The sequence below is a fragment of the Anastrepha ludens genome, chromosome 6 (assembly GCF_028408465.1).
Source record: "Anastrepha ludens isolate Willacy chromosome 6, idAnaLude1.1, whole genome shotgun sequence".
Lineage (NCBI taxonomy): Eukaryota > Metazoa > Arthropoda > Insecta > Diptera > Tephritidae > Anastrepha > Anastrepha ludens.
This window is the reverse complement of record NC_071502.1, coordinates 76,082,824-76,227,002: the sequence shown is the minus strand read 5'-3', so window position 1 is coordinate 76,227,002 and position 144,179 is coordinate 76,082,824. Positions and strand designations below refer to the sequence as shown.

The following is a 144,179-nucleotide window of genomic DNA, read 5'->3' as shown; positions in this document are numbered from 1 at the left end:
TGGCGCTGATCACAAAAGTGAATTAGTTCGTCGATCTCTGTTCCGAGTTTGACAACTAACTGGGCTAGTATATCCTCATGTGGTAATTTTAAGGTGCAACCAACATCGACATTTGACGGATTCTTGCCATATGTCACTGGTGTGGTGATCAATCTGGTTGAGCTCCTATCGCACAGTGTGGTGGCCGCCTTAGACACTATAATGCGGTGCTGCTGAGGGGTCGTAGCAGTTGTGGGGGTGCCAGTTGAGGCAGACGCTGCTTGTTCAGTCGTTGCATTAGTGATTTTTTCTGTTGTTGCTGCTGCTGGTAAATTTGTTGTAAATTTGTTTTTAATGTGTCCATTCTGTAAGGGTCCAAACTTAAGACCGCTATCTCCACTCGTGTATGTAGTTTCCTTAAGGCTCCTTGATTATCTATGCAAGCAGTGAGGTCGTGCGAGGATTGACCCTGGCCCTTATGGGGTCCAGAGTTCAGAGCCAAACCCCAACCGGAACAAATAGGGAGTCGTCTCAACCTAACCTACACAGCCTAAGTCCAAGGCAACGAGTATTGAACGTATCCTAACACCTGCCAGGTTTTATTAGGACGGAGAGCTTGTAATTCTTTCTGAAAGCCATTTCTACGGTGTTTCAAGCCGCATACTCAGGTAACAGGGAATTACAAGCCCAGCCCAGGTTTCTCATTTCCAAATACGTCCAGTATTTCAAAGTCAGAATGTTACTGGTCTCCATTCTGATGACTCGCCAGCCAGATTACGCGTAAGTTACAGCCGCTCCTAACCTGGAGACAGACGCTGACCAGGGAAGCCGCTCACTGTGAGTCAAACGCTCCTGGAGTTTTGTATAGTTCACCATACCGTTGTATGGTGAAGAGGATACTTACTATATATTATAGAGGCGGTACCTGTGCGCCTATACCTATTTCTGCCATGAAAAAGCTGCTCTTAAAAATATCTGCCGTTCGGAATCGGCTTAAAACTGTAGGTCCCTCCATTTGTGGAACAACATCAAGACTCACACCACAAATAGGAGGAGGAGCTCGGCCAAACACCCAAAAAGGGTGTATATATATATATATATCTGTGCGCCTCTGTCACCGGAGTTTCCTCGGATTTGCTGGCTTTTATATCGCTTCCTCGATTTCTGTCGCTCCTATCGGTGTTTGTCTGTTTTGGTACGCGAGTGGTATTTTATTTCCCACTTACCCCTCATATCTGCCGAGCATACCCCTATACGCCACCTGGGGACGCGTCCGATGGGAGACAGACAACTCCACACTAGGACTTAAAATGGGTATATATCTACATACGCACCTACATAGACTTTAGAGCAGAATTGTTTTTGCACTTGTTAGGAAGAAACTCGTTCACTAGACCGTATGTGTATTCGATTTCTTGTAGGAATGTGATGTGCTGTGACATGTGAAAAAATAAGTCAAGGTTATTTGGGCATGCATATGTAAATATGAAAGGAAGATGTTATGGGCATTATTGTGCATTATTGTTTTTCATAAACATGCAAATGTATGTAATTTCCCTCGAACACATGAACTATAAATTGAAATACAACATAAAATAAGTGTTGATTTATCTTAAACCATTATTTTATTTGTGGACACAAATACTTCCTACTAACATGCACATTCATATGTATTATATTTGGTATTGTTATACACATTCATTTGCGCATGTAATGAAAAAACGTCATGAATTACTTTTCAAAAAATGTATTAAAACGTATCACCGTCGCACGTAAGATATCCACAGCTTTGTAATCGAAAAAAAAAATTGTGTAATAAATTTTATGAATGGCGCTCATCATTTCAAAAGTAACAACATAGTAAAAAATTAAGCAGTCGCAGAAATAAACGCCCGCGAATTTTCCTCGCCCCATATTAGACTCGATATCAATTCTCGACGCCAACTTTTTTTTTAATGTAATCGAAAAACATTTGTGTAATAAATTTTACGTATTCGCTTATTACTTCAACAATAATAAGAAAATAGTAAAACTTTAATTGGTTTCATGTCGAGGTGAGAGATGTGTTGTGTGCTGAGTGTGGGCAAAACTCAGTGTGGTGTCTATAAAGTCGATGTTCTAAAATCCCTTACTACAAATCTTTCAAATCTCAATTGCACTAAAAATTCTTAACAGTAGCATTTGCTCCTTCTCATTCCATTACATTCTCTGCATTAACATTCTCTGATTCCATTAACATTCTCTGTTAACATTCTCTGATTCCATTAACATTCTCTGCTATTGTCATCTCATTAACATTCTGTGCTCTGGATACAGGCTGCTTCGTGTGCCAAGCATTCTCAATTTTATTTCAAAAGTTTGCCGACTTTTTTGTTAAAATGATTGTAACATACCTGTTTGTCTAAGGCGAAAAAGCACAAAACTTACACAGAATCAGGGCGTATCTATACAAGGTGATAGCAGTTGTACAAAAACAAAAAGTTACATGTATTTTGTTCTTGCTTTTTTGGCACAAGTGTCAAAATAATTATTTCCAAGGCGAAATGGATTGTGAATAGTAAATAAACACAAACAAAGTTTTTCGAGTGTCGCGTTAAATTAATCGAAGTACATTTGTGCTATTAATAGCAAAAATATTTAAGAACTAGGATTTTTATTTACTCCTGAGCAAGAAGTTACAGCATTCACAATAACAAAGTGTTCAATTTTGTTATTAAATTAAAATGGAGAGCATGTAAATGCAAGTAAGCAAGGAAATGCTTCCTATATGCAGCAACTGCTATGAGGATTTCATAACTCCAAATTGAAAAGCTGCCGAAAAGCTAGTGAATAAAGGGATGCTATAAAAATTCTCGACAAATGTTATTTCAATAAATTAAAGATGAAAAACTAATTTTTTTTTTCTATATCAGTTGTGAAATTCTGTATTACGTTATAAAATATCGTTAAATTAATCATTTATTACATACTGTATAGATATGCCTTGCACAGAATGTTTTGCACTACAACTATTTGTGTAAGAAAAGGGTGGTCCAGCGGTTATGTTTGGAAAATATTGTAATTATTTTAATTGTTATTAATTATCAAAATAATTCATTTCAGTCTGGAAATCTCTGGCTTTAGCTCTGGCATCTCTAAGAATGACCTTTAGAATTAATGGAGTATAATTTTAGGCGAAGTGCGCTTCAAGGTAAAAACGAACTGCAATACTTGTTGAATTAAATTTAACGCAACAAAGTATAAGCATGAATAAATGTTTATAGCGTTCAGTTCCTTAAAAAAATCTTCATATTATATAATCAGTAAACATGAAAAACCACATAATGCATACCCAGCACGTAACATTCAACGGGTAACCGTACTCGTTTGCATAAATACTTAAAACACCTGAATATACATACATACATTTGAACATACACAAGCATGTAAAATGCATGAAAGGACTACAAAGAATATACCTGTCTAAAATTTGAGTTCGGATAGAGAGAAAGAGAGACTGAATGAAAATTTAAAAGGAATGTGCGCAAATGTTTACAATGCCTGAAATAAGGTTGATAACGGAGCAGCCAAACATATTGGAATATGTACAAACAAGAAGCACGGCAGCTGCAAACCGATACTGAGGCAATTAAATATCGTGGGACTCTTGTTATGAACTCCTCATTCGCCTGTCGCTTTCCTGTAGTTAAGGACGTGTCCGCTGTTTGTGTTGCATATCGTAGTGAATCCGAAGACGCACAGCAACATCAACCACTGTGTACGTGAGAGTATTAGAGCCTCGGCACGCGTGTGAATGATTTTGTGTATCCTATTTTAACAAATGTGAGCATATATTAAAATTTGTGCACAATCAATTTATTTGTGTGAATTTATTTTGAAATATTGAAGTGTTGCAAAAGGCATAGTGAGTGTATCTGCTAATACAAATCATAAAATAAGGCAATGTCAGAAAAATCTTCAGAATATTTAAAGCGAACTTGCCTTATCTGCGGCTGCCACACAAATCAAACCATCAATATATATGAGCCGCGAAGTGGGCCAAATATTGTTGAACTTATTCAAGCCAAATTCAAATTTCAGGTGCGTAAACTGCTTGGATTTATGTTAATTATATATTAAGTACATATATACTGTCTTTTAAGTGACATGTAGCCGTTCATATGCTTGCATGAATGAACCTAGAAACTTTAGCAAACATACATATATAAAAAAATCGATAAGGTTGTGCGCAGCGTGAGTCACAATAACTCCAACAGGATAAATATATATGAATGTATGCTAAGGATATTCGAAAGGTCGGTGGAATCATATATTAAGGAATGGGAGCTTTCGAGGAATGGAGTGGCAGTCTTATTGTTTGCTTTAATAAGTAATGGAAGGAAATATCTAGTTTCTTCTGCGAAGTACTATACTGCAATAAAAAAGGAAAGAAAATACCAAGGCCCACATGTGGCAAATAATAATATTTATATGTATATTAAGCACAGAAAAGAAAACAAATAATATGTGATAAATATGGATATGAAAATCAAGCTAAAAAAATGCAGTCTCGCTTTTTTAGTTCCGATGGCTTGACTTTAACAATATTTAGAGCAATAAATACTGATATTTCATAGATGAGTTAAATATTTTAGAGCAACTTTCATTTAGATTGTATCTTGAGTAACACATATGAATAACTATTTAAATATATCTCTAAAACTCGGAAGTTTTATTATTGACAAGTGGAAAGAGTTATGTTAATATTTGGTGCGCTTCCGTCTTTGCTATCACATAAAACACAAAAAATCACAAAAACGAAATCCTCTTTTCCCTTTATGTATATGTATGTACATGTATCTACATGTAAGAATAACGTAGTATTGACCGTTCAATCGAATGATAAGTGTTCTTATAAGGACAACAAATACAACACTACAAAATGATTCTGAAGTTGATTCGTGCCCACCAACAAGCAATTTGGAGTTCTCATTTAATTAAAAAGGTCAAAAAATTAATATACATTCATGCGTATATGTACAGTGGTAACTGAAGAGTAATATACTTCACAAAACTTTAATTCCACGGGCTGTAATTACAGGTGATGATCATGTTGCATGTGGTGACGGCAGCTGCAAGTGGCAAAAGTATTTTCCTTGAGTGGTGGTTGTTGCATTTGGATTTTTAATGTCGCTCTACTTTCTGAGATGCACAACATCATAGCATATGTCGTATTCTGCCAGCGGTATTTTTACTGGCGTTCCATAATTCGACACCGCTGCAGAGCTGCAAAATGCGTAAAGGCAATGTGCTACCATTGAAACGATGCTGCCGATACAACAACGACAGATGTTTTTCGGCTTTCCACACACTGGTTTACATACATATGTATGTATATACCTGCATACATATGAAGGTACATTCAGAGGTCTTCTGCTATCCTCTATAACCGATTTTGATGTTTTCTTTTATAGGTTTTTGGTAAACAGCGCTCCTCTGAGACTGAGTGTTGTATTGCACCTGGTGTTGACGAATGACACCGACAGTCAATGCGTAATCGTAAGCGCAATCTTCCATCCACACTTTATCCATATACATACTTGTTTAGCGCTATGCTAAAATACATAACAATAAGTACAGCAGAAACTGTAGTGTTCGAAATGTACCGCGGACATAGTAAAACACTAAATTGATTGAAAAATTGTGATAATTGTTTACGTAAGAGGGTTTTCCGGAAGTTGGACCGCCCTCAACCCATGACACAGATCACAGTATCAGTATCATTTAACTTGATTCTGATTTCTTTAATGAAAACTCAATAGTTGCTCAATCTATTAGTTTACTACAATTAAATGTTGCTGAATAGTATTGTACAATATAATATATTAAATATACTACTACTAAAGGTTTTCCAGTTCAAAAATATTACTGTAAGTGATTTTAGCTGTTACCTCAATAGAAAGTTCGAATTCGCGAAAAAAATACAAAACAAAAAACTACTTAACTTTTTCAACCTTCCGCACAGGATTATTGGATTGGGTGATAAAATATTAAAGCCTACTTATTAAAAAAATTGAAAATTCGGAAAAGCTCCTTAAGTAAACAATTATCATTCACTAACAATTAACCTTTCATTAGGTTTTTGTTTGTGCTTACTGCTATCCTTATTTATTAATTAATAATAACCGTTCATATGCAGTCAATGGCACAAAAACAAATTCTAAGCGGATGAAAGATTGTAGCAGCTGCCCCTTTATTCGTTCTCCTTATTCACCTTTTGTTTGTTTGGGTACATACGTGCATTCGTGCATACGTACCTACGTACACACATACATATATACATACATATATTTATTAGGGCCAACCATTTGTATGGGCGGCCGCCGTAACCGAATGGGTTGGTGCGAGACTAGAATTCGGATTTCAGAGTGAGAACGTTGGTTCGAATCTCGGTGAAAGACCAAAATGCAATGGCAAACCTCCGAGTGAATTTCTGCCATGAGAAAGCTCCTCATAAATATATCTGCCGTTCGGAATCGGCTTGAAACTGTAGATCCCTCCATTTGTGGAACAACATCAAGACGCACGCCACAAATATGTAGGAGGAGGAGCTCGGCCAAACACCCAAAAAAGGTGTACGCGCCAATTATATATATGTATTAGGCCGGGTCGATTTGTGGGGAGGCAAAAAAATCGCCCATTGCTCTGTGAAAATCATATTCTAGGGATCAAAATAAGAAACTTTGCCGAAGGAACCATACCTCTAAAACGAATTCTGATGTCCCCCATTTCAAAATATCACCATTTTTGACCTTTACATGAAAAAATCAGCTAAATGGCTATGTTTTTTCTTTATTTTTATTTATTTATAATAATATTTATTATTTATTTATAATAATATCTATTTTTTCTCTTAAGAAATTTATTTAGTCAGAACATATGTAAATGAAAAAATTAATTTAAGTGAGTTATAGAAAAGAAACTAAAAAGTTCGACCCAAATTGGGGACATCAGAATTCGTTTTAGAGGTATGGTTCCTTCGGCAAAGTTTCTTATTTTGATCCCTAGAATACGATTTTCACAGAGCAATGGGCGATTTTTTTGCCTCCCCACAAAAGATACTAAAAGTTCGACCCAAATTGGGGGACATCAGAATTCGTTTCAGAGGTATGGTTCCTTCGGCAAAGTTTCTTATTTTCAACCCGCCCTAATATGTATATATATTTGTATGGGAAATATCTTATAAGCGCACATCAAAAATTGTCAAATAGATTTCGCGTACTCCTTCCGAGATCTTTAGGTTCGAAAGTCTGTTGTATACATATTAAGGTACACGGAAAAATAGTTAAAGCAACTCCTCTTATAGTTTAAATATTTATTTAAGGGATAGAGTGTTATATGTATTTTCATAAGCTATGATTTAAGGTCTTGCGTTTGTTTCCTCATTATTCATCAATCAATTTATTTTTTTCAGCCCTTAAACGAAGATAAATACCTTTGTTTTAGCTGCAATAATTGGTTAATCAACTGGCACTCACTGCAGGCATTGAACAGTAACGACGCGGAGAGCCCATCCGGTACCTTTCGCCCTCAAATGAATAGTGTGTTACACAAGGAGAAACCGGAAAATCAACGCCAACAAACACATTCAAGTCAATTTCATTGGCAAACGAGTGCTCAACTTTGTCGACCTACAGCCAAAATACGCCCTTGGAGCATAACAGGGAAAACATCCAATCAAATCGGCACGGAAGAATTTATATTGCCAAAACACTTTCCTTTGCCAGTGCAAAACTTATTTGTAAGAAAAAGTAAACGCATCTTGAAATATCAACGGAAATTTCGTAGTCGAAAATTGCATTATGGGAGGCGCAAATTACTATTAAAAAATTCAAGACTACGGCGTAAGTTCATACAGTACAAAGGAACTTCTAACAGTTATATTTTTGACAAATGCGACCAATCAAATAAGACTCCAGACTCAACGTCTCCTCATTTTTTATCAATTCTAAAATGTAAGAAGGAGAAAAAGTATTTCACTTCTAACAGCAAAAAGTGCTCGTATTTGAAAAATGAGTATAAGGAGAAAGCAAAACAAAAGCAAGAATATTGGCAAACAGATGTACGTGTATCTAAACAAAAATCAATTGAAAGCAATAACAACGTTATTAACGATTTAAGTACACCCGCAAACGTAGATAATAAAAACAAACAGTTGTTAGGACGCCCTCTAGTAGATGGCAAGGTGGTGTCAATGTTACGACGACTTGGAACTACACTTTCTCATGAGAACTTCAATGAAAGCACAAATACTTCAAAAATTCTGTTTCCGCGAATAATGAGCCCTACAAAATCAAAACCTCAATGGACACGTCAGCTGGATGAAGATGAAATTCTACTCGGTTTTGATTCCGCAATATCGGAAGTGCTGCCACAGATAATCCAAGGACAGCAACAAAATATACACGACGATAAATGTATGCCGGAAATTATGGCTGTGATGCAGGCAAAACGAAAATTGACGTATCAAGTATCAATTGGTAAAGATTGCAGTCAATGTGTTAACCCTCTGTTACCTGAAGGCCTGAGTATTTCATTAGTTTAAGTGAAGCCATTGCATGTATAAGAGAAAATGACAATGTGAGGAAACGGAAAACATGTTTATGTAAGCGTTTATGTAAGATTTCTGAGCAAACATATCGGTAGACTTGTGACATACAAACTATTGCGCATAACTGGTTTTTTTGCAAAAAATTTTGTTCTGGTCAAATTTATCTGTAAGGATGTTGGTATACGTGTGTATAAAGTTCTAATTACAAGTAATTGTTAGTAAAAATTATTTTACGTTAATTCTTCTTCATCATTCCATTTATTTTAAGGTACATATTTACAAAAAGATAAATTATCCTGCTATAAATAAAACATATATTGTGCTCTTAACACTTTAAACAAATTCGCACGTACATATTTAGAATAAAAAAATTATACGGAAGTTTTGTGTGTATGTAAACTATTTAGTTAGCAACATTACAGTGGAATGGAGCTTCAAAAACTCGCAATTTCCCACTCGATACTTTCCATGTTCGACTTTTTTATAGATAAGAGTTTATTAAGTAGAAAAACGTTACAATATTTATGTTATCGCACAATTTACAGACTTTTTTCTATCCTAAAATTCTTCGTAAAGCTTTAGAGGTCATTTTCTAAGCTTCTTGTTAAAAGTTGATCTGCTCTTGAAAAACACTTTTTCTTCGTTTTCTATTGTGTATGGTTGCATTTCGTCATGAATTTTTATCAAGCAATTCAAGTACCCATTAAACCTCTTTACCTTTAGGAGACTGCATCCGGCTACTTTTCTTCAATAACCTTTTATGTCTCTTTCTTTGAAATATTTTTCTATATTCGACCAGAGGGTTATTAGCGAAATCCTTAATTGTCTTTATATTTTGAACAAACATTTGTAGAAGAGATTAGTTTTTTTTTTTTTTTTGAAAAAATATTTATTTATTTATTAATATCTATTTTGTTCTCTTCAAAGTAATCCACCATAAATAATAATGCCCTTGTACCCGTGCTTTTTCCAATCCCAAGGATTTCTGATAAGCGCTTTTTGGTATGGTCTTGAGCTCTTCCAGCGGTGCGATCTTTGTCTCCTAATCGTTGTAAATGTCCGTTCTTTTGGTTATAGAAACGGGAAATACTCACAAAAAATTCGAGAAAAATTCGCAAAATTTTAAATTGTATATTTTCAAGAGAATACCGATGCCTTGATTTCGCATAGAATCGATTATTTAGTTATGAATTTAAATATGGAAATTCGAGTTTTAGGAATTTCATGGTACTGCTTTTCTTTAATACAAATTGAATGGTACTAATAACAGTTGTAATTTAATCAAGTAACGTAATTTGTGTGTATCTAATAGAATTTAGAGTTGAAAATGCTTAATAAGTTTATATAACGTTTTAAATATTTTATAAATAGCACTTTGGGCTGACAAGCATTATCACTAAGCCATGTTCGAATTTAATATCCGAAAGCCACATTTTCCTAACCAATCTGCCAGAACGCAGAAAATGCGGCCAGCTCATTTTGTTGCAAAATCTTGTCCAATCCTTGATTTATGGCTCCCTATTATTAACGTCTAAGGTTTTTGAAAACCAACTGTTGAAGAGAAATAAAATAAATACTAAACCAAAAATACCCCCAAAACACTAATAAAATTTCGGAAATATAAATTAAGTGAACCTTGGAAAAGCCTTCCATTGTTTCATTTGTTCACATAAATATATTGCATTTGAATTTAGCGTTTTTGTACAGGGGAAATAATCGTATAATCATTCCAAATTTCATGCCCTTAAAATATCATTCAAAACTCCCTTATCAGTATTTAGTGCATAATCCTTTGGCATTTATTACAGCATTTGCTCGTCATGACATACCAAGTTTTACATATGTCTGATGAAATATTGTACCATTCAGTTTTCAGAGCTTCCTTCCGTTCGTCTGTGTTCCGAATTTTTTTTTTATTTTTCTGGACAATTCCTTGCAAATATGCTCATTTATATTTAGATCAGTTTGAAGTAGCCATGCCTTGGGATCCATAGAGGTGTGCAAAATTCTGCAAAATATCCAACCGTTCGGTATTTTGCCTAACGTTACTTTAAGGATGTTCAGATATTGAAATTTATCCATATGTCCTCCTATAAAATTAATATTATATTTCCAACATTTAAAACACTCATGCTTCAAATTCAGTATTGGACTTTCTCATACCACAGACATACCACTTTCCATCCGACCCATTTAAATTAATTTTGCTTTCATCAGTGTATAATACCTTAAGGCAATATGATAGAGACAAAAAGTAGTGATTTAGTAGTATTCTATCGTTTTCCAGAAGTCTACCTCCTTAGCTATATATTCAGTGACAAATTTCATGGGGGCGCTCTTGTTCTTCGGACAAGGGCGTCTATCGCGCAGTTCGCCTTTGGAAACCACTTAATTACTATTTTCCCTTAATATTTTTTTAAGTTCTATATTTTATGCAAAATATTTTTTCTAAATTCGTTTAAAATCATACGATCTGGTCGATTATTAAGCTTCTTTCCTTGGCCTAGACAACTCCTGTGATATTTGTGTTCACTAAATTTCAGATTTCTCTCATAGTTGTTCTCTTTTCCAACCGGATCCTGTCGCATCCTATGTATGTATGTATTACATGTATGTACGATTATTCGTTTTGAGATGAGTTCTCCGAGTGTGTTAATTTTTATTCCCCAGTACAAAAATATTAAAATATAATTAATTTACCGTTTGAAAATCTGTTTTTAAGTTGAACGCCGAGTATGTAGGAATACGAGTAAGCGTTTGAGCCATAGTATGTATGTACGCAGTTATGTGCTACCCCCTACAAATACTTAGACTAATAAGTTTTCTTTTATTCTAAACATTCTTATTTTTGGAAAATGATTTTAATGTACAGTGGTCACACAATTTATTCGTACACTCACAGTTTATAAACAGATACACCTGATACTTAGCACGATGTAGACAAACGAAAAAAAATTTTGATATATTCGTAAAGAATAACATATTTAAAGAACAAACACTTTCAATTTCATTTGTGGAATTAGGGAACGTAAAGCAATAACGAAATAAGGCACAATTTTATGCAAAAATATTATTCGTACACACCCATATAAGGAATATTTTATTAAAAAATAATGAAAAAAACGAGTATTTAGTATTTTGTTGGGCCGACTTTAGCTTTTATAACGTCTTTGCATTCTTTTTACCGATACCTTGGTTTCATTAGCTGCGATTTTCTCCCACTCAACACTTAAAGCTGTCTTTAATGACGCCTTTGATGTTGTTTTGTGCTTTCTGATTCTCCTTTCTAAGAGCTCCTAGACATGCTCAATTGGGTTCAGATCCGGTGATTGAGGTGAATATTTAAGCTGCTATAGTGGTAAATAAGCCATTCTTACTCGGGATAAGATGAGTGTTTTGGGTCATTGTCTTGTTGGAACAAGACCCTCTAGCATTCAGTCTAAGTTTAACGGCACTATTATGCAAATTATTCTTCAAATGTTAAAATACAGATGTTTGCCCATTTTATCACCAATAAAAACCATTTTTCCTGCATCCCCAAACCATTGCATTTCCTCCTTCATGCTTAACGATAGGAATACGATTTTTTTCATTATGCTCTGTATTTTCTTTTCGCCAATTTTTTGGAGGCCATCTGATCCGAAAACATTAAATTTCGACTCATCACTGAATATGATGTTTTCCCAAAAAAGTATCTGGCTCATTTATATAGCATTTGGCGAACTCAAATTTATTATTTCTGTTAATATCTGAAATGTAAGGCTTGCGGCGTGCCATTCTGCTATGATAACCAGCGTTTTGCAGACAATTACGGAATGGGGTTTAATTTTTTATGCAAAGACTCTAGAATATTTCGGCATAGTATCGTGGAGGTTATTTTCAGATTTTGAGCGACTAATGCTACTATGTTGCATTCCGCACATGAAATCAATATTTTTCGCCTTCCGGCTTGGTGTTGATTAGTTCCCAATTTACCAGTATTAACATAATTAGCAATAACACTTTGCACTGTATATTGCCAATTTTTTGTCGATTTCGCGCAGAGACTTGTTTTCCATGTACAATTTAATAACAAATTTACGGATTTCTAGTGGTAAATCCGCACTTCGTCCCATTTTGTCATTTTCAATCGAGATATTACGCGCAACTGAAACTGAATCAGCGAGAAAAACTAAAAAACCCCCATACTATTTCGTTTTCAGCAATATTAGTAAAAACACAAACGATTTTTACTCTTACTTTTGTAGCAACAATATCATGAACTGAAAGTGTACGAATAAATGTTTTGCAGCATTTTGCTAAGTCTGCCTGCTTTCCTTGTAACGTTCTTACATTGACCCAAAAAAAATATATTGTCACAGAAAATATTTTGCGCAAAGCTAAAGTTTTTTACATACTACGCAGGGTGTTCGAATAAATTGTGTGACCACTGTAGTTATTACAGCACATTGTCTATAAATAAATGCTTCACTACCAGAAAAACCTTAAGACAAGCAAATATTAATTGCCAAAAACTAATTGTAATATATGTATGTGTGTGTATATATTATATTTGCATAGTATTTTAGAAATATTTTTTAGTAATTTATTGTTACCTTAAGCATATGATTTTGCCATGGAGGAATGCCAACTAAATTCAAAACATAACTAATAAATAAATAGCTAATTAAATTGTGAATATAAAATACTCAAATAGAAAAGAACAAGAACACGAGAAAAGGCATCCAGTAATTGGCTTGTGTACATGTACGTGGATAACTCTGAGTATTTGTAACTATTTATTTCAAAATATACGAATATAAGTAGCGAATTGCACTGAATAAATACGCCTGCTTCTTTTAAATTGTGATATATGTAAGTATTTTTTTTTTTTGGCTTAAACCTATTATCAAAAACAGTTTCGTATGTATCATACGAGTGTGCCCTTAGAATATTTTAAGTTGTAATCAGAATAAAACACTTGTGAACAGTGCAACTTGTATCGTTGTATGACGTTTTACAGCACTGAATCAGATACAAAATTGAGAAAACAAAAATGCTAGACGTAAGTGAGAAATGCAAGCACTAGCTTTGCTAGCGCAGATTGTTAGCGAAGATGAGATTGCAGTATTATAAGTAGACGCGTATTTATTTTTATACAATTCCTCACTCATTGCCCGCATGGTCCCCTAAGTGCTTCATACTTCCCCAGATGGTGCTTTCTCTTTTGATCGGGTTTAAGGACCTGGGCCTTACCTTTAACTGGTATAAAATCAAATATTTACATAAATTTGAAGACATTTTAATACTTCTTTTACTTTACTTGTAAACCCGCACTTTTCTGCATTTTTATTTATTTTAATTGAAAATGTGCGAGTATGCAAAAGCTGATCGAATAGCGCGCTCAATAAACATGAGATAGCAACAATGCTAATCTAACCGTTGTAGAACTATAAACCTATACAACGATAAGACCATCCAGTTCCTTGTTAACTTTTTGTAAAAGTATCCTATAGAAATTTCTGCAGTAACGTCGAAGAAATGAGGGAAACAGCGAGACTTTGTAAGGTCCTTCATCTAGACCGCTCAGTAAGGCTGGATTCCATTCGAAAACCGGATGGTTCATACACCATTTCTAGATCGGAAACGTTTAATGCTCTACTCGAAACCCTTTTTCCGGGTAGTAGAACACTCTCTGAAATGAACAATAACGGTAGCGACGGTGGAACCTCTAGGTACAGCCAGTATATTGCTAGTCGGATAGTGACAAAAGAATCGATCAGCTTTTCCTTGTCTCCCTTTGAGAACCTTAAGTCCCCTGGACCTGACGGAATATATCCAGCAATGCTTAAGAAAGAAGGAGACAGGCTGATTGATGCCCTGAAAAGGATATTCACAGCCTGTCTTGCACTTGGTCATATACCAACGCAATGGCGACACGTAAGAGTAGTATTTTCGCTGTCACACACTCCGCCCCAATTCTCTGCAATTTACCAAGTAAAACCGCAGCATAATCTTCGCCAACGTTTAGTGATACCCAGATGAGCGCCACTTCGCCCACTGTGGATTGCCTCTAACACATATGCAATTCTGGATTTAGGAGCCATAATCAAATCCCGGGAATGGCTTCCATCTTCGCTTTCCCATCCGCGATGCAAAACTCGATCAATTAATTTAAGACTAGTCCACTCGTATCCAATACACCTTTGCCGCAGGACCATCTTTTGCCATTTCCTTTTTAAATGGTTTCCATGATTTTCCTAGGTAAGCATTATTCAATTGACTTCTTATTGCAGTTGGTTCGCACTCAACATTATAACTGCATTTTAGTGTGATTTCTGCTTTACCTTCAGATAACTCGACTTTGGAGCAATGCTTAAACTCTATAGCACAAGGTCGCCAAGAAATTTCCTCCCGCGACCGGATACGCTAACATAGGCGCAGTACAGAGAAGGTCTTTTAATGGCTGCAACGCTTCCTCCTGTTCTTTGTGTCACACAAATGCGCAATTCTTCTTAGTGAGATTGTGGAGACTCCGGGCAACAATTGCGAATCAACAACATGGCGGTAATAAGTGCGCAGTCCTAGGAAACTTCGTACTTCGTGCAGTATTTCTCGAGCAATCTCTTAGCTTAGCCATCTTTATTCCTACAACCAAGTTCTTATGAAATTAGAGGAGCTCCTTCCTGCTTCCTGCAATTCTTCCCTTTCCTGTTGTGGTCTATCACAGTTTACTATGACTTCCACAGACAGACATTTCCCAATTACAGCTCTTTTATCAAAAACTACTGGTGGCTTGAAATGATTCAGGAGCTTTATTGGAACCCTCGTGTCTTTTAACGTATTGACTAGTGTTCTTCCAACAAATATGTTCGCCGTCTCCTTAGCAGCTTGTGGGACCAGTTCTCGCCCCTTATTGGTGGTTCGTTTTAGTTTAACGGCTGATGTGATCGGGAGCGCTATTGCCAGTTTCTGCGCTTCGCTTTCTTCATCTTGAATTCGTCTTCATTTCGCTGCCTGTGTCAGCGCAAATGACACTGTTTCCGTAAACATCCCCTTTCGTATGGAGTACGTTGCCCGTTTCGTTTCCGGATCTTGTATATCCCTTTTGAATCCCTGGCACTTCATTTTATCAACGAAGTCTGCTGTTTCTTTCGCATACGCCGAATGTGCCAACCGCTCAATCTCTGTCGCGTATTCCTGAAGGCTCTCGTTTGTCTTCTGGTAGCGATTCGTCAGCTCTATCTGGAACATTTGCTGTCTGTGGTTACTTCCGTAACGTCTCTCTATTGTTTGCAGTACTTCGTCGGCGGAACGCTTGAGCGAGACAGCTAATGCAGCAACTTTGTCTGCAGTACTCTAGAGATTTGTTCTTGATGTTTTTTTGAGCTGCAGCTTCAATATCGGGAATGGTGCAATGCCGTCGAAGGATGTAGGTTTTACTTTGGGACCACTGCTTAACATCGGATGATTCAATTGCGATTCACAAAGGCGAGTCTTCACTGCACCTACCTCAGCCTCAATCGTTTCCAATTGCGACATCATATGTGTATTCTCAGCTTCTAACTTGGATATCCTGCTTTCCCCATTTCGCGTCTAACTTAAACGACAACTCGGCTGACGTCAGTGACACCTGCGGCATTTTCGATTTCATTTCCAAAGACCGCGATGTTTTTGTTCTGATATCGCATTCATTCGCTATTATTGCCAGCCGGTTCGCGAAACTCCACTGTTCGGAACACTACATCCACTTAAGTGTGATCGTCGCGATTAGACACCAAACTCTTCGACCCAAATATAACCAATATCTCCAGGTGAACTATGTGTCCCCCTGTCTCACAGCCTCATGAGTTCGCCTTCGGTTGGCTGGGTGGTTCTTCTGTTTGCTCGGCCTTCAGGCTGTCATCAACTTCAACACCTAGTCGAATGCGTTTGGCAGGTGGCGCGAGTCTTTTTTCTTCACCAGCGGCGCGACTACCGTCCTTCACTAACTTAATGGTGCTGCTACTCTCTGCATCATCGGATTATCCGAAGATTTTGATTTGCTTCATCATTCTTTTGTAAAGTAACAGATTTATTGCTTTCCAATTTGTCGCAAGTATTATCCGAGCAGATTTGGCGGCTTCTTCAGACTCTTTTGATTTCATTTCGTCGGTGGTACCTTCCATTTTGTTAACTTCCGTGACATCTTGTTTTTCAACAGTGCCTTTCTTTGCATTGTCCCCTTCAGTTTTCTTCCTCTTAGATGACGTAGTGTCTTTTTCAAGCTTTTCTCCATCAATCTCATCAGATTCCTCCTCGTTTACTATTTTATTACTCACTACAATATTGCTTATTGCCTCATCTGTCCTCTTTGTTTCCAATTGTGACGTCATATGTGTCTTCTCTCTACAACCCACCCCTCATATAATATAACATCCCCATCCCCATCTGGGTTGTCAATAATAACGCCTTATGCAGCTTCTTCTAATCCTTCCTTAATAACGTTTGATTGATCTTTAGCAGTGTCCGCAGCTTCTTTTTTTTGCTGTGTGATGGGTCTCGTCTTCGTCAGTTTCCCCTTTATGATGTTCAAGACGGTTTCTCTCCAGCAGCGCATCCATCTTCAAGCACAACTCTATGGATATTTGTGACCTCTGTGCCACAATTGAGGCCATAAACGCGTTCCAGTCTATTTCTGGTAACAGTTCAGCATTCTCTACTAGGAGAAAAATGTATTAATAGTGGCAACAGGGTTGAATAGGAACTTCAAAGAAAATGGATCCATTAGTTAGAGACACTTTCCGCAATGTAAATAAAAATAACCTTTAAAAGGATTACATAAATATAATCATTCAAGCCATTTTTCTGATTACTACTTACTTTCTTTATTCAAAGCCTTTGAAATTTCGTTTCAACTTCGTTCAACAACACCTCGGGTGTAATAATGTTTATTCTATTGATCCCACATTGAAAGTTTCTCAAAAATAGCTTCTATCAACTCCTCGTTTATTTTTCAAAAGTATCTTGCATTTATTTCAGTTGCAAACAATTAAATGAAATGTAAGCAATTGTTGTTGTTGTTGTATCAGTAACTTTGCCCTGTCAGTGTAGTGTAATCATCGGTCGTCTTCGTCTAGCTCATCTAACGGTACGCAATGGAAACTTGCTGTATCGACAGGTTGGGTCCAGAGGGAGAGGGGTGTTAGATGAGTGGGTTTGATGGGGCATGTGAAAAGGTGGTTAGTGTCGTACGGGGTGCCTTCACATGCCGCACATATGTTTAGTATGTCGGGGTCGATTTTGGGTAAATAGGAGTTTAACCTGCTACAGTATCCGGAACGTAGTTGTGCCAAGGTTACGCGGGACTCTCGAGGAAGTTTGAGCTCTTCGTCTGCAATGGGTGGGGGTTGGACTCCGCTGACGACATTCGGGGGTCAGAAGCTTAAGAAGGTGGTAAGAGTATTCCAATGAATGTCGTTGATTGCCTGTCTGTACACTGTCCGATCCAGTAATTGTCGGTCTGTTTTGTCCTGGACCTCGTCCGCTTAATTAAGGGAGGTGGTTCAGGCTCAAGCAGATGTCTGCATGGGTGAGACCTGCAGCAACACCACAGCAGGAACTGCTTGCTCAGCAGTTTATTATGCTCCTTCACAGGTAGCATATGGGCCTCGTCATGAAGATGTTGTATTGGGGACATCAGAAAACATCCTGTCCCATTCCTTATGTCAGTGTTTTGGCAGGTCTGTAACTTCATCCACTGCAAATCACTGATTCCAGGCGACCAGATAGACGCAGCATAGTTTAGTACCGACCAGCCAATTGCCTTAAATGTCGATAGAAACATTTCCAAGTACTGCCGACAAGCGATTTGAGGACTTTGTTGCGATTCTGGACTTTAGTGGCAATAGCGGTTGAATGCGCTAAGAAGGAGAGTAAACTGTCAAAGGTAATTCCCAATATTCTGGGGTTGTTTACAGTCGGAATTTGTGTGTCATCGACGTTTACCTTAAGTTGCATTTTGACCTCCTTTGTCCAGGTAGTGAAGAAGGTCATCGTGGACTTAGTGGGGGAAAGTTGTAGGTTCCTCGCAGTGAAGAAACGAGATAAGCACGCGAGTTAGTCGTTTACCTTGACGCACAGGCCATCTATGTCTTTGCCCGACACCATTATCGTACAGTCGTCGACGCATGCGACCAGGGAGACTCCCTGGTGGCTGGGGGAATTTCGAGACATAGAAGTTAAAAAGCAAGGATGAAAATACCCTACCCTGCGGAACTCCTTGCTTTATTTTCCTCTGTTTAGAGATGTGGTCTCGAAATAGCACAAACGAATGACGACCACTCAGGTAGTTTGCCGTCCACCTTTTCAGCCCTGGAGTGTCGTCTGTAAGATATAATCTAGTAGCGTGGCATGGCTGACTGTACCTCTCGCAGGGGCGGTTTTAGTTGAGCCCGCGGTTTACCTGAGTGTTAATGGCGGTGTGTGGCAGCCGCGCTACGGGGGACGGTTGCGGGTGCAGAGCTCTGCAGCAGGGGGCAACGTAGTCGCGTGTCCACTCACGGGTGGTGCGCAGGCCAGAGCACCTCCGAAAGTGGCATCAGCCATTGCAAGAGTTGCACTTGACTGTTGTCAGGTTCCGAGGAACTCTAGTCTGACACGTGCCGGCACATACCATGTGGTCCACTCCCTGTTAGTGCAGGCCTGAGCAAGTCTTAAGATGGCACCTCTCGGGTAGAGCCATCCAGGTCCAGGGTTGGGTTCAATACCAGCCCTGAAGAGAAGTATTTAGAGCAAACATGCTGCAAGGGATTGCTCCAGTGACGATAGGTTGGGGTGGGGTACGGTACACTAGACAGAGCTTGTTTGGAAAAAGCCCGAGTCATTCCGATAACGTAGAACCGGCTGCCATGGAAAACCGGCTGTTTTTCGTCTCCGACTTTGCTTCCACTCTTTCTGAAATTCACTTACCAGCTTGCCTGCAACGCAAGCAATTCGCCTTTGGCTTCTTCATCTTAGTTGTTTTTGTTGTATCAGTATAAACATTCTCCATACATATACGGAGAATGCTGCTGAAGTGACAGTCCTTGGCCGGATATAAATACGGTTGCGTAGAACCGACTGTCGTAGAAACGCTTCTTCATTAAATTAATCTTCATCTTAGTTTTCGGCTTCGCTTCCACTCTGTCTGCAACCTTGAACGCCGTATCAATTGCATACATAGTTTTCCTAAAAGCAAATAAAATCCAGTTGGTGTGGGACTACCACTTGGAGGTGAACAAGTTCGAATCTCTTTGTATACTATAAAACGCCAAATTATAGAAAAAGTTTTTTCCTCTGATTGCCATTTCATGAAAAAGCTTCTAATAAGAAACCATATGCCGTTCGGAATCGGCTTAAAACTGTAAGTCCCTCCATAAGCTCGGTCAGCCACCTAATATAATAAAAGGTGAAAGCATCAATTATATGCTTATATACCTATGTAAATGAAATCCAAAACTAAATAAGGAAAAATAGCAAAAAATAGTAAAATCAAATAGAGTAACAAGAGAGCAATCAGCAAAAAGCTGGCACGAAAAAGAAAAACATTTGTTTTATAAGTATACATATAAACGTCAAACAGTTTGTTTACTAAATTCTAAAATTCGTATCTATAAAATAATTGTTTGGTACGAAAACATCTTTTGAAAGTTTTCAGCGAAAAGCTCGAAATCATACATCCCTTTGTCAACCGACACGCACACATATATGCTGCTGGACATGCATGCATGAGCGTGGAGCGCAGCTGTTAAAAATAAACGTGAATACACTGACTAACATTGCAGGGTTGCTTAAGTTGTGCTGTGGTATCAACACGTGCGCCCTCCTGGGTTTGTGTGGAACGTATTTCAGTAAATTTTAATGCACTCTTTGGAAAACGGCAAACCTAGCGAATGAAATCGGAGGAATGAGGGGTATTCGCTCGCGTAAATGAAAATTGTGAATATTTGTATAATTCGGAAAATCAAAAAATCGAAAAATTATAGACATCGGGGTATTAAATCATTTATAGTGTGTTTCGTTTAATAAATCTTTGTGCTACTACTACATACGCGCTACAACACAATATTGCCGAAGGCTGAAAGTAGAAAAAAAGTAAGCAAAGACACCTACTTACGTATCGCATAATATTTAACATATCGATGTGTATGCATAAATATAAAAATACATATGTATATTGAAACATAAGGAATTAAAACATGAAATAAGTGTGCGATTTTACAAAGGTTTGACGCTATATAGTTTAAATGATATATATAATGTAAATATTAGTGATTTGGGAACTGTTTCAAAGCTGATTCATTTGACTTGAAAGAAAACAAGGGGTAACGAAGTCATGAAATCGATCAATAGTAACAGGAAAACAAAGAATCTGTCGCTTGCGTCAAGAGATTCTACTTGATTTGCTTTCGCACATCTGGATATGGAGTTTCAAAGTGTTTAGACTTAATAAATAAGTCTAGAAAGGCAAATTTCTGCTTCGATTTCATATTGCCGAATTTCGCCGTATTTTTACTTTTGAATGTTTAAACAATACATATGTACAAAATTGCATTTCAAAGGCGTAAAACAAACTTTAATATTTCTTTTTATATACTTCATTTAAGGAATATTTATTATATCTGCAGTTACAGCGGCGCAAACCATTACCAGTGGCGAGTGCTGCCTCCTGGTGGGCAATCGATGACTCAAATTCTCGTGTTAACGGTCGGTCAAATGAACATTATCATTTTGGGAGTTTCCGGATTGCTCAAATCGAAAAATTTTCTCGTTAGAAAACACAATGTTCGGAATTCGACACTTTCGGCCAAGCGAAACTACTCCTTCGCTCTCTCAAGACTGATTTGTTGCTACTTTGTGTGAGATCATGCGCCTTTCGGATCTTGTAAGGCTTGCCTTTCAGTATTAGCGGATGCTACAGTCAAATATTTTTACAGTTCTTTCGCCATTTGATAGGCACTTCGTGTGGGATTTCGCTCAAGTCGCTCCTTCTCTTTTTAAACCATTTCGCGTGACGTTGCAGTCTTTTGATGACCACCTCCATAACGTTTCGGGATGCTACCTATATCATTGTCACGAGCAATGGTGCGATAAACAAAAACATTTTTTTACTTTGACGGTGCCCGAGCTCACGAACAATCGCTGGCTGTGATTTTCCAGCCAAATATAATGCAATAACACGATTACGTATGAAAACCATTACTGATTTTCTTTTTTCGCATTTACTCTCGGAAAAACGCTTCCGCACGCTTGTAAACAATACTCTGAACTGTCATTTGGCCAAATAACAGATAGATGATGCAGTCTGAAGTTGGTTACACTTCGAGTGCCGGACCCTACATAAAAAGTATTGCTTCGGCCAACTTCATTACTTTTTGCACAGGCGTGGCACGGTGCACTAGACAGGGTTAGTTTACTGGGACGGTAGCCCTTGGTCGAGAGTCATTAAAAAAGTAAAGTAAAACCGGCTGTCATGGGAATGTTGCATAGGTGGTCTCGGCTTCATAATCGTCACACTGTACATAAAAATAATTCACGAGTGACCAGTTTCGTAAAGCTTTTGTCTTATTTGTGACTTCCGTTGTTATTTCTGGATCCAACTATAGAGTGTGGGCTCTCGATTCTTAATTGAGAGTAACAAGGATATCTCTTTGCAGTCCTGAGTACGATGTTTAGAAAAGTCTGTCTACTTACACTGCATTCTTTGTTCCCCCAACCACCAATTGGTCGCTGTCTGATGTAAACAACAACCAAGCTTTTCTTGTTGTGTTATTTAGATATTGTGATGCAATGTGTATAGACTTAAGAAGGTTTTGTTAAGCATATTGATATTTCATATTTTCTAGACTATAGTTGCTTTTTTAATGAAATTTGATTGGTGCTCTCATCGAGTTTATCTTACGATAGGTTTACATCTGTGGGGCATTGCCTGAATTGCATGTACGCACTGTACAACGCGTTGATACAACAATCGCAGCGTGTGTGCTGGGCGTAGGGATTGTTGATACAAAAAGGCAGCGTGTATACGTTGCTTTAGTATTTTTGTTCCTCGCGTTAATAAATATTTGCATGTACATACACTTAAAATTGGCCTATAATAATAAATAAAAATATTCTTGGAAAAATCCAAACATCTTTATTGATCAGTGCGAAGCCAGAAGACTGCAACGTCGTTAAAAATGGAAGTAAAATCAGATAATTAATGCATTTATTTGTCCAATGCAGTACCGCTTGCAACACAAAGCCGTTGGCTCTAACGATTATTTACTCGATCCCACGATAGTCGGTTCTATGTCACCGGAACGACCTGGATTTATATCCGGCCAAGGACTGTTACTTCAACAACAACAACGATTCTTTATTGAAACGGAGCGGAAGGCGACTCAAGTTCGCGAACAACCTAATTTATTTTGATACGTAGGAAGGGGTGCCCTAGCTCCCTCTAGTACGCTGAACCCAACGGTTTATGGCCACATTTTGCTCTTGCCATTATGCGTCTTTTCGGCATCTACCTCACATATCCCGCCCGTGCCTCTGCTAAGCGTCACAATCGAACCCATTACGGCTCCTTGGAGCGCACCAGAGCGACACTCCTCCTCCTATACGCGAGCTCTATTTTCGAGACGGTGCTTTCTGTTTTGTAATCGGCATAGCGCGTTTGCTACAAGCCAATATTCCTCATTGAAGCTTTTTTGTGCTCCAACAATGGATAGAGTGTGTTGACCTACTAGTTACGCCTAAGTAGTAATAATTATATCAGATATTGGCTCGTTCAAAAGAATGCTATGTATTTGTCTATTTGTCGACATCTTGTAAAGTTGATGTAATCAATAGTGGGCCCATTTATACTTTTAAGAGTATATCGGTTTCCACCATTGTGAGAAGCCAGACATGTCTTTACCACAACAGACGGTTCTACGTTACAGGAAAGATTCGGATTTACATATATTAGATGAAAGACTGTCACCTTAGCAGTATTTCCCAAACATTTATGATTATATATCGCTACTCGGAGAGGAGGTGATTCGCAAGATTGCCTGATATCGTATTTACTAAGTATGATTTTATCTCCTCAAAAAAAAAAGTGGTGTGGTAGTCTTTGACAGGACATAAATTCGAGTCGTTCCGGTAACGTTCGAATATGTGTCAAAACGGTCATGTTAGCACAAGCAAATCATATCAATTAATTTACATAAAGGTTTTCAAAAATAAAAAGGGACTAGAAGGTAAACTTTTAATCTTCAGGTTAAAGCATAAACTTAGCATATCATAAAAGCAAATTTGGTCTAAAAAATTCGTAAACTAAAGTTTAAAGAGCTTTACTGTTATGTTGCACTTTTTCATTTTGAATTTATTTAATAGTCTGTTATGACGGGCTGATTAACGTACAAGCACTGTATTAGCAATTGTGTGTGTACAGAAAAATAAATTAGTGATCGCACAGTGATCACCGAGTTAGTGATGAATCAATACGCTAAACTGGTTTTCTCCGTTGAGCTATTTAATGTGCGTATCGTTTGTTTTCGCTGGTTGAGTTCTTTACCATTTGTTTGTGTAAACATTCCAATGAGCAGAAGCTCTCAAGAGAGGGTTAGTTGGTCAACAAGTTTGTCAGAAATTAAACATTTAGTTGGATACAGTGTATCAAATCAAACTGAATTACCATTGCAGTGTCCAAATCTGAATGAGTATTTACAAAAGAATATATGTACATATGTACCAACTAAAAGTTTCTGTTTCTGAAATTTTTATGAGCGATTACTCCAACGCCAAAAGCAATACATAAACGGACCGTCTGTCAAGTAATATGTAAAGGGTGATTTTTTAAGAGCTATAGGAAAGTTAAAAAAAAAAAACACGTAAAATTCAGAAAAATGCATGAAATTTGTATTTAAATCGATAATACAGTCCATATAATTTAATGTTTGAAGATTATTTCATGCAAATGTTGACCGCGATTGCGCTTCAAATGGTCCGTCCGCTTAACCCAATTTTGGCATATCCAATGTTTCTGCCGGTATCTCACATATAAATGCTTTAATGTTGTCTTTCAATGCGTTAATTGAAGCAGGCTTGTCTGAATAGACATGAGCTTTAACATAGCCCCACAAAAAATAATCTAAAGGCGTTATATCGCACGATCTGGGTGGCCAATTGACAGGTCCCGAACGTGAAATAAAATGTTCACCGAACTCGCCTCTCAACAAGTCCATTGTTACGCGTGCTGTGTGACATGTGGCACCGTCTTGCTGAAACCGCATGTCATGCAAGTCAAGCTCTTGCATTTTGGGCAAAAAAAAGTTGGATATCATTTCACGGTAGCACTAACCATTCACAGTTACGTTACGATTCGCAGCATCTTTGAAGAAGTACGGTCCAATGATACCTCCAGCCCATAAACCGCACCAAACTGTGACCTTTTCTAGACACATTGGTAGCTCTTGCAATTCTTCTGGCTGATCTTCACTCCAAAATCGACAATTCTGCTTATTTACGTACCCATTGATCCAAAAATGAGCTTCGTCGCTGAACACAATTTTTCGATAAAAGGTGGATCTTCGGCCAACTTTCCAAGAGCCCATTCACAAAAATTCTGCGTTGCGGTAGGTCGTTCGGCTTCAATTCTTGCAGCAGCTGTATTTTGAAAGGCTTCACACCTAAATCCTTTCGCAAAATTTTCCACGTTGTTGAGTAACAGAGGCCCAATTGCTGCGAACGGCGACGAATCGATAATTGATGGTCATCATTAACACTGGCCGATACAGCTGCGATATTTTCTTCAGTTCGCACTCTACGTAAGCGTGTTGGTGGTTTGTTGTCTAATAATGTAAATTTTGGTTCGATTAAACTGACCATAAAATGGAAGAAGCGCGCGATAAACTTTCTTAACAGAACACGTATTTTTATAATAAAATTCAATGATTTGCAAGCGTTGTTCGTTTGTAAGACGATTCATAGTTAAATTATAGACCAAACTGAAGATGTTTGACAGTGAAACAAAACACGAAACGTGCGTCAGCTGTTTAAACAACTTTAAAAAGATAATAGATAAAAAATCACCCGCTAGTAGTAAACTATGTGGGTGTTTACTAAAGGGGTTTTCAATAGGGACTTAAGAGTTTTGTATTTATGTACGGATTTTGATATTGCCCATATTACAACTACGAGAGTGATTACGGCGATCTTCGTAGATTACATGATCACCGGACTTCTCCATCTAATTCGAGCAAAATAGTATTTCAACGTGTATACGTTGCTTTAGTATTTTTGTTCCTCGCGTTAATAAATATTTGCATGTACATACACTTAAAATTGGCCTATAATAATAAATAAAAATATTCTTGGAAAAATCCAAACATCTTTATTGATCAGTGCGAAGCCAGAAGACTGCAACGTCGTTAAAAATGGAAGTAAAATCAGATAATTAATGCATTTATTTGTCCAATGCAGTACCGCTTGCAACACAAAGCCGTTGGCTCTAACGATTATTTACTCGATCCCACGATAGTCGGTTCTATGTCACCGGAACGACCTGGATTTATATCCGGCCAAGGACTGTTACTTCAACAACAACAACGATTCTTTATTGAAACGGAGCGGAAGGCGACTCAAGTTCGCGAACAACCTAATTTATTTTGATACGTAGGAAGGGGTGCCCTAGCTCCCTCTAGTACGCTGAACCCAACGGTTTATGGCCACATTTTGCTCTTGCCATTATGCGTCTTTTCGGCATCTACCTCACATATCCCGCCCGTGCCTCTGCTAAGCGTCACAATCGAACCCATTACGGCTCCTTGGAGCGCACCAGAGCGACACTCCTCCTCCTATACGCGAGCTCTATTTTCGAGACGGTGCTTTCTGTTTTGTAATCGGCATAGCGCGTTTGCTACAAGCCAATATTCCTCATTGAAGCTTTTTTGTGCTCCAACAATGGATAGAGTGTGTTGACCTACTAGTTACGCCTAAGTAGTAATAATTATATCAGATATTGGCTCGTTCAAAAGAATGCTATGTATTTGTCTATTTGTCGACATCTTGTAAAGTTGATGTAATCAATAGTGGGCCCATTTATACTTTTAAGAGTATATCGGTTTCCACCATTGTGAGAAGCCAGACATGTCTTTACCACAACAGACGGTTCTACGTTACAGGAAAGATTCGGATTTACATATATTAGATGAAAGACTGTCACCTTAGCAGTATTTCCCAAACATTTATGATTATATATCGCTACTCGGAGAGGAGGTGATTCGCAAGATTGCCTGATATCGTATTTACTAAGTATGATTTTATCTCCTCAAAAAAAAAAGTGGTGTGGTAGTCTTTGACAGGACATAAATTCGAGTCGTTCCGGTAACGTTCGAATATGTGTCAAAACGGTCATGTTAGCACAAGCAAATCATATCAATTAATTTACATAAAGGTTTTCAAAAATAAAAAGGGACTAGAAGGTAAACTTTTAATCTTCAGGTTAAAGCATAAACTTAGCATATCATAAAAGCAAATTTGGTCTAAAAAATTCGTAAACTAAAGTTTAAAGAGCTTTACTGTTATGTTGCACTTTTTCATTTTGAATTTATTTAATAGTCTGTTATGACGGGCTGATTAACGTACAAGCACTGTATTAGCAATTGTGTGTGTACAGAAAAATAAATTAGTGATCGCACAGTGATCACCGAGTTAGTGATGAATCAATACGCTAAACTGGTTTTCTCCGTTGAGCTATTTAATGTGCGTATCGTTTGTTTTCGCTGGTTGAGTTCTTTACCATTTGTTTGTGTAAACATTCCAATGAGCAGAAGCTCTCAAGAGAGGGTTAGTTGGTCAACAAGTTTGTCAGAAATTAAACATTTAGTTGGATACAGTGTATCAAATCAAACTGAATTACCATTGCAGTGTCCAAATCTGAATGAGTATTTACAAAAGAATATATGTACATATGTACCAACTAAAAGTTTCTGTTTCTGAAATTTTTATGAGCGATTACTCCAACGCCAAAAGCAATACATAAACGGACCGTCTGTCAAGTAATATGTAAAGGGTGATTTTTTAAGAGCTATAGGAAAGTTAAAAAAAAAAAACACGTAAAATTCAGAAAAATGCATGAAATTTGTATTTAAATCGATAATACAGTCCATATAATTTAATGTTTGAAGATTATTTCATGCAAATGTTGACCGCGATTGCGCTTCAAATGGTCCGTCCGCTTAACCCAATTTTGGCATATCCAATGTTTCTGCCGGTATCTCACATATAAATGCTTTAATGTTGTCTTTCAATGCGTTAATTGAAGCAGGCTTGTCTGAATAGACATGAGCTTTAACATAGCCCCACAAAAAATAATCTAAAGGCGTTATATCGCACGATCTGGGTGGCCAATTGACAGGTCCCGAACGTGAAATAAAATGTTCACCGAACTCGCCTCTCAACAAGTCCATTGTTACGCGTGCTGTGTGACATGTGGCACCGTCTTGCTGAAACCGCATGTCATGCAAGTCAAGCTCTTGCATTTTGGGCAAAAAAAAGTTGGATATCATTTCACGGTAGCACTAACCATTCACAGTTACGTTACGATTCGCAGCATCTTTGAAGAAGTACGGTCCAATGATACCTCCAGCCCATAAACCGCACCAAACTGTGACCTTTTCTAGACACATTGGTAGCTCTTGCAATTCTTCTGGCTGATCTTCACTCCAAAATCGACAATTCTGCTTATTTACGTACCCATTGATCCAAAAATGAGCTTCGTCGCTGAACACAATTTTTCGATAAAAGGTGGATCTTCGGCCAACTTTCCAAGAGCCCATTCACAAAAATTCTGCGTTGCGGTAGGTCGTTCGGCTTCAATTCTTGCAGCAGCTGTATTTTGAAAGGCTTCACACCTAAATCCTTTCGCAAAATTTTCCACGTTGTTGAGTAACAGAGGCCCAATTGCTGCGAACGGCGACGAATCGATAATTGATGGTCATCATTAACACTGGCCGATACAGCTGCGATATTTTCTTCAGTTCGCACTCTACGTAAGCGTGTTGGTGGTTTGTTGTCTAATAATGTAAATTTTGGTTCGATTAAACTGACCATAAAATGGAAGAAGCGCGCGATAAACTTTCTTAACAGAACACGTATTTTTATAATAAAATTCAATGATTTGCAAGCGTTGTTCGTTTGTAAGACGATTCATAGTTAAATTATAGACCAAACTGAAGATGTTTGACAGTGAAACAAAACACGAAACGTGCGTCAGCTGTTTAAACAACTTTAAAAAGGTAATAGATAAAAAATCACCCGCTAGTAGTAAACTATGTGGGTGTTTACTAAAGGGGTTTTCAATAGGGACTTAAGAGTTTTGTATTTATGTACGGATTTTGATATTGCCCATATTACAACTACGAGAGTGATTACGGCGATCTTCGTAGATTACATGATCACCGGACTTCTCCATCTAATTCGAGCAAAATAGTATTTCAACTCGGAACGCTAGTGAACTACATTGGTTGAAACGTGAAAATAATTTTCGTCGTCGAAAAGTAGTGTTCAATCACACCTCCGTTATGAAATCAGACCACCGGCATTGCCAGATTAAAAAATTGAACGTGATTTGTGTTAAAAAACAGTTAGGTCTTTTTTTAGTAAATACGTTATTTACAGGGTCCGGGACTCGAAGTATAACCAATTAAAAAGGTTTGGAGAACTACTTTTATTCAATTCAAAGTAAAAATGTGTGAAAATAATACAAAATTAAGAATCAATTTACTTTTGCTCGATATGACCACCTTTTGCCTTGACTATGGCCTTGAGACGGTTCAGAAACGAATCGCATGCTGCCCGAATAAGACTTGCAAGTATTTTGGCTCACTCGCGGACAATGGCTTTTTTCAGCGCCTCGAGACTGGTGAATATTTTAGTTCGGAGCCAAACTCCTTCGCTCTCTCAAGTCTGACTTGTTGCTGCTTTGTTGTAGGATCATGCTCCATTGATGTCCACCTCCATGACGTTTCGCGATGCTACCAGTATCATTGTAATGAGTAACGATGCGATAAACAAAAACTTTATTTATTGTTGTTGTTGTTGTTGTTGTAGCAGTATCTTCGCCCTGTCAGTGTAGTGTAAATTACCGGTCGTCTTCGTCTAGCTCATCTAACGGTAGGCCCAGGAAACTGGCAGTTTCGACGGGTTGGGTCCAGAGGGAGAGAGGTGTTAGATGAGTGGGTTTGATGGGGCATGTGAAGAGGTGGTTAGTGTCGTGCGGGGTACCTTCACATGCAGGACATATGTTTAGTATGTCGGGGTCGATTCTGGATAAGTAGGAGTTTAACCTGCTACAATATCCAGAACGTAGTTGTGCCAAGATTACGCGGGACTCTCGAGGAAGCTGGAGCTCTTCGTCTGCGATAGGTGGTGGTTGGACTCCGATAACGGCATTCGGGGGTCGGGAGCTTAGGAAGGTGGTAAGTGTCTCCCGATGAATGTCGTTAATAGCCTGTCTGTATACTGTCCGATCCTGGAGAGGTCTGTCCGTTTTGTCCTGGATCTCGTCCACGTAGTTGAGGAAGTGTCTCCTGATGTGCCTGGGAGGTGGCTCAGGCTCGAGCAGGTGTCTGCATGGGTGAGGCCTACGGTGACACCCAAGCAGAAACTGCTTGCCGAGCATTTTGTTATGCTCCTTAACCGGGAGCATGTGCGCCTCGTCATGTAAATGGTGGATAGGGGACATCAGGAGACATCCTGTCGCGGTCCTGATGGCAGTATTCTGGCAGGTCTGAAGCTTCGTCCACTGCGTATCACTGGTTCCAGGCGACCAGACAGGCGCGGCATAGTTCAGAACCGGTCGGCCTATTGCTTTGAAAGTCGACAGCAACATTTCTTTGTCTTTGCCCCAAGTGCTGCCGGCAAGCGACTTGAGGACCTTGTTGCGATTCTGTACTCTCGTTGCAATAGCGGTTGTGTGCGCCGAAAAGGAGAGCAAGCTGTCAAAGGTGACTCCCAAAATTCTGGGGTTGTTTATCGTCGGAATTGGGGTATCGTCGACGTGTACCTGAAGTGGCAGCTTGACCTCCTTTGTCCAGGTGGTAAATAGGGTCGCCGTGGATTTAGTGGGAGAAAGTTTTAAGTTTCTCGCAGTGAAGAAGCGAGAAAGGCTGGCGAGGTAGTCGTTTACTTTTGAGCATAGGCCATCAATGTCATTGCCCGACGCCATTATCGTGCAGTCGTCGGCATATGAGACCAGTGAGACTCCCTCTGGTGGCTGGGGGAGTTTCGAAATATAGAAATTAAAAAGCAAGGGTGAAAGGACACCACCCTGCGGTACTCCTTGCTTTATTTTTCTCTGTTTTGAGGTTTGGTCTCGAAATACTACCGACGAGTGACGACCACTCAGGTAGTTCGCGGTCCACCTCTTCAGCCCTGGCGGGAGTGTCGACTGTAAAATGTCATCTAGTAGCGTGGCGTGGCTGACTGTGTCGAAAGCCTTTTGCAGGTCCAACGCTACTAGGACAGTCCTCTCGCAGGGGCGGTTTTGGTTAAGGCCGCGGTTTACCTGGGTGTTTATGACGGTGAGTGCCGTGGTGGTACTGTGCACTCTACGGAAGCCATGCTGGTGTGGGGCTGGAGTCAGGTGTTGAGTGAGGAGTGGGAGTAGAAGGGCCTCAAGTGTCTTCACTACTGGGGAAAGGAGAGTTATCGGACGATAAGACTCCCCTTGGTTGGCGAGTTTCCCAGGCTTCAGCAGTGGGACCACTCTCCCTAATTTCCACTTATCAGGAATGATGAGAGTGGCCATAGACAGGTTGAAGACCTTTGTGAGATATTCTACTCCCAATGGACCCAGCTTTTTCAGCATCAGCATGTTTAGTCCGTCGGGGCCAATGGCTTTTGATGGTTTCATGTGTTTGATGGCCCCCTGAACCTCGTCGCTGGTGAAAGTAAGCGGTGCACTGTTGTAGGGCAGTTTGTGCAGCCGTCTGGTGGCACAACGTTTGGATCTGTCGACCGGAGGATGCAATATAAATTGCCGGCTAAAGTAGCTCGCGCATCTCTTCGGGTCCGACGAAGTACGACCGTTGAAGGTGATATCCACCTTGTCGTTGTGCTTCGTCGGGTTCGACAGGGACCTTACGGTGGACCAGAGCTTGCTCACACCAGAGGTGAAGTTACAGGACTTCAGATGCTCTACCCATTTGGTCCGCTTATGTTGGGTGACCAGTTGCCGGATCTCCAAATTGAGATCCTTTATACGAGGATCCCCGGGATCGGCCTGGCGTAGACGGTCACGCTCGTTTGCCATAACGGCTGCTTCGGCTGGGAAATTGGGACGTAATTCCCGGATCCGTCCAGCAGGTATGAAGCGAGCCGCGGCGGCTGTAATCGCCTTGTGGAGTGCGCGTTCGCCTGCGCGCACATTGGTGGGAGTGATAATGGGAGATGATAATGGGCAAGTGGTCTGATGCAAGCGATATCATAGGTCGCCAGGTTATGCTATTTATCAGTCCAGCGCTAGCAATTGTTATGTCAGGCGAGCTGCTACAATTGCCCACTACCCTAGTGGGGGCGTCGTCGTTTACAGTGCTGAACGTCGAATCGTCTATCTGCTCTGCCAATAGCTGTCCCCTACGATCGTTTGGCAGGCTTGAATGCCAAAGATCGTGATGCGCGTTAAAGTCACCTACTACCAATCGGTTTTCTCCCCTGATGAGCGCACCAATATCGGGGAGATATCCTGCCGGGCAGCAGGTGACAGGGGGTATATAAATATTGTAAATTTCAAGCTCGGCATCGCCTGACCGGACAGCTATACCTTGACGTTCTAAGGTGCTGTCCCTGCGGTCGATGCCTTCATCAATAAGACGATACTGCACTGAATGGTGTACTATGAACGCTAGGCCACCACCGTTGTCTCGCTCGCGGTCCTTTCGGTGCACGTTATAGCCGTCCCTGGTAATCAGGGGGGAGCTAGCGTGCAGTTTTGTCTCTTGGACCGCAGCTATCTTAATTCCGAGCCGACTCATGAAGTCGACTATCTCGTCAATCTTTCTCGTTAGTCCGTTGCAGTTCAGTTGCAAAAGCTTGAAGCTTCGCGGGAGGGTCGTCGTAATTCGGGGGGTGAGGGATGCGTGATGTTGTCTGCGTTGGTCCTGCTGTGCGTTCCGCGAAATGGGGAGTGGCCTGATGTTGTCGGGTGGCCGCGCCACGGTGGGCGGTTGCGGGTGCAGAGCTCTGCAGCAGGGGGCAACGTAGTCGCGTGTCCACTCACGGGTGGTGTGCAGGCCGGAGCACCTCCGAAAGTGACACCAGCCACTGCAAGAACTGCATTGGACAGTTGTCAGGTTCCGAGGTACTACGGTCTGGCACACGGAGCAGACTGTGCGGGGGACCAAGAGCTGCTGGTTTGTCCCCGCACTGGGGTAGGAGCAGGAGGGTTGTGGGTTGGAGAGGGAGTCGTGTTGCTCTTGGGGGCTCCTGGCCGTTGAGGTGTTGTTAGTGGTGGCAGTGTGATGTGCCGGCACTGAGGGCAGTGTCGCCGTAGAGGCGGTGACCGCCTGTGGGCGGGAGCAACACGTGGCCACATACCTTGTGGACCACTCCCTGTGAGTCTTAAGGCCTGAACAGGTCTTAAGATGGCACCACCCGTTGCACTGGTTACACCTAACCGAGGTGGAGTTCGGGTGGAGCCGCTTGTGGCAAATGCAGCAGTAAAATACTTCAGGTCCGGGGTTGGGTTCGACGCCAGCCCGGAAGAGAAGTATTTGGAGCAAACTGGCTGCAATGAGTTGCTCCTGTGACAAAAGGTTTAGGGTAAAATACGGTGCACTAGACAGGGCTAGTGTACTGGGGCGGCAGCCCTTGGTCGGGAATAAAAACCCGAGTCATTCCGGTAACGTAGAACCGGCTGCCATGGGAATGCTTTATTTATTGTAGTTTAAGTTGCTCGAGCTCACGAACAATCGCTGGTTGTGATTTTCCAGACAAATATAATGCAATCTCACTATTACGTTTGAAATCCATTACTGATTTTCTTTTTTCGCGTTTATTCTCGGCAAAATGCTTCCGTACGCGCGGTTTGAAGTTGGTTACACTTCCAGTGCCGGACCCTGTAGATCGACCGTACGACTGCCCAAGCTAAGTTTTGCTTGATGCAGTTGTCTTCTGTTTGTTGCAGTAAAAGTCAAATGTGGCATACATGGGTTTATAAGCTGTAGAGGAGGAATACTATATGTGGCAAGTTTAGAAGTTTGTGTGTATATGCATCCATATATACAAAAATAGAAGCGCGATATGTTGCAAGTTTTGACTATTTATTTTTTATTTATAAAAATTTTGTTTATGCTAAAACAAAAAATTTGTGTAAAATTTAAAATAAAAAATTTCTAATTTTGTAGTTAGAATTTATTGAAAAACTCTCGATACTTAGTTTTGTACCTAATAAAATTTAGTCTTTTGAAACTTCCACTTTGTTACAGTAAAACTCATCATGGGGACGTAGTGGGACAAATTTAATCGCATCAGTTAATTCATCTCTTTTACTTTAAGGACCCATGTTATTATTATAGCTTTGTACACTTTATAGTTATTTATTATTTTATTATTATAATTTTGTACGCCTGACGCTTTTGTTCCTTTGATATGATTTGATGAAGATTTCATAAGTGTGATTTGGCCAAAGTATAAGGACGGATCCTTATTTATGCTGAGAACTATGCCTAAGTATTTAAACTCTTGCATGAGCTCAAAAATAACTTCCGATTCTGACGTGACTATCAATAAAGGATTACGTCATGTATTTCGTCTTTTCTTCATTTATGTTGTTGTTGTTGTAGCAGCATAAACATTCCCCATATTTACATACGGGGAATGCTGCTGGAGTGACAGTCCTTGGCCGGATATAAATCCGGGTCGTTTCGGTAACGTAGAACCGACTGTCGTGGAAACGTTTCTTCTTCATACATCTTTTCTTCATTTATCTTGAGGCCCGCTGGTCTTATAGTTTGCACTAGCCACATGAAAACGTTCTGAAGAGCGACCCTATTTTTCTCAAGAATCACAATGTCGTCAGCTCATGATCATATTTGGGTCGATTTATAAAATATTTTGCTAATTTGATCTATTTCATTTATTGCTGAACGCAGTGTTAAATTAAACAAAGCCTCACGCTTAATTTCATCTCGCCGATAATAAAGCATTGACCTGTTGTCGAGCGTCCGATTTTAAGACCGCATTGATAATCTAACACGATCTCTCTTGCATACACATTTAGCTGCTCATACAGTATGTTTGATAGAATTTTGTAGCTCACGTTGGGGAGGGCTATAATTTACACAATTTAATTTGTGCCCTTTTTTATAAATTGGAACTATTAAACCATTCTTCAGGCATGTTTACTGCTCTCTCTGAAGTATTATTACCTCATGTATTTGTCTTATCAACTCTTTTTTGCCGTATTTATACAGTCTTCAACACCTGAGTTATGAGTATAGCTTCTCTATTGCTCTTTTCGTGTCATTAAGATCGGGGTCTTCTAGCATATTTTCTACTGTGCATACAGTACCATTAGGCGCCTCATATTCCTTATTATTTAATAGCTCATTAAATTTTTCCCTCCAGATATTTAGGCACTTCATTTCTATCATTCCATCAATTTAGGCTGGAATCGGTTCGTGTGTTTCTTTATCCTGCGGTACATAGATCTTGTTTGTTTGCTGCTCTTTGATTTCTAGTTCCCTTTTCATATAATCTTTTTTGGCTTTTTTCCCCACTTGCGGGAACTTCTACATATAGAACCGTCCTCCATGTATCTACACTTGCGTTCACAAGTTCAAGTTAAGTCAACTTCAATATAAATCAATTAATTAATTGTCGTGAAGGTTTTTTATTTTTTTTTTTATTTGTTAAATTTTGGTGAATTTTTTACAAAGTTTGAAATGTTGTAGCAAAAACATTCCCTATACATATACGGGGGGTGCTACTGGAGTGACAGTTTTTGGCCGGATATACGAGGTGTGTTCAAAAAAGAAGGTGCCTTTTTAAATTCCCGGGCTATGTATATTCGACTTTCAATTATTATATTTTTATGTTGGTACACTCGTCTCGAAGATATGTTCACAGTTTTAGCATCATAGCAAGTTTGTTTGAGAGGCATAAATAAGACAAGTGTTTTACGTGTTCGGCGATTGCCTGCTATCGAAAAAAATGGATCAAAAACATAGAAGATAATTACATCAAAATTAATAATCTTTTTTTTTTGTTTTCAGATGAAAATTGCAAGTTGTATCTTGTACAGAAGTTGGATACAGGCGCTCTGGGAATCTATTGATAACTCGGCTTACAATATATTGTTGGAGATTGTACAAATTTTTTTTTAGTTCAAATATATATTAAACTATCCCCAAAACTTCATTTGGCTAATTGTTTTTTTTTTCATCCTACAACGCTTCGCGAAAACTACTGAATTTAGGACATCCAATTGGCCCGCCGGCCTTAAGGATTGCCGATATATTTTGTCCTTGAACGATTTCAAATACTTCTTTTTGGCGTAGTTGCGTTGCTTACATAGTCACAAATTTAAACTATCTGCGTGCCATTGAACTGCTGAAGTCGTTATAGAGGTGCAGCTATTTAGCAAAATAATTTGAGAGCTTGCATTGAGATCATCGCTGATTGAAATGTGTTAAAATAGTAGTGATTGTTATTGGTATAAATCGGTGATATGCTTTCAGGTGGAATGACTGTATACGACCGATTGGCAAGCATTGCATACATACTAGTATTTGTTAGCGTTGGTGGTGGTGTTTATGGTCTAGCAGAAGGTGTTGCTATGTTTTTCGTTTCTCCATATGCGGTATTAAGCGCTTGTCTGCAAAACGGTGTCGTTGAGCTATGGTTTATTAACTACTACTTGTTTATCCAAATACAGATACATCGCCGCAGTTTCACTCCAGCTTTTGGCATTACCATTGCCGGTTTTAAACACACTGGCCAGTTGTTAAAGACACTGTATTAATAATATAAATAATCTTTCTCATTTATTCATTGACAAGTATATATTTTTATGTATACATACACAAGAATATACAGTTTGTCAAAAAAATCTTTGCATATGAAAATAAAAAAAATAAAAAATCAAAACATGCATTGGATTTTAATTGAAATAACAATTTATTTGTAATTTTTTTTTTAACAATGTTTTACAAAAACATGTTTTCCAATATATTAAATAAAAAAAAACTTCTAAGGCGATAATAATATGCTAATATATCGCACCCTAAATACAAAAGGGGCACAACTCAAAATTTTCCACACTCGAGCTTGACTTGTTTATAGTAGCACAGAAAACAAACTATGTGACATATCACGCTGAAATTTGCCATGTAAGCTTATAACAGTCCTACCAAAAAACAAAAAATTTAGTTTTGCCATATGTCATCCGCGGACCGTTTTATTGATAACGTCTCGTTCATATTTGAGCTTCTGCTCATTTTGAGTTGTGACCCTTTTGTATTTAGGGTGCGATATGTATAATAAAACATAAGAACAGTTCAATTTCTCTGCTGTCAAAAAAGTGTTTGCATAGTTGGTTGAAAATCAAATTTAGTGGAATTTTTGGTCTTTTGGGGTTAATATTTTGTATGTCCTTGGCCATCAATTACCGCTTGAAAACGACTTTGCATTGATTTAATTAGTGTCAGATATCATATTCCAATGGTGTTTCTTCCCACTCTTTTCTGATGCATCTTATTCATTCAGTTTAATTAGTTGGCGATCTTTTTCCTACTTTTCTTTTTAAATGAACCCACAAATTTTCGATTGGGTTAATGTCGGGACTTTGGGCGGGAGTATCAATAACTTTGGTGCAGTTATAGAGTAACCAGGACCTGCATAAAGAAGATTTATGTTTGGGATCATTATCTTGATAGTATTTGTATTTAAATTTGTTCGAATTTTCCGGGTCAACAAAGCTGAATTTTCTAATACTGGAAGTCAATATGTTTTTTTTAAATATCAAGATATACTTCCTTGATCATTATTTTGTCCAAAATTTTGATTTCACCCACTCCCTTTGTTGATATACAACCCCAAACCATTACTGACAGTTTTCCAAACTTTACGGTAGGGATACTATTTTTGTTTTGTAGTGCTGTGAGAGGCTTGCGCCAAACTCTCTAGGGTCCATCATGGTAGTAGAGCATCATTTTCGTCTCATATGAGAAAATAACGTCATCCCCGTACTCTGTGGAAAGTGATATGTGCTCGGTGGCAAATCGCAATCTTTTATCAACGTTTTGTGCTGATAACAGGGGTTTTTTCCTAGCCGCTCTTGAAGAATATTTGTTTTTTTGCAACACTTTTCGAACAGTTTCATGAGAAACTCTTAACCCGTAGTCTTTTTCCACTTGAAGAGCTAATCCTCTAGTATTGCTTTGCGGGCTATTATAGGTATTAATAGTTTAAATAATTTTACGTTCAATTCGCTGCGTAATTTTTTTGGTCTGCCTGTAGATCCTTTCAAAGCAAGTGTTCCTTCATTTTCAGCACGGCTTATGATATTATATACAGTTCTAATTTTGAACATATCGGCGATTTCTTAGGCTGATTTGCCTTTGTAGTGATTGAAATACACTAATTGAATAATTGAATGGCGCCTAATAGTCGTAGACAAGTAGAGTTATGGAATGTGTGTATACATTTTTTGTTTGCTTTTTTATTTGTTGCTGGAATTCTCGATCAACACTAAAATTTAAAATTTTTCTTCACTATACAAAGATATTCTTGACAAACTGTATGTATAAGGAGAAGTAATCTTAAATGTGAAAATAACACACAAAAGAAAGGCAATTATTTTTGCATTATGATAATTCGCTGTGTTTTACTCCTGCGAAATAAATACTTACATAAAGCCTCCAAGTTGGGCTCAGAGAAATACTCTGAATCCAAGAAGGAGAACAATAGATATTTTGGGTCGAAATGCTATATACTAACCGCTTTGTTTTTATATAATTTACTCTCTCTCTCTTGATATGAAAAGTACTACGTATGTATATACTTATGTACATGTGTACATATAAGTATATCTTGCACCAAAATATCTTCAGAACGGATTGACCAATTTCTAATTTTATAGCTTTTGGTAAATGTGATTTGGGTCCCCCCATTTGTTTTTATAATTTAGAACTTTTTACTTCCTTTATATTGAGCGCAATGAAGACGGCAGGTAGATTATACTGAACGTTACCTTTTCCTAAATACGCAGCGGGGCATATTATAAAGTTTTTACTATTTATTTATTATATTGAATGCTTTATTTTTTATAAAATTACTAGCTTTACCCCGCGGCCCCGCTCGCGTAGGAGTAGCTTTGAGGGATTTAAGATATGTATATAAAAGAATTACAAACAATAATTTCATAGAAAATAATTTTTTATTATATTAGTAACCATAATATTACAATACCCGGCATCCGTTGCTATGCCTCGTTGAATAAAACCAAAACAACCAATCAGAAATATATCAAGCAAAATTATTTTTATTAATTTTCTATCTCAAACCGTTTTTGAACTTAGCATTTGGGTCATAGTTGAAAAGCGTATGCGGATTATGAAGTCTAGAGTGTGCTATAAATAGTGGGAAATAGGAAAAACTAAGATTTTTTAGATTAAATTTAAGCAAATATTCGATTATTAGCCACGAATGAGAGTGGTGGCGTGGCCTGGGGGCTGTGGGAAGGGAGTTCCATCATAAAAACATGCCTATAACCTTCAGTGGGTGAAAATATGAATGAATAAAAATTTTTACGTCATTTGGTGTTGTCGTTTCGTAGTGATGCGCGGACAACGTACAGACATTCACCTTTATAGTATAGAAGATTCATAGTACAAAAAAATCATATGGCAAAAACTTTCAAACCTTGTATACCGAAAATTCATATTAAAACGTTTGCAATTTTGCTAAAAATTTATTGATTTTTATTTTTAATTTTTACAAAGTTTGAAACTCTGCGATATACGGATTTTCTTGTAGTATGACGGCGGCCGCCGTAGCCGAATGGGTTGATGCGTGACTACCATTCGGAATTCACCGAGAGAACGTCGGTTCGAATCTCGGTGAAACACCAAAATTAAGAAAAACATTTTTCTAATAGCTGTCGCCCTTCGGCAGGCAATGGCAAACCTCCGAGTGTTTTTCTGCCATGAAAAAGCTCCTCATAAAAATATCTGCCATTCGGAGGCGGCTTAAAACTGTAGGTCCCTCCATTTGTGGAACAACATCAAGACGCACACCACAAATAGGAGGAGGAGCTCGGACAGCAACAAAACCAGAAATCGTAGAAAAAATACAGGATATCTGAAAGAGGTTTAGTAGAAGCCCTAGGCATCTCATCGCAATGTAAGCAATGTTTTGACTGAAATATTGAGGTTCAGAAAGCTGTGTGCACATTGGGTGCCACATTCGCTAACAATGTATTTTGTGCGTCGATTTAAATCAATCAAATCAAAACAAGCCGCTAAAGAGTGGTATGAACCTGGTTCTTCGGCTCCGAAATTAGTTCGATTCCAGAAATCGATCAAAAAGATCTTGTCAGTTGTTTGTGATGCGAAAGCAATTTAGTTTGCTGCAGCTAAAAGAAAAAAAGAAAACAGTTTGGGGGAAAAAGACACAATTTGCAAAAGAAAAAAATTATTTTTCATCAGTTCGAATTGTTGGAGCATCCACCGTATTCACTAGAAAAATCAGTGGAGTTATTCTCAGTGTAGGGTATATCACCGGTCGTCTTCGTCTGGCTCATCTAAAGATAGACCCAGGAAACGTGCTGTTTCGTCGGGTTGGGTCCAGAGGGAGAGGGGTTTTAGATGAGTAGGTTTAGAGAATTCTGGATAAGTAGGAGTTTAACCTGCTACAGTATCCAGAAAGTAGTTGTGCCAGTGTTACGCATGTCTCACGGGGAAGCTGGAGCTCTTCATCTGCAATAGGTGGGGGTTGATCTCCGATTACGGCATTCACAGGACGGGAGCTTAAGAAGATGGTGACGGTCTCCCGGTAAATGTCGTTTATTGTCTGGTCCAGAAAATGTCTGTTAGTTTTGTCATGGATCTCGTCGGCGTAGTTAAAAAGGTGTCTCCTGACGTGCCAAGGAGTCGGCTCTGGATCAAGCAGGTGTCTACAAGGGTGAAACCTACGGTAACACCCCAGCAAGAACTGCTTGCTGAACAGTTTATTGTGTTCCATTACAGGGACAGGGGACATGAGGCGGCAACCGGTCGCTGTCCGAATGGCAGTATTTTGGCATGTTTGTAGCTTTATCCACTGTGTGTCACTGGTTCCAGGCGACCAGACAGGCGCAGCATAGTTTAGAATCGGCCGACCAATTGCCTTAAATGTCGATAGCAACAGTTCTTTGTCTTTGCCCCAAGTGCTGCCGGCAAGCGACTTGAGGACCTTGTTGCGATCAGTTGGGTCGAAGTGCTCTCCTAATTTTCATTCCTTCATTCAGATTGTTTGCAAACGCCAAAATGCTAAAAATGCCTTTCAGTGGTTCTATCTTATTATATTTGTATGGTGATATGAACTATATTTTAATATATAATATTGAACGCCATCGGATGCGGTTTTGCGCTCCATGATAAGCCAAGAGGTGTCATTTTGGAATCGGTTGATATTCACCAGGTTATACGATGTCTTCCAACTGTACACCGTACTTGTTGGAACGGATTCCACCGTAACGCATGTTTGGCCACGCTATCGTTTGCACTTTACAGGCAATCTGGATCTGTTTGTTACCCTAAGCAACTGGGAGTTGCCTATTTTGGCTCAGAACATTCGTAGTATGCGTCGAAAGCAGCATGCGTTTGATGATGCGTTTTGTGAATGCCATTCTAACTTCCCAAGTGGTACACTCATATAACAGTACAGATTTAACCCACGCATTGAATATTATAAATTTGGTATTGACGCTTATGCTGTTGTTTTGCCATAAAGGCGTGAGAGTACATAAAAAATAGAAAACATTAAGTAAATAATCAAAACTTTGTAATATGTCCACAGTACACAGAGAGCCAGCCATGTGCAAAATGCTTATTTGACAATCACTTCATATAGATTTATATGTGTTCCATTCAACCATAGGAAGCAAATGAGGTAAAAGTACCTAAGAATATCATATGATATTTCAATTAAATTTTTTTAAAATAAAAATGAAGCAATACGTTTGAAATAAAACTCACTAGCTTACGTACCTATTTTTTTTTTTTTCTCTTCATAACTTTCTTCAAATGTTTGATTCGAAAATTAATCCTGCTTTTGAAAACTAACCTTTTTACATCTATGTCAATTGTGACATTGCTGCTTATTTCCAATAGTACATCACATATATTTTTTGACTGTTTCGTTTGATCAAATTTCCGCCTTTTACCCGATCTCGTTCAATAATAAAGTTTCTTAATAATACAACCTGAGATGTACTCCAATGCGTCTCTGTAAAATTCATCGACTTCAATTCCATCTTCGATTTTATTATTTTGCACATGCATGACATTTCTTCGAACTCATTGGATTCTATAGAGAGATCTACATTGCGACACCCAATGTCAAGCCACTTTATCTTATCGGCTTGCAAATATTCGGTATTCTTTGCTAAAAGAACAAATTAATCATAACGTACATAAATAAGATTCTTAAATTTTTTACCAGACAGATATTTTCGCAAATGCTACTTAAATTCAAGTGAGCTGGGGTGGTTATTGATTACCTCATGGCGCCAAAGAAATGCTCCAATCCATCTTGGTTCAAATTCTTTGAACTCCGAATTTTCACTGAACATTGTAGTATAAACCTATGTATACTATAAGTGACATATTCGTGACTAGTATTCCTCTGTAAAATGGTGGTAAACTGGTTTTCATTGTAATAATGGGGTTGGACATAACTGAACTCATTTTGTTTAATATATAAATCTGCTTTTCGGAGCCAAATAGTTTCTTAAATACGATGTGAGTAATATTTTGGAATTTCGAACTTAGGGTATCGAACCAATCGTTTACCAGTTGTATGAAATCGGTACAACTGCATTCGTTATACATACTTTGAGGTTATCCAACTGTCCATAACATTCGTAACGGCTATCAACGGTCAACTGTTTTTCCGATAGCTTAAACATATGGCCTCTGGTGACGGTCAAGCATTGTTTGACAAGAACTTTATATGTGTGCGTGTCGGCTGATTGACGCTAATATCTAAAATTTTTGATTTTCATCATTCAAAAGCCGACAACAAGTATGTGTGACACGACGACACCCGACTGCACTAACACACACAAAGCTCAGTCAAGCATGCTGTATCGTCTCCAGAGGCCAATAATCGAAAAGTCCGATTTTGACGTATAGTTCAAATTCTTCTTTAGCGTTCGTACCGTAATCATTTCGTTTTTATATATTTACTAAACCAGAGTCTAGAGTGGTTTCTTACAAACAAAAAAATACAAAAAATGTATTTTCCCAACATCCACAACTGAAAAGTAATTTCATTCAGTTTAAAACTAATGACACAATACATTTCTTGTTTTGGCTGCCTTATTGTGAACACAGGTAAAAAATATGTGCCTTCAAAAAAATCTTCTGAATGGTAAGGGAAATCAATTTCTAGAAGGAAACATAAGGGGCTCTTCATTAAGGTTTAAAAAAATGCACCCTGAAGAGTTTTTTTACTCTGATAAATTGGAAAAATTAATTTTTTTCAAATTTCGACCATTCGGAGTAAACATTATGTGAACCAACAGGTAATGGAATATATATATATAATTGGCGCGTACACCCTTTTTGGGTGTTTGGCCGAGCTCCTACTCCTATTTGTGGTGTGCGACTTGATGTTGTTCCACAAATGAAGGGACCTACAGTTTCAAGCCGACTCCGATCGGCAGATATTTTTATGAGGAGCTTTTTCATGGCAGAAATACACTCGGACGTTTGCCATTGCCTGCCGAGGGGCGACCGCTATTAGAAAAATGTTTTTCTTAATTTTGGTGTTTCACCGAGATTCGAACCAATGTTCTCTCTGTGAATTCCGAATGGTAGTCACGCACCAACCCATTCGGCTACGGCAGCCGCAGGTAATGGAATAGGAAATATTTTGAAATGTTAGTTTCAGACAAATTGTATCAGCTAGATCAAAAAGGTGACTTAAAGGCCAAAAGCATAATTAAAATTGCGCGGTTAATTGCTGTTGAAAAAGTGAAAATAAAAGTCTAGAAAGTGAAAAATGTAACCAAGAAACCGTATTTAATCGCGTCATTACTTTTCTTACAATAAATTGCCAAATACCAATATGGGAAAACGGCATCAATAGTAGAAAAGCCCTTAAGTATATTAACGTCTAGCAATAAGTACTATTCAACAACTAAATATTTAAATAAATTTAGTTGTATTGCTGCATAGAACCCACAAATATATGAACAAAATGTATACCTGAACAAAGTTGCACTGCTACACGTATGTAAGTCCGCTAGTGTATTGTGTGCATACATTTCTCACATTTTTAAAAAACCACGTTCATATTAATTTTCTTGCTTTGAAACTTTGTTAAACTAATATAGATTAGCTAGTAAATACTTTGTATGTACATATGTACAACTCTGTTTTTGTATCTTTCGCCATTCATAGTTCTATTTAAAGGCAGCCAGCGATGAGTGGGTCGATTCAGATGCGATATGTGTGGGAGTGGGGAAATGCCAAATCTTTAATATTTCGTATTTTAAACACTTAACCAATATATTATGAGGAACATAGCGTACTGTTTAAACAACTAGCTAACTAAATTTTTCGGTTTTTATATCCACGCTGGTACCCGATTTTTATACCCACGCGGTTGTATGTGAGAGCATACCAAAATGCTCAGAGTGTTGAGAGGGACGATTATGTCTGTCCGTCCATGTGTACGATAACTCGAGCAATAATTAATATATTTCAATGACACATATTACTCTTTGTCCAAGATAGGTTGCTATTGAAAATGGGGGAAATCGGTCACTAGGTTCACATGCCATGTGTGGTAATTTTCAAAAAAGAAAAAAGTGCTATGCCTCTGTTACAAAGGAAGCAAAGCTACTGAAGTTTGGTAAAAGCGATACGCCCAAAACAAGATATACAACGTAAGTAAAATAAAAAAGGAGTTAACGTGTATCTCGGTAACCACTTCAAACTTGCCCAAGCTTAGGTAACATATTCAAATTATATAGTGTGGAAATCGGTTAAAAATGATACCCACTTTGCACATGTTTCTAAATTCCTGCCCGTCCGTCTGATGTTACAAGCTATAATTCAAAGTATATATGAGTTTTAGTGAAATATGCGCTGGTATATAAAGTTCCGTCCGGACCGTATTTAGCATTTTCTTGCTTATTTATATTCACCTTATATCTACATTAGGGCGGGTCGATTTAAAAATCGTTCATTGCTCTGTGAAAATCGTATTCTAGGGATCAAAATAAGAAACTTTGCCGAAGGAACCATACCTCTAAAACGAATTCTGATGTCCCCCAATTTGGGTCGAACGAAAAATCCCACTTTGACCCATTTAGAGTGCTCCAATTGAGTCCAAATGTATGACCGACCCCCACTAACTTTGGACGGCCGATCCACCCATGCCAGTCGCACACCCCCTGGAACTCCCCTGGGGGGTTCCCCATACAATCATTTCAAAATATCACCATTTTTGGCCTTTACATGAGAAAAGAAACTAAAAGGTTCGACCCAAATTGGGGGACATCAGAATTCGTTTTAGAGGTATTGTTCCTTCGGCAAAGTTTCTTATTTTGATCCCTAGAATATGATTTTCACAGAGCAATGGGCGATTTTTTTGCCTCCCCACAAATCGACCCGGCCTAATCTACATGGCTATAATAATGGGCTTCTAAATCTATGAAGTAATAAATTTCTTTTCGTCCAAAAATAAATGTTGCAGGCATATCAAATATAGAATTCTAAAGGCCTAATGAATAGTATTAATAAAAGGGATTGAAGCCTCAGTAAATTCCGATGAGCAAGGTTTTGCAGTAAACTAATTGCTGACGTTATCATAAAATAAAATATCAATATTATTTAAAGTAGAATGATTATTTGCAATTAATTAAACACATCCAATGCACAGGTTGGTTAAAAAGTAAGAAAGCAAAAATAAAAGCATGCTAACTTTTAATTGAAATTAGGTTTTTTATTTAATCTTCTTAATCTTCAATACACTCTGTAATGATTTTCCGGAAGTTCTGCAAAATACTGTCCACAGCTTTTTGTTGTATTGTTAACGAATGTTGCAGTAATTTTCCGAACAGCTTTCTCATATGTAATTCTTCATGTAAAATGTGGAGTATTCTTTCATCTGACATTCATATGGCGTCAGCAACTTCACACTTAGTCAAACTTGCATTTTCTCAAATATTACCATTATACATTTACATATTCTATGAATTCTGCTGTTTTTGCATTCGTATACGACCACGACCACTGTCGCAGCCATTTTGTTTTGGTGACATCTGTCAAAACTTTTGTTTATTATTCAGTTGTTTATGCCGAATCATCATGGCAAGTTACACGATTGAACAGCACGTTCAAATGATAAAACTTTATTATCAAAATGAGTGTTCATTAACGCAAACGTTGCGCGCATTGCGCCCATTTTTCGGTAAACGTGGTGGTCCTTCCAATTTCTTATGGCCCATATTGAACCATATGGACCTAGACGACATGTGGTTCCAGCAGAACGGCGCTACGTGCCACACAGCAAACGCCATTTTATTCCATTTCAACATCTACCCGCCCTTATAGAGAAGCCCTATACATTGACACGTGAACTTCAAATTGCTTATAAACAAAGAGCGAGTTGGCAACGCTGTAAAAAAAGATTACACTAACATACTTATATGTAAAGCATCACGGCGAAATTCGCCCAGTGGCAGTGGCAAAATACGGACCACTGTGACTTTATGTTGAATATTCTCAGGTTTTTAAATCGAAACTGTTAGGCTTTTGTTTAAAGTGTTACATTAGTTATTTGTCTAATTAAAGTCTAGTAGAAACTATTTTCTTGCAATTTCTTTTCTCTTATTGACATAGCTTCTGGAATCACATATTGTTATCGACATATTTGCGTTCCGATTGTGCTTAATCGAGTGATTTTGCTGGGCGAACGTTTGTGGACCACGTCGCTCCACTGGGCGAGATTCACAATTCGCCTGAATTGTGCTTACACTTTATAGGAACTGTCCAGCCCTAAGAAAATGCTTGCCTTTCCTCGGATATCGGAAAAACCGATCAACATTACCTCTAGTTGCTACTTGGAGAACTATGTATCTGGCTATTGAATTATGGCCGATGGCATTTTTTCTGAAAACTTTAAATATCAGGTAAAATTTTCAATCTTATAAATAAGGGTATTAAGGGGGTTTTAACCTGTTCTTAGATGTTTTTAAAAATTTCCGGTCAATTGACCTGCTACATTTAGAAAAGGATCAGTTTTTTTGCTTATAAGGGCAAAGATAAGTGTGCAAGTGCCAGTGCGAATTAATTCGATCTTGTGTAAAGATGCAATGTTGCTAAAAAATGTGCAATGTTGCTAAAAAGTGGAAAAATACCAATACGTTTTAGCGGTAACTTCAAACAATCGCCAAAATTGTCGCCGAGAACGCATCACCTCAACCAGGCAGGATAGCAAAATCGTCCAAACAGTTCTCCGGAATAGAAATGCTTCAAGTCGAATGATATTAAGAGAGGTTCAGGAATCTGGAGTAAAGATTTCGGAAAGAACGTTACGCCGACGCTTATACGGAAATGGAAGCATATAGCAAAACTGCCACCGTGTATGCGAAATCGGCGGAAACTTTGGGGACAACTTCACAGAAACTTCGACGCGGAATATTGGAAAAAAGTAAGTTAAAAAAACATTTTTGATTAGATGTGAATATTCACAATTTTTTGGGGTTTCGTTTTTCTTCTTACAGATTATCTTCAGCAATGAATGCCGATTGGAAGCGGCAAAAACAGAAAATTTTGTTAGCAGAAGAGCCTGAGAACGACATTCTGAAGATTGTGTGCTTCCAAGGGTCAAACACCAATTGGACTGATACCTATTAGTGAAGCTATTTCTTTTTACTCTTGCAAATATTATTTTAAATAAGAAAAAATATCACAGAAATGAAAAGCAACCAGTTGTTATATGAAAACATAAAAAATATTTCCTCAATCCAATTGAGAGCCTTTGGGAGATACTCAATAGGAGGATAGACAAGAGTAAATGGGGACAAAAAGAATCTATTTGAAGCTGCCAAACAAGCCTGGTTGGATATTCCACTCGACGTTATCAACAATCTAATAGCTTCCATGCCAAAAAGATGTTATGAAGTTATAAGAAATAATGGTTATGCTATAAAATATTAGTTAATTATTGTTATTCCAATATGTTTTGTCGCTCTGAATATCGCATATGTTTTGTTTTTTACGCATATAATTTTATGAAGTAAATTATTTATTAAGTTTTTTTATGCATTCAAGAAATAAATAGTTCGTCTTAATTTCTGGGTATTTAATTTATATTTGAAATGACATTTCACGTTAGGAAAATATAATTACATCGATGTATTTGTTAGGCTCGGGACTTTTCATCACATGTGTTATTTATTACAAGCAAAATCCTTACTTCACAAAGCATTATTTCAGGAAATATGTTTTGTTTAGATTCCTGCTAGAAATATAGAATAAAAAAAATATAATAAAAATGGTATTGGAGAACCGTCGTGTAAAAAAGGCCGTGTAGATGGAGAGTTAGGAGTACGTTAATTAAAGCCAATTGAAATATAAAAATGTCTTAATATGAATATATAATTTAATTTGAAGTGTACTGTACCAATTAATGGCACCAAGAATAGCTAAGTTTTCACTTCTGATTCAATACAGCTATATATGGTCCTTTGTTCCTCCTAGGAACCACGGAAAAAATATATAGATTTGTGTTTAATGACCTGTATATTAATATTCGATTATTCTTTATGATTATAGGTAACTCATCAATAAAAGGTATTTCTTACCAAACACTCTGTGAAAGTTACATATTCTACGAAATTAGCCAGCGGTATTTGTTTATGAAGATCATTAGATCGTGAACTATAAACAAAACAGTTCTTGAAGACAGCATTGCCATTCACCTCTAATAATAATTTGGGCGAACAGAGAACACCTTTAAACATGGTGGATTATTATAAAGTTCTCGACATATCGCAAAGTGCGACGGAAAGTGAGGTGAAAAAAGCGTAAGTTGTTTCTTGTATAGTATGTATATTTATAAGTATTTAATAAAGTTTTTTGTCGGAACTATCAGGTGTTTTTTTAGAGCTTGAGAACTTGAAATGAGAACATTTTTTTAATATAATCTGGTAGATAATTACATGGCATTTATATGTCCGCCGCGGTTACGAGTTAAATGGTCTATTCGAGCAGTCCTATTTCAAATAAATGTGAATAAAAAAATCTAAATGAGCGCAATCAGTAAAAATGCGACTCAAACGATGGTCATTTGGATTCAATTCTTGCACGAGCTGTATTTTATAGGTACGTAAGCCAAGCTCCTTAAAATTTTCCACGCAGTCGAAGGACAAAGGCCAAAATGTGAACGTCGCGACAGATTTATTTTTTTTTTAAGTACATTTACACAATTCGGAAGCGTTGTTCTGGCGTTAAACGATTCAAACCTTACTGAACAGAGATTTCAAGACAAATTCCCAATCTCAGCTGTCAAACCGTAGTTGACGATGCCAATATTTCTCATGCAGCAAAAAAAAAAAAACACCCGATACATAAAAACACAACTGGAGTAGAGAGACGTATACGTTTTAAAATTTTGTTAATTTTATTATATGTATTACATTTTACCGTAATATTTGTTAATTTTATCATATAGCTATAAAAAATTGGCGCTGAAGTGGCATCCTGATAAAAATCCTAACAATTTGGACGAAGCCAATAAGCGATTCCGAGAACTATCTGAAGCTTATGAAGTTTTGTCGGATGGTAAGTTTATTCCGAATAATAACATTTATTTACCTATTTAATTAAAATCTCCTGTTTAATAAACCTTGATTACGAAAGGGGAACAGAAAATAGTAAAGTACTCGACCAAAAAATTAGAAAAACCGAAAACATTTTCAAGTTTCATAAAATGCCCTGGTAGCTAGAGCTTTTATCTTAGATTAATCTATAATTTTAATTATATTTTAATAAATAATAATAATAAAAATGTAGGGGGCATTGCTTTGGTAGCGAAATATAATATAAAAGAATCCAATAATTTTTTTTTTTTTTTTGTTTTTGTTATCCCATGTTTCTATTTTTTGGACGGGTACAATTTTTTTAATATACATATAAAGGCATGCATACATATGTATTCGCTTATAGCACGTAGGCGGAAAATATATGATGCACGTGCAACCCTCCACAAGGAAGGTTCAAACAGCAACTATTCGAAGGCCCGTGGATATACGAGTGGCAGTGGATACAGATATAGGACCCGGTCAGATTCTAAACGCGACTACAATTTCAACTATAACGATGACGACTACAGCAGATATGATAATAATTCTACGAAACATGGAAACCGGTATCAGTCTTTTACATTTCGCAATCTATTTGAGTGGACGCCCTTCCATAAATTGTTTGGTAAAAATAGTTCTTCTCAAGGCATTTATTCCATTGCTCGCTTTTCTAATGGTTTCTTAAAAACTCCGCATATCTGTATGTTTTTCCATTTTTGTTTACTAACTCTGATCTAAAGATGAGTCTGCTTAATACGAAATGCATATACATTTTCTGATATACTGAAGACATGACATTTTGAATAATAATTTTTTAAAGTTCCATTGAAAATTTTTATATCACCGTCCTTATCCTGTGCCTAGTTTTTATATCAAGGGTTGCACCGAATAAAATTATCCGCTACTAAAATGAAAGTTTTTCGAGCCGGTGGTCTGATTTTTGCAATCTTTAATGCCACTTATTTTAAGATTTTGAAGGTATTTATTTCTTTGTTGCCATCCTTTGCCTCTTATCAAGAACCCAATATTTTTGAATTAGTCTTAATTCTGGGCAATTTGTTGGCTTGGCTTCTTACGTCATTTTATTCGAAATTACTGCAAGGACGATTTGCTGTAGTGACATTAAGCAAGGTCAAGGCAAAGGAACGTGGACACTTCATGCTCTCTTAAAAATATAAGCAGCCGTCATTCATTCACGTATAAAATAAAATAAAATTCACATATACATTGTACCCGATGTAACGAAAAATTTGCTCATGTTGCCACAACTTCAAACTGCCTGCTAAAAAAGATATCTGCAAGTCCCTGGATATCTGATACGCATAATACGAAGCTACTTTAGGGATTGAATCTTGCAGTATGATACGGATGCCGGTCTAAAGACATATAAAGTCACTGGTGGCGTCCCTCAAGGATCAATCCTTGGACGCTCACTGTGGAACGCCATGTACGAGTACTTAGCTTAAAATTGCGGGATAATGCAACACTGGTAGGCTATGCCGATGGTATCGCTCTAGTGGTCACACACCACCTGCAGGAGAAGTATAATCATGCAGCAGCTAGGGTCCAACTATGGCTCTCCGCTGCAGAGAGCTGAAGTTGACCGTACAAAACACAGAAGCGGTTCTCGAAACTGCGCGAAAAAAAATCGTTCATGAAATTGCGGATAGGTGGTCATGAAATACTGTCGGAAGAGGCAATAGTCTATAGGCGTAACGATTGATGCACGGCTCTGCTTTAAGCAATATTTAGCAACTGTAGGTTCCAAAGCAGCGGCAGTGAACGGTGCTTTTACAAGAATTCTTCCAAACATAGGCGGACCGCAAGGCGACAGAAGGCACCTCCTGGCAAGTGTGGTGAATTCAATCATCTTATATGCTGCTCCTATATGGGCAGGAGCTAAGCCGTCGAATGTTAGACCAGTAGCTCAAGTGCACCGACGAAATGCACTTAGAGTCGCGTGCGCATATAGGCCCGTATCAGACGACGCGGTTTGCGTAATCGCTCGAAAGCTCCCAATAAATTTACTTGTGCATGAAATGGGACAAGTTTATGACAGACAAGGAGTGAATCCGACAACAGAAGCTGCAGAACGTCTGCATTCGTTAGAAAAGTGGCATAGTAGACGGGAATCGTCTGGTTGGACCTATAGACTTATCCCCAAAATTTGCCAATGTGTGACCAGAAGGCTCGGAGACGTAGACCACTATTTAACCTAAATATTGAGCGGTCACGGATGTTTCTTGTAGTACCTACATCATTTTCACATGGAGAGCACTTCGTTTTGTCCAAGCTGCAAGAATGCAATAGAAAGCGCGGAGCACGTGTTCTACTACTAAGATCGTTTCAACGAAGAACGCCGAACGCTTCTGTTAGTCTTGGGTGAACAACTGAGCCCAGACAGCTCAGCCGAAATACTGTTACAAAACTCTAATTTATGTTTACTTAATACACTTAGGTAAGGTTAGGTTAGGTTAGATGCATTATGCTAAGTTTTAATAGGTCTTGAGCATTCAAGAGTGATGATTTTTCACACTCAATAAATTCTACATGCTTACCAGCAAATTGCAAACGGTTCTGCTGTGTCATACATTATTGCTGTCTTTCAAAATTAGCCACAATGAGCAGTAAAGCACTATCGGTCATGCGGTATTCTCTCGCAGTCTCGGTTTAAAAATGTGGAAAAAAACTAAAAAAAAAATTGTAACTTTTACAGTTTTCAATATATGAAGATTAAAAATAGGTCATTTCGAACACATTTTTTTGGAGTTTAAAAATATATGTATATATTTGTGGTGCCCATTCGAGAATAGTGGTGCCCATGCCAAAACATTGCATCACATTGAAAAAAAAATCGTGGAAAAATTACAAAAATTAGAGCTTGTTATTGAAAATTTCTTTTGAACGTCAATCGTTCAATCTTAGAATTGTATACATTCATAACACACATACACTCCCCTTCCCAAGACCATATTGAAAAAAAAAAATCGGTAGAAAAATGGGTTAGTTATGTATTTTTACTTCATCAAAACACCATAAATCGGTTTTTTACCAATAAATAAAAAATTTGAGGGTGTTTCGAATTTTCTAAACACAGTTTCGTGTTGTACTGGTCTTGACCTAAAACATGCACTATATCACTTGAAGAGTTCTTTCGATTTTTTTTTATTTTGTAGCACCGTGTTATTATTGTACTATTTAGCATATAAGTATATAAATGTATAAATCAGGTCTTAAGACCGTAAAAACTAAATAAAATAAAAAACAACTAACGAAATTAAACAGTGCAGTTGAAGAAAAGTGGCCCGAATTGACAAATCGAAAAAGGATTGATTCCATCATGACAATGCAAGGCCACACACATCTTTGACCACTCAGCAAAAAGTAGTGGAGCTTGGTTGGGATGTTTTGCCACATCCACCATATAGTCCTGACCTTGCACCATCTGATTACTTTTTGTTTCGATCTTTAGAAAATTCCTTGATTGGTAAACATTTCAATAATGATGATGTTGCCAAATCATACCTGATTGAGTTTTTTGCTAATAAAAAACAGAAGTTTTATGAAAAAACAGAACATTATGATGCTGCCTGGAAGATGATGGCAATAGGTCATTGATCAAAATGGGCAATACAATACAGAATAAAGTTATTTAGTTCCATGAAAAAAATTGTCTTTGATTTTCTAAAAGAAATCCGCAATTATTACTTAGTTGCCAACCCAATATTTAACCGTGTTTCTAGTTGCTACAACGAACTCTTTCATATGGAAGTGAGATATTAACTGCCTTTTCAGCCAATCTTTTTTTTTTGTTTTTTTTGTTTTTAAATAACGAAGGAAGACCAAAGTATTTTGCACATAAAATCACATTATCTGTATTTGTTTCATAAGCCCTTTCAAATTTGTTATATACAGGTATCCCTCGTATAACGCGATAGTTACGTTCCAGAAGAATTGCGCGTTATGTAATTCCGCGTTATCTAAAACATAGTTTTCATATAAATTTGGGGGTTATGTTCCAATAGGTTTTTTTTTAATAAAATACATACAAAATAACAGATGCACATATATTTCAACTCAATACTAAAGTTCAGACTTTATAATACAATTAAAAACACAAAACAAAAAATTTAAAATCAAACTAAAACAAATTAAAGGTTTATTAAAAACTTTATTGTTATTCTTCAAACTTCATATGGTAATTAATCTGTTTCACTGTCTTCAAAGATCTTTGCACGTGGGCGTTTTGGGGGAGCAATAGCTTCATCAGAAGATATTTCTTCAACATAGTTTTCGCTATTGGATAAGAAACTAGTTGTGGGACCTTGTGGTTCTTCTACTGGTTTTATAATTGCAAAATCTGTTATCAGTTTTTGGTGGGTGGTTTTTTTAAGCTCCTTTTCAATTTCGTAATAAGGTGCTAGATTAATATTTATTCTATCTATCTAAGGAAAAAAAGAATAATTCTCGGTTTACATTAAAAATACATTACATATTATAAATATATGGTACGCAAATTAGTGTTACCAGATTTTATAATTATGCATTTTCCCCTTCGCATTATATAAGCCTAAATTTCGCGTTGTACTGAAACCTAATTTTTTCAAATCGCGGTATATCGAAACCGCGTTGTAAAAGACCGCGTTATACAAGGGATACCTGTAGTTATTTTTATTAACAAACCGTTTCCGTTTACTGATGCGTTTGGATTGTTTGACTAACATCATTATATTGTTTATTTTTGATTGCATTTAATTTACACTTTTAAACATTACAGAAAAAAAGCGTCGTGTTTACGACCAATATGGAAAAGAGGGTTTGCTTGGTGACCGCGGCAATCATCGATCTTCCCGTCATCATCACTCGCACGACTTCGAAGACTTTGATATAATGGGTTCTCCATTCGTGTTTCGGCCACCAGAGGAAGTTTTCCGTGAATTTTTTGGTGTAAATTCACCATTTGCGGATTTGTTTAGAGGTACAACCGCATATCTTTACTTTGTTTTATTCTTATTTAACACGTGCGTTTAGATGTACATGGCTATCCACAGTCGAACAGACATAATAACGGGCTAAGCAGTAGCGGTCGTCAGCATGTTGGCACGAAATTGGCTTCGCCATTGGGAGCGCCTATGCTACATTATTCTATGATGGATTTCATGATGCCTACAAATGGATTCACTTCATTCAGCTCAATGCCAATTGGAAGAGGTAGTACAGGAAATGGAGCAGTCAAACGCACTTCAACTTCAACGACATTCGTAAACGGCAAAAAACTGATGACTAAACGGTAAGCAATGGATGTTGTATTTTGAAACATTTTAACAATTAAAATTATTAATTTACAGAGTCTATGAAAATGGAAAGGAGACTATATTTTCATATGAAAATGATGTCCTAAAATCAAAGACTGTGAACGGAGTTGCGCAGAAGCTCTCTTCAATTACAAACTAGGAAAAGTCATAAACTTAACAAAAACAAAAGGAAGAAAAGAGGAAAAGTTATCAAAACGATGACCTCTGTAACACTCCTCTCTAAGCCTAGGATTTCCCACTACCATAGTTTATTTAATTTGGTTATTATTATTTTTATACGCATACTTTAAATAATATTATAAATTAAGTAGTGATTATTGCAGAGAAATTGTTTAACTTTTCTCCACTGCAGTATGCTTATTTAACATAATCAGTATAAATGTGAGAGTGTGCGCTATGTAATATTTTATAAGGTTTTATTTTGAAGGTTACTTTAGAAAAATCTTGGTAGTCAAGGAAATACAACTTTTTTATAAATCAAGAAATTGCTAAATGTTACTGAATTTAAAAAATAAATTTTCGGTTTTACTTTAATAATGTTTCCAGTAAATAGTTAAAAATTAACTAGAAGCATACAATGAAGCAAGCAGTACACATGATAACTAAATTATAATACTTATATCAAATGTTTAACGGAATTGTAAAATGATGGAATTTCTAATATATTCGATAAAACACCGGATCCTTATATATTTACGAGTGAAATGGTTCAGCATTACACATTTTATGTGAATTAAAGACGATTTGATAATAACGCGTAGTAAAATCCCATATATAATTACCTCGAACAGAGAGTTATTGCATTATAAATGTACTAAATACGAACAGATGTACGTACATAAGCGAAGTAAATATTTATTGTTTGTTTAAGTTTCTCTCCGGTATATATAAAATTGGCAAAAAGATAATGTGACGCAAAACAAACCACCAATCAATGAATTGATCGTTGTCTAAAATTCAAAATATTTTCTTATAATAAAAAAAGAAGCTACCGACTTAAAACCTCCAATCTCTTCAACTAATTGTAATTTTTAGGGATTTTACTGGCCATAGCGCTGATCTCTAAATGGCAGTTTGATAATCACAATAAAATTACTTATTTTACGCTATAACAGTAGGTGAATGGCTGTTTTGAGCTACATGTGTGAGTAAGAGCACATTAAATTAAAGTTTCTCGGCATTTATTTAATATGAATACAAAATTTCAAAAAGCTAACCCTCGCTTATACGAATTAAAATGCTAAAACTAATAGAAACTTTCTATTTTTGCTAAAGAATTTCGCGATAATTTTTTCAGCTCACTAATTGACGACAAGAATTGTTTGCAGACGTTTGTTAGCTTAATAAATACTATGCATATTGCTCAATGTGAGCACAGTAGGAGTTAACTAGAGGTTGTATACTCCAGCAAATTTAGTTTTTGTTTTGTCAATTCAAGCAGGTCATTAGTATGATTCTGGAAACAAATGATGTTAAGGAATGTGTACAATTAGCGAAATTAAATTTTATCAATAAATATTCAATTTCGTTTCTTATCTCAATGAAACTGATCTGAGTTAGAGATTTCATCTGATGATTGTCGTACATTGTAATAACTGTGTTCGGTTTTCAAACAGAATATCTGATTAGACGCAAAAATATTATATTTAATAGATTTGCTTTAAATATTGTCAACGTAAAATTATTAAAATACGCAGGATCATCAATGGATTCGCAAAAAGTTGGAGGTAGTGATATAGTTATATTAAAACAAAAAACTTAACATATAATTAACAAAAAAAAAAAAATACAAGTTTATCTCCCGCACCAGGTTATTAATGTATAATATACATAATATAAAATTTAAGTAAGAGACATGAGATCTTAAAGTATAGAAATAAAAAAATTAAATATGGATAAAAATTTTGATTTTGTTAACATTTAAATAAAACTCAAAAAATAGATTTTGTGCATAATGAAATAACAGAAATTGGTGGACCCTTTTAGTCTGCTTTTAGTATTGAACATATTAGTTTGTGTTGGATTTTCTCTTAACTCTATGATAAATACAAATAGATAGGTATTTCTATAAATTGCGCTTCCAACGTTTCTTCAGGAGTCCCCCGAGACAGCCACCAGAACCGATTGTGCTCAGAAAACAGCTGTTTCGACAAGATGGGACCAGAAAGAAAGGGATGTTAGATGAGTGAGCTTAAATGAGAATGTGAAGAAGTGGTTATAGTCAAGCGGGCTATCTTCACATGCCGGACGTACATGCGTTTTTTATTTATTTATTTTAAATTCTGGATAAGTATGAGTTTAAACTGCTACAATATTCAAAACGTAGTTATGCCCGCGAAAGCGGGTTGTTGTAGCAATTCGTCAGGTCCTGCCAGTGCGGTATAGTCAATGGTCACCGGTCAACGGTCGTCATCGTCTATCTCATCTAACGGCAGGTTCAAGAAACATGCTGTTTCGACGGATACGTCGCAAGGGAGGGGCGTGTTAGGTGAGTAGGTTTAAGAGGCACGTAAATATGTGGTGCGGGGTTTCTTCGCATGCCGGAAATGTTTTGAGTATATCGGGGTCGTTGCTGGATAGGTACAATATCCTGAACGCTATTATGTGAAAATGTCGCCGATAAGGTCTTTCATCGGGGGGCGGGAGTTTAGGAAAGTGGTAAGAGGCTCGCGATGAATGCTGTGTAATGTCTGTCTATATACTGTGTTGGGTCCTGCAGAGCGTCGGCGTAACTAAATAGAGGCCTCCTAACTCGCCTTGGTATTGCATCAGCCTCAGCTGTAGTTACCCAGCAGGAATTGCTTTCTGAGCATTTTACTATTCCCCTTAATGGGGTATTCTAGTCTAATTTTTCAAAATTCGATTTAACTACTCAAAAATATCTCCCTTAAAGGATTTTTCAAAATTCGAATTATTTTCGAAGTTATAACTATTTTAGTGACGCGACAGCTAGACTGGTTTGAGCGCACGGTAAACTTTAAACGTGTTTTTCTCGGAACTACTTCTTTCGATATGGTCGGCACGATATCTCAAGTTCTAATCAACCGATTTGCTTGAAGTTTATCACGAATATTCTTTAAATATATCTCTATCGGATGAAATGAAGCACGAAAAACTGAAAATTTAAATTTTTCAATATATGCAAACAATTCGAGCAAGCTTAAAAATTTGGGAAAAATCGAGCTCAATTTTTGAGTAGCCGCCATTTTATGAAAAAAAAATGTTTTCCCTTTTTTTCTGCGTCATACGATAATGACATTCATATTAATTAAGAATTTGTCATCGTTTTTTTTTTTTTCAGATGACCACAAGGGTAGAAGTCGTGACGACGAGGGCACTGCCTTTTGATTTCCCCTTCCACTTCAAGGACGCATAATTCCATGAAATTTTTTTTTTAATTCATTTTGTGTGCTCTTAATAAATAAATAAATAAATGATAAAAAAATGGATAGTAAAAATATCAATAGCTTTTTTTTTATTCACCGTCAAAAAATGCTCGAAGTTCGAGCCTTTAGACTAGAATACCGATAGCATAGTAGCCTCGCTGTGGCGATTTTGTAAGGGAGACATCAGGAGGCGATTTGAGTACGGTGTTGCGGTTTTGGACTTTCGAGGCTGTTGCGGTTGTATGCGCCGAGAAGATGAGCAAAATATCAAAGGTGACCCTCAATAGTTTGGGCGTGCAACTTTCTGATAACACGATGCTTGGATCGGCTGCTTCCGACTGGAAATTGGGTCGAATATAGAACGAGCCCCAGCACCAGCGATCACCTTGCGGAAATCGTATTCGACTACGCGTACATCAATAGCAATGGATAAAGAGGCGGGAGTGCCTTCAGTGAATTCCGCGAAACCGAACTAATTAGTTTTATTAAAGTTAATATAAGAACGATGATTCGCGGAAATAAAATCAGTGGGTTTTGGTGGCATACCTCGCCAAGTTAGGTCAGGGAAGCTGCTGAAGTTACTCACTATATTGGTTTGAACATCGTCGTTTACTGTGCTGAATGTCGAATCGTCTATCTGTTCTGCCAGAAGTTGTCCCCTACGATCGTTTGGGAGGTTTAAATGATAAATATCGATAAATGTTAAATATCGATAAATGTTAAATATGAGCTCGATATTGAATGCCCGGACAGCTAGACATTGATATTCTATCGTGTTGTCCGTGCGGTCGATGTCTACATTGATAAGATGATATTTCAAGCACTGTACTTATAGTGAATTCCAAGAGTTTAAAATTTCTCGGTAAGATTCCCCCCTTAAGAAAATCATAAGTTTTATTCAGTTTGTGATTTTTTTCTGTAACTAAGCAGTTAAAATCTCTACGTTTAACAATCTCCTGACTTCCTTGGTCCACCCCAAATGCGAAATTCATCCACACATCATGCAGATCGCGTCGTGAGAGGACGGCAATGTTTATTATTATTAATTGCAAAAAATCTTCAGGAAAAGCAAAAATTATGTGTTGTGTTCTTATGTTATGTTATGTTATGGGCTGTTTGGCCACATAGTCGGGTGCTATCCACCATGATAGGAGGTCTCATTGAAGGTAAACCCCTAATATACATAAATGAATGTGATTGCGATATCGTAGAATACCCGAAGATTATTATGCCTTTTCGTCTGGTTATAAATTCCTTTTCGAGGTCTCTCAATGTAAACACACACATCGTTTACAAGAATATATATATTTCGGAAACGTTATATATATGTATGTCAAGCAATATTATATTGTTTGAGGGATATTAGGGTAGTAGGTTTGAGGGATAGGGTAGTACACTTTATAATAGGAAAACTAATTGTAAAAAAAGAACTTGTGAAGTTATGAAAAGTAAAAACGTAAGAAGCTATGAAAAGCAAAATGTAATGGGTTTTTCAGTAAGAGCGCTTCAACTTTTGAACTTTTTTGAATAAAACACAAACGGTTTGACTTTTTTAACTAATTTTTTTTTATTATCGAGTTTGAACATATACATTTAAGTATGAAATTCGATTTCTTTTGCATGACCACCGCGTGCACGTTTTACGAAGTCCAATCGTTGAACCCAATTTTCGACCACTCTTTTGCATAAATCGGCCGAAATTCCAGCAATTTCGGGTTCAATATTAGCTCTGAGCTCACAAATCGTCGCCGGCTTGTTACTGTAGACCAATGACTTCACACAACCCCAAAAAGGGACGGCTTGTTAAATGGACCGTAAAATGCCCATAATGCTCTTAAAGTAGCAGCAACAGAACGATTATTTTCATAAAAAATTTGCACGATTTGCAATCGTAGCTCAAGTGTGTAGCGTTCCATGATGAAATGTATACTAATGAAGTTTGCAAATGACAAGCGCAAAATAAAAAATATTGCGTCGTTCACCCTCCCTATCAGAAAAAAGTTGAAGCGCACCTATTGAATAACCCTATAGAAGTAGGCTAGTAAAATAAAAGGCGTCTGATAAATTATTGTTCCAAAGAACACTTTATATCATTGGAGTTTTGGTGATTGAAAGAAGAGTGGGATCGGTAACGGAATGAAGGGCGGAAGTGTGTAACCGCCTGCGAATCGTTAATGTCGACACATATAATTTCAACCTTGCTGCGATATCCTGTGAGAGGCAGTGTTTGAAAACGCACTGACGGGGTCGGTTAGGTTACAATGTCTGCCACTCTCTATAAGAATGTAGAGATGCCCACTTCAGCCTGGAGGCCAATTATAATACCGCTTGTTGGGCACAAGTCTCCACCTCTAATTCTCGATGTAGTGAAACCATTTTGTCTCTCTGAAAAACGATGAAAAATTGTGTTTATTTGGTATTCGTGAGAAGGAACTTTAAGGTCATAAACCGTTTATAGTTCAGCGGGAAAGATGTCATCTAATCCTAGAGATTTTTGCGGTTAGAAATACCTAATTGCCCATTACAATTTTTACGACTTACGATATTCTCGGAGTAGTTCCAGTTCACGCTAAAAATGTTCACATCGTTGTCCTTTGTGCACTTGGGGAAAATAGGTGTTCATTGCAACGTCTAACATTTCATTCCATGAAGAGATCCAGCTACCGGTTGGCTTCTGGATGAAATTCGGAAAAATGGGATTTCTAGGTAGTATTTTCCGTAATCGATTTTCTTCAGAGCTTTTTTCCATGTTTCGCAGAAGTCTTTCCAAACTTCTCTTTGAGCTCTTCTGATGATTTTTGCAATATGATATTTTCAGGGCACAGATTTGCCAGATCCGGATCTTTTTGCGAATTTTATCATTTTCTTGGAAACCCTCCTCAAAGCGGACACCTTCGGATTCCAACACAGCGATATCCTTTTGCTTTTTGGATGTGCCTTAGGAGACGATGTTACAAAAGCAGAGTTATATACATATTTCTGTAACAAAGTCAAGCTCACCGAGAACAACAGACTTTGTCTTTTAAAAATTCACTTCATCAGATTTTAACGAGCCGAGAGAAGCGCAGCATGAGAATGTAAGTTTCAACGAAATGTAGAGACGTCAGAGAGGCAGGGCACTCTGGAATCATATCAGCCATTCATATAATCTAAGATATTAGGAGTATCCTGTTGATTATAGCTAAATTAAGTGTTTAGAGCCCCATCGAGAATGGTGGGAGGAATATTCCTGCATTTTACCTCTTCTGCCACGCTTTGCAGTTTTACGGGGAGAAAATCTTGACTGTCATACGTCATATATGATGGTACCAGCCAGATGGCTCTCCCTTCCAACTCCAAGGTTCTTCGATAAATACGAGCTCCTCTGCTATGTTGCAGAGGCACATTAGAAGAGCACCGGGTAGCCGGTTCTACGTTATCGGAATGACTGTTTTTTCCCGACCAAGGGCTACCGTCCCAGTAAACTAGTCCTGTCTAGTGGACCGTATATCACCCCACCTCTAACGTCACAAGAGCAACTCCTAGCAGCAATCTTACTCCAAATACTTCTCCTCAGGGCTGGTATTGAATCCAACCCTGGGCCAGAGGTATTCTATTGCTGCGTATGCCATAAACGGCTCCACCCGAACTCCACTTCGGATAGGTGCAATAAGTGCAACGTTGGAGCCACCTTAAGACCTGTTCAGATCTTAAGTCACATAGGTCCACACGGTTTGTGGCCACGTGTTGCTCCCGCCACGAGGTGTCCTATGCCTCCGCGGTAAGGAGCCTATCGGAGCAACGCAACTCCCCCAACACAGCCTTTCCCTTCTGCTCCAACCCCAGTACGGGGACAAACTAGCAACTCTTGGTCCCCTGCACAGTCTGTTCCGTGTGTCAGACCAGAATACCTCGGAACCTGGCATCAGTCAAATACAATTTTTGCAATGGCTGGTGTCACTTTCGGAGATGTTCCGGCCTGCGCACCACCCGTGAGTGGACAACCCAACATAGGCAACCTCACGCGTCCCTCACCCCCGTGTTGTAACAGCCTTACCAAGAAGCTTGAAGCTTTTTCACTTCAATTGCAACGGACTTACGAGATTAATGACTTAGCTAAATTAAGTACACTCGGACCGCCGTAGCTGAATGGGTTGGTGCGTGACTACCATTCGGAATTCACAGAGAGAACGTCGGTTCGAATCTCGGTGAAACACCAAAATGAAGAAAAAGTTTTTTCTAATAGCGGTCGCCCCTCGGCAGGCAATGGCAAACCCCTCTGAGAGTATTTCTGTTATGAAAAAGCTCCTCATAAAAATATCTGCCGCTCGGAGTCAGCTTAAATCTGTAGGTCCCTCCATTTGTGGAACAACATTAAGACGCACGCCACAAAGAAGAGCAGGAGCTCGGCCAAACACCCAAAAAGGGTGTACGCGCCAATTATATATACAGGGTGGCTGATGAAAGCCGCTACCAAATAAAAATTGAATACCTTTTTTTCTTTTTAAGTTATCTGTTCCATTTTTGTTTTAATTTGCAGATTGATCTTTAAAATTTAATAAAATGGATAACTGGGACACGCAAACAAAAATTTGGATAGTCCGCCGCTATCACGCACTGGAGTCCGTAGTTTTGGTACAGAGAGAGTACAGGCGGATGTTTGGCGGCGATCCCCCGAGCAGATGGACCATAATGAGACTGGTGAATAATTTTGCTGAGCAAGGAACAGTCGCAAGAAGGCCTTATCATCGAAACCCACCAGTTCGGACGGAGGAAACGATCGCTGCTGTAGCTGCAGCTATACAAAGCAATCCAAGGGTTTCAACAAGAAGCTTATCTGCTCAACTTGGTGTCAGCCGACAGTCTTTGCAAACAATAATGCACAAAGATTTAGACTTATTTCCCTACAAAATTCAAATGGTTAACAAACTGAATGCAGCAGACTTGCCGATTCGCTTGGAATTTTGCCAGAAGATCCTGCAAATGGTGGAAGAAGACCAAAACATGTTAAACTGCCTTTTCATGTCTGATGAGGCCCATTCCGATTTAAACGGCAATGTGAACAAACAAAATTGTCGAATATGGAGTACTTCTAACCCACAGATACTCCACGAGACGGAATTGCATCCTCTTCGCGTGACAGTGTGGTGTGCGGTTTCTTCACGCTGTATTGACGGGCCTTATTTTTTTGAAGAAAATGGTCACACCGTTACGGTTACTGGATACCGTTATTTGAAAATGCTGAAATAATTTTTCTATCAGAACTACGCCGAAAGAGAATTCCTTTCAACTCTGTGTGGTTTCAACAAGATGGGGCAACGTCTCACATAGCCCAGACTGTTATGACAGAGTTGCGACGAAAATTTCCCAATAAACTGATTTCAAGAAACTCCGAATTTCGTTGGCCCCCCAGGTCGCCTGACCTTACTGCACCTGACTTTTTCTTGTGGGGTTTATGTAAACAAGAAGTTTATAAAACAAAGTCAACAAATTTGGATGAACTAAAACAATCCATTCGGGCAACAATTGCGGCTATTCCTGTCGCAACTCTCAAAGCAGCAATGAACAACTTTTTACTAAGATGCCGCACTTGTGTCAACGAGCATGGGGGGCATTTAAATTAAATTATTTTTAAAACTAGTTAAGCTACATTTAATAAAATTTAATGACCTTCAACTTGAAAAAAAAAATAAATGAATTCCATACACTAAAGAAAGTTATTTGAGTTTCTTAATGTAGCAAAATTCATCAGCCACCCTGTACATATATATAGATTAAGTACACTATTTAAGAAATAATCCATGTGGCCCTGCTACCTAATTAATTAAATATTTTAATAGTATTTAACACTTAACCTACCTTCTGCTTCTACTACTGTTGTCGCTGTTGTTGCCGCAGTTGCAACTGCTGCTGTCGTTTCTGGGCTTTCCTCTCCCAGTCAATGCGATTGAGCCTCGTCACCACTTTAGCCGCGAACGTTTTTGCGGCGTCCCATTTAGTGATGGTCGGGTACATATTCTGGACAAATCTTGTGTGAGATGGCGGGTGTTTGAATGCCTTCACCAGCATTGTTCGTTCTTCACTAAAACGTTTGCAGTTAAAGACCACATGTTCTGCGCTCTCGACTGTATTCCAGCAACTCGGGCAAAACGGGCTGTCGGCCAGCTGGAAACGGTGTAAATATTCAGTATCTGAGTTAGGTAGTAGTCAATATCGCCATACTTCCTATTCATCCACCCCTTCAAGATTTGGTGTGAGTAGAACGAAGGTGAAGTATAGCAAGAATGCAGTAGAATTTAATTACATCTTTACTAATATTAATATTGTCGTAATAGTGTCGTGGACAAAATATTACAATTCCTTGCTTTTTTCGTCAGTATGATGTGAAGAGAAATTTTTCGCCATTTGGTAATTAGAGGATTTGATGGGAATGATGACATACGTCTGCCATAATGTCAGGTTAATATTGTGGGATTGTGGGTACTATTTACTATTTTATTGAAGAATATTCATTCTTGCTTGGCCGGTAAGTAAAATGCTAGATTTTTTTTTATTTAAAATGTACTTATGTATTAGTTCAGAATTTGACGATACCAACTTAAAATTATTTTCACAATTAAACACACCCATGTATATTAAATTTTACTAGAATTTAAATACTACCACGATTTTACTTGTAAATTCAAGAACAAAAAAATGTTATGAAAATATGTTTGATTTTTAATTTATTTTGATGAAAAAACTAAATTCAAATAATGGAAATTACTGAGACTAAATGGTTTGCAAACATCTGAAATGTTAAAAATTGCTCCTAGCGACTATGCAGAACTACATTTTATTATGCTTATTTCTACCTCTCTACAAAAGTATTTAAATTTTAATTTGAATAAAAAAAGGACTTCGTCGAATAGATTTATTTTTAGTTTTGCCGCTGCTGACGGTCGATAAAATCAGTTGTCAGTAAAAAATTTAAACAAATCTTCTTCGCAAACATTGCCTCACTTGCCGAAATGGCTTGCCCATTGTAAACTTGATATTTAAAACTTAGATAATTTTAATAATAATCGAAAAATTTTCGTTCTGTTTAATTGGGTGAAATGTTGCGACGAATATCACTCGACGGCAATGCTCCGCACGACGAAATTCGCTCCGCATTTGATTCTGTTTATGCTATTATAGTAAAATTTATTTATGTTTAAAATTATCACCACTGACAAATATCTCGGAATTTATGATATCGTTTTTGTTTGGAATAATTGTCAGAGTTTTAAAATTCGGACTGTGTATCACATCTCCCCAGTGCTTTGTGAAATAATATAAAACAAGAATTTGCTTTGATCAAGTCTTAAGAGATTCACTTCTCTTTATTAATATTAAGCGAATTATGAATAGTTATTTAGATTACGTTTATATGAATGATATTTTATCTGACAGCGGATTTCAATTGTTTGCTAAATATTATACATATATTTATATGTGTAAATATTTGTTTAATTCTTATCTTAGCTTTTACTTCTTAATGTATTTAGAGAATACGTCAAAGAATAAATAGATTTACTGTACTTGGCTTGAACAGTTTTTGAATATGGTTAACATCAATACAACTACGATACGATTACCATTGAATAGCTTTACTTTGTTTTACTCATTCGTTTATCTGCTGACAACGAATGTGACACTGAGTTTCTTTCATTTCTTTCCCAAAAATGGTTGCCGTAACAGTGACCAAACTATAGATACCACAAACTATAGATACTACCCAGTCTATAAACACTTCAAAGTAAGACTTTCTCAAGGATTTGAAATAAAACTTAACTAAACTCTTCATATTCTTCCAATGGCCCAGTAAGTTATAATACCATCCTAAGTTGTTCTAAATTTGGCACAAAAATAATAACACACGCGAGCCTTTTAAAAAACGAATACAGTAATTGATACATCAGTCATAATTTATGTTAGTTATGACCTAAATATTTCAGCGACGTGCTGTTCACTTCGATTTTCATTACAGACAAAAAATTTAAAGAATTTTTTGACATGCTAGAATAACCAAACCTAAAAACTCGCCAGCTTGATAAAACTTATTGACTGGGAAACCCGTCTTGATTTCGTCACAACCAACAGTGATTTTGCAGTATCTATAAATATATGTAAACAAAAATCTGAAAACAGTTGGGACTTGCGTTGATTTGCCTTCTGATTAGTCACCAGTAAGGATCGGATTAAAAGAACGACTATATGAAGCTTCGAAATAGTCCATTTAACATAACTTAAAACAAATTGGATGAAATATTTATAGTCATTCGCTCATTTCCTACACAAGCCTGCAGCAGGGAAAAATTATACCAACTTCAAAAGTAACATACAGATCGAACCTCTCTTCAGTGAAAAACGACTTTGAGATTCCCTTCCACAAAATTTAAGCACAAAATAGTGGAGAAAAAACTAAAAATTGAGAACAGCCAAGCATTAAAAAGGTAATCTCTTAGTGAGTTGCAAGTGTTAAAAATATCCACCCAACTGTGACTGAAATGCCACCCAGAAATGAAAATGGTATTTGGGTTAGAATCTCTAAAGAAGAGGCTAATTGCACAACATCTTGAAATGGCATTTAAATTTAGTTTGGTTGCGATAAGCCATCAATACCCAAAAGTCCGTCGAATTGTTGTAACAATATCTGAAATTGAAAATGTAAATACAAAAACAAAAAACTCAACGCTTCCATCTTTAAAGCCATTTGAGTCAATTTGGCTTTAAAATAACGTTGGATAGAAAAGACCCATTCTGACCAAAACAGTACCGTTTCAACGACAGTCAGCAGCATTCCCCGTATATGTATGGGGAATGTTTATGTTGTTAAAACAACAACAACAACCAAAAAAGTGTAGATAAACATGAAAAGCTACTACTTACAGTATTAACGGAAAATCTGTATTCAACTTAAATTTGAAGTATTATTGTACAATGCCATGCAAAACCGAGATGGATGCATTTTTACCATTTTGAGGTGCCGCCCAAAGTCGCTCTCTTCCTTCAAAGTAAATTTTTAACTTCGCGGCTGCATACTTTCGTTTATTTTTTATTGATTGAGAGTCCCGTGCCGAGGGCGTGTTATTGCTTGATTCTGCCCATTATATATATTAAAGGGAATTGTATAGTATGATTGTAAATTTATCAACTAAAACCAAGACTCCTTCAGATATCTATATAGACATGCCTAGATCGATTCTTTACAATCTTTCTTAATATTTGGTACTACATTTTTTATAAGGGTTAAACACCCAACAACGTCAGAAAAAAAATGTTAAAAATCATCGCGACTTTGCGTCATTTCAAATTTGCATTTTAAATAAATAAATAATTGGCGAGTAGGTATTTGGTCGAGCTCCTTCTCTTATTTGTGGTACGTGTCTTGACGTTGTTCCACAAATGGAAGGACCTACAATTTTAAGCCGACTCCGAACGGCAAATGGTTTTTATGAGGAGCTTTTTCATAGCAGAATACGCTCAGAGGTTTGCCATTGATTGCCGAGGGGCGAATGCTATTAGAAAAAAACATATTCTATTATTTGATGTTCATGCACGGAGACTTAAACCAGAATGTTAGTCACGCACCAACCCATTCGGCTACGGCGGTTGCCTTGAATTTTATTATTCTTTAAAAATGTTAGATTTTGATGAAAATTAGTTGAGCTATTGTTTAATTTGCACAAAGTTTGAAATTTATGTTAGATATTTTTTATAGAAGAACGAACATTAAACAAAAAATTAAATAAAAATCAAATAAATTGTCTAAACTTGTCAGTAAGCCCCTGGTTCTATAGCTATGAAACACACTTTGCATAAGATAATACAGATATTTTTTCGTAATTAAGATTTGGTACTGAACTACAATAAGTGATTGGAAGTGTAAACGAAATCTGAATATTATATAATGGCTATAATACAATACTACGAACACGCGACCAGTGGCTCTTGCTAGACTAAAAACCGTATTAATGCTTCCACTTGCACTTGTTACAACTTACACGTACCCCGAGCCCGAATTTGAATTAAGTATACATTTTCCGTATTTAGTTTTTAGTATATAAGTTTATAAGTACAAGCATATTTCATTTTATTTCTACACAAGCAATCTAGTCCTACTGTTTTTAAATATTTTTGTAGAGCTAATAGCTCTGGCAGCTAATATTATTCAATATTAACGTAATTAATTTGTTAATAAATAATAATAATAATAATTTAAGATCTAGGGCAATTTGAACTCTGATCGATACTACCAAAAACTGAATATGAACTTCCAAATTTGCCCGAGACAATGATGTAAATAAAGCTTGCTTCACATAGACTTAGTTTGCACACAATGGTATTGATGCTGTCAAATTGACCTATAATCTTGAACCTGATTGACAACTTCTGGTACAAAATTAAAAGGCATATTACAAAAAAATGCTAATTTGAAGAGTTGAAGACAGTGGCTTAAGAGGTTATAGATTCAGAGTGAAACTTCAAAAATCCATTGATTCAATACCATTGAGACACATTTATTAAAAATAAATATTTTCCAATCGTTCTTAATTACTCCGCCAGCAGGGCTCAGAAGCGAAGAACTTTTTATTTAAAAATATATCATTAATGACTACTTAATTTTCTATGTGCTTATTATTGTGCAACTCCGCATCCAAAAACAGGAATAAGATTAAACTGTTCGTAATTAACTCGTCACCGCTGTATGTATTTATGAGTAAATTTTTTTTAAGTATAGTATTTCTTGTGGTGAATGGTGACAGCATTGACACACACAATCGCATGGTAAGAAAGATGTTTTATATGCCAAGCGGTTTCAGAGTTTTTAGAACATTTTGCTATTTTCTGATCTTAATTAACTTCTACAAACTTCAATTCAGCTTAAGAATTCATAATTTAAATCATCATTGAACATGATAATAAGAGTTCTTTATTAAACTCAATATATTTTCCATATTAGTCAAAAATTTGGCCATTGGTTGGAGTCAAATTTTCCAAATTTGATGGCAAATTTTCAATTATACTTTTGATATAAGTTATTTAAAAATGTTTGAAAGATAAGGAGTATACTTATTTTTAGTATATTTTGATTTTTCGGAACAATTTTTCTAAAATTGGAAAATTATAGGTAATACTTGTGTAGAATTACACAATGTCCTTTTTTATCGTTAAGATAATCAAATTTTATATGTGCGTTTTCGAATATGAATTGTGAATTAAAAAATTCACGTGTTGATTTATTAATTGAAAATGTATGTAATAAAAATGTTCCTCACTTTATGTAAATGTTGCGATTAGATGAAAACGATTTTATGACAAAACAAAAAATGAGATCAGCTCAAATTCATAAGCATTTCACTGCATTTCAGTTACATGTCAATCATGCTACGGTAAAATTAAGAGAATGTGCCACAATGCAAACTTTCAGTATATGCGTTTCTTCATAGCTGCAGAAATTATACAACTTTATACTGCTACATTCATTGTATATATTCGTAGGCCTGGCATGAGGCAATGCTTTAAATCGTACCAATCGTCACCTGCCGTGCACACTATTTGGCACTTGGGCCTTCGTCTGTTTACCACCAGTTGAGGAAGACGTATTAGTATTCGTTCCACTGCTACTGCCTCCGCTGTTACCAGCGGGTTCATTTCCACGGCCACGATCCCGCTCTCGCTCCCGTTCACTCCGATGATGATGATGATGTTGTTGATGACGCCTACCGCCTCGAAAGTGGCGGCGATTATGATGATGATAGTTGTTGTTAGTTGAATCGCCACTTACTTGGTGTGTGGCTTGCACCACTGGTGCACAGTTTGGACTGCCCAATGATTTAGAGCAAGTAGGATCCTAAAAATGGAAATCACCAAAAATTATTCAAGAATTTGGAAAATATTACATTTTATTGCTGCATACAATACAAAAGTTTAGACAAGGTATAGCTATTAAATTTAGTTATACCTGGAGAAATGGCAATATTCGTAAACAAATCATGTGATGAGCTCAGAAGAGCGGGAAGAACATAGGTTCTACACTGTCATCACATGGTGTAGCCTTTCCCTTTGGGTCCACCTCCCTCGTAAGACACGCGTTGCCTTGGAGCAATTGCGTTCAGGATATTGTAGCAGGTAAAACTCCTACCTGTCCAGAATCGACCCCAACATGAAATTGAAATTGAAATTTGAAAAGGTCGAGCCAAGCAGCAACAGGACATTTGGTGGCTCCTAAAACACTCAGGCTAAAAAGCCCATTATATTTAGAGCTCTGGAAAGCGGGTAGATAGTCAAGGGAAGGAAAGAAGTATCAGAGAAAGAGATAGGAAGAATAGAGACAGCATACTCAACATTTGTCCGACTTGTGAAGGTTGCGAAAATATGTTGTATATTTTCGTGCCCCATATGCCCACTCATCAAGTACCCCTCTGCCTTTGGACCCACCCTTCGATGCTTACTGCAAATGAAACTAAGATTGCCTGGCGGTAGTCATTCATTTGGAACGTTGTTTTTAACTTTGTAGCCTTGCACTAAACACTTTTCCTTCTACTGGAAAGTGCTTTGGCTTGGTTTGATATTTATGTATTGGCTGTGGCATTGTTGGCGAATGCCGATGAATTTTTTGATCTTTAGGCACATCTGTTACTCAATTAAAGAGCCTGCCTGGAGTTTTGTTAAAAGTATTTTTTGTTTATTTTTTCCATTCCCATTTTGCCCAATAGTCAAATATAAATTATGTAAATATTTACAACTACTTGAGTTATTTATTTTAAGCTCTAAAAAATTAGTTTTTCTTTTTTAAGGCCGGCGGGCCAATTAAAAGGTCAAAAAAATCGATTTTTTTTTTCCTGAAATCAATAGCTTAGATATTCAAGAACATGAGCCACAAATTTTCAGAGTTAAATTCCAAGTATTTGCAGAGCTACAGAGCCGAGCGTAGTGCGGCGTCGAGCAACCGTGCGCTTATTGTTGTAGTGCTCCGCCCATTGACCATTGACTTTGAAGCGCGTTTTCTCGGCTTTTCATTTTCACGATTTTACCTAATTTATGTACACGATTGCAAAAAAACTAAACGAGCTATCCATTTCATGTGAACTATGTGAACTACAAAAAACATCCAAAAACTTTTTTTAAGCGACTTTTTTACCCAGTTGAAGAGTTTTTTTTTTCCTTGAAAAACCACTTTTTTTTCTACCTTCTCCAAAAATTCGAATTTTACGTGTTTCTCCCAATTTTCTTTGTTCACATCGAAGATAATTACATCAAAATTAATAATCTTTTTTTTTGTTTTCAGATGAAAATTGCAAGTTGTATCTTGTACAGAAGTTGGATACTTCAGTGGTAAGGCGCTCTGGGAATCTATTGATAACTCGGCTTACAATATATTGTTGGAGATTGTACAAATTTTTTTTTTTTAGTTCAAATATATATTAAACTATCCCCAAAACTTCATTTGGCTAATTGTTTTTTTTCTCATCCTACAACGCTTCGCGAAAACTACTGCATTTAGGACATCTAATTGGCCTGCCGGCCTTAATTTACTCACTTTATGTTCTGAAAACAACGACGTTCCTGCATTCTGGCATCGACTGCTGCCTCTACCTTCTGAGCTCAAAGAGTTACTTTGTGTATGCGTGTTTTCTGCTCTATTACTGCCATTACTGTTTGGTTTAGTTTGTAACCGCAATCTCATCTCCTCTTCGCTTTCAATTGAAATAACAGTCCCAGTTTCAGCATCCACATCTATTATACCGCCACGACTCTTTTGCTTCAAAAATAAGGCAGACATTCGCTGCTGAAGATCTCGCAGTTCTCGTGTTAATTTGAATTCAGGTGCATTTTCAAGCTCTGACGGCGGCATGGCACATCGTAGGCTATCTTCTTCATCCTTAATCGGCTCACGGCAAACTGGACAAAGTGCTTGAAATGGATCAGCTGTCTTTTGAAGCCAACTTGGTAACTTATCGTATTCCTCCTTATAAGTTCGACGCAATGCATTTAAATGTCGTCCCAAGCAATAGCTATGCAAGTAATGAAAGCATTCTGTACGTGTAAATTCGTCGCCATCACTAAAGCCATATAGACATATGACACACTGACCGCTTGGCAAGTTGCTATCTGTTAAATGTTCCCGAACAACTTCAATTAGATCGAACACAACAGGGAAGCCTAGGGATTCTCTCAACTTCTCATTACAGGCTCGTTTGATCTCCTCTAAGCGTGCATCATCCAAACCACGTGGGCGTAATAGCTTAAATTGAGGACTTGTTTCGGGATAGTCGTCGGTTGGAATTACTTGCAGAGTCACACACACATATTGTTCCGCTTCATCACCTACTTGAGGAAACACAGTAGTTTCAATAACTTCAGGAATATCACTGTAATCATTTAAATAAATTTGTTATTACATTCTAATGCAAAATAATTATATTTAAACCTTTCTGAAGCTCTAGTTATTTGAACGTCATCCATTAATATAGCTTCCAAGGATTCTACTTCATCTTTTAATCTGACGAAATAAAGCAACATATTAATTCAAGAAATACATCAAATATAAGATATATCGATTTAATTATAGTTGATTTGAGTGATCAGTTCTAACTTACGCGTCCATTTTGGCTTTTTCGAAGACTGTGATAACTTGGAATAATTGCTAAAGATTTATGAGTTTATTATATCTCCAAATAAAATCGATTTCTTAATACACTTCTTAAAAGCTATGTTCCTTCTCCACAAAAAAGTACGGTCGAATATTTAGACACATACAACAGAAACAACAAAACAAACTTTGGGTGTTGCCAACTCTTTTTAAAAACTTAGTACCGTGGCACATCACCTAGAAGTTTGCGTACAAAATTTATAAAGAAATAGTTAACATCTGTTGCGTATTTAAGTTCTACAAAATTTCTGTTTCTCAAATAAAATTTTAACGAATTACCGAGGTAGCAGATTTGATAATGTGTAAAGAATATTTCAACGAAATTCGATAACATACGCCCTAATTTGGGTAGAGTACACATTTGCATTTAAACATAGATATAATAAGTAAATTAATTTTAATTTGCAATTTGGAATTATACTAAAGAGCGATTGTCGCATTAAGGGGTTATACGCAGTTATGAAGCAAATAAAAAACGGGTTGTCAAGGATTTATCCTGAAGAAACTTCAGAATATTTTAATTTGAAAATTTTTTGCGGTTATAAAAGTATCCTTCAAGAACGTAACAAAATTTTTTATTTATGAAAATGTTGATTATAGAGCGCGCTGCAAGCGATTTCTGGAACCTCCTTTAAAAAAAGACGATTTACGGTGTACATCGTAACTCAGGATTGGATTATCTGAAATCTGAAACCAAACAAATTTTGTTAATATATTAGATTATCTAGTAATTAATCGTTCGGCTAATCAAAATAGTGAATTTTCACAAAATTGCAGCTTTTAAAAGAAATGATTTCGATTTTTACGTAAAAATTTGGCCGTAAATTGATTATAAAATGGAAAATAAGTATCAGATTTACAAAAGGAACGATTAATTACTAGAAAACGTATCTTTAAAGATTGATTTAAAACGGTTGACCGATCAAACAAGCCGTTTTCGAGATATCGTGTACACCGACTTGAAAAATGCCGTTTTGAAAAAAACACGTTTAAAGTTTCAATACCTACCTTAAAACGTGCCGAGGCATCTCTACATATTTAGGTATAACTCCGAAAGTATTGCTTAGATCTACTTCAAATTTCGTGCATATACTTTTGAATATATGTACATTACAAAAATGCAATAAAAAAAATCGATTTTTTTGTAAGTCATAACTGCGTATAACCCCTTAAGATGCATTAAAATATTTTCGTGCTAGTAAACCGATTTTGAAGTTCTGGGGACAATACTTCGGTGGCTCGTATGTATCCCGAACAAATCTTTACAAATTTCGTCAGTACTTTATCCGCTAAACAGCCATCTTCATTCACAATGTCAAATAAATAATAAAAGTAAATATATGTAATATTATAAGTCATCTTCATTTCTTTAAACTGGGCTGGTAATCAAATACTACTATATTTTCGACTTTCCACTTTTTCTTGGCATAATACTGCCATAGATAATACGGTGCGAAACTCCCTCAATTTGTGTGAGAGCGCGCCCAGAAACTCGAATACACTTCTGTTAGGTGTCTCGCCGAGCTTCTCCTCCTATTTGTGACGTGCGTCTTGACGTTGCTCGACAAAATGGACGGACCTACAGTTTTAAGCCGACTCCGAACGACAAGTGGCCTGCCGAGGGGCGACCGCTATTAGAAAAGACGTTTTCTTTCGCTTTGGTGTTTCATGCTTGGAGATTCGCACCTACGCACACCCAAATGGCACCGACCCAATTGACTACGACAGCCGTTAAATAAATTCAGTTGAAACGAAAAAAAATCAATAAAAGTTTGTTTTTAAAATTTTCAGAGAGCCTCTTATTTCCTTCTCGGCTTGTATTTTGATTCATCTTGTGTATATATACGCATTATATGTAGTATAGTTCTTATGAGAGCACTGCCAAATTCAGTTACACATTGATGACTACATTTTGCATACATATATGCAATTATATAAACTGGGTGTTGTTTTTGTATTGTTACGAATTTCATTACGTTAGAATTCAAATAAACCTCTCACAATAATTCCTCTGTCATAAAAGTCATAACTTAATGGCAACACCACTTGTTTTAGTGAATCTGTTTATTTACTTTTCATTTACTCGCTTATAATACAATTAACATATATGTAAATTGATACTTTTTGGTACTTAACTCCCAATCCGTAAAAAGCAAGTTTTCCCATACAAAATTTCTCTGCCAAAATCTGAGATTACAAAATAATCCTAGATAATAACCATACTTTATGACATAAAACCCTAAATTTTCTATGTAGTAGATCATTATTTTTACGAGTGTAAAGATAAATGTCAGAGTAAAAACTAAATAAAATGGATGCTGGCAAAGAACAATAAAATAGATGCTGTAAAAGTCTTTAGTGGATTTCCTCCAACTGTTTATTATTATCAGCCAATTGTGTAATTAAATTAGCTATTCCTTCTCCTATTTCACGCACAGCACTTTGTTTTCATTAGTTTGTTTAGTTTAAAATCACAATATTACCAAGCCATTCACTGAATTTTCACAAACATGTAATTTCTCCTCCTTTTGTTTTTTTGTTCGTTTGTTTTCGCAAGGCGCCACCTATGGAACTCAATTCGCCTTCAATTGCCAGTTGCCTCGCGCAGTCTCCCTCTGCTTAAGTCTGATAGTCCCGATTAGACACCAAACTCTTCGAACCAAATGGAGTCAATCGCTCCAGGTGAAGTACCTTGATTTTCCCCTGTCCAGTTTTGCATTGCTGTATACAATACATCACATCATTCAATTTTTTTAATCATCTTGTATGTACCTTACCAGGACGCTTAATGTTGGGGAGAAATCCCTTTTTTTCTTTGCGGATTATAAAGGAGTACAGAGGTTTCGGAGTTTACAGCACGGTCAAATCAATGTTTCTCCTTGCCTCAGCCCATTAGCTGAGTATGTTGCCTGATATGACGGTGTAATTCTTCCATAACATCTGGCAGTGTTTCCCAATGACTACCAAAACGCATCACAGAAAATTGCCACAACCCATCTCCTATGCTGAAGGCTGTCTTATTATTCTCACGGTCGCAATCCTGAATTTCCATCTGCCAGGATAAACCTTTATATTAAGCTTGGAAACATTTCGCACCGGGTATAATATCGAGAGTGTCATTCGTTCTTGGTAATGGATAACTGTCCTTTTTTGTGACTTCATTCAGCTTTCTGAATCTACACAAAAGCAAGTGCTACCATCTTTCTTTTTAACCAGCATAGCCGGTGTGCTCCACAATAGAGCTTGATGGCCCAATTATTCAACTTTACTGCATTTTTTGGATTCTCAGACTTGCTTCTTCGGGCTTTGCTAGTGGAACTGGACTTGGAACTTCACGAATTCTCTCGTGTTTATTTGATGTTTCAAGAGGGCAGTTCTACTATATTTGCTCCAATAATTTCTTGATGTTCGTTGTAGGCTGATATGTATATCGATACATCGATATATCGATTTTATTTTTTTATTTGCCCTGAAGCCGGCGCGAATTTATAATATAAAATATTGACTTTATTATTTATTTTGATAGGAGATAACGGAGAACTTGTAAGTGGGATATATTTCCAAAATATGCTAAATTTGTTAGAGAATGATTCAAGTAAGTATTGGTTTCGAACACGAGCATTAGTTTCTAATGTAAGCCTTTTTTATTCGCCACTTCCCCGCTCGCTATCTTTATGCTCGATTAACTTGACGAAAAATGTGCATGCGAAAGCAACAACAAAGTTATCAAACAAGATTCGCCGCCGCGAGTATGGTTATAACTGATTAGACTGGTATAACTTACTATTTTACAAAAACATGTATTTTAAGGCAACTCTATAGCCGCGTTACCAATATATGTTCATTTATACCAGTTACTTCATCTATTCGTCACTTGCGAAAGAGGCCAAGTGTTATTTCGGAGGTAGCGATAAAAATGAGGGGGACATCATATATTGCAAATACTTATATGTATTATATTCAATATATAATTTGTAGAAGGGTTGAATTTTTCTCATGTAAAATATGGGAAATTTTTGCATTGCGTTTTCCAGCAGTGCCGTATCATGAGTACAAGGCGAATCTATACAAAACAGTAACTAAAACAGATTATTTGTTTTTTTTTCGCGCGAATTAGTGGTTTGAATGCCAAAGTCATCTGTTTATTTGTTGTTTTGTGTGAGTAATAACCATACTAGCTAGCGGCGAATCTTGCTTGATATCTTTGTTGTTGCTTTCGCATCCAAATTTTTCGTCAAGTTAATCGAGCATAGAGATAACGAGCGGAAAAATAGCGAATAGAAGAGGTCTTGACTGTCGACACAGAATGAAATAAGGCGAATTCATTCTTTGTTTTCTACTTTGCCGAGACAATCAAACGTACAAAACATTGTTGTAAGTCTAGTTCCACCACCTTTCATCAAACAATGCACATGTTGTAGGTTCGTTAATTTGTAATGTTGAATACGGGTAGAACTCTGTAACTCTAGATGCTGCTGCTGTTGTATTTTCCCAACATCATAACAATGGTAGTCTACCAGCGGTCAATCTCTTTCTTGTAGTCTTCTGTCAGGACGAAGATTGTTGTAAAATTTGCTATGCAATAGTTTATAGCTAAAATCTTAGAAAAGGCTTTTTGAAATACGAAAATGACTTCGGATTTCTTTTTTTGGTACTGTTTGTTCCAATGGTGTTTAACTGAATTTCTATAATTATTTTTTCTTTTAATTACGAACGACATTTAGTTTCTTCACCAACTTCTCTAACGGATGATGAAAAGCTCATTATCGCCATAATGACTGTAGTATCAACCCAGTATCAACCTAGTTGATGAATTTAATTTTCAAATATGCCACAATAAAATTTTGCCAACAAGAAGAAGTTCCTTCAAAACAATCAATGCATTGAAATGAAATTACAAGCAAAATTATTCGAACTCATCTCTGATACCAACTATGACTAAATGTTATCAAAAATTCAACCAAAAGAGCAAAGATTGGTGAAGGGTACTCAATCTGATCCGGTACTACCCGTGCGGATAAGATCGTATTTCATCCGGAAACGATGACCTTCAAACTGGTATGGTACGGTACAATACTGTAGGTGTCTTCGATTCGAGACGAGAAATTTGAATGTAAAAGCAATAACAAAGTTATCGAGCAAGATTCACCGCAAGTGAACTCTCATTTGGTGTTGTCCATCGTGTTTATACACCTTGCAACTGTTATTTTATTTATTTTTTCATTTTAAAAGCTAAGATGGTAATAGAATTATTAGTAAAATCAAGCAAACGCAGCGCTAGCAGCAGAGGCTTTCGTCTGGCTGGTGACGTGAGTTTGGTCAGACACGACGGAGTAGATCGGAGTTCTTTATAAATTTGATGTCAAAGGCATCTTTTAAAAGTTGGAGAGGATCTCTGTTGCCGAAGTGGTGTTGCCTTTGAGAAGCAAGTTCTGGGCAAGATACCAGTAGGTCATGCACACTGACTGTCGTTTGAGAGAAGGGGCAGGTGTTGGATATACTACCCTGTAATAAGTATGCGGTAGTGATTATAGTGTGCTCAATACGGGACCGTGTGTATGGGGTAATGAGGTTGGCGGGTACCGATGATTAATATACAGGTTTCGTTCGCTTGGGGTTAATGTTCGAATATTGGTTTTTATAATACCACCATTCACGAAGTAACTTTGTTTGCCTCTGCCCATGAATAAATCGGTATATGTCGCTGGATAGGATGACTTCGGATGTGTTTGTTGATGTGACGAAAATGTCCTTGGCAATTGTATCTGTAAGTGTGTTACCTTGGATGCCGGAGTGCCCAGGTATCCACATGATTTTGATACTGCTCCGATGGGAAATAAGTGTGTTTTTAATCAAATAAAAGTTGCTGCTTGATCTGCTGTGATTTTGGATGGCTTGGGAAGAAGATAAACTGTAGGACCAAATTATGTGTTTGTCCTTACTTTTGGCGCAGTATTGAACGGCGTGGAATATAGCGGTTGCTTCAGCGGTAAAAATCGAGCAGAATGAAAATAGAAGGGTGTACGTGATAACTTCCTGATTTTCCTTTACCACTACGTAAGAAGTGTGGGATCCTTTCGACCCGTCAGTAAAAAGCAGTTGCCAGCCGTTAAATGTATAGTGAGCGATTGTTTCGGAGAACTTAGCCCTGTAAACGACGTTTGGAGGGTTATCTTTCCGTAAAGAAGCTAAGTCATTTTTTGCTAACCACCCACGGTCGGTGATTAGTGTACCGAAGAGTGTATGGTTTAGAAGGCAGTTCCGTATGTTTTGCAAATAGGGCGCAGGTGTGTATAGATGAGGGCATTTTAGGAGTAGATATATATTACGTGAGGTTGCAGATTGAAAGTCTTTGCCAATAAGGTTGAGGCTTAGAGTAAGTTTTTGATAGAGACTGAATATTTTGTCCTCCATGTTGTCGTGTACAGTCGGAAGGCCCGAATCGGAAAGAATAGCTTTTATGGGCGATGTCGGAAATGTGCGTACAGATCTGCACACTGCGGCATGGTAGGGGCCAGCCAGCATCTTTAGATTTTGTTTGGCGTGTAATTCATATACAGCAAGACCGTAATTGATGGGGGCTTTTACCACGTTAATCAGATGACCTTAGCTAATTAGAGAGTTTTTGCTGGGTAAGTATTTAATAATGTTTAACTTTACATATAGTACTTCTCTAACATATTTACAGTGTTGTTGGAAGGAATATTTGGGATCGAATATAATGCCAAGAAACTAAAGATTATCCGTACTTACAATATTTACAGCGTTGTTAGTTTTTAGGCCAAAGTTAATAACAACATTGAGAAGAAAGAGTTGAAGCAACAAATGTTTCCTTTTATGAACGTGGTATTATTAATAGTCATTAAGTGCTTCCAAACAAATGTAATTTTTGGCAGCTCTTTTCCAGCGGCTACCAACAAATGTTTATTTATTCCATCTTCATGCTTCATCAATTCGCCACTTGTTAACGCTTTGCGGCTCGAAGAGGCCTGGTGTTATCTAAATAATCCGTCAGGGTTTCAAAACTAAAATTTAAATGGCGCACGCAAGCAATACCATTGAGCTTCGAGTGCACTAATTTGCATTCATTTGGATTTTTCGAGACCAAACATCCAAACAGAGGAAGATCAAGCAAGGTGTTCCGCAGGGTGGTATCCTTTTACCTTTGCTGTTTCACTTCTTTCTATCGAAACTTCCCCAACTACCAGAGGGAGTCTCCCTGGTCTCATACGCTGACGACTGCACGAAAATGGCATCGGGAAATGACATTGATGGCCTGTGCGCTAAAGTGAACAATTACCTCACCGACCTTTCTCACTTTCTCACTGCGAGGAATCTCCAACTTCCCCCGACAAAGTCCACCGCGACCCTCTTAACCACCTGGACAAGAAGGTCAAACTGCAAAACAAACAAAATGTTGGAAGCAACTTTCTACAGTTTGCCTTCTTTTCTGCGCACACAACCGCAATTGCCACTAAAGTCCAAAATCACAACAAGGTCCTCAAATCGCTTTCCGGCAGCACTTGGGCAAAGACAAAGAATCGTTGCTATCGACATTTTAGGCAATTGGCCGGTCGGTTCTAAACTATGTGGCGCCTGTCTGGTCGCCTGGAACCAGTGACTTGCAGTGGATAAAGCTGCAGACTTGCCAAAACACTGCTATTCGGACATCGACGGGTTACCTCCTGATATCCCCACTTCAACACCTTCACAACGAGGCACAGATGCTCCCTGTAATAGAGCACAATAAACTGATCAGCAAGCAGTTTCTTGTAGGGTGCTATCGCAGGTTTCACCCTTGCAGACACGTGCTTGAGCCAGAACCGTCTCCTTGGCACGTCAGGAGACACCTTTTAAACTATGCCGACGAGATCCATGACAAAATTAACAGACATTTTCTGGACCAGACAGTGTTTAGACAGACAATAAACGACATTCATCGGGAGACCGTTACCATCTTCTTAAGCTCCCGACCACCGAATGCCGTAATCGGAGTCCAACCACCACAGCAGATGAAGAGCTTCAGCTTCCCCGTGAGACCCGCGTAACACGGCCACTCTTACGTTCTGGATGATATTGTAGCAGGTTAAACTCCTACTTATCTAGAATCGACCGCGACATACTAAACATATGTCCGGCATGTGAAGGCATCCCGAACGACACTAACCACCTTTTCACATGCCCCATAAAACCCACTCATCTAACACCCCTCTCCCTCTGGACCCAACCTGTCGAAACAGCATGTTTCCTGGGCCTACCTTTAGATGAGCTAGACGAAAATTACCGGTGATATATACTACTACTCTCACAGGGCTTGTATTACTGCTACAACAACAACAACAACAAGTGTATTTCTGCCATGAAAAAACTCCTCATAAAAAACATTTGCCGATCGGAGTCGGCTTAAAACTTGTAGGTTTATTTGTGGAACAACATCAGACGTGCACCACAAAAGGGGTAGAGCTTGCCCAAACTCCAAGAAAGGGTGTAAGCGCCAATTATTTTTTTTATGCTATATTGAAGATTATTGTCGAAATCAGGTCATGTGAAGTGCTGCATGAATATGATGCCAGTCTTCACGTTGAAGGTATATAATCTCCGTCTGAGTCTGAAGATGTTAACATTAATTTACAATTTTCCACAATTTAACATAATGTGCTTTCTTTTTAGCAGGTATTGTTAAAAAATGTTTTAAAAAATATTCAAATGCAACTCTGTTCATAACACTAGGGAATATAGTAAGGTTTTTGTTTTTTTACAGCAAAATGTTTCTTAAATAAATTATTTAATCGTCCCGAATGCAGACAACGAGGACAAAACTCCTGCCGGGCCTGTTTGTAAAATCGTCCTTCAAGTGCTTAGAGATGAAAGTTCAGATTTGGATTATACAAATAATACAAGAATAGAGAAACGGAATTCTCAAATTATATTAAAATATTTCAATTGCTATTAATCATAAAATTAAATTGGACAAAAAGTTCAATACATGTTATGAGTAGTATACTGGAATATAAAAAAAAAAAAAATAATTGGCGCGTACACTTCTGTTAGGTGTTTGGCCGAGCTCCTCCTCCTATTTGTGGTGTGCGTCTTGATGTTGTTCCACAAATGGAGGGACCTACAGTTTCAAGCCGACTCCGAACGGCAGATATTTTTATGAGGAGCTTTTTCATGGCAGAAATACACTCGGAGGTTTGCCATTGCCTGCCGAGGGGCGACCGCTACTGGAATATGGGAATCTTAAATTCAGAAAATTACTTCAAAAAGCTCAGGAAACATTGTCTGTGGCAAAGTTAATACAAAAGTTGGTTTCGCTCTGCATCTGATGAATGATTTAGTGCGCAATGCGCAGATTTTTTCCCTAGCTGCATTAAATAGAAATTGAACTTTTGTGCTTCATTTCGTATATACATATGTACATATGTACACATTCTGGCAATGAATTTCAACCCTCTTAGCATTTAACAAACGTGAGATGTGAATTTGCAGACAACACGTGCTTTTTGGCTTATGGTAGAATCTAGCCCTAGGGGAGATTTTTTAATTATATTTATATGTGCAGCATATTTACAGATGTATTAACATATTCACATTTGTATACCAATACGTACTACGTAGTTTTACGAGCATTTGTGTCTTTATGACATTATTTTTGCAATATTTCAATAGCCATACATATGTATGTATGAATCTATAATGGCATTATGTATGCGTGTATATTCATATGATTGTGTCCTAGAAAGCTTTATTACTTTAAAATTATATAAAGTATATATAGTACATATGCACTTACTAAATCTCTGTGTGTAATGATTTGACACATTTGAAAAGGGTAACACTTTCATTCTTTATCAAAATTTTGTTTAGAAAATCACTTGCAATTTAGGGGTGCCTGGTGGTCAGGAAAAATGGAAGCTTTCTAAAAATAGGCAAAATATGTATGTATATGTGTGTATGTATCCCTACATCGCGAACACACAAAATACAAGCTGAATACTAGGACTATTACCATCATCGTCATTGCAGCTGCTGCTCATGCTATACATCTGCTCCACGAAGCTTATTCCGGCAATTGGGAGCGCAAGCTTCTCAACTTTGAAAGCAATATTCGTACAACCATACATATTTACGTATACCTATGTACACACGTTTCATTCTGATGGTAGTACCTGCCTTATAGTTCTTGCCTTTAAGTTTGCCGATTCAGTTTACAACGAAAAGTTTTAAAAGACAGACGCTATTCGCGGGTGATTATTAGTAGCAAACGGGTAAAAGGAAGTAACTTTCCTTAATGAAAAATTGATTAAAGTGAACTTCGATCAGAAATATTGAAAACAAAAAACTACGAAAATCAAACAATTTGGGATTAACATTTAAAATAGGTACATGGAATATGTGTTTTTGCATGGATATGCCATGCCCTCAATGTGTTCGAAAATAATACAAAAAATTACATATGCATCTACATACGTGTACATATATTTAATGGAAAAATAGTGAAAATAATAGGTTATAAAATTTCCAGTGTGTTAAGTAATTTTAAGAAATATTTATTTATTCTTAGATATGAGAATAATATGTATGTACGCATGCTATTTTTTTGTTTGTAATTATGTAGAAATGGGTTCATGTGACAGAAGTTATACAATTTAAACAAATTGTAAAAGCGAAATTAAACAACTGTGAAAATTCTTTTTCGTCGCAAATAAAATTTTTGTCTGGAATTTAACCAAAATATGCATACATAGGTATATTGTAAAAATAACTTTTACTAGTTATGAGAAACTGCTTGCGATGAATTTTATAAACATGAAAACGCAGCGTTTAGTCAACGTTGCCATATGCATATGTGGTGTAGTATGTAGAACGGTGGTATGTTCGCATGTAACTGGGTATGTATGTATACTTAACATTCGTACGTATTTATATACATACGTAGTCCATACCATAGTTCGGATATATTTGCAGTTTTCGCTGAAATTGTTAATGCATTTTTGCTATTTTCGTAAACAATATCATACGTCGAAAGGGGGTCCGACTGAACTTGCAATTAATGTACCCGGAAAAATTGTTGAGGAATTTCGACATTATTATAAAAGTGCATGTATACAAGCGAATACATATACATACATATGTAACAGAGCAAGTGACATAGAAATTATATACATAGGTGTTTACATAAGTATTACAAATTGGCTTTTTCCTTTACCCTTGGATCAGTGTATGAGAAGGGATGGATAATTTTTGGTTTAAATGATGCGAGTGGGTGTTTACGTATGCAGTTGAGGCTGGCAATGGCACAAGCACATTTTTTCGCCGAGACGTATGGTTGTGTGGGTGATGGGTGGTGAGAAGCTCGCTCACTACCCTGTAAGTGTTGAAGGGTAGGTTGTGACGTTATCCCACAAGGACTGCGCTAGAGTATGGTTGGATGGCTATGCGATTTCGAAATGACGCCGTGAGGAACGCGGGCATCTTGAAATTAGAGAAAAATCAATTTTCCTTTTATATAACTACAATAGTCAAAGTAAACACATTTTCTTAGGGAGTAGTAGTAAACTTATGCAGTTAGGGTTTGTAGTGTTGGACAATTTTTAAATTTAATTTAGTTAAATAATAATAGCACCGTTGCGGTGGTCAAATAAAAGAGAAATGTTTTTTTTATTATAGAGATATCTTTTTACAATACCTTCGCATTAGTATGTGAAGTAAAACATTGATTTGTGTTGGAATTTTTTGCAGTAAACAATGACGTAATTGAAAATTTACACGAATTTTTTTTGCAAAAAATTTATGGGATGCTCCTGAGAATATGAAATATTTTTCATCAAACGAAACGAATTATACTGGCAATTCGTCCTAATAATTTCCTTTGTCCTAATAATTTCCTCGGAGTGTGTTACAATGATCCATTTTTTGAGCGGTTTAAAAGGTTGTAAAAAAATATCGAAGGTTTCGAGCTTCAAGTGATTAACTGATCTGGAATTTACCGTTTAGGGAGATCCATATACTCCTTTGGCTGGTAACGACTGCAAGACTAGAGTTGGATTTATTTGGGGGAAAATCCAGACTTCTACGCCAATGGTTTCGATTGTTTTTTTTTATACTCGGACTGTATATTCCATCCCAGGTTTACGGTTCTAAGCACTGGTAGGTTGAGATCTATCAATTCCTTCTTCCACGGCCCACTATATAGTAATCTTATCTAGGATCTCCTGTATTCCACCACAGACTGTTCTAAGTAGTTTTCTTGACTTTAGGATGCAAACATCGGCAGTAAAAGCTTGGTTGAAGTTTTGTATCTCCGTCAATAGGGAGTTAACAATCTTCTGCTCCATGTATGTTGTATTAATTAATATTATCCAAAGTCAGCATTATGTATTAACCTACATCCAGCCTCACTTCGATCTCAGATATATTATCATGAAGGACTGATTCACAAGATTTTCCTCTTCGCTATGCTTCATCTATCCTTGGCTTGGGAATGAAAATTATCGCCCTTTGGATATGACCAATTATCTTCTAGTTTGCGGTATTGGACACCAAATAATAAACTTAATATATGTATCCTCTCTTAAAGTCATTTAGTTCATAACAACACAAACAAATAGTTTTTAAAGCTGGAAGTAGTTTATAAATTAATACATTTTTTAGTAGTATGTATTTAAGCTGAGATTTAAGGACAGATAAAAATACAAAGCTATTTTTAAAATCAATGGTTTAAATTAAGAGGAGACAAATTATAATTTTAAAAACATTGAACAAAATAAAAAAATCCTACAAAAACAAAATGTATATGCATTATTATTGTACTCCATAAAACAAACAAAACAAATCGTACGTTAACAAACATTTTTTTACCAAAGGAATAAAAAATAACAGTCTAGTTTTCGAATTCCTAGTGAAAACACAGAAGGCAATGCAATCAATCAAATTTTTTTTTAATATTCCAAAAATAATTTGAAATACATATAATTTTTAACTGCGTGTTTGTCATATATAAAAGTAATTTGTGATCAAAATATCTGTACGTGTTTGTAAAGTTGTCAGCATAGCCCCTGGGGCTCCAAATCTCGGGGATAATAGATTTGGTATTAATGAAATCATTGATGGCTTAAAAGAATATGGCGTAACAAATGTTTGTAAATTTCAACGCTTATCGAAAGAGTCTCTAAAGCCACAGGAGTTATTTTAATTTCTTTCGAAAACTACTTTATACCGGACAAGATTGGCATCGCATGGATCACCTCCAAAGTAAAGATGCAAAAATTGCCAAAAATTTGGACACACGATTAAGTTCTGCAAAAATATACCAGCTTGCGAAAAATGTAATCTCCCTCCTCACACACTCGCCGTGCAGGCGATCATGCTGCTTCTCCCAACTTGTGGCAGAAATATTAGCAAGCAAAAGAAATCATGAAAATAAAAATGCAAGAAAAATGCACTCTACGTGAAACGAACAAATTATACAAAATCCGGAACCCTCTCTCCTTGACTCCAAACACATTTGCCAACATCACGAAAGCAAATAGTTCAACCGACAAAAGTATAAACAAATTATCAAAAGGAACCGATAAAACAATAACAAATTTATCTACCACAACATTGCCAATCGACAAATCAGCATTCAGAAAACACAGTTTTTCATCCACCTACTACTACAATCAACCACAATAGACTGACACGGTAGTCAACGTCAACAACACCTGATGATCTCTCTCATGTTAAAGCACTTCCTTCGCTCCACTTTGTAAATGATTCCGCCACTTTTATTTAGTATAGCAAATATCCCACCTTCTGAACACTCAATTAAGATGGATTTGGAAGCTGTACAACAATCAACTCCAAATTTTCATTCGACAAACAATATACATCTTACCAAAAATTTAAATGATTTTACCAACTCATCAACATCAGCAGCTATAAAAGATTACATAACATCCAATGTTATGCAAAACAACAAATAAACCTATTCTATTTTACTAGTGATTACTAATCACATAGAAACATAGCCAAGTCAAATATTTTACACATATCAACATATAACATATACCTATCTGTTAATATAATACAATATTAATATTTGTTATTAATTATTATGCTTAAAATTGTTCAGTGGAATACTCGAGGATATATAATTACAATAAATAGTTATAATAATATAGACTTAATTATGCGGGACATTCATAATATGTCTGTCAGAAACTAAGATTCCTATAAATTTAAAAAGTCATATAGTTCCTAAGTCTTTCATCGGTTACTTTACTAACTCTCCACATATCAATAGTTCCAAAGAAGGTGCAGCTATTCTTGTTAAACGTAACATTCCGCAAAAGTTTATAACACAATCTAACACGATCCAATCAATTGCAATTCAAATTAACATACCATACCCTATTACACTCATCAGCACCTACATTCCGCAACACAAAACTTTATTGAAGCTGATATTTTTCCCATACTTCCCCGTTCACATGGACCCTCGATACTTCTGAGGGACTTTAATGCCTGGAGCCCATTGTGGGGATCTAATAAATCTAACGCTCGTGGTACAATAATTGAAAACATTATTATGTCCAAAAACTTAACCATTCTCAATGACGGCTCCCCTACCCATTTCTCCACCCATAATTCATTTACCCATATTGACCTAACTCTAGTTTCTTTCCAACTAACTCCCAGATTAGCTTCAAATATTGCTATTCCTCAAAGCCTCTACAAAAGCGAATGCTCAGTTTAAAAAATCCGTAAAAGAAGCCAAAAGGAAGGCAATCTAAAACTTCACTTCCGATCTCAACCCATCCTCTACACTAAAGAAAATTTGGGCCAAGATCAAAGCTCTTCAACTAGCAAACTGCTCCCTCACAGCGGCATCAGACATAGCCAACGCTTTTGGTAATACTTGGTCTAAGTATTCAGAAAACTCCAGCTTCCCAACTGGCTATACTAACAGCAAAATTTCAATACTATCTCGTCAGTACCAACCAACCATTAAATGTATCAAAGGATGCAACTTGTTTGGAAACCTAATTCTCTTAAGACGAACTTGAATCTGCTCTTCAGCATGCTAAAGGGCAAACGCCAGGTAGGAATCGTATATCCTACCCTATGTTACGGAATCTTCCAAATCTAATAAAATACTTAATGATGCCATCTATCCCCATTCCTGGTTATCCGCTTCTGTTCTTTCGATTCCGAAACCAAATAAGCCCCCAGAACTTATTAATAGCTATAGACCGATTTCCATCCTTTCATGTCTTGCTAAAATACTTGAAAAAATGTTAGCCATAACCAAGTAGCCTTTAAAAGAAAATATGGTGTTCTTGACTGTCTACTCAATCTTCAACATTTTATTACTGATGCACTTTCAAGCAAGAACCACGTTCGGCTGTACTCTTCTTAATAGCCTTTGAAAAGCTAAACAAAATAGCAAGCAAATTCAAATCAATTAACTTCCGTATTTATGTTGATCATGCTATTTTTTATACTAAGTCTAAAGATCCTTCAACAGGGGCAATACTCAAGGACCACACTGACCCATAACAAATGCAAGGTACTACATATATTATATGCCGAAAGCATAATTGTCTACGTATAAACCTTAGCGTAAACAATTCGCCAATAGAGAACGTGACCAATCTTAAAATACTTGATGTAATTTTTGATAATAAGTACACTCCTTAAACCCCACTGTTCAACACTAAGAACTAACCTTTTCACCAGGCTGAAAATTATTAAATATTTGGCATCAAAACAGCTTCGTATACATCAAAACACACTCATCACCATTATTCGTTCCCTCGTATTATCTAAAATCGATTTCTGTCTACCCATTTACGGCTGGTGTGCCAAGCAGCATCTAAACCTACTCAATGGCCGTTATCATTCAGCGATCAAGCGTAGCCTTAACGCCTTCCCAACGTCTCCTATCAAGTGTGTTTTAGCTGATGCTGGTCTTCCATCTATCACTGAAAGATATCAAATAACTACTCTTAATCTTATAACCAAATTTTCAAACACTACAAATAAGCTTCTTTTCAGCAAATTTAAGACCGCTTCTCGGCATAATCGCTCTTTCAAAATTTGGTCGGTCATCCGTCGTTGCATCTACAACTGCAACAAACTAGGTATATTTACCGGCATCTTGCTCGAAAATTATTAGTCAGTGTGCCTGGAAACTCCTTCCTGCATCAATAAATGTCGACCTTCATGCTCTCAGTTAAATTAACACAAATGCGCTAGTTTTTATACAACGTTTTAATTAAATAATTCATTCGCAGTCCTTAAAGGGTTGGGCAACGATTTTCACAAATGCTTCACGTACTGACCATAGTACTACTTTTGCTGTGGTAGAGAATGACGGAAGCCTAATATCCAATGGTTGGCTGACTCCGAATAGCTCAATTTTTTCTCCCGAGGCATTGGCTATCCTTCAAGCGTCAGAGTACGCAACAAATAATAAGGGAAAATTCTTAATATGTACAGACAGTTTGCCAGTCTTCAACTTCCTTTCCAAACTCCAGATCACAACTTTTACACGTTTGAAACTCAGTCACACTAAACTAACACACGAACATCTTCTCCTCGGCTCTCCTTCCCGCACTTGTCAGTTTTGTGGAGGGCATCTCTCAATCGAACACATCCTTGACCTCTGTCCAACACTAACCACCAAACGGACTACGGCTTTCGGAATTATGGTACCATCCACTCTATTAAATAATGTTACTTTTGACAATGTGATTAAAATACACAATTATATGAAATGTGTTAATATAGCAGACCATATTTAAATTGTACACTTAGGAATAATTCATTTTGTAATCGTCATTAAGCACTGAAGGCCCTAGTAGCCAGTGTGCTAATTAAGTTAGGGCTATATTGTATTTATTCCCTATAAATAATAATAATAATAAAACTCTATGAAATTCTAAACTAGAACAAAAAATTCTGAAAGCGAATAACAAATGTGGGTAATACAAAAATAACAGTGAGCCCAACATTCAAATTTATTTATCACTTTAGAAGTCCGGTTTGGTACCGAAGCAATGATATTTTGAAACTCTGAAAATGGGATTCGAGACGATTCTTTCATAAGAATTTCTTGATTTCAAACTTACGTCTTCCCTCCATTTGTGGAACAACATCCATTTTATATTATATATATATAAGTACATATAATTGGCGCTTACACTCTTTTTGGGTGTATGGCCGAGCTCCTCCTCTTAATTGTGGCGGCTTCTTGATGTTGTTCCACATATGAAGGGTCCTACAGTTTTAAACCGACTCCGAACGGCTGACGGTTTGCTTTGGGAGGAGCTTTTTCATGACAGAAATATACTCAGGGGCTTGACATTGCCTGATAAGGGGGACCACTATTAGAAAACACTTGTGCTATCATTTTGGTGTTTCATGCATCACGTATTTCCGAATGGTAGTCATGCACCAACCCATTATGCTGCGTCTTCCTCTTTATCCTTCGGATTTAAGTCTGAATTATTAAGGCAGTATTATTATACTGCAATATAGCATTAAGTCCTCTATAAAGTTAATCAAGCACAACAAATTTATGTAACCATCTGGGTCCATACTTTCAACAATTTTGCCCATTGGTGTTCTGCCATGGTAACCTAACTGAAATATATAAAATACTTATATAAATATATTTACAATCCTTTGTTCATAAAAAGTATGAAAAACTTAAAGATGGACTTATGTACATATATATTTAGGCACAAAATTATTAATAAAACAAAAAAAAAAACCTTTTTTTGTAATAAAACAAATTGAATCCAAATCTTAATGGAACAAATAAAGACATTTTGTCCTTTGAAAAAAAAAATATATAAACATAATTTGAACCTCAAAACCTGCCGCCCCTTGCTTGCGTGCATGCATTGTATAATATAATATTACGCCCATTCCATAACTCGACGTTGAAGCCCACGTTATTCAAAAGCTGCTCAGAAATTATTCCTGTACTCAAAAAATGGGTAATAGAGAGGGGAAATATAAATATAATTTTCTTCTGCTTCGTGCCCGAATCACACCGGTCTTTTCTTCCGGGTAAAAGTGGATAAAGGCCAAACTGGCCTTTGTTTACATAGAAATAAGAAACGAAAAAATATAATAAAAACTTAAGAAATGGGCAAATATTTGTAGAATATTTTCTTATTCAAAAGAAAAATATTGGCAAGAATTTTATATTGTCTGCGCATTTATATTTATTAAAATCAATTAACGGTTTTGTTAGCTGAATATTAACATGTTTCACAACACGTTTTGGTTTTAGATTTCGGCTTACTTTCAAAATAAACATTGTGAAACATGCAATAGCTAATGAATATTCCTTAAAAACTTGCATGGTTAAAATGATTAAAAATGGGCAAAACTAAAATCTGGTCTAATCGATCCAAGTCGCATTAACGGTTTTATCATTCTTCCAAAATTTCAAAGACTAACATACGAATATATATGGAAATTTCAGACGTTTTAGTTTTTCCGTTCAAATGTTTTAAGCAATATTCTCCGTTTATGACATTTAAAACTCAATTTGCTTAGACGAGCAAAGTGTGAAAGTGGAAATATTTATTTGGTTATAGATTTCAGCGGCAATTGCATTTTTTTTTAACTTTAAAAAGGCTTTTGGGGTATTTTCGATTTTTAGAATTTGGAATATGTCAGTCTTTTAACAAACTAGTGTACTATACATATGTTGTACACTTAGAGGGCCCTGCACTTCAGTATCAAGCCACCTCCGGAATCAACATGCATAAATGCAATTTTTCTTTAATAACACAGTGTTACATACATATGTACATAGATTTTTTACGTAGCAATTTTGAGTATTTCCGCCAGACTTTTTATGTACATTTGGATTGAGTGGTACCCACTTTTCCATTTCATTCAAACGCGGTTTGCAAATATATGATTTTAAAAAGCATTGTTGGCAATATTATTGACTATTCAGATTGAAATATTCCATTTGATTAAAAAAAATAGTTATAGAGAATGAAGGAGGGCTATTTCATTTTTAAATGCTTATATACTTACAGTTTGATTGAATGCGAGGAACCAATTTTTGACTTTTGAATGCCGGCATGCTGAAAATTGGCCGCTAAATTTTTTTGTTTTTTAAATATACTTTAATTTTGTTTTTTTTTGTTTTTTGAAAGTGCGTCTTAATATCTATTAAATACACACAAATTTATTTTAAAGAGCACAGTGCCACGACTGTTATACAAATATTGTATTACGGTTTTTAAAAAATATTCCCTATTTGAAAGTTTTCCAATTTTATTTCATTAAATATCATATTATTAACTTTTACATGTTTACTGGTTACATGTTTTTTAAGAACATTGCATTCTATAGAGTAGGATTGGTTATTAACCGACTTCGCCATGTTTCGGTGAGAAATTTTAATGAAAGCACGCGAATCCTGCCCGTTGACCTGTACTCCAGCGGGATTCGCGTGCTTTCATCATTCCTTTATTCACCATATTTTAGGCTAAAAACAACAAGTATGTAAATATATACTTATAAATTCCCTAGTATAACGCTTACACCACTATAAAATAAATGAAACAATATATAAGTTAAAGCAACTTTTTTGTAGTAAATATTTTACATATATATTTATGTGCATACCTATGTGTATAAACTGATATTTTCCATTTATTTGTACGTGATTTTTCATTAGATTAAAAAAAATTTGTTGAAAACGTGTGAGTAGTGCCGATGTACTGTTTCAATGCTCACCGATTTCTAAGTCCAAATACATTAGCAATACGATTGCGCTTGTATAGTTTTCGCGGCAATGGCAAATTTCGTTTTCCGAATGGAAATTTCGTTATTAAAAACCGTAATTATCAGGACCGAATCATTTTGAGAGTTTGCCAGTCTACTGGCCGCCTAGGACATGTTATTTGAGTTTTTTGTTGGTATACGACTGGGCTTCTACTGGAAAAGTGGCACAACATTTTTAGACTATCAAGATTGTCTAATTATGAGATTTTGTATCACTCAACTTACTGGCCAAGTAGTTTCCATAAGATGCAGTTGACATAGCCCTATCGCGAAATTATTTTTTTAAATACCAAATGCTATAAAATTTGCCATCTAATAAAGCTCAACCACTGACCAATGAATGGCTTATATTTTAAACATACTTACAGTGCTCACACAATTTATTCATACACTCACAGTTTATAAACAGATACACCTGATACTTAGCACGATGTAGACAAACGAACAAAATTTTGATATATTCGTAAGGAATAACATATTTATTGAATATTTAAGGAACAAAAACTTTCAATTTTATTTCTGGAATTAGAGAAGGTAAGGCAATAACGAAATAAGGCACAATTTTATGCCAAAATATTTTTCGTACATAGCTTTATAAGGAATATTTTATTAAAAAAATAATGAAGAAAACGAGTACCATATTCAGTACTTTGTTGGGCCGACTTTAGCTTTTATAGCTGCTTCCAAACGCCGTTGCATTCATTTTACCAATACATACCTTGGTTTCATTAGCTGCAATTTTCTCCCACTCATCATTTAAAGCTGACGCCCTTTATGACGCCTTTGATTTTATTTTGTGCTTTCTGAATCTCCTTTCTAAAAGCTCCTTGACATGCTCAATTGGGTTCAGATCCGTTGATTGAGGTGGAGTTTTAAGCTGCTTACAGTGTAAATAAGCCATTGTCTTGTTGAAACAAGAACCCTTTAGCATCCAGTCGAGGTTTAACGGCACTATCATACAAATTATTCTTCAAAATGTTTAAATACAGATATTTGTCCATTTTATCATCAGTAAAAACCCTTTTTCCTACTCCAGATGCAAAAATGCACCCCCAAACCATTGCGTTTCCTCCTCCATGCTTAACGATAGGAATACGATTTTTTTCATTATGCTCTGTATTTTCTTTTCGAGGAGCTTTCTCATGGCAGAAATACACTCGGAGGTTTGCCATTGCCTGCCGAAGGGCGACCGCAGTTAGACAAAACTTTTTCTTAATGTTGGTATTTCCCCGAGATTCGAACATATGTTCTCTCTGTGAAATCCGAATAGCAGTCCCCTCCAATCCATTCGGCTATGACGGCCGCCTAAAAGCTGTAGCCTGAATAAAAATAGTGAAACCTGAATGAATATACATTTTTACATCTAGGGGCGTCTTTTGAAAGAGCTTTTAGTTCTAAAAAACTTGTCATATATAATAAAGGAACTTTTTATTGTTTTTTTTATCTCACTCAGCGTCCGCATCTTCTTAATAGATTTCAAAGCTACTTCTGCTATGAAAAAATTTCTTATAATATAGAATATATGGTACTTTTAGTACCATCTACTTTTCGGGGGCGAACCTTTTGGACGAGAAAGTTGACTTAAGGAATTTGACTGATAGAGCCTCCATAACATTAAAGAGTCTTATCAATGTTTCGACAAAATCGGAGGTTATACTCGTATTACTAAATTATGACTAGCGAAACTAAAAAGGTACTAAAATTGGCAACTTTGTAGTCTCAACTTTTTTTATGTTTGGAAATTTTAAATTTTATGAATAACAAAGCTTCCATTGGAATATAAATATTGTTTTTAATATTAAGTAGCAAGCTAAAAAAAAATCGTGAAAAATGCTGATCCGAAAAAAAATTTCAAATCCAAGTTCTTACATCAATTCAGTTCACAATAATAAACTTTTTGAACAAGAGGTATCACATACTGTCTTTATAAATGTTTTCACCATTAAGAATGTACTTTCGACTTGAAAGCGAATATTTCAGGTGAGTCGAATTGTATGTGCACGCAATTTTGAAGCTATTTCTTTTAATTCAGTGAAGTCTTTATTTACAGACCTATTATTAATTACGTCGGTGAATGCACGTGGAAACATTTGGAAAAGCTATTAAAAATTCCGATGTGATCACGAAATTGCGGAAGATTGGCATCATCGATTAAGAATGAAAGGCCATTTAGACAGTTTTTCGCCAGGCGTATTAATTAAATGTGGTGGCATTCGACCAAAAACAATGTTTTGTACGTTTGATTGTCACGGCAAAGTATTGGAAAAGTAGAAAACAAAAAATTAATTCGCCTTTTTTATTCTGTGCTGACAGCCACATAGGCACATCGAAAGACAAAAAAACATATCAGCTGATTTACCAACACCACCTTTAATAGATCCGCCTTGGTTTTTCGTGATAAATTTGTATAAATTGAAACGTAAAGAAATAGAAAATATAGAAAAAATAGAACATTTTTGAATTTGAGCTAAAAAATTATAATTTACTTTTAACATGCTCCAACCATAAACAAATCGTTTAAATGTGAAACCCAAAAGGGCAGAGGAAAGTTTACAAAGTTTTTGGGGAGAGTTTAGTGAGTAACTTAATAGTCCTGGACCAATAGTGAAAGTCACAAAAAAAGGTAAGCGAGGAAGAATCATTACACAAGTTGTATCACAGAAAGCTGCAATCACCTTTAGCGTTTTCATATACTCAAATATTGTTAACTTTTTCATAAAATGCCTCTAGCACCTCGCAAAGATGCACTGCCAGCAATAGAGATGACACCACAACACGAGTTCTACAGAAACAAATAAAAATGCAAGAAGGCTTTCATAAGGCTACTACAGAGTTCCATAGAAAAAATATACAGAAAATGGGCGGAATAGCAGAAAATATTGGCCATGCAAACGAAACTTTTGCTATAATACAAATTAATGTTATGTACAAAAAATAACAAATAATGTTATGTAAATATGATACTTAAGCGAGAAGAAATTGATCGTATATTTTAGTTAAATAATAATTGATATAAATGTACTATATACATTGAAAGAGGGTTAATAAATATACTTTTGTGCTTGTGCCTTTTTAAACTAAATTAAATTAAATTTTTTATAATCTTCTTCAGTTCCTCTACTTCTACACTAGGCTTCTCTACGCGGTAGAGTATACAAATATTATGCAATGCACAGTAAACGTTGGTGCTTTGAACGGTAGCCGCCGTATCCGAATGGGTTGGTGCGTGACTACCAAAAAGGGTGTACACGCCAATTATATAAATGTATATATGTATAATGAATCTGTTGCATACAAAGTAAACTACGAAATTAATTTGAAGTACTCCAATAGTTCTTGCCAAAATATTCCATGCTTTTGCATGAATATTGTTATAACCGCTTTTAAGGCTACATTCTTCGCACCACTCATATTCCGAACCTGTGAGCCGTGGTTACTTCTCGAATACCGCGCATCAATGTATCTGATGTAGTTTACTTTCGCACATCTAGAGATATATTAGTTTTGATAGAAGCATAACAAAACTGTTTTGTAATCGTGCCATTTATTTACCAGTATTGTAAATTCATCATCTTTCAATAACTGCTTCAATATTTCATTTAATTGGGTCCACAGAAACCCGATATAATCATAAGTAGGTGTATGGGGTCTTTAATAAAACTAGCTTCTTGATTAGTTGAATAGTCGAGATAGATTTAACCCGAAAGTAACCGTATTTGCATAAACAAATATTTTATGTTGAATTTATTCTGCCCAATTTATTATTGCATTCGGTTGCGGTGAACAGATTGGTTGGGATTGGCGCAAAACTCCTTTGTTCAGAGTTTGGCCGATATTCTCCTCTAATTAGTGACGTGCATCTTGATGTTGTCCTACCTACCGACTCTGTGCCAACATCGAGTTCAGATGGTTTTTATGAGAAATATCTTCATAGCTGAAATTCGGTCGGAAGTTTGGCGATGCCGGCTGTAAAATTGGAAATAACAATTTTTTCATTAAATAGTATACATATATTCACAGGAACCCTTGACATATCGAATCGAAATACCGCACAACTCACTGGTCTACGACGGCCATCTTCACTTTGCTTATACGAATATAGTATGTACGGAGAATATATGTATGATACTTGTAATATAATATATTATTAATTACATGTTTTAGCAAGAAAAAGAAAGTGAAAGAGTGAATAAAGAAATTTGCATTGTAGTGCGTAGTTTATTAAAGCTAACTTTAGCTTTTTCGCGAGACAAGAGTTGAAAATTCAAACAAAAATTTTTAAATAGAACATGGTTTATGTCTTTTGAACGATTTTGGCAAGCATTATCTATTTATATTTGTGCGAATTGGTATTTATATCAATTTGGAATTTCTTAAATGCACCTAATGCCTTTATTCTTAATTTTATTTGTATTTTTTATTGTAAACCTATGGGGCTTGTTGAGCCACACAATTTTTAATCATGACAGTAAGAGGCTCAGAAGAGTTTATTGGGCATAGGTACGTACATACGAGTACATAGTAGCAGTAAGAAAATGTGTTTGGGAATAATATTGATCAAACTTTGCAGTGCATGCTAGTGAATATTAAAATGCAAGTGAATATTCTGAATTAGTATCAACTTGTATTATGTACTATTCTTCTATTCTTAAGGTACATATGTATTACATTGCAATATACTATTAACAAATCTTCTACCGAACCCAATCTGAAATCTGAGATTTATTTCTGTATATACATATATTTTTCGTCCATAATTTGTAAAGTAAATGGAGCTTGGCAATTTTTTATCTTTTGAAATTAAGATGAACATGACATTACTGCCATTCAAAAAATGCGATTGACGGGGCAAGGCAAGAAGAACATTGGACTTTGCGACGTCTACTACGTCTGCCATGTAAAGGAGCGCAAATTCGGTGTTGGATTTATAGTGGGGAAAAAGACGCTATCACCAAGTACTGTCATTCATTTGCGCTCACGCCCTGACTGAAGAGAAAGACGATGCGATCAAAGATTGATGCTATGAGCGTCTGGAACGTTCCTATGAGCGCTGCCTCCGCCACGACAAATTGTGCTTGGCGATTTCAATGATAGGCCGAGGCTGATCGACCTTATCGGGGTCCGATACATGGTATCTGTAGCAGCAGATACCAGCATAAGAAGATACACATTGCTTTCTCGTGAAACCAGGTCAAGCATGTTGTGATAAATGGAAGACACGCTTCTAGTGTTTTAGATGTACGTACGATCCGAGGACCCGACATCGACTCGGATCATTGCCTTGTTGTAGCTAAAATACGCACAAGCCTCTGTGTAGCAAAAAATTTACATCTAACTACACAAACAATGCTGCCATAGAAACAGACAGCCAGAAGAGGGACGTATTAGAAAAAAGAAGAAACGGGAGGCCGAAATACGTGAGTGAGAAGAGCTTGAGAAGCTGGCCGATAGGAACAACGACCGACAGTTCGGCGGCTGACAGAAGGTTTCAAGCCCGGGGCGTTTTCTTGTAAGAACAAAGACGGTGATCTGGTGACTGACATTCATAACGTGCTTAAATAATGGAGGAAATACTTCTCGAACTTGTCAAATAGTGATAGCAGCGCTAGTCACAGAGAATGTGAAGATCTCGAGACCCCAATCGTTGACGATGGAGCTGCTCTTCCGATAAGTCCACCATCGACCAGATATTCCCAATATGCCAAGTTTGGAAAGATACCCATAAAATGAGAATCGATACTCGACATCGAAGATCGATGCTGACTTCAAAGCTGCATTCGACAGTACGAAAAGTACTGATAAAGTTATGCAAAATGACATTGCTCAATACTAGCAGCACCGTCAGAATTGGGAAGGGTCTCTCCGAGTTGTTTGATACCAAACGAGGTTTCAGACAGGGTGACTCTCTGTTGTGTGACTTCTTTAACCTGATATTGGAAAAGATCGTGCAAGCCGCAGAACTTAATCGCTCAGGCATAATCTTTTATAAGAGCGTACAATGGTTGGCGTATGCCGATGACATTGGCATCATCGGCCTTAACAACTTTGTTAGTTCTGCGTTTTCCAAACTGTGTCTGGTGGTGAACGAGGACAACACGAAGTACCTTTATATTTATATATATTGTATATATTCAATATATGTAGAATTTCGAGTTGCTTCCACATCCACCGTATTCGCCAGATTTGCCTTCCAGCGATTACTGGCTGTTCGCAGACCTAAAAAAACTGCTCGACGGTAAGAAATTTTGCTCGTAAGGTTAACTCTGATACTGAGGCTTATTTTGAGGCAAAAGATAAATCGTTCTACAAAAGTGGTATTGAAATATTAGAGCGGTGCTGGAATGACTGCGTTGTTTTTGAGAGAAATTACGTTATTGAATAAAGCTAATTTTGAACCAAAAAAACCGTGTTTTCTTTGTTAGACCCGGGGCTTTCAACCCATTTGTTAAATTAACGTATCGCCATAGAAAATAATTCCCTAATTCATTCATAAGTTCACTTAAAAAATTATCTTTTTTATGATTTACATAGGAAATTTACTGCTTCTACTGAAAAAGTCGTTGAGTTGTTGGGCGATCTCCAAGGAACTAACATAATAAAAGTGCGATAGAAACAACAGTGTTGTTATATTGTTGATGGCTGCGACCAAAATTATTGATGCACCTCGCAATGGCCACGAGATGGCGCCACTTAATACCCGAGCTCGCGGCGATGGCACTCATGGAGTCACAATCGTTCTCACTGCGTCACAGCGAAATTCGGTGAGCTCGGCGGAAGTACCAGGAGGCGAGCCTGATCGTGCAGCGTGGTCCGGAAAAATGCAGTTCTTCCTCAGTATTATTGGTTATTCTGTGGGCCTAGGAAATATTTGGCGATTTCCATATCTATGTCAACAGAATGGTGGTGGTAAGTTAACCTAAATATATTTATAAATGCTTAAATACGCTATTTTGATAAGCAGCCAAATTGATTTGCTTGTCTGAATATGAAGCCGCGGACTCAACTATATGCAATTAAATGTAAATAATTGTGCATATAATGATTTGAATACAAATCCCTGCAGCGGAATTCAACGATAACAATTACTCAACTATGGTGCATTTTCAATCCAGAAACTCGATAAGGCAGAATATAGATAAAAGCTTCTCATACATATTGTAATACATTAGACATGCATAAAAGCCAATGGTTTAAAATTCTCATTTCATTTATTTATTAAGTCTGCGAATACAAAACCTTCCAGACTAGATATACAGAAAGTTCTTAATGACTAAGAACAACAAATGAAATTTTCTCGTAGCATAAACGAAAACTAGTATTCTGTATATTTTATTGAGTTCGTTATTGCTCTAGTAATCGGGGCTACATCTGCTACAGCGTGAAAGGGGTAATGGAAATGTAGTGTTCCGTTTTATATATTGAAACGTAGCAGACCAAGTAGGGATGGACAGTCAATTAAACCACTAATAACGTTAATAACCAAAAATAAACCTTAAAGACTGAATAGTTTGTCTACTTGGAAGAAATTTCTGATTTATGAGCAAGTAACGAGCGTTGTAAGATGGAAAGGGATCTTCAAAATCGAACGACTCGAGGGCGAAACGGGTGAAATTAGAATGAGTGACATAAAGTGGGATGGAATGTATGACACAGTGATTTTCTAGTATAAATATTCTTAAAATCTCTCGTTATATTGGAGAAAGCTTTGAGAAAAACATAATGCATATGGTTAACCAAACTAGATTTTGAGTCAAAAAACACCCCTATATTCAAGATATCCAAGATTTATAGCGATAACTTAAACTTAAAACATATACATCCTTTTGTAATAAAAAACCGTCTGACAAGCACTTAATTCCATTACCAGGTTGCGCAAAGTCTATTTAGTTTTTGAATAACCTTTACTAATTAAAAAATATCATTTTGATGGGTGGAAATCCGAAAGTCAATTCAATTATTTCTGTAAGTGAAAATAATAATTTTCATTTTAATTTTTATTATGGGAGGTTATTTCTAACATCATTTTTGTTACCAGATTTAAAAATCGGTGTAATTGAACCCAACTTCAACTGTGATATACATTTTCTCATAGTCTACAGATTCTGAACCAGCAGCACAGTGAGATTCATCACTAGGATCACTAACAAAGTTAGGTTTGAAAAAAGCTAGCAAAACAATGTATGAGACGAATTTGTCGGACAAATTAGCAGGGCATTTATAGATGAAACTCATCAAGTAGAAATATTTGAGCACTCTTACCAGGACCGAGTGCACTTTCGTAAAGCTTCAGTTCGTGTTCTATCGTCAGCAGTATTCCTCGTCGTTTACGTGCAACGGTTCATAAATCGTTCAGAGGATCCTTAAAACGTTTTAACTGCCTTTTCGTAGGATGTCGTCATCGTCCAGGTTTTTTTTTTGAGTCAAACGGTCTAAACGACCTCTCAATCACAAAATAACGTTGCAGAGGGTGTTCTGTGGCAGAATTAGGTTTTGAATTTAAAATTTCTTACCAACCGCTGAGCACATGAGCGGAGAGGGGACACATTAGCTTTCTTATTCGTGTGGGTTATTTAGCCACGATATCGCAATGGACGGGTAAACCATATGCGTTTGCAATCGAAGCCTATTTCGAGGCCAATGATGAGTGTGCAACTGCTCGTTGAAGATTTTGTTCACGTTACAATGTATGATGTTTACGTGATGTCTCAAGTAAAGAATTAATTCGTTCATGGGCGCGAAGATTCCGAGCAACCAGGCCGGTGGTAAACAGTCTATGGACCAGCCGAAATGAAAATATTGATAGCGATGAACAAGTTTGAACAATCATCCGCCGAAGTACGTGCCCAAGAGAGCGGCTACACTGAAACTCGCAACAACTATTGTGTATGAGATATTGAGGAAGGATATTAGATTTCACCACTTCAAAATTCAAAGCAGACTTTTAAGCTCAACGATTACAATTAGTGTATAATTTTTTGCGGGACAACGTTAAACGGTTTCGTATGGAAAACACTACCTTTTGCAGTGATGAATTCCATCTTACAAATAATGATAGAACGTCCTTCTTTTAGTACACACACATAGTTTCAGCAAGATGGCCTCTACCCGCACACGGCCAGAGATTCTACGACAATACTTCGTGATTTCGTGGGTCGCACAATCTTACCCCTTGGACTTTTTTGTATGGGGGTATCTCAAAAGTAATAACCCCGCGACCATCTCAGCTTTAGATGAATACGAGGTGTGTTCAAATAATAAGGTGAAGGTTTCAAATTTCGCGGGCTACGTACATTCGACTTTCGATTATAATTTTTTTTTGTGTTGGTACACTCGTCTCGATGATATGTTCACGGTTTTAGCATATAGCAAGTTTTTCTTTGTTTTGTTTGTGAGAGGCATAAATAAGACAAGTGTTTTGCACCAAAAACCCTTGAAATAATGACAGTGGCATACGGTTTACCATATTTTTTAAACAAACCTCGTATACTACACAACTTGTGGCATATACTACTTGTTATTATTCCCTTTTGATAGCTGCTGTTCAGAGACTCCGGATTCGGCCAAGGTTGAGGTTGAAATTAGAATGTACAGGTGTGTGTTACTAATATATTTATCCAAAGAATGCTAGTATGAAATTGGAACCCCTCCGGCTATGGCTTTTATAATAAAAGTTTCGAGAAAAAAATATTTTTGTTCACTTTTATTTTCTTTGGAAAAAAGTTGTGTTAAATGTTTATATTTACTTTTTCAGTTATTACGGTTAACCTGTGACTTATTTTTGCCATCCCGGGATGGTAATAAAATGACTGCAGAAGATCAATGAAGTTCTGCCAATGGATAACAAAAGCAAGTTTTCAGAGTCAAGAGAACGAGTTTATTGCTGTTCAAATATTCAATTAAATCTGGGTCAATATCGATTCGCTTTTCTTTATAGGAATCAAACGCGCAAAAAGCGATTAGTCTTATTCAAAAAATAGTTTATTGAAAACTCTTAAAAAAATTGAAAACTCTTAGAAAACTTATGTGTCCACTTTTAAACTTTCTTTTATTTTTATAAAGGTTTTAGTAAATAATCAACAGTGAGTACAAATATTAGCAAAAACAAGACTTGACTTTGACTTCTGTGTCACTACAACCGATTTTAAAAATATAGACTATGTTAAGTTTAAAAACTGGAGAGTCCTTGCAGAAGACTCGTGCTCAGACCACAGGCATATTGAGTTTCAGTGGGGCAAGAAGGCACAAATGCCATTGCCCTCTAGAACCCCCAGAAAAACAGACTGGCAGAAGTTTAGGGGGGTCTTAATATGACGCCACCAAGGCTTCCAAAATAACAGGGCATTGGGGCGGATGTTGTGAAACTCAACACTTCCTTAACTGAATGTTTTGAGTCGGCCTGTCCAATTCGACAAAACTTATTTTTCTGAGGAAGCGATACCGTAATGTTCAGAAAAACTACAAGAAGCTTATTCGGGAATCGAACAGAGCTTCTTATAGGGAATTCTGTAGCGGTATTGAATTTCTGAGTGACACGGCCAAATTGGTTAGGATCCTGAAAGAGATCCAACCGCAAAGCTGGTCACTTAGGAAATCTGATGGCTCCTTCACGGAGAGGCAAAGTGAGACACTCAGCTTCCTGAAGGAATCTCACTTTTCAGGTAATCAGATAAATGTCGGCTGAAAGAGTCTGTTGTCAGAGCTGCTACACCTTCTCGGCATGACTGGTACGTTGCCAGATCTATGATGAATTCGCCATCAAATCTTTTGGCGGCTACAAGTCGCCCGGACCAGATGGCATATATCCTGTCAATCTGAAGGAAGGCATAGGGTCCGGGACTGTAGTCTTGAAGAAAATCTTCACTGTATTCCTGGCACTGAGGGTCGCCTTCATCCCTAATGTTGGAAGAGATGACTACACCAGCTCCAAAAGCTTTACATCCACCAATATGACTTCTTTCATGCTGAATAGTCTCGAACAACTAGTGGAATTGCGCATGCGTCAGAAGTCGTTGAAGGTTCACCCTCTTTCTCCATTTCAGCATGTCTATCAAAGTGGAAAATCCTGCGAGTCGATACTGCAAAACCTTGTTGCTACGGTAGAGCTGGCCATCGACAGGATGGACTACCCTATTGGCATCTTTTTGGACATAGAAGGGGTGTTTGATAATTCCACTTTTGATAATATTATATGTGCAGCTCTGCTAATAAACATGGCGTAGACCGGGAGCTAGTGAGTTGGATTCGTTCGATTCGTCAGGGTGTGAGCAGAGGAAGATCTGCTGGTGCCAGCTGGGGTTAATAGAGGCTGGTGCCCCAGATGGTGTGTTGTCTCCATAGCTCTGGTGCATGGTGATCGATCCTCTACTCACCACCTTAAATGATGCGGGAGTCTACGCATAGGCATGTGCCTGTTTGGTAACAGGCCCTTCGCTTATGAACATCTGTAGAAAAGTGCAGAAAACTCTGGATATGATTGACCCTTGATGCTGTGCGAATGGCCTATCGGCAAACGCAACCAAGACTAGTATTGTCCTCTTTACCAGAAGGAGGAAGCTTGATGGACACAATCCAACTGTCCTAAGAAATCAAATATATTGGAGTAATCTTCGATAGTAAACTCCTTTGGAAGTCAAACGTTGAAACAAACATATCCAAAGAACTGACAGCCTTCTGGCAAAGTTGTCTTTGGGGAAACGTAGGGTCTTTCTCCTAGGAAAATCCTATGGATCTACGCGGCTATGATAAGCCCTATTATCACCTATGCATCAGTGGTCTGGACGTCTAGACTTTCTCTCGTGGGAGTCAGGAGGATCTTATCGAGACTACAACGCACTGTGGACATCTGTTGCACCGGAGATTTTCCGACTATTTCAGGCTCGGCATTAGATGCTCCGGTTGGACTACCGCCACTTGATGTTTTCATTCAAGCAGAGGCCTTCAAGGCCATATGCAGGCTGAAGCACAATGAGAATTGGTGCGGCCCATGTCCGGCATTGGACAACAGAGAATGCATGAACTTCGATTCAACTACCCTCTCCATGTCATCAGGAGTTGTACTTGAAAAGTGTGGTCCTACCAAAGGCTCCATTGTAGCTAAACTCTGAAAATGAGTCCGGCAAACCCTATTTTCGCATTTTTACGGAAGGCTCACACTTTGCTCTTGGAATGCACGCATGTGTGTTTCAAGTGGAGGTTTAGGCTATTCAAGAAGCGATGAACTTTGTTGTGGAAAACAGATGGAGAGGCAGATCTGTATGTGTCTACAGCGACAGCAAAGCTGTGCTCTTGGGCTTAGACAGCCCTCCAACCATGCAACTACCCTGAGCCCTGTAAAGTCAGACTGAACTATGTCGGTAGACATAATATCCTGATATTAACAAGGGTCCCGGGACACGTGGGGTTTTTTGTTTTCTACTTTGTCTCAACGCGCTTACTGCGTTTCAAGTAGTTTATTATTTCAAGTAGTTTACATTTGTGTTTTGGGGCCGTTCAAGTATTACGTAAGCATTATGCGGGGGTGGGGGGTCTTTGTTTTGCTTATTTTGGATGACATGGGGGGTAGGGGAGTCTAGATGATGATTACGTCATCGGTAGTTATTTACTTTTTTACACGAATAGCAGCCCTCACATTGTCTATGCTTGAAAACGAAACGCATTTTCGGGGATTCCCGCAAATATACACGCATACGTTTAGCCACTCGCTTTAGGGTACGTTCATAGTGAGCCAGGTTGTCGACACTGCAGTATACTGCAGTACACGTACTGGTAGCCGTACATAACGAGCCAGGTGAATCTGGCTGTTGTGACAACAATTTTTTTTTTATTTGGACTTTTCGTTTTTTATAATCGGGTGATATAGCCTAAAATTTTGACTGGGTCCGATAATAATAGAGTCTCCGAGAAACCGGTAATACGTTAAATCGAGAAATCGAGCTGGCGACCGAGCGAGACTATCGAATCCGGGATTGCAGGCCCTAGGCGCGATGAAATGATTTCGTTATCCGGAACAGACAGACACAACAGGTCGGCCAAGGTAACCCGGTGCGCTATAAACGCGTACACTTTGTATTCTGCCAGAGATACTATGCCAAGCCGTGCTGAAATTGATAAACAGATCATTAAGTTGCATGAGGAAATAAAAACAGCAAAACAGTCTTTAAACAGGAAGTTTCAAAACGCAGTTGCCCAGGAGAAACACATGGATGGTTTGAAAAGAAAGTTGGAAGATATTTGTCATGAAAATCCAGATATTATTTAAAAAAAAGACTATCTCTGAGGGATTCAGTGGGACGTCCTAATCTTGAAAGCAATCAACCATCACTATTGAAAACAATATAGCAGATATAGCTTTATTTGGGAGTGCAGCAAATGATAGAAGACGAACGGAATCTATTCGCAGCGTAAAAACTCTTGAAGAACTCACACAAGAATTACGTAAAACAGGATTTGTCATTAGTCGCAGTGGGACATATCTTCGTTTGATTCCCAGAAAATCTAATTCTGCAGAGGGACGAAGACATGCATCGACAGTCGCTGTTAAGCTCATTCGGGCTCAAACTGATCACCACAAGAGCCACTTAGATAGCAAGTTCGCTGAAACATCAATCCATTATTCAGAGAACATAGCATCTATACTTGGACCAGATCAAGTATTTTTCATATCTCAAGATGATAAAGCTCGAGTCCCTATTGGCGTAACTGCGGCAAATAAGCAAGCACCTCTTCTAATGCACATGGAATATAGAATCAAATTATCTGACCACGATTGGGTAATCGCTGAGCGTCATAAATTAATACCATCTGTTTATGCTGTTATCAAAATCATTTCCAGTATGCTAGGACAACCGGAAGCCGTTGGATATTCTGGACCAACATACATCGCTATTCAAAGTGAAAAGCTTAGTTCATCTACTGCTATTACTCATGCTCAGGACTTCGAGACGCTTCTCGAACTTGAAGAGTTTCGACCATTAGCTAAAACTGACCATGGACTAATAAAACCAGTGGTAATCATGACGGTTGATGGAGAGCCAGATGAAAATCCGCGTTATGAAAAAGTCATAGGGTTTGCTATACAACACTTTAAGCGATATGATCTCGATGCATTGTTTTTAGCTACCGATGCTCCTGGAAGAAGTGCGTACAACAGAGTAGAGCGCAGAATGGCTCCTCTTAGTCGGGAACTGGCTGGTTTAATATTGCCTCATGACCATGAACGTGGCGTTACAATTGATGAACATTTAGAAAGATCTAATTTCGAATTTGCAGGAAATGTATTTGCTGAAGTATGGAGTTCAATGGAAATTAATGGCTATAATGTTACTGCAAAATATGTTGGGGCAGGTCAACAAGATGTTCCTGATTTTCCAGACATTAAATGGTATTCAGAACATCTGCGTGAAAGCCAATACTTGCTTCAAATTGTAAAATGTAGAAATACAGAATGCTGTCGTCCAAGAAGTGGCCTATTCAGATTACTAGATAACAGGTTTCTTCCACCACCTGTAAAAGTAAAACAAACAGTTGATGACTTAGTTTTGGATGAATGAGGGCAATTTCTTGATCTTCCAATCAATTTAGCTCTACGCTTAAGTGCTTCACTCAAAGATTTCCTGCAAATGTCCTACGATTATTTTTGTCATGGTAAAATTGAGGCTATTAAGTCGAACATGCAAAACGTGTGGTCTTTATCATGCTTCCATCAAGTCACTAAATCGTCACATCGAGAAGATCCATAAAAAAGTAAACACGCACACTGATAGGAAAGTTAGACCTGTAAGAGTCGCTGCTCGTCGTGCTAATGAACTGATGTGCATTATTCAAAATTTAGAGCACCATGATGTTGAATGGCTCGATGAGAACGACGTAGACATTCCAAAATCGGATGAAAGTGAGCAGACTCACAACACGGAGCAGCAATCGAAGCAATCCAATGTCATCGAAAACTTAGAATCATGGATTCGGGTTTCATGGACTGAAGACTGTCAATTTGAATTTAATATGTGTACCAAAAATTTTAAATAAGCTTGTTATGTTCGTAAGATTATATTATAATACTTTTGTTCCTTACTCTATGTTGAATACTGCATCAGTAAAATCTAATCTCTATTCTAAATCTATTTTCTTATTTTTAAAATTATAATTATAACATTATAATTATAATATAAAAAAATACATTTTTAATTGAAAAATGTTTACGTAAGTATGGGGGGAGGGGGTAAAAGCTTTGCTTACTTTTGCTGACAAGGGGGATGGGGGGGTAAATAATTGTAATAAATCTGCTTACGTAATACTTGAACGGCCCCTTTAGTGTAAGTGTTTTCATATGTACATATGTGCAGTATGACATTCAGACAGTTTACAAATATTTTTCAATTACATATAAGTTTAACAAAGCCAACTAAAATAAAATGCCTGCGATTGGATACAAGCAGTAGATAGTTATTATACTATATTACTATTATGATTAAGACATGAGGTTGGAATGTTTGAATTATTAAAGTTTTTTAAATGATCAATAATTTTTTGACAAAATCATTAAATTATGTTATCAAACTAGAATACTTTGAAATTTGTTTAATATTAAATGCTGAGATATTATATTTTGCACAGAATGTTTCGTGTCTCTGTCGTGTACTGTGAAAACGTGGACAGTCGTGCAAAAGATGATGCATACTTTGCACGGGCACCAGTCTTCGTCAATGATGTTGAATCGCTTTAAGTATGACTTAATGGCCAGTAAAGAGCTGTGTCAATTCGACTGATATTCCAAAGAGTTGCGGTATAGTTGAGTATCTTCAAGAATTGATAAGAAATTCTTTGTAATGGAGCCAGTGGTATTGTCGGCATACTCCTGCTGCCATGACTCGAATGGTTTAAGACCTATTTGCTGTATAGCATAGCTTAAAGAAAATGCAGTGTATACTAAATCCACCCCTTAATTTGCAGCTCCTTTTGCCTGCTCATCTGCGTGCTCGTTTCATTCAATACGGATATGTGATTTAACCCAGTAAAAGTAAATTCTGTGTCCTTGGCGAAGAAGGTGCAGGTGCTGATGAATTGATGCAATTAAGGGATTAGGATTGCTCCGATTTTGAATAGATTCCAAACAAGAGTGACTGTAGCTATATATGACTAGTGTTTCTGTTTTCTATTCTTTCTGAGCCCTCTTCAGTGCAGCGTCAATTGCTAAAGCTTCAGCTTGGAAGACAGTGCATATGTCATGTAATTCAAATTTATGTTACTTGCAGTCGTCACCTTGTTTATGAACGACAGAAGCTGATCCAAATGTGCATGCCTCAAATTTGCTTCAATCGGTATAGATGTGGGTCGCATTTGCATCCATAATATTGTCAGCTTCCTGTTGTGAGGCTTTACTTTCAAACCGTTTAGACTGGCGCTCGGAAGGATGTAGTTAATTTTTCGGTGCAGTACGTTGTTTAAGCATAACGTTAATCTCTCATCATATACTCCAGATGATTTGACGCTTTCTATTTGCATAATTTCTTTTATCTTCAGATGCAGCGGCGTGAATTCTGCAAGCGCCAGAGCCTCCCATTGCTCGTATAGCGAAATTTCTTTGGAACGAGCGGAGAAGACGGCGAATATAAAGTACACTGCTTTGCGCCATATACTTGCACCGTAAGTTACAGTTGGTTCCACAACCTGTTTAAAGATTGTGATAACGTTTTCGGCGTGTACACCCCATGTGGGCCTAACATATCGGCATCAGTTTTTATATGTATACTCGTTGAACTTATTCGACAACGTACTTAGCATTGTTGGTGAGTCTCAGTCGATCGTCTATTACTACACCCAGGTGCTTAATTTCTTTGACGAAGATTAGTCGATTGCCAACTTCACGGACACGGGACACGTGGGTATCACAGGTAACGAGATCTCTGACTCTTTAGCTAGAATGGGCTCTGAGGCCAACATTTTTGGCCCGCCATCAATCCCAAGCCCAGCAAACGGGTTACTTTAACCCAGAAGTGAGCTAGGCAGACTGAGAGTGGCTGCAGATGGACAAATCTGGTGTTCTTGTTATGTCCGATCGACTGTCGCAGGTCTTCTAGTCATTAAGCAGAATGGAAGGTAGGCAGCTGGTCGGACTGATGACGGGCCATTTTCTATAGGCGAATCACATGGGAAAAGGTAGGAGTCTCAGACAGTGCGCTCTGCCCAGTATGTGGAGAGGAGGATGAGATGGCGGACCACTTGCTGTGGGTATGCCCAGCCTTCGCTCGAAACAGGCTTGAGGTCTCTAATGTGTTAAGAAGCGACCACCTTGACTCCTTGGCACATCAGGATTTAAATATTTCGTATTATTCATGCATATGCAGACAGTTGAGCCAGTGTTGCCAATTTAGCGTCTTTGTCGCTAGAATTGACGACTTTTGCTTGAGTCTTGGCGACAAAAAAAAAGTTTTGACGACAAAAATGATTTAGCTACTTATCTGGCGACTTTTGGAGAGCAAATCAAAACCATTTTAGGCAATAGATACTTTTCTGTCAACTTGATTACCCGTGAATGCCCTTTACCTTCCATACTCTAGAGTAACAATTTACTGACTATAGATAAAATAGCGCACTGCCTATTGGTATGTTATCGTCGCTAAATTATCGATCTATAATTGAAATTTTAAATTTATAAATTAATATTTTTCCATAAAAATTCAGGTTGCCCGTCTTTAATGGACACTTAATAAAATAAAAAAAATCCTATCCACAAATTCCTTCATTTTCCCCCTAAAAACAATCACTTATTTCTTTGGCTGTCACAGTGGTATTCCCCTTTAAAGCGTAGCTTTTTTATGCCACTTTTTCTTTACTATGCTTAAATATATTTTATAAATCCATTTCAAGACTTTAATTAATAATAATATAGTAAATTGTTGTATAATTTGCCTGGATTTATTATAAAAGCGTAATAGTTAATATTACAATATTAATTTTATAAATTTTCAAATTTCCATTTGAATCCAGTACTGGATCAACTTCGTAAATAACTTTTTGAATATTTCTTGAATCACTCATGCTTTCCAATGATATTTTAAAAACACAAATGTTTTTCAGACACAAATTAACAAGGCGTTAGAAAATTTAGTAGATCTATCGAATCATAATAAAAAAAAACAGTATTTCAGGAGATTGAAACTAACTTCCGTTGATCTCAAATTTCAGTAGAGTTGGTATTACCGGTTTAATTATTATTCATCTAAAAATTGTAAGTCCGCAGCTCGCCTCTTGTGCACCTCTCAGAATGAAATTTAGGATCCGCCCCTGATGGAGTTAGCGACTTTCTAGCGACTTTGATATTGACCCTAGCGAGTCAGATTTATTGGCGTTGGCAACACTGAGTTGAGCGTTTTTTTTTTTTCTAAGAATTCCCTTTTACACAAACTGCAATCCGGTTTTCAAAAAGGACATAGATGTATAACTGGGCTTATTGACATTATCGAAATATTCGTGAGATCATTGACAAGGAAAAAGTCACTTTCCTTACCCTACTTGACCACACAGAGACATTCGGCTCAGTTAACCACAGTATCTTATTGGCCAAATTCGAACATATTTTTTGGGCTTACCCCTACTTCTATACAGTTATGTTAATTGTCTTAAAAATATGTCACAAGCTGACTGTAGTGGGCCAACGACATCATCTGCTTTAGATTGCACAGAGATCGCAAGGATATATTATTGGTTCTCTTCGTACATCAACGACCTACCAGCAATCTTTACCGAAATACATTCTCACTTGTATGCAGATGAAACAAATAACTATGATCTTAAAATCAACAAATATTTACGACGCATTAAAAAATCAGCATCCGACGATGCACCAACGCTTAACCCTAAGAAGTCTCAAGTGCTTGTTATTTCTTACTTGACGGCATTGCTATCAATTATGTGCATAAAGAAAAAGTGTCGGAATCATTTTCAACCATTTTGCAGTTTCACCTAAGGGCTGTTTTCTCTCTCGACTAATAAAGTGGGCTTTACAAATCGGCTCATAAATTATTCCCAATTTTAAAATGCCCTTGCGAGTCACTTAGTTAATTATTTATTACATCTTCTTTTTCTTGATTATCACGATAACCGCTAACGCGACTTTGGCCGAGGGCGCCAGTTGTTTCTTTCTCGTGCTAACCGGCACCAGTTGGAAACACCAAGTAAAGCCAAGTCCTTCTCCACCTGATCCTTCCAACGTAGAGGAGGCCTTCCTCTTCCTCAGCTACCATCAGTTTGTACGTAGCCACTGGATCTTTATTCGCTACGAAAAGATCTATATCGTCGTGAAGCTCATACAGCTCATTGTTGAATCGTCTGCGATATTCGCCATCCACCAACATGCAGAGGTCCAAAAATCTTCCGCAGAATCTTTTTCTCAAGCACTACAAGCGACCCCTCATCGTTTCCACGATAGTCGATTCTACGTAACCAGAACGACTCGGATTTGTATTCGGCCAAGGACAACAACGCTTCATCAGATGTAGTCATCGTCCGTGCTTCTGCGCCTACGTTAAGACGGACATGATGAGAGCCTTATAGAGGTATAGATTTGTTCGTCAAGAGAGGACTTTAATACTCAGATTTTACGTTGGATTTCAAGGTTGACATTGTTATCGGTGTTAATGCTGGTTCCTAAATAAACAAAGTCTTTTACAACCTCGAAATCATAACTGTTAACACAGACGTGGGTGCGCCGATTGTTTATTTGATGACAGGAGGTACTTCGTTTTGCCTTCGTTCACCACCAGACCCATTCGCTTTGCCTCTTTATCCAGTTTGGAGAAGGCAGAACTAACAGCGCGATTGTTAAGGCCGATGATGTCAATATCATCGGCATACGTCAACAATTGCACGCTCTTATAAAAAATTGTGCCTGAGTAATGAAGTTTGTGGCTCGCACGATATTTTCCAATATCAGGTTAAAGAAGTCACACGACAGCGAGTCACCCTGTCAGAAATCTTGTATGGTATTAAACGGTTCGGAGAGGTCCTTCCCGATTCTGACGGCGTTACTGGTATTGAGCAACGTAGTATTAGTCTGCGAGTATACCAAATTCAGACATCGTGGTATGTAGATAACTCCTTTTCGTACTGTCAAATGCAGCTTTGTAGTCGACGAAAATAGGGTGTGTGTCGATTCTCCTCTTTTGAGTCTTTTCCAAGACTTGGCGAATTGTGAATATCTGGTCGATGGTGAACTTTCCAGGTCTAAAACCACACTGATAAAGTTCAACCAGTTGGCGATATTTAGAAGAATAAGTTTATTGGCGATGTTTAAAAGATTAATCCCGCGATAATTGGCACAGATTGCAAGTTCACCCTTCTTATGGATTGGGCAGAGCACACTTAAATTCCAATCGGCAGGCATGCTTTCATTCGACCCATTCTGTAATCACCGATTGGGGTAGCGAGATCTTCACATTCTTTGTGACATGCGCTGCTGTCACTATTTAACAAGTTCGAGAAGTGCTCCCACCATAATTTAAGCATGCTCTGGATGTCAGTCACCAGATCGCCGTCTTTGAAGCCTTCTATAAGCCTTTGAACTTTCTGGTAAAATTTTCGCACTCGGTTTTTCTTCATGATCGATCTGGTTTCGCGATTTCCGATCAGAACATAATCAAGTAGGTTGTATCTTCTTATGCTGGAATTTGGTACTGCAGATTACCATGTTTCGGGCCCCGACGAAGTTGATCAGACTTGGTCCGTTACCGGATGTTTATTATGCAGGCTGAATTTTTCGACAGTGGGACCAAAACTTCCCTCATAGGAACGTTCCAGGTGCTCATAGAAGAAATCTTTGGTCGCATCGTCTTTCTCTTCCTTTCGGGCGTGGGCGGAAATTAATGATATGTTAAAAAATCTGGCTTTGACTAGGATTATTCCAAGACGGTCGTCCACCGCAGTGAACGACGCTACTTGACGACGACGTCTCTTTCTCACTATAAATCCAACACCGAATTCCAGCTCCTTTACATGGCAGTCGTAGTTGATGTCGCAAGGTCCTATATTTTTCTTGTCTTGCGCCGTCCATCGCATCTCTTGAATGGGAATGATGTCAGCCGTTACTTTCACGAGGACATCAACCAGCCGGGTACAAACACCTTCCCCATTAAGGGACCGGACATTCCAGGTGCATGCCCATAAATCATAGTCCTTAGTTGGTTCGCGGGTGTCGTCATCAGTATAGGAAGTTCTTATACGACGCTTTGTTCGTGTTTTTATTTGGGGCGATGTTTTATTTTTACGTGGCGCATCCCAAACCCAGCGCACAACCAGATATCCGCAGTTGCTTTGCCTTCTCACATTAGCTTGGTCTTAAACGGGTGTTTGGGAACTCCCCAGAGGATACTTGGGCTAATCCCGGAAATTGTGAGCTGCTTGGGCAGATGCAGAAGAATCGTCCTGGCCACTCCCAAGTGAATAGCAATCGTGTACTTTCCCAATTTTCGTCGGCTTCTACACACGGAACCATCCATCCATAAGGTTATAGATATAACCTTTCGTTTAAATACGAATATATGTATGTGATACTTCTATATCGCTGGTACATTCCCATGTATCCAGAATGGAAATATTGATTTTCAAAGTTCATGAACCGATTAACAAATTTTCATAAAAAAATTATATGAAGAAAAAATGTATGTCTGCATGAAAATTTTTTCTTTGTTCCAAATATTTCAAAACTGCAAATTACAAATCAATCTAAATGGGAGGTACCTGCGAGTTAATACTTTGTTAGTTGTTATTAGGTAAACACCTCTTAATCACAACCGGTGCATTCCATGTAAGCCGCTCGTCGCAGCTACAGGAACTGCAGCCAAAAACTGTCCTTGAGCCGCATGTGGGCCATTTACAAATACCGAGACTACTACGCAAACTGGGTCATCCATTAAACTGATTCCGCAATTCAAATTTTATCCACTAGGCTCACGCGAGCAAGTATCATATTCTAGAAACGGGGATCATCACTGCGTTTTTTTAGTGATCCAAGATATGGCAAAGAGATTTTAATAAGCTATTAGCCATCGTGCAAGCCTTTATTAAGGCCGGCGGGCCTATTAGATGTCCTAAATTCAGTAGTTTTCGCGAAGCGTTGTAGGATGAGAAAGAAAACAATTAGCCAAATGAAGTTTTGGGGATAGTTTAATATATATTTGAACTAAAAAAAAAAAAATTGTACAATCTCCAACAATATATTGTAAGCCGAGTTATCAATAGATTCCCAGAGCGCCTTACCACTGAAGTATCCAACTTCTGTACAAGATACAACTTGAAATTTTCATCTGAAAACAAAAAAAAAAAGATTATTAATTTTGATGTAATTATCTTCTATGTGAACTAGAAAACATCCAAAAACTTTTTTAAACGACTTTTTTACCCAGTTGAAGAGTTTTTTTTTCCTTGAAAGACCACTTTTTTTCTACCTTCCCCAAAAATTCGAATTTTACGTGTTTTCTAGTTCACATAGAAGATAATTACATCAAAATTAATAATCTTTTTTTTTTTTGTTTTCAGATGAAAATTGCAAGTTGTATCTTGTACAGAAGTTGGATACAGGCGCTCTGGGAATCTATTGATAACTCGGCTTACAATATATTGTTGGAGATTGTACACATTTTTTTTTTTTAGTTCAAATATATATTAAACTATCCCCAAAACTTCATTTGGCTAATTGTTTTTTTTCTCATCCTACAACGCTTCGCGAAAACTACTGAATTTAGGACATCTAATTGGCCCGCCGGCCTTAAGATAATAATACTGTTGGAAGGAGGAATAAATTAATAAAGAAATTACGAAACAGCAAAAGACATCTTCGAAAGAGTGTGAGGACTCGCTTGCACATTTACGCTAAAAAAAATTGTATTAGCTCGGATGTGGAAACTATCACGATTTTTAAATCTATTAGAACCTACATATGTACATACGATACTCGTTTTATGACTTTAACACATTGAACATTGTTCAAAATACCGGCTAAGAGAGTCCAAAAATCGAATTCATACTTACTCTGACTAAAATAAGAGAAAAATGTTCGTTTGATAGGACGAAACTGGATTTTTTTAATCTTCTCAACCGCCCAAGCTACAATGTGAGACTTAATATGTTATGGTAGTCCATAAGTATACATAAATATACCTATGCGAATATTTTTGCAGTCACAAAAATTACTTTGATTTCGAATTAAAAACACATTGTTATCATATTGTAATAGAAATACATATACATATATACGTAGATGTTCATTTCCTTTCATGTTGAATATATAGAAAATAGGATTTTGGGGGCATTGGAGCCGAGTGCAATCTTCAGCCGTTGAAAAATACTTAGGAACGATCCCTTGGTAACCATATATGTGCATCTTTTATCGAGTACATGCTGTAACGGTACTTTTTGAGTTTGAATATATTTGCTGTGATTGAGTTTTTACGTTTTATTTTTATTTTTCCTTGCTCACTCCGCTCGGGAGCATAAGATGCTTCCATCGTACACGGTTTTAGGCTGTTGCTTTTGCGCCGTCCCATGTGATGTCAGCATGTGTTATCTCGCGCAAAATCTACCTTCTCCAAGTATTCTTTGGCCAACCGCTCCCTTGCTGGTTCCAGCCCAATGCCATTCTCGTGATGCTATTTGCTGGTTTTCTAAGCGTGTGACATAACCATCACCACTTTCTGCGTTTGAACAGCGCGTCGTTTCTGATGGTGTTCGTCCAGAATATTCTACAGATAATGCGTAGGCATTTTTTGACGAAAGATTGGAGCCGTTTGTTTGCGTTTTAGTGGGATCACTCAACAATGTTGTGAGAAATATACAGGTGCCACTCGAATTGCACGATTAATTAGATCCGTGTAACTTCAAACCTTATAAGTCCGAATTAGTGTCTTATATGCCACCACTTTTCAAGAGCAGGAAGCAAAAGAATTCTGCAGATAGCTTAATTATATTAATAAATATTATATGTAGGTATATGATGAATTTCTATTATTTTGTTCTTTGTTTCTAACTTAAATACCGCGTAACTTGAAGGAATGTCGCATTTTTTTCGTGTAACTTAAGTGCCGTGCTCTTCTACCTGTACTTAAGAACGAAATTTTGCGAATTAAAAAATGAAGTATTTAGAGTATTCCTACAGCAATTTGATCAATGTTCAGGATTGGGCATCTTCGAGTGAAAATATATACCTATAATGCACTCAGTTCGCAGAATGTTACAAATTTGGATCAGTTATTTGAAAAAGCCAAGGCGGGCCCAAGGGAATCTATATGATCTAAATTATAAAATTAGGAAATTAGCCTATCTACAAAATATTTCCAGCCCTCTCCATTACGAGCCATGTTTCGTAAATCGCGAAACGATTTGGATGTTTCATTGTCAACTATACTCCTCCACGTAGTTTTTGACCGCCCTCCTGCATTTTTTATGATTTGACTATTATTTCGTTTCGTTCTTAAGTATTTTTCTTGAAGGATTTTCGAATTGCATTAACTTTTGAAAATGAAATAAACAAATTTATGTTTTTCTTAGATAAAAATACTGATACAGATTGAAAACATTTTATATTTATTAAATAAAACCTATTTTGCAAAATATTTAAATGATTTTAAAGAAAAAAGTCTGAAATGAAGAGAACTGCATATCGTTCTTAAATATTTTTCAATAAATATGTCAGTTAGGCTAAAAATTGTGGTTTCTCTACTAATTTTCAGGATATGAAGCTCTGTAATTAATGGATTTTGGGTAGGTTCGGAGGCATCGTTAATTTCCAGGAGTCTCCATTTGCAATAAGAAAAAAATGAGCCCACCAATAAATTTGAGGAATTTCCGCTATTTTTTTCGTTATTTTTTTCTTTCTTCAACCATTCTCATTCTATAATAATAGATAAACATTAAGAAAGAAAATAGCCAAATTCTTAATATACATATATGTATAGTATGTATACATACATGCGTACTTATATATCTGTGCTGTGAAATCTAAAAACATTAGTAAGATTGCGCCTTCACATTAATTTAATTAGAATATAAAATAAAAACAGTTGTCGAATTGATTTTGTATCACAGTTTGACTTGCCATACGCAGCTACATATGTATGGTATGTACAATGTGTCAGTATGCAAGACCTAACGATTGTTAAGTTTCGGATGAAGAAAGTTGATTAAAAATATTCTTTTGGAATTGCTTATGGGTATATTGAAAAACTTATATTTATTTATTGAGAAAATATTTGATCGTTTGGGGTGTTTTACTTCTCTCTTTATTCGCGATTAATATATTTGTTGATTTATTGTCTTCTGTTATGTTTGGTTTTTTTTAAAGCTGTTGTGCTGTATGTACTTACTAAATATTTATTTATTATTTATTATTATTGAAAAAGGATAATATAATTATGTCTTAACAATCTAGAAAAAGCATTAGCAACAGCTTACTAAATACAGTGGCACAGTAAAGTCTTCATACCCCATTGAAAAGCGAGGTTTGGAGATTTCTGTGAACATTGTAGCATTAGAATATATTCCAAACAAATCCAATCTAACAACAAACAATAAATTTGAACAAAAAAATTTTAATCCAAAAATATTTATTAACAAAAACAAACAAAATTCATTTTCCAAACACAGAAAAGTCTGCATACTTTGTAAAAAGAATGTGTTTCACTTAAAAGGAAATAAAAAGACAACCGAATTAATACTTGGTGGGTCCGCCACGACTTTCTAGAACAGCATTTAATCTATTTTGCATGGAATTTACCAATACTTTTGTGTAATTATTCGAAATTAAATTTCACTCTTCAAGTAAAGCATTTTTGAGGTCCTGTTTTTTTTAATTGTCCTTTTCCTAATGCGACGATCCAATTCATCCCATAAATTCTCTATGGGGTTCAAATCCGGTGACTGGGGTGGGGAATGAAGTTGAAGGGGAACATTATATAGTAGCCATTCTTAGACAACACCAGCAGTATGTTTTGGGTCGTTATCTTGCTGAAAGTACCAACCCGCCATAAGACCCAGTTTACTCGCGGATTGCTTCAAATTATCTTTGAGAATGTCCAAATATACTATGCGCTCCATATTAATATCAATAATTGTTAAATTACCCACCCCAGCAGCTAAAATATTAATATCGAAGAACTAAACTTCTTTCTAACTAACGGTATCTAGTAAAGACGCCTGAAGTGATTGGTAGCACTGTTTGAGTACAGAACTGCATTTTGTGTACTCCACTACAAAGCCGTATGCAGACTTTTCTGTGTTTGGAAAATGAATTTTGTTTGTTTTTGTTAATAAATATTTTTGGATTAAAATTTTTTTGTTAAAATTTATTGTTTGTTGTTAGATTGGATTTGTTTGGAATATATTCTAATGCTACAATGTTCACAGAAATCTCCAAACCTCGCTTTTCAATGGGGTATGTAGACTTTACTGTGCCACTGTATATAAAGGCGTAATATTACCTAGTCATTTACTTAATAGTGTTTTGCTTTCAAATCTACAGATTAGGGGATTTATCTAAACGCTTAAATGCCTTGTAAACCTCGGAAACTCTCGAACTCGTTAAACAGCTCTCACAATTTGTATGAGAAGTGGTTCACACAAATTGTTTAAGGGACGATTTCTGTGTGTAGATTTAAACGAAAGAGGAAAGCAACTACAACTAATGATACAAATGTTCATTTCTCGAGGCGCGTTTATGTAACTGTGTGTGCAAACGTTTAAATACCAGCATTTCGTAAATTTAGATTTTTAGATGATGACGTATGTATATGATTATGTATACATAATTCGCGCATGCACCCTCTGTTAGGTGCTTGTCTTCTTGTTGTTCTATGAATGGTTCAAATGCGGTGTTTTCATGGCAGAAAAGCGCTAGAAGGGTTGCAGTTGCCTGCCCTGGGGCGACTGCTTTAGATTTTTTTTTATCATTTAATATTTCATATCCACATTGAGCATCGAAACCTGGACCGCTGAATGGTAGTTACGTGCACGTCCACTTGTCAGAGGCAGCCGCGCGTTCTATTTATAAACAGAATATGAAACTATTTAATGATGAATAATAAAAACCGTGGATAAAATAAGTAAACCTATTACTTTTATTGGAATATCCAAATCAACTGATCAACGACGAGATTATTTTGAAAGAATTTAAGAATATGCTATACCTTATATGTTTGTATATAGGCTACTCTAACTCCTAGTTGGATATAGGGCGAGAATACATATGCTATGCCGACTTAGAATTATTTATATTTTAATTATTGTTATTATTATTTTTTTAAAGTGTTTCACCTCGCTAATCAGCTAGTTTTTCTTTGAACAGTTGTATACGAGGATTGAATCTTATTAAAAGAATTGTATTTTAATGATTTCTCTTTTCAGGCGCTTTTCTTATACCATTCATGGTGATGCTGATATTAGAAGGAGTTCCACTCTTTTTAATTGAATTAGGCATTGGGCAGCGTATGCGACTGGGCGCACTCGGTGTATGGAACACAATACATCCTTGGCTGGGTGGCATTGGCATATCTTCCTGTATTGTTACACTGTTTGTCGCCCTATATTACAACGTAATCATAACGTGGGTTTTCTTCTACCTATTTAACAGTTTTCGTGTGAGTTAATGTACCCAATTGTGAATATTGAAAACAAAAGAAGACGCAAGTTACCAATTTTTATTTATTTATTTGCAGTATCCTTTGCCGTGGGCTTCTTGTCCAAAAAATGGCACCGTTGAAGTGGAAGAGTGCGCTCGTTCTTCAGAAACCGCTTACTTTTGGTATCGAACCACATTGGATGCTGCGCCTTCAATGGATGAGCCAGGTGGTTTTAAATGGTGGATCGTACTCTGTTTGTTCCTCTCTTGGACTATCGTATTTTTTATTGTGATGAAAGGCATTCAAAGTTCTGGCAAGGTGGTATATTTCACATCACTTTTCCCATACATTGTGTTGACGATCTTCTTTATACGTGGAATTACGCTGAGAGGTGCTAGTGCTGGGCTTATACATATGTATACACCTAAAGTTGAGAAACTAGCCGATCCCACAGTATGGCTAGATGCTGCCACACAAGTTTTCTACTCATTCGGTTTGGCTTTTGGATCGCTAATAGCATTTGGAAGTTATAATCCGCCCAAGAATAACTGTGTTCGTGATGTCCTGTTGGTGTCGGTTTGTAATGCCATTACCGCTATATACGCCAGTGTAGTGATTTTCGCTATACTGGGTTTCAAGGCCACGGTCAATGTAGATCGCTGCATTGAGCTGTAAGTACTATACACTGGAAATTATTGGTGACAACTGGTTGCTTTGGAAACTTTAATTCATTTAAAGTTCATTTTAATTGATTGCTGAGCGCATAGTCATTTTAAGGAAAATATGTATGTATGTAATATAGTTGAAAGAGGCTGAGAGGGTGTTGTAGAAGTAAATCATTTTGATAGAGCCCTGATTGTTCAATTAAATAGCATCGTAGTGCATAATTGAAGCAATTGGAATGCGCCAATTGCACGAATATATTCCTAACCATCTAACAAAACACTAAAAAATGTTGATGCATTACATTTACATATGAACATAAGGGTAACCCTTAAATGAGTAGGTTTTGCAAGTTTATTTTATTTATTTTGATAAATTAGGGTGTATTTGTATGACTCAGTCTTCGGTCTCAGTACATCATCAGGCACTAAACTACAAAATTAAAAATCAAATTGTGGAATCTAACGTAAAACAAATAAATGAGATAATTTAAATCTACATAGTTATTTTTAGAGTTAAAATTAAAACTTAAAATTAAATAATATATATTAAAAGTCATTAAATTTGGTTTAGTACAATACAATAACAGAAGAAAAAAATAGAAAGCAAACGAAATAGAAATAGAAAAAAGAGAACAGTGAAATACCTTTTGTTCATAAATGTAATTTGTCATATTCACGAGCGGACTGTATAATTAAAAAACTGCACTGGTTGACTGTTGGTGTATAATTGAACTGAACTTCGCCTTTTATCCCTCATCATCATTTTTTACATATTCAAAAGATACAGTTATATTTCTTAGCGTCTATTTGATGCAGTGTTGCATTTTAGAAATCATTTTAGTAATTTTGTTGAGTATTACGCTATGTGTAAACTGAGTAGAAAACTTAAGTTTATTGTTACAAAAATAAATATATGTATTTATTAAAATTTATTATAAACAATAACAAATCCAAACACCTTACACGCATAGGTAAAATAACACGGTGCTACAGTGAATCAGAACTTTCGAAGTGACATGATGAGCACTGTAGATCTAGCCGAGAACGACGCGGAACCGTGTTCAAAAAATTTTTAACACCCTCAAGTTTTTTATTTATCGTTAAAAAACCGATTTTGGGTGTTTTCCGACACTTAAAAATTCGTAGCTCGTCTGCATTTTATTCGATTTCCAATCTTGAAACAGTTTTGTTGAGGTAAATGTTAGTCCTTCTGGCGGCTGTCTTCTATTCTTCACGCTAAGCAAAAACAACCACTGATTTTTCAACACAAAACTTAAACTGTAGTAAATTTTTCCAAATTTTTGCGAGTTTAACGAGATGTTGTTGATAATCTTGAAATGAAAGGTTTATTTATTAGTAGAATGTTTTATAGCTGTTTCTATTCCAAATGTAAAAAGCATTTAATTTCAAAAATCGATCAAAATGTGTCGAAGTAACGGATTTTTTTGTAAAATAAAAAAATCAGTAAACTGAAAGTTTTGTTCACTACTTTCATATTTGCAAATTTAGTGCGGTTCTCCGTTACTATTCGCAAACTACGTGTATAATTAAGTATATTTACTCATACCTGTGTCCATTCGGAATCTAGCAAGCATTATTTCATCAAAATTGTTTAGAAATTTTCCAAGTGAAGAACGTTTTTGTAGAAATAAAATAAAAACAGAACATTCTCGAGTTGAACAGAAACCGGAGAAGAATATTATAACGTCAAAAAAAAATAAATAAATATAATAATGCATAAAGTAACGCAATTTGCTGACTTACTTCTGCAATTTTCTGACTTACCCGGACGTATTATTACCTTACTAAACCTCACCTAACCTAACGTTATAGAAATCAATCCAACCGAATACAATGTGAGACAATCGAACCCATCCTATCCTATCAAAACTCGACGTAACCTTGAATAACTTATCCTAATCTCACTTCACTAAATATAACCCTACGTAACACAATTGAACCGATTTCATTGTACTTCCATGTGTACTCGATTCAAAACATCTACAAATAAACGTTACGTATCTTTAGCTAGCATAACACAAAATAACATAACTTTACAGGAAATTCGTAATTAAAATCAACCTAACCAAACTTCATTAACATGAACGAATCTAACGCAACCTGAGCTGAGTTTTTTCCATGTAATATAAGAGTGGCTAATTTGAATTTATTTACATATTTTCGCTCGGCACTGAAACACACTTAATTTCATTGCCTTACGTTTGTGTGTATATTAGCTTAATTTAAATAACGTTAGGTAAGGTTAGGTTAGGTTAGATGCACTTATGCTAATTTTTAATAGGTCTTGAGCATTCAAGAGTGATGATTTTTCACACTCATTAAATTGTACATGTACCAGCAAATTGCAAACGGTTTTGCTGAGTCATGCAAGCTTCGGTTGGTCAGTTTGGATAAGCTAAGCTTGGGTTATAATGAGTTTTGATATGTTAGATTCATAGTTATATAAACTTATTGCTGTCTTTCAAAATTTGCCAGAATAACCAGTAAAGCACTATCGGTCATGCAGTATTCTCTCGCAGTCTCGGTTCAGCTGGATTTTTAAAAATGTGGAAAAATACATTTAAAAAAAATATAGTATTGTAACTTTTACAGTTTTCGATGTATGAAGATGAAAAATAGCTTATTTCGAGCACATTTTTTGGAGTTTAAAAATATGTATAAATTTGTGGTGCTCGTTGGAGAATAGTGGCCAAAAAATAGCATCACATTGAAAAAACGTGGAAAAATTACACAAATCAGAGCTTGTTATTGAAAATTTCTTTTGAACATCAATCGTTCAATCTTAGAATTATATATGTACATTCGTATTGAAATAAAAAATCGGTTGAAAAATGGGTTAGTTATGTATTGTATTGTTATGTATTTTTACTTCATCTAAAACACCATAAATCGGGTTTTTAACAATAAATTAAAAATTTGAGGGGGTTTTGAATTTTCTAAACACAGTTTTGTGTTGTACTGGTCTTAACCTAAAACGTGCACCATATCACTTGAAGAGTTCTTTCGATTTTTTTTTTTATTTTGTAATTTATGTACCCTGTAATTTAGAATACATTTTTTTAGTTGCCTTTATTTTTTATCGTAGGCTCAACAGTGTCAGCCTGGCAGCATTAAAAAAACAGACTTCAACAGGACAAATAGGGATTTTTAGAGATAATTAGAGTTTGAAGCCTACAAAACTTAAAGCTTTTACGTGAATAAATAGTACGAGTTTCAGTTTACTAATTTACGGTAGTCCTACGCATATGCAAATATGTAATTTAAATCGTACAAGTAGTAGTAAAGAAATAGTAGAAAGCTATGACTACTTAAGGAACATCTACAAGGTAGCAGCAGTAGAGTAGAAACAACAATGACGTGTTGATTCTTGAAAGTTCTACAATACCAAACTCGAAATGTCAAATTTGACTAGTGACTAGCAGTCCATAGCTCACTGAGCGCTCTTTGAGTATGTGCGTACTCTTGGTGTATGCTACTTTCGATAAAAACAAAGTAAAAGGTAAACAAAGCTCGCCAAGTTAGAGAACAGGTCAAAATATTAAAAAAGTGGAATCAGCTGCTCTACTGATATTACTTTAGGTGTGTTAAGCACGTAGCAGCAGTAGAGCAAAAACAGCAAGAGCAATGTACATATTTTGTTTTTGCATTTGATATCTAGAATTTCAAAATCTATAAACAAAAATTGACAGTGCAGATTAACTTAATAAAAATTTGAAAACTTAGAGACCAAATAAATAGAACAAAATGCAACCCAACTTCCGCTGTGAAAGTAATTTTGGTTGTTACGTCATAGGAGACTTAAGGCACCTTTCTGGTCTAGAATTTTGAAAAAAAACGATTTTTTCATGTAATGATAGTTTATACTTTCAAAAATATACTTGCAAATTTTTATTTTGAAATTCGTTGTAGTTTAGACGTTAGAGTCCTTTAAAACGAGACCGGTATGGGTACGACCCAAAGGTATAAGCGCGTTAACTCAAAAAGTACTGAACCGATTGATTTGAATTTTTAATATTTTATTGAGTAGACTTGTGGCTCTCGCGGATAGCAGAATTATATATTACTTTTATAATCAATTTTTTTTAGTTTTTTTAAGAGCGAGAACGTAAAAAAAGTCTTTTTTTGTTTTTCCAATAAACAGATAAAATATCTACAATAGAAAAAAATTTGTTTTTGTAAATCTGCTACCCACCGTAGCGACATACCTTCTGATGAATAATCGACCGAATTTTTTTTTTAGACGTACCTGAGCAGCCCAATCAGTTACGCAATCAGGAAGCAATTTTTTTATTATTGTCATTAAAAAATATTTGTTTTTTGTTAATAAAGAATTGATCTAATGAATAAAAACGATTTTCAATTGATACCTATTGTTTTTCTTCAATTTTCAACGCCTTCAATTTTCACGTCTCTACACCAGAAAAGTGCCTTAACAGCATAACTGTGCCCACTCGTTTCACATGTATTCTTATGCTCTTCCAATCAGTCGCTGTTCAGACCATATATAACTAGATACGAAACTCATTAATTGGGTATTTTTTAAACAAAAATTGTGCAATAAAAATAAGGATAATCAGTATTAAGTACATAAATAAGCAAAAATTCAAGTAATAAGAGCAGTACGACAGATTTGGTACTGTCTTATTGGATAGAAATAAAAAAAATTGTTACCCTTTCGACTATTAAGGGCAATTACTTACATTTCTTTGTAATCAATACAAATTACATTAGGAGATATTTACAAAAACAAAAAAAAGTGCTTTTAAAAATAATTAAGCAATATTCATAATTAATTTTATGAATATGTAAAAAAAATTAAATTTAAATTAAATTACGTATCAACTAACCAGTATGTGGTACTGAAAAACAAACAATAATAATAATAAAAGACGTAAACACTAATAATAATAAGAGAAAGTATTTAAACTTTACGGCAAATTTTATAAAAAAACAATTTGCCGAAACTTAGTTCCAGCACCATTAAACGCTTATTAAAGTACTTTATCGGGGAGTGCATTCTGCACTTTAAAATAGCTTTTTTACATGTATTAGAGGGTCTACTTCAAGGCTGTGTCATAATAATTTCTCTAATATATTGTAGTGTCAAAAACTAGTTCGCCATTAAACACTTGATATATACCAATAAATAAAAAAAGGGAAATAATTCCAGATTAGACTTAAGTATATTTCACAACAAATGGATTTTTTCACAACTATTCAAACGGAATAAAAGTGCAAGCAAATAATATTTTGAAGATAATAACACAATTAGCCCCTATATATTATATATGTGTACATGACATATCCAACGAATAGAGGCAATGTTGGAAAATAAAGTGACGCCTGGATGTCAGTAGCAAATCCTGGACAGAACCTGTTTATTATGTATTTAATCTTTGACATTTGTCAAGTAGACAGATGTACAATTTTGCACGATAGAACAACGCGTTAAAGTTATGAAACTTGTTATGAAAATTGTCGATCTTTAAGAACAACACGTCACAAAATTCGTGATTTTTTTGGGGGAAATATTCATCTGAATGAGTCGGAAAATAATATAAAATTTACTGCTACAGCTCTTAGATGCAAAAGCCATTATGCTGTCTACATAAGATTTATATATCGAATTAACACTTGCCGGCAGAATAAATGATGCACAAATAAAACTATCTAAAGCGTCACGTACAAGAACTCAGAGAATCATTTTTCGTCTTTGAACTGCTACTAGAATTTCGCATCAAGTTCAGATATCATGAGCATTTACACTTAGGGTAAAACGATGATGTATGTATGTCTGTTGCGGTTTTAACTTTTGCGACTAGATTAGAGACAGTCTTCCAGTCAGGTGTATTACAAGGAATTGGTGAAGATGATGCTACTGAATCAGACCAAGGGACATGGTGAAAAGATTTTTATAGGTGTGACCAATATCAGACCGTTAATCAACTCGCAGCGAATTTGACAAAATCAGGTGAAGGGTTGACGTAGCAGGAGTTGAATTGGTTTGTTTACGAAAAAACTGAGACCGTGTCTGTGTATTAGGGTGGTCCTTATTTTTCGAAATCAAAATTTTCAATGCAGGAATCTCTCATTATGTTGTTTTTGATAAAAAAAAATATTTCCTAAAGTTTCATACCGATAAATTACCGTTATCACGTGCCGCAATGCCATTGAAATCATACTTAGAAAAGATATATGAAAAATTGACGATATGTTTTGTTTTGCTTTTTTATTTTATGCAAATTCTCATTAAAAAAAAAAAAAACATAAATAAAAAGAAATTCAAATAATTTTTTAATAAAAACTTAGTTCACTTGTTATTTTTGTTACTGAAGTCGACACTCATAGCCTCTCTGGTGTGTTTAGGGTAAGTTTTTCTATATTTCTCCACAACCTATAATTATAATATACATAAATGAAAATCGTTAATTTTTAATAAATAACAAAATTTTGTATGACGTGTTTTACTTACTTGAAGAACGAACTGCTTTTGGTTTTCATTTTTAGTGAAAGAATTGTTGAATTCTTCCATCAACTTCACCCCCCTTTTAGCTGTGTCGTTGACTACATTAATGTTGTCCAAGATTTTTTTCCCTTCAATATATTTCGGGTTAAGATGCCATTCAGCAGCATTTTCATTCAAAAATGCGGGATTTATATTGAAGCGTTCAAATAAATTCATTGAATTTTCAGTTATTAAACAACTTGGAAGGTCTTTTTGTAAAAAAATTTTCAGGTCCTTGTATTGAGCAGAAAGTTTTTTCGAGGCATCGGTTTCATTTTTTGATTCACTTTGTTTATCCTGCATTATATTTTTAAGCTTTTGCGCCATCTTCTCTCTTTCTTTAATTGGCACATTGTGATCAAATAATGAAAACACGACCGCCTCATCTGCCAAGTACCAGAGATGATTTATAAACTTCATTATACATGCTTTTGCCACTGTTTCGTCTTTTTGTAGGTATATTAATTATTCAAGTTTCTCAAAAGACAAATATCTTGCCATGGAGCCTCGATTGCTCTGTTTGCTCTAAACCATGGTTTTATGTAGTTAACAACAATAAAACCACATATTCTGCATAATGCTTGTTTTTCATCTTCCGTTGTTTCGACTTCATTCCGTAATAGAAATATTTTTATACTATAAATGGCCTTTGCCATCCACCGAGCTTGCTGATAAGCACCTGGCTTTCGTATGATATTGCCCTTAGGAAGTGTTCCACCCAAGAGTATTATCGATAATTCAAGGAATTCCTTATAATCATTACGTGGCTGGTGCTCTTTTTCAAGTGTTGTCAAGCAAAATTGTAATATTTCATCACGTTTTCCTTCTAATAATGTCATTAATATACTGCTTGTGCTAAAGTCACAGATATTTTGTGTATTGATTTTTGAAAAGTTAGCTTTGAATTTTTTAAATAATGGAATGTCCGGACCAGTAGATTTAAATAGTTTTACACTTGAAATAGCCGATTGCAGCACCAACTCATAAACATGATGCCGACAAGCTAGATATAAAATGCTGCGACCAAGTTTCATTTCCAACATGGCACAGGCTCCATTTAATCGGCCGGTATTGGAAGATGTTGTATCAAATACAAAGGCTTGAACTTTATGTGGCAATGACCACTTTTCTAATGTGTCATAAACTGCGCTGGAGATTTCTTTTCCACATCCTGAAGGAATATGTGGAACTCCTAAAAGCTGCTCGATTACAGGCGTTTTGACTATAACGGGTAGGCGGTCAACTTTACTCGTATTGGTCAAATCTGGCAGTAATTTGGTATCCCAGTGCACTACTGCAAAGTCAACATTTAAGCCTGAAAAATTTCTTTCGATATCTTTTGCTATATCTTTGCGATATTTATGTCTTGCTCGTCTAATAGATGACCGATTTATGACAAAGTCCATTGGATCTAAAGAAAGACTTTCCACACAAGCATTTAAAATATGTACTGCATCTCTATCACTGGCATGACATTTATCTAAAGCAGCAGCAAGTCTTCCAGTCAGAATCAAATTTCTTGCTCTGCGGAGTTTTCTATTATCAGGCATAAGCGATAAATTATTTTGTTCTTCCCATGATGCTGTAGGATCGGATCAAGTATTGAGAAGTCGAGGTTCTGCCTCACCAAAAACGCTGCCTCTTTCAGAAGTTTCTGAATCAGAAGAAGAAAATCTGGGAGTTGGAACTAGAAATCAAAAATATTTATTTATGTATTTTAATTGCTATTTTATAAATTTAATATATTACTTACCGTAGGTTTGATTTTTTTCCTTTTCAGCTTGTAGTTTTTGCTTTTTCAACTCTTTCTTTTTTTCAGTTACCGCTTTTCGTTTTTCTGCTGCAGTTATCTTGTTATCTATGCCAAGCATACTACCTACACGATTTGGTTTTCTTTGGGCAATTAAAAACTGTTTGTCTTTCTCAATAGACATAATGTTCAAAGCATTTGCATGAGCAATGTCAAACAGATTATTAAATTTTTCGCTGAACGCCTTTTCTTTACCTTGTTGGTTATCTGTTCTTCGTTTACAGCTTTTTTCTAAATTTCGCCATTCTTCGTACAATTTTTTTAACTTTTTCACACTATCACTCTTGTCTTTGGTCGGAATTCTTGCCTTTCGCCAAAATATTTCACACTCGTCGATCACTAAATTTGCCGCTTCTGCAGCTTGCTGCCAAGAATTTGATTTTTCATTGCACCTACTAAATAAATTCCTTGTCGCGGCATTTTAAAGTTTTTCTTAAATGACAAATTTATGCCTCTTAATTTTTACTTCACTTCACTTCACTTATAATGAATCACACAAATTGCGTGGAGATTAAAAATTTTTTAATGCAACTACAACGCTAACAGAATAACGGAACTATTCGCAAAATAATTACAACACATATGTGTTATTTAAAGCAGTCAATATGCCCTTTATTGCTTGCTTCTTTTACGCTAATTATGATAACGGTAAAAAGATAGCAAAGCAGAAGATAGCAAAATAGCAACACAGCAGTGTCTGACAATTTCGTCACTATTGCCTTGACAACGTAACTTCAGTGGCATTGCGGCACGTGATAACGGTAATTTATCGGTATGAAACTTTGGGAATAATTTTTTTTTATCAAAAATATTATATTGAGAGGTTCCTGCATTGAAAAGTCACCAAAATATTTCATGCAGTACATTTAAGGACCAGCCTACTGTGTATTATACGAAAAAAATGAACACACCCCTCAATAATATTGCTCCATTGCCGCCTGAACAACGACTGATTGGACGAGTGTGCGAATACGTGTGAAATGAGCGGACAGAATTCTGCTGTGTAATCCCATCTGACGCTATTGTGAAAACATAATATTTTTAAAGATGTGAGCAAGATCAGACCGTCGATCGGCTCTCAGCGAAAGTATGTACATATGTAATATATATATTAAGCGAAAAACTATACTATGATTAAGAACCAGTGCAAAAAAAAAAAAAAAACAGTAATATAGACTAGATTCAGAGCGACAAAAATATTGAAGCTTATAGTATTTAATGTAATAAGAGAATCAACTTTTTAAGTTATAACTACATACATATTTACAATAAGTAAGAAATAAGGAATGATGAGAAATATATAAAATGATTCTCTGAGTTAAAATTTTTATTTACATTTGGACATTAATTTAGGGAAATTTTACTAAAATTTTTGTTTGGGACTTTACTTAATTTTCTTATTGCTAATTAGATAAGATATAGATAAATAACCAAAGCAAATAATATTAAAATTAATATTATTTTTTGTATTCAACAGCAATAAAGACATACTGGTCAAACATGATCTCATTCCATTTAAAAATGTAACCATTGAAGAATACGAAGCTGTTATGGCTAAAATCAACGGGACCGAGTCAATCAGCTTAGAACTTGAAGAATGCAGCCTTTCAAAACAACTTGACAATGTAAGTGTACATTTGCTATATACATACATAAGTAGGTACATATAATGTATATGTATATATGCATCTGTAGATATCACTCTTTTGTTGGAAGAACATCATATTTCGAAAAACTATTTCTCCTTAAGTATCTTGAGATATACATACAAACACACAAAATTATTTTTGAATTATGACACTCTTCCAGCAAGCGAGGAATATTTTTTATATGTTTGCAACTTTTCACATACTGGTAAACGATTTTTATTTTTTTATTTTCTGAAGGCTGCCGAGGGCACTGGCCTTGCTTTCATTGTTATTACTCAGGCAATTGTGGAGTTACCCGGTGCACCATTTTGGGCGGTTCTGTTCTTCACCATGTTGCTTTCACTTGGCTTGGGTTCTCAAATTGGGATACTAGAGGGAATGCTGTGCACCCTTTTTGACATTGATATCATTAAGCGGGTTAAGAAACAACATGTGACGGGAGTGGTATGTCTCTTCTGCTTCATTGTCGGTTTCATCTTCTGTACAGGTGCGGGTGAATATTGGCTTAAGATGTTCGATTCATTTGCGGGCACCATCGGTTTGGTCGTTGTCGCCTTAATGGAAACTATTGCTGTTGTGTACATCTATGGGCATGAGAGGTATTATTATAATCATATTAAGTGTACCGTATCAACTACATACTTAAATTACAAAATGTCGTTCGTTTTTTTATTTAAAAATTTGGAGATTTCGGAATCTTAGTTAGTTTAATTAAGACAATTTAATGATCGAAGGAAGGCCATGTATTATGGAAACATTCACATCTCGAACTTAGTTTCCAAACATTTTCATTTTTACACATTGATGTTTCTGACAAAAAGGAAATATATGATAAGATTATCAGATTTTGTGAGTAACCGAAATCCTTTTGGCATTTGTAGTTTATATCTTTCAATGAATAAGCGCCAGGGATCGCTTAAACAAACTTTTGACATAGTTTGGTGTTATTTTGGAGATTTTTTTAATTCCAACCCATCGAGGATTTCGGCTCATAATACACAGCTAAATAAACATATGCAGAAAAATATATAAGACTATAGAAGTCTTAAATAAATCTTTATTCCATAGGATAATCTTATATTTTAATGATAGACTTGATTGTAAAGCTGTAGCTTTAGACAATATGTATGTAGTTCAATATTGCATTGTAAGGCAGCAATTTACCACTTAGCTTGGGTAGAAGAGCTTTAAGTAACACGAATCAGTCATATTGGACGCATCAGCCAATTTGATAACAACATCGCTTAATTTTATGAGAAAAATGTGAAGGCCAATGAATATCTTTTTTATTTTTCTCCATTTTTTATAGCGTAAATTTGATGTTTTGATACTGAGTAAAATTGACATGTTTCGTCATGGCTTCGACGTGTGTTAATTTAAGCAAATATCTTATTCAAATAAAGAGTATGTTTAAGATGTTTTGAAACTTAAATATATGGCAAATATTTTTGTTAAAATTAACACTCTTTATTTATGTTGCCCAATTTGTGAAATTCTAATTCTAAAAATAAAAAAATTGTGCACTCTTTCTTCTGCACTACTAAATGTACAGGATCCAGCATTCGAAGTGTAACCAATTAAAAAGGCCATAAATTTCGTTTGGAGAATTACTTTTATTCAATTAAAAGTAAACAAATGTGTGGAAATAATACAAAATTAAGAATCAATTTACTTTTACTCAATATGACCACCTTTTGCCATGACTATGGCCTTGAGACGGTTCGCAGACAATTGCTTTCTTCAGTGCCTCGAGACTGGTGTATCTTTTAGTTCGGACTTTGCTCTCCAAAATGGCCCAAAAAGAATAATCCATCGGATACGCGTCTGGTGAATTTGAGAAACAATGTGTGGACATTATGAAGTTTGGAATGTTGTTTCTTAATAATTTTTGGTTCACTCGAGCTTTGTGAGACGGTGTTGAGTCCTGATGAAACGTCCATGGTCTGCCACTGAAATGTTTGTCTGCACACCACTTCACAGCAGCCTCCAGATTACTTTCCCGATAATTTTTCGCATTTACGTAGACGCTAGGACAGATGAAAACGATTAGAGAGTGCCCATCTGCGGTTGCAGCGGCCCAAGCCATTACCTGTGGCACGTGCTGCCTCGGTGACCAATCGATGACTCAAATTCTCGTATGCACGGTCGGTCAAATACACCCTACCGTTTTGGGAGCTTACGAATTGATCAATTTAAAAAATTTCTCGTCAGTAAACAAAATGTTCGGAAATTGGCCGCTTTCGGCCGAGCGAAGCAACTCCTTCGCTCTCTCAAGTCTGACTTGTTGCTGCTTTGGTGTGAGATCTTGTGCGGCTTGACTTTGAGATTATTTTTCAGTATGCGGCGGATGCTACGGTCAGATATTTTCGGTTCTTTCGCCATTTGATTGGCACTTCGTCGGGAATTTCGCTCAAGTCGCTTCTTTATTTTTTTAACCATTTCACGTGACGTTGCAGTCTTTTGGTGACCATCTTCATGGCGTTTCGCGATACTACCAGTATCATTGTAACGAGTAATGGTGCGATAAACAAAAATAATGCAATCACTCTATTACGTTTGAAATCCATTACTGATTTTCTTTTTCCGCGTTTACTCTCGTCAAAATGCTTCCGCGCGCTTGTAATCAATAGTCGCTGTCATTTAGCCAACTAACAGAGCGCTGCTGCCCGTGCATGAGCTGCGCGAGCGGTCTGAAGTTGGTTACACTTCGAGCGCCGGGCCCTGTACTGAATCAATTATACACATACATGCATATGAATCTGTACAAATAATAACATACGTCACAATCACGAACGCGTCGGCTTATTTGATCACCAATAAACAGAGAAATAACAGAGTACAGTTGAATCTTTATATACACTTGTAATCAGAATTATGCATATACACAATCCAATATTCAAGCCTCTATGGTTTTAAATGTTAATAACTTAAAAAAAGATTGATATGGTCATAGTTTTATTACTGGAATGTATTAGTAAAATTAATTCAATTATTTCCTAAGTTGACTTAAGTGCTAATTGCCATTAACTACATCTACAACAATGCGACATTTAAAATTTGTGAGTTGTCGTCAATAAATTTAGAGTTTTTGTGTGAAAGTGAAAAGAAAAAAGTTGTTTGTAAGTAAAAAACAACAAAAAAACAAACAACGAATATTGAAGCAAAACTATAGAATAACGTCAATTCAATATCTCATTCTGACATATTCACTTAGAAGCATAACTGTTCTCAACGATGTGGATAAAACTAAAGAAAAGGATTCGTGTTTATGATTAAAAAATAACAAAATTTTATAAAAAGATGTTAAATATGTTACTTAATTTTTTTTTAATTGATGTAGTAACTTTCAATATATGGAAGTTAGAAATGGAAAATAGCCTATTTTAGTGAGTTTTTTTTATTTATTGTTATTGGAAAGCATTTTCATTTTCGATATTTGATTAATGACTGTTGTATATATAATACACAGATTTACTGAAGACATTTATCAGATGACCGGATACCGACCGGGCCTCTATTGGCAGTTGACCTGGCGTTATATAGGACCAGTTATTATGGTGGCCATTTTAGTTTCATCCGTCGTATTCATGGTGATCAAGAATCCCACATACGGAGCCTGGAACGCACAACTTGTAACAAATGCTCATATATATACAGAAATTCACTGAAAATAATAATTGTACTTTTTTCCAAACAAAATTATTTTAGGGTGCTCTCCAGCAAGCCAATTATCCACCCTGGGTAATGGGTGTAGCTTTATCTATGATTCTTGCTGGAGTATTACCAATGCCCATCGTTTTCTTGATGCGTAGCTTCCAATGCCTGAAGGTGGATCTAGATATTCACCAGGGCTCAATAAGACGAAATGAAACCACGGCTTCGACCAAAGAAATGATCGACAATGATGATGATGAGGTGAATTTGAGAATACGTTTAAATCATATTTTTTTTTCGTTTAAATGTAAAAAAATTAATTGCACACCGATTTATGTGCTCCAGTTTTAGTGTAGATTGATTGTTTTGTTTTTTTGTAAATCTGAATTTAATACAAAAATTCACATTCATTTTTGTTTATTGCTTTCATTGTGACTAACTCACATCATGTGGTAACTAACCCATGCCGGAATTTCTGAAATTAGGTTATGAGTCCGGATATACCTCCTCAGAACTCACTTGCAGCAACACGGTTTACTATAGGCGAGTTTGATGTAAGTTTTTAGGTGCACATACATACATACATACATATCAGCATTTTTTATCCACCAAATAATTTTTAGCCTTCAAGCAACCCAAAGTTTCTAATGAAGATATATAAGTTAAAAATATGAATGCCGTGCATTCTGTTTAAATTCTTCTAATTGTTGTGCAGAGTGAAAACATGCTTTGCATTTACAATGGAACACTCATGGAAATTAACGCTAGTCGCGCATAGTGAAAAAAATCAGGATCTCCAAACCCTTAATCTTCAAACCTAGGAAGATTAAGGAAAATGCTATTTTACATGCATGCAAGTGGTAGTTTTCATTAAAGTTTTTGAAATTTTTTTTGTAAATTTTGTATAAGGCAATTTTTGTTGCTAAATATGGCTTGATGCAAACTAGTTAATGCTTTCTATTGATGAGACGTGTTTTTAATGCCAAATGTTTAAACCTGTAAATTATCGTCTTGGTATTAAATACGTGATATTTTGGGGATGCACTATGGGAGATAAAAATGCTGTTAAAATTTTCGAGTCATGTTGACAAAATTTGCTTAAATATACATTATAAATTTATATATCCACAGAATTAAACTACACTGAAAATGAAACTTACAAATTAATTGAGATTAACCCGCTGATAATTAAATATGTAAAATAGAAATACGCGAAATTAATTAAAAAAACGCAACAGTTACCTCTAAATTGATTAAATTAAATGAGCGTTTTATTCGAAGTTGATAAATAAAAATATTATTTTATATCTCTTTGAAGAATAGGATTATACATAAACAGACCAATATTTTACTAATCGACATACATAATAATATGAATTTTTCATGCCTCGATATCGTCATAACTAATACCACTACCTATTGCTCATTTAAACTATCGGAAAGCAATCAACGTAACGAATCTACGCTAACGAAAAACAATCACCGCCGACAAGCGCAGTCATGTTTGATTTAAAGTGCTCACAAAATACAAAGTTTCATTTTCGAAAGATAAAACTTAATTGGTGGATGCAATAATGACATATGCAACAATAAGAGGTTAATTATGTGTTTTCGTGTATGATCCAATGGATTGACTTAGAAGTCGAAAAATAATTTGTACAGTTTAATACAAACGATTGGCCAACCGAAGGTGGATTTCACATACATATAATATAATACATATGCATGTTTCGACATATGATTATAACGTACCTAAGGGAAATAGAAGTAAAGCTATTAAAGTTCGTTTTTTTTAAGGCAACGAGTTTCACTGCGTAAAAATCTTTTAAATTATATAATGAAGATTGAATGTTAATCACATTTTCGGTTTTTGATCTTACGTGTAAAGATATATGAATAAAAATAAATTACAATGCAATGAAATAATTACATACAAACCTACATGCGAGGTGTGACTTAGCTTATAAATATGTACATAAATACCTATGGTGAAAAGGAATACTCGGCGAACATTTCTTTAACCACTTCGGGAGTTTCGTCAATTACTCTAGTTCGGAATGCTCGTAATACAACGCTGGTGATTGCATCTTTACAAATTATTCCTAAGAATAAAAGCTACCTTAAGTCCCACTCGTAACTAAGAAATACATAAATAAGTTCTTTAAAGGCACTAAAATCAAAGGTAAATATTTGCACGCAAACTCATGATTTTCATGATTACATGCGATCACTGAATCTTTATTGTGTATGTTTAATATTGTGGGCTTTTTTTAATACTTGCAATTTTTCGTAGATAATATGAAAATAATCAAAAACATATAGAAAGTAATGAATATTTTTGATTTATAAATTAAAATTGTATTCAAACATCTAAAATATTTATTGATTTCATTTTATAAAAGAGTTAGTATAATTGATGTATTATGTATTCTCAGACGAGTGTCTAGTTTGCTTAATGGAATTTAATTGTATTGTACAACTAAAGGGGGGGGGAAGTTTTAATTCCACTAAAAATATGCACTTATTTATGAATTTTTTTTGGAAAGATGATTCATGTAAATTTATTTATCCAATTAGTATACTGTAAACTCATATTTCAAAAATATTTTCAAAAATTTTCACAAGAAAATATACAAAATTGAGCCGTTGACAGCAGATCTACGCAGACGTCTCGAAAAAAAGGCAATTTGCCGTGGACAGTTTTTCTCAGCATTTGATCATCTGAAATCAAAAAATCAAAGAGTTTTCATTAGGTAATCAATTGTCCAAGGTAACCCTGTCGAGTTTTTATTAAAAAAAAAAAATTTGTTCAATTTTTTTTAACATTTGAAGTAGAAGTGCGATTTTTAGACGATAAATCGCATAATATTGTTTATTGTAAAATAAATAAAAATTGAAAAAAAACCTCCCAGAGTTACCTCGGTAATTATGTAGAGAAAGTGTTTACAAAATTTCAGGAAGATCGGTCAAGTACAATAGATTCAGAGAAAAAGTGCCCACCGACTTGAAAAACGTCGTTTTCCAGAAAATCGATTTAAAGTTTTCTATAGCAGGTAGCCGAGTCGGAGCGGCCAACGGTTATTATGCTCTAACTTGGTGAGTTTTGCACCGATTGACTTAAAATTTGGACACAACATTCTTGAGATTATGTGCATTCATTTTCTCAAATAAACCAAAATCGATTTTTTTTGACCCTAAAAACCCTACCCCCCCTTAATAAGGTGTTTATGCAACATGGGTAAATCACTAATATTTTAATACTTATATATTTTTAGATAACTTTTTTAGACTTATTAAACTCATTTATTTGTTAAACATTCCTTCTGATATTTAAAAAATATCTTAATCAATTGGTGTGATTACACTTAGTTTATTTGAACAATTCAAACTCTAAAAGATCTGATCTGGAAAAGTATGGATCATCTATGTGAAAATTTGCTCACATATCTTTTGATTTATAGACAAATCAACTCATTCAACTGCAACAGTATTTCATTTCAAAATAAAAAAATCGCTGCTTCTCTTAGAATTATTTAAATTTATATTTGCATTTGTTTACACGAAACTTTTAACTGTATGATATACTGAGCAAATAGATAAAGTGCTAGATTGAAATATGTAGGTAGTTTCATTCTAATTCCAGAGGCATGCATGCATGTACATCATATTGGCAAAAGACTGTGACCTCTAAATTTCTTGAACTTATAAAACTTGTTTCTGCACTTTCTGTTTGGCTAATTTATGTGTAGAATTTTTTGTTGCTGGTGTAGTTCAAAAATTGCGTTTGTAAATATTTATTTATCTCTATATATGTTTGTATATATCTATAAACACATTGCTTTCGAAATATTTTCCATTTCGAATAGTATTTACATATGTGTATGTGAGTTAGATTCATATTTACTTCACGTTGTAGAAATTTCGCGCACACCTTCTATTATTATATGCATTCTTACCTATGTTTAAAATAACTCTTAATAATACCTGTGTTTTGCAAAACTTATATACAGTTGATTTTGTTTTTATTTTGCACCATCTTGTGGTAAATTTTTACGAATTTTAACTTGTCCTACAGGATGACGATGATGATTATAGTGGACCAGCATTGGGAGGGCCTGTTAGGACGCTGAGCGACTTCTCAGATGATGATGAAGACGACGATCGGCCCGTGACTATGATAAGCCCTCATCTCCGTTTAAATCTTAATAATGCGGCAAGGGCTGCGTCAAATCATCTAAATGTGCCAACCAGTAAACGCTCATTCAAAATGGAAGTTTTCGATTTATAAATAAATACTTACATTTGGATGTAAATAGGAATCAAGATGGTGTGCAAGTTCTTTTCCTGTTTTGGTTTATTATTATTATGTATATTTTTATTATTATCATTAATTTTTTGATGAAAGATACATAGAGGCATAACAACGTGTATGGGGTATGAAATAAAATTTTGGAACTGTAATAAAAATCTATCGGGCTATGTTAGAGAAAACTATGCAAGCATTTACTAAAATTATAAATATGTGAAATCTGAAATAGAATATTCTTCCTGATTTGTAAGAGTCAATTGAGGCCTTCTTAGTTTCTCAGTTCTATGGTATCTAGGATGCTATCTATAAATTGTTATAAACTTAGTAATTTCAGCTATCTACCTAATTGATTTTTGGTATTATATACAAAAAGTACAGCATAAATTCTAATAATTGCGTACTATAACTTCTAGTTATTATGGAATTATTTTCATTTCACTCTTGTATAAATCCACAATATTTTGATGTGAAAGCCAATTAATTGCAATTTTTTAAGTTTTAAGTTATATACATAGGTCAAATGCGAGAAGCATAAGATGCGACAACATTTTGATGGAGTGTGATCAAATTAATTCATACAAGTTTTTATTTTACTTAACAAACGACAATCGGGTAAAAGCTACGACTACTAGTTCACGAATAGATTACTTATATACATTCATATGTATGCGTAAAAATGTCGTGAGCACACCTGAATAGTTTAAATTCTTCGCAGCTGAGTACTTAAGTATATACATAAAATATTCAAGTGAGCGATATTATTTAATTACTAGAAACTCACTATTCACTCATCCAAATGTAAACCATTAACCTGAGTAGACAGAGAATTGAATAATTTCATTTATAAGTAATCTAACAATATTTGCAGAAGTATTATTTGGCATTAAAATAATTTTGTAGGTATTAAACAATATAGTATTTTAGTATTAAGTAAAAACAAATATCTATGTCGAGAAAAAAGAAAATATACAGTTTGCTGGTTTGCCACTATACTGCCGAACTAAAATCTCCAAATGCAGATAAACCCCCGACTAGGTACATGTTTCTTATATTTATTTTTGCTTAAAATTGATTATGCGTATATGATTTTTAAAATATGTATTCATACTTATATTAGGGTTACTCACTTTCCATACAAAATAAATCGATCATATTTTTCCATCGGAACTTTATTTATTATATAATATTTTAAGGTTTCCGCCACAATATTTCGGAAAAATATTAAGATTTAAGTGATCTGGACTAGTTTTAAATTATCTTCAAAGGCCGATTTTTTTTATTTGTATGCAAAATAAGTTTTTAAAAATATTATCCCCAAAAAATCACAGCAGAAGTTGCAAATATTGACAAAATAACCTTCCAATGACACCTAAGGAGTCTAAATCGGTCAGCAGCCACGCGTAATTAAATTTTTCCTTCAACCTATCAAAGATAGCATTACAAATTTCATTTTAATTCCGTTGCTAAAAGTTTTAAAAAATTTTACACATACATTCTAAGTTTAAAAATATTTTGAATAACTAATTTTATTTATAAAAATACTCGATTTTTGGAGGTGATTTCAAATTGGCCCAGCTCTCATAAATGAAATATTTTTCGGAGATATTTTGGCGGATGTCTTAATATACATATGTATAATCAGTTTTATAATTCCGGTGGAAAGACTTTGACGTTTTTGTTGAGATACCCCATTGAACACATGTAATTAATAAATACAGTCAAACTGGCTATCAGGTTTAATGTGCTTATTTTCTTAAAATTACCAGATCAAATTTATACATAATTTGTATTTGAAGAGGCAGTCAATATGTAGTATAAACTATATCCTGTATATTTTAAATTCAATATCTTGATTCCAGGAGTCTGTTAAAGATTTTATAAAGTTGTGCCACAGGTGTCAGCTGAAAATTAAAATTTGCATTGCCCGTTTAGAATATGGCGTACAAAGTTTGAATATTTGGCCTTTTGTGCTCAATATACATACATATGAACATATATTTACAAAACCCAGATGCAAACAAATATTGTTGCATTTCATACTTTTGATACTTTAAATTATTAGTTTTAAAATCACAACTCGCTAAAGATCATCTAAACTATTTTGCTTGGAACAACCCAATTTATTGACCATATATTGATATTTATGGGCACATTTTATAAATATATTTATATTAAAGAGACATTGATTTGGAAAAAAACACGCCACCACGCTTATTTCTCAAATAATCAGTTAACAAATACTAAAATAATTATTTGCAATTTCAAAGTAAAAAGTGCAGTTATAGAAATAATGCGCACTCAAAGCTACTATTCCACACACACACATCTGTAGTATTTACCAACACTGATATTGTTAAAATCTTTCGGGCTCAAAGTATACTACATAGCTCAAATATACATATGCACATGTAAGTTACATATGCATATTGTTCGTAGATGCACACATACACTCACATTGACTCAATATTTGATGCACCCACAATATTATTAACTTTGGCCCCTTTTATCGTATGAGAAAGTCAAGCCTACAAACAATATTTCTGAATATAAGTTGTATGTATGTATGTATATAGCATGGTTTTATTTATTATTGTTTCAGCCTAAGAGATAAATATGTGATATATTACATGATATTCTCTAATAAGTAACATTTAAGCTAAATGCATTTCGAACGAACGAAGTGATTAATAAAAACAAAACAGCATTAAAACGAATATACTTATGTACAATATAAAAATTGAATAGTATTAGCCAAACATAAAGCTTAAATTATTGCCCCTGAGAAGAAGTTTAACTTCACACAAAAACCAAACACACAATCATATTTGTACTTGTAAAAGTTTGTGTGTAGCACTCCAATAATTGTTTGATTTTCTTTTTGCTCATGTTTACCTGGTTAAATGTATAAATATATTTATTGAAGGTATGTACAAATAAAGTGATAAATAACATGTAACAGCCTAAGAAATTTTTTCAATTATGTTACTGATATTAGATTCTTAAGTTTTCACATGACATAAACATAACCAAATTTCAGGGGTGTAGAAAAGAAAAATTAATGAGCCCATTAAATGGTAATGTGAACCGATTTAGAATTTAGATTATTGACACAAATATGTATTTCCGTGTATCTTTAATTTAAAAATATTTAGAAACCTCTTTTCTGAGCTCTTTATTTGAGTTTATTGGAAAATTTTACTTAAATAAATAAAACCAAATACCAAATACCACAACTAATTTTATAAATAAAGCGGAAACTGATTTGAATTATAGGTTTATTTGATTCACAGGGGAAAATAATAAATTGAAAGTACGATTACAGTTTCGTATTCATTACGCCGTTATTTATTTTCCATACAACTTATTAGTTCACAGTATGTATGTATACATCTACATGTGTGTTTGTACGTGCATAAGGTGCTGTGTTTTCAGTACAAACAATGACGAAACAGAATTTTACTTAGTACCGTGCAGTCAGCATTCATTTTCGGTCAAAATTGTACTAAGGACGCTCCTTTGTAGTCATTGTGAGCGATATTATTGGCATATTAAATATATCCATAGTGAACATAAACCCTTAACGCACGCATACATAGATTATTTACATGCAAACTAGGATATTTCGCTCAACCAGTGCCAGGATAATAGATGAAAGGTATAGAACTGTACATATATACATTACATATGCATGTAAGTGCGAGCGGGAGACACGTGGAAACTAAGTTTATTTTTTTAATATTTTGAGATCCTATTGTTAATGCGCATTTGCCTTGTTTTGAAAATATTCCTTATAAAGACAGTTTGTGGCACATAAAAAGTAATATTGTTCTAAGATTTTATTTCAAAAATTCTGTTCTGAAAAATAATTAAAATATTAATATATGAAATAAAGCCATAATGACTTTTAAAATAAAGACAACTTGTGTGTAAGTTGGAACTGTTAATTTCTTGCTTCTTCAGAGATTGTTAGCTATGTACATATCCCACGGGCGAGAAAGCATGGACTTCCTAATATCAGTTTGTTTATTCAGGATTTGCAAAAATGCTTTCAATTAAAAAATGTTTACATGTATTCGGTGTTTAAGTTATTTTAGATTGAATCCACAGATGAATAATTTCTTTACGCCATAATGATACGTTTTACAGTTCCTATGGTTGATGTAGAAAAAATCATTTAAGATCATATTCTTTGGTAGAAAGTAACCATTTCCGACTATACGTATAATTAAAACTTATTCCAAAAGAATAAAGCTGTTCGCATTATAAACACTGCTGTGAGTAGAATTAATGGTTGTAAAAATAAGGTACACATTTAAAGTATTAATGAACAAATCGACCCCATTAACAAAGAATAAGTATAATAGTTATAACAATGGTTTAAATTCTTTCTTGTAAACGGGGCCAAGCAAGTGATTTCTTAAACGAGTAAGTTTGTTTTTGTCCACATTTATTATGGCCTGGCCTTATGATGTAATTATTATATGAAGTTGTATTAGAAAAGTGGACGTTGAATTGTTAAAATTATGAAAATAGTTGCAATGTAATCCGGTGTTAAAGACAATAAAAGGAAGCTAATGAATCGTGGTCTCAACAATACTCCTTTTTATATACATATGTTTTCTAACTTCCTTTTTAATAGTAAAAATTCAGTGAGGGGCTTTGCTATGAATTTATTTTTTAGTTTGGGCTCAGACTCGGAAAGCCGGAGAAAATGGAGCGCGAAGTATCTGAATTTGAAGCGATTTTAGGAATACCAAAATGAAGGAATATGGAAAGTGATTATATGAATTATTATAAAGTAGATTGACATTTTTAAAACTTCTTCATCCATCTATAAGGGCTTTGAAAAATGTATTTTATTTTACATAAGGAACTTGGATATATAACACTATGTGACAAAAAAAAAAATTAAATATACTTTTATGGAGACCTAGCACAACTTGTAGGTATAGTAAAACTAAGAAAAATGGTATAGGAGAAATTTCCAATACACCCCCAAAATCTCATTTTATGGCCAAAACACAATTTTTCAGTAGGTTGATGTGAACAATCACTCCTAACTTCGCCAATTTCCATCCGATTTCGAATTTGTTTTTTTAGTTCGAAAGAACAAAAACAAATCTTTTTGACAGTTTGTTGACAATTTTTCTGAAATGACAACTGACGAGACTGTAGACGG

The 144,179-nt window shown here is 36.2% G+C and overlaps 4 protein-coding genes and 2 long non-coding RNA genes across 10 annotated transcripts; 3 read left to right on the top strand and 3 right to left on the bottom strand.

The window, feature by feature from the left end:
- Nucleotides 1-3,563: 3,563 nt before the first annotated feature.
- LOC128866992 (protein phyllopod) lies at nucleotides 3,564-9,444 on the top strand. Its single transcript, XM_054108076.1, has 2 exons — nucleotides 3,564-4,059; nucleotides 7,433-9,444. Exons 1-2 carry the CDS (start codon nucleotides 3,922-3,924, stop codon nucleotides 8,561-8,563), a joined length of 1,269 nt encoding a protein of 422 aa, XP_053964051.1. The 5' UTR covers nucleotides 3,564-3,921; the 3' UTR covers nucleotides 8,564-9,444.
- LOC128866993 (uncharacterized) lies at nucleotides 4,913-7,541 on the bottom strand. Its single transcript, XR_008454979.1, has 2 exons — nucleotides 7,454-7,541; nucleotides 4,913-5,573 (listed from the first exon to the last, which is right to left on the bottom strand). It is a non-coding gene; the product is annotated as an uncharacterized LOC128866993 (long non-coding RNA).
- A 10,969-nt stretch (nucleotides 9,445-20,413) lies between the features above and the next one.
- On the top strand, nucleotides 20,414-56,726 carry LOC128865802 (dnaJ homolog subfamily B member 6). Of its 3 annotated transcripts, none has more exons than XM_054106154.1 (7): nucleotides 20,414-20,662; nucleotides 48,592-48,842; nucleotides 49,490-49,599; nucleotides 49,984-50,244; nucleotides 54,397-54,597; nucleotides 54,651-54,909; nucleotides 54,968-56,726. In XM_054106154.1, the coding sequence occupies exons 2-7, from the start codon at nucleotides 48,778-48,780 to the stop codon at nucleotides 55,071-55,073; spliced, it is 1,002 nt and encodes a 333-aa protein (XP_053962129.1). In that variant the 5' UTR covers nucleotides 20,414-20,662; nucleotides 48,592-48,777; the 3' UTR covers nucleotides 55,074-56,726. The 3 variants fall into 3 exon arrangements, with proteins under 3 accessions (XP_053962129.1, XP_053962131.1, XP_053962130.1); XM_054106155.1 differs by lacking the exon at nucleotides 20,414-20,662 and adding an exon at nucleotides 20,775-20,793; XM_054106156.1 differs by lacking the exon at nucleotides 49,984-50,244 and having other exon boundaries at nucleotides 20,416-20,662.
- An 11,645-nt stretch (nucleotides 56,727-68,371) lies between these two features.
- LOC128867438 (E3 ubiquitin-protein ligase RNF25) lies at nucleotides 68,372-73,085 on the bottom strand. 2 transcript variants are annotated; one of them, XM_054108638.1, is made up of 4 exons: nucleotides 72,927-73,085; nucleotides 72,729-72,829; nucleotides 71,867-72,654; nucleotides 68,372-70,177 (listed from the first exon to the last, which is right to left on the bottom strand). In XM_054108638.1, the coding sequence occupies exons 1-4, from the start codon at nucleotides 72,932-72,934 to the stop codon at nucleotides 69,863-69,865; spliced, it is 1,212 nt and encodes a 403-aa protein (XP_053964613.1). In that variant the 5' UTR covers nucleotides 72,935-73,085; the 3' UTR covers nucleotides 68,372-69,862. The 2 variants fall into 2 exon arrangements, with proteins under 2 accessions (XP_053964613.1, XP_053964612.1); XM_054108637.1 differs by having other exon boundaries at nucleotides 71,867-72,698; nucleotides 72,758-72,829; nucleotides 72,927-73,084.
- Nucleotides 73,086-83,177: 10,092 nt separating this feature from the next.
- LOC128865664 (sodium-dependent neutral amino acid transporter B(0)AT3) lies at nucleotides 83,178-143,601 on the top strand. Of its 2 annotated transcripts, XM_054105902.1 has the most exons (11): nucleotides 83,178-83,361; nucleotides 99,317-99,691; nucleotides 120,173-120,405; nucleotides 120,484-121,058; nucleotides 130,866-131,013; nucleotides 131,275-131,636; nucleotides 134,507-134,669; nucleotides 134,746-134,952; nucleotides 135,177-135,245; nucleotides 135,823-136,873; nucleotides 138,767-138,855. In XM_054105902.1, the coding sequence occupies exons 2-10, from the start codon at nucleotides 99,421-99,423 to the stop codon at nucleotides 135,826-135,828; spliced, it is 2,034 nt and encodes a 677-aa protein (XP_053961877.1). In that variant the 5' UTR covers nucleotides 83,178-83,361; nucleotides 99,317-99,420; the 3' UTR covers nucleotides 135,829-136,873; nucleotides 138,767-138,855. The 2 variants fall into 2 exon arrangements, with proteins under 2 accessions (XP_053961877.1, XP_053961876.1); XM_054105901.1 differs by lacking the exons at nucleotides 135,177-135,245; nucleotides 135,823-136,873 and having other exon boundaries at nucleotides 138,767-143,601.
- LOC128865665 (uncharacterized) lies at nucleotides 119,633-121,739 on the bottom strand. The gene is made up of 3 exons (XR_008454888.1): nucleotides 121,697-121,739; nucleotides 120,460-121,072; nucleotides 119,633-120,387 (listed from the first exon to the last, which is right to left on the bottom strand). It is a non-coding gene; the product is annotated as an uncharacterized LOC128865665 (long non-coding RNA).
- Nucleotides 143,602-144,179: the final 578 nt, after the last annotated feature.

Bases quoted from the DNA above. Each gene is read 5' to 3' on its own strand.
- LOC128866992 (XM_054108076.1), top strand. From the start codon at position 3,922: ATGTCAGAAAAATCTTCAGAATATTTAAAGCGAACTTGCCTTATCTGC. The intron at 4,060-7,432 runs GTGCGTAAACTG...TATTTTTTTCAG, and splicing joins AAGCCAAATTCAAATTTCAG to CCCTTAAACGAAGATAAATA.
- LOC128865802 (XM_054106154.1), top strand. From the start codon at position 48,778: ATGGTGGATTATTATAAAGTTCTCGACATATCGCAAAGTGCGACGGAA. The intron at 48,843-49,489 runs GTAAGTTGTTTC...TTTATCATATAG, and splicing joins GAAAGTGAGGTGAAAAAAGC to CTATAAAAAATTGGCGCTGA. The intron at 49,600-49,983 runs GTAAGTTTATTC...ATTCGCTTATAG, and splicing joins TTATGAAGTTTTGTCGGATG to CACGTAGGCGGAAAATATAT.
- LOC128867438 (XM_054108637.1), bottom strand. The intron at 72,699-72,757 runs GTTTAAATATAA...AAATGATTACAG, and splicing joins ATAACTAGAGCTTCAGAAAG to TGATATTCCTGAAGTTATTG. The intron at 70,178-71,866 runs GTGAGTAAATTA...TTCCATTTTTAG, and splicing joins CGTTGTTTTCAGAACATAAA to GATCCTACTTGCTCTAAATC.
- LOC128865664 (XM_054105901.1), top strand. From the start codon at position 99,421: ATGGCTGCGACCAAAATTATTGATGCACCTCGCAATGGCCACGAGATG. The intron at 121,059-130,865 runs GTAAGTACTATA...TGTATTCAACAG, and splicing joins GTAGATCGCTGCATTGAGCT to CAATAAAGACATACTGGTCA. The intron at 134,953-138,766 runs GTGAATTTGAGA...CTTGTCCTACAG, and splicing joins TCGACAATGATGATGATGAG to GATGACGATGATGATTATAG.